We start from the raw sequence: 113,305 nt of genomic DNA, 5'->3' as shown, positions 1-113,305 counted from the left end.
GATGTGTGCTGAATGAGACTTCTTGAACGTGATTTCATAGCGATAAACATCTCATGTCCTCGTGTCGAATTCTGACGCCAAAAGTTTCCCACTGAAAGCAATGAAGGTCGTAGTGCTTCGATAGTCGACGCCGAGAGGCACATTTGGCGTCATAAAAGTGACGCTAGGGGCGCTTGACCATGCTTCGGTTTTTGACGCCTTTGGAGTGAGAATGGGTTGATTTATCTTTTTATGTAATCTTATTAAGTGCTAATGTGTAACAGGTGCTTTAGGAAAACACTTATGTCTGACACATTTTTTCCTCTAATAAAAACATGCTTTTCTGAGGCCATATTTCCAGACAATTTAAGTATTTTATTCCTTTATGTACCTTAATAAATACCTTCATATGAACTTTTAAAATACAAATGGAACATATACAGTTATTCATATAGGTTTCACTCTTTTTCATGCTTGCCTTCATGATCTGCTACGGGAAAAGAGTGAGGGCAGAAATATGCTGGCTAATTCAATCGCTTGGGGGATGCAGCTGGGTGCCAACTTACAATGCTAAGCTCAGTTGGACTGAAGACACACACGACTGGTGCTTCAAACCAGCAGATAAGTCAAAAGTTCTCAAAGCTCCCGTGCACTCTGCCCTCTGCAACTTCTGGGAACATGATCTCCCAAAAGAAATATGCTAAACACTCTGCTTTGTGATGTGCTAGTGGAGAAAATGATTTTTTTTGTACACAGACATTGCATGGTGCACTTGAAAACATACTCTTTGAGTGCTTTTCCAGCAGCCCCTTCCAGTAGATTTTCAGATTCAAGTGGTAATAACTTTTCTTGACAGTTTAACATAATTTACACACTTTCTAAACCACAAATTAAAAAATAATATGGAAAGGAGTCAATATCAATGGACATCAATAAATACTGAAATAATGTGCTACATTGTTTAAGCTATTGTTTTTAAACACTAAAGGTAACAGTTGCCCCTACTGGCACACAACAAAGGACAGAGGTGTGAGGAGATGGCATGGGGTTGTGCCAGTTGTGTGGCTGCTTTCTGAGTCTAAGAGATGTTATACAACATAGTGATCCATACATCTGATCCCCCGCTTCCACAGCCACCAGTGTTTCTCCTGCCCCCACGCTAGCACTGTCAGAGCCATCCAACTGCAGGGAGTAGGATGAGCTTTAATTGAGCTAGGCGTCATCTTGAACCTATTTTTCTATGAAACACTGCCAAGCTGCATCCAGCCTGGAGCAGATATTTATGATTCCTCACTACCGTTTTGACAGGGTGACTTTGACAAGTCTCATTGTGATTATCTGATAGGAATCCACATTGACAATTATAATGGGGTCACTTTTAAATTCACACATTTCATGAGTGAGTTGTGGCTGATGATGAATTTTTAGCACAGCTGTAACGGACATGTACATCATATGTTGTAATCTGGCCTGAAGTCAAAGTAGTTCTCCCATTTGTGCAATAATTCCTGATGGCTGAGGCAAATATTGGTTTGCTAATAAATGTTAGTATGAATCTTAATTATTTACAGGCTTCTGTGAATCCAGTGTGTCCACCTAATATTTGCAAGAAATACATAAAAGCTCAATTGAGAAAGCACACATATCACTTTTATGAGAGTAACTGTTGCTAAAACACTATGGCACAGAAGTCACGGATTTGTCTTATAAACTACTCAAGTAGAAACATGCTCTTTTTTATGCAAAAACAATTAGTGATTTACGCAATTTAGTTGCATTTAGCAAGTACGGTATCATGTCTTTTGCATGTTGTGAGGCTGTCAATGATTGAATACCTGCAGGTTACTTACTATACTTACTGTAGGTTGTCGCACATGATCTAAATAGAAATCAGAAAAAAGAAAGAAAAAAAAACAGCTGGTTGACAAATGTGCCAATTAGGAAATAGTTGTTTGGATTTACAGAGCACTTTTTTTTTTTTTTTTTTTGTTGCCTGGCTGCAGTTCAGGAAATTCAGTTAACATTCTTGATCATGGGTTTTAGGGGAAAATATTATAATTATTTTCTTTCTGTTCATTTTCACTATTCCTATTAATTTTCAAGGTCATAAACATGCTGCACCATTTTCATAAAAAAAAAAAAAAAAAAACATCTAAAATGCATTTTGCATTTGCCAGATCAAGTTCACAAAAAAAGTTAACAAATTAAAATTTTTGTTGAACACATTTTTTAGAGCGAACTGATAAGTTCATTCAGTAGCATGTACCATTATCAAGATCAGAAGTATTTGAGTGGGTGGACTTTTAGTTGGTAAAAAAAGGGTGGACTTCTATTTATTGTCTCCCTTTGAAACTATACCTTGTCAAGCTACAAGGTCATAATTTTAAGTAAACTACAGTCAAGCTGCTATTTTGAAAAAGTAGTCGGCTACACTGCTGTCAGGATATGAGCCATGACTGAGACAGAGATGAACAAACCCAGACATGTATTTATTGAACAGAGTGCAAATGGAAGGAAACAACTTGTGGAAGGAAATGACTTGTGGGATGATGAACTTGACTGACGATGTTTCCTTTTCCAGGGAGATGCGAGGATGACTGAGGGGACTTGATGAAGCACACACTACTAATCGTGATGGGTAAGTACAGTATGCAGGTATAGTTCAGATCGTTTGAACTCAGAATAAAATGATTCTTTATATCATCACAAAAACTATCTGTGTTTTTATACTTATTCCTTTTAAATTAACGGCATCAAAAACCTCTTGAAGTTGCTTGATTTGCTGCTCAGAATAATGTATTTGAATCCCGAAATGATGGATCAAATTACTTGCTATCTTAAACAGAACAGGTATGAATAGCTATAGATATATGTGCTAATGGTTGCATGGTCTCTGTTAGTTACAGCCTTTGAAGAATTCATGGGTTGTTCCACTCTTAATCAGAAGCTCTGAGGTATGTACTTTAGGGAGACATTAGTTGTTCTATATGTATTATGCAAGTTTGTATACCATCAGAATCTGCACTACAGATATTAACTCATTTTGGGTTATAGTAAAGCAGGCAGTTAATTTTAACTTTCAAAAGAAGCTATTTTAAAGCAAACTTTTCACAGTCTGTAATTATAATTTAATTTTAATGTGTGATTTTCTTTTGTCAAAAAAATGAAAGAATACTGACATCTCAAACATGCTGCAATACAAAACAACCTTGTATGTTCTTATTTAAAAGCATGTGTCACATTTGTTAAAAAAAATTATAGTGTGTCATTTTATTCTCACTGATGAACTGTAGCCTTCAGTCAGCATGTATATTAATAAATAATTTTCTGTTTTCCTAAAATTAAAGATTGTCCTGACTCCTACATGACGCAAATATTTTTTTGAATCAGTTATGAGTCACATTCAAACTGTGAAGATTACAAAACAGTGTGATAGTCTGAGATTTCAAAAGTTAAATTGAGTTACAAGCACACCTTAGCATCCAATGTATCTCAGCTCTGATCTCTCTAGTTATATCTTGGTTGGAGCATAAGAAACAAAAGGAGTTTGTATTACTTTTATTCAAAGATTATTCTCAACTTTAACTGTAACAACGTTACTGTTCTGTTACAATCAAGGAAATACAGGAGATAATCCACAACAGGAGCTTGAGCCAACACACGTAGAGAACAAATAAACCTGACAGACACAAAATAAACAGAGTAAATGAAATAAAAAAGTGAAAGTGAAATGACATTCAGCCAAGTATGGTGACCCATACTCAGAATTCTTACTCTGTATTTAACCCATCCAAAGTGCACACACACAGCAGTGAACACACACCCCATGAACACACACCCAGAGCGGTGGGCAGTCATCTATGCTGCAGCGTCGGGGAGCAATTGGGGGTTCGGTGCCTTGCTCAAGGGAACCTAAGTCATGGTGTTGCTTGCCCGAGACTCAAACCCACAACCCTAGGGTTAGCAATCAAACTCTCTAACCACCAGGACACAACTTCCCACGAGTAGGAACGCAGGGCAATCAGGGGAACACAAGTGACATCAGTGCAACATAAACAAAATAAACTAGAACAGGAACATGACCAAATAAGATCAAACAGGAACAAAAACCGGGACAAAACATGACAAAACCGGTCCATAATCCTGAAAACTATATTATGAAAGATATAACAGAATGATTTATTATACTACTTTATGGAGTTTGTCCATTAATGTTCATAAATTGGTATTCCCATTCTATACAATGTATCTATACATTGAATCTAATTTGCATATTAAATGTGTTCTTGGGGCAAACCTTAATGAAAAAACAGAAGTGTAATAATAGGAGTAATACAATTTTTATAGTATCATAGCATACAGACTTAAACTTAGGCATGTCTCAGAGAAATTCACGAAAATATAATGTCCTCTATAGAGAACAAAAGTCCATGCCTGGGTCCCAGGAGGATATTATTTTCTCTAATGTCAACAGATGACATAAACCATAAGCAAACGCCACCATTCCACTGTAGAAACAGCAATCAGAAGCTGCTACAATACAACTGATTTATTAGTAAGAGTTAATATTTTCATTCTGGAGGTTCAGCACTCTCTTGATCATTGTAAACTCATATTCTGGATTATTGTGATTGATAAACAGTCTCCCTGTTGTGCAACTTAATTGTACATCTGAGTAGAGGTTCACTTATATATTTGCAAATCTATGGCACCAACCATTAATCAAACCTTGCACCCACTCAAACAATTCAACTGCATGTTAATAATGTATGCTACAATGAAGTAATCTTTGCTTTCTATACACTAGATAACAATCCATTACAATGATTTAGCAATTTTGCCTAATTGTTCCATTACAATAACCATTATTACTGGCTCACAAATGTAATGTTCAGGAGGTATGGATGGTAATAAATGGTCACATTGTGAACAACTAATCACACAGCTTGCATCTGAGTAATGTAAGTAAATATATTTTAGGCATATAACCTTTTTTCATCACCAACACTCTCAACATACTGACAATTTCAATCCTTTTAAGCCTAAAATAATTCCACTAAAATAATAAGCCCTTGCCAAAATATCATTTTATAGTGCCCATAAGAAAGCTACTATGCTAAACAAACATTTTGTGTGCTGCAGGTATATAACCAGTAATGACTATATACTGAGATAAGAAAAAGGATGGGAACAAAAGGCAAAGAAATGGTAAAAAACGTGAAGTGCATCAATCAATGCCAGCCATTACAGATGTTTATATGGCGCATATAACATCTCTAATCTGAGAAACTTTTCACATACTCAACAGACCCATCCATTGTAAATTTATAATGCAACCCTCAATTATATCAATTATCAATTTATATCAATTATCATTTTGTGTCTGCAATTTCGGTAATGTAATTCTGTAAAGCACAAATACATTTCACACAAATGTGTGATAACAGCTTGTTTTGCATTATAAATTACTTTTTTTGTATTTGTAAAAAAGGCCCCTTTTCTAAGCTGATTAAGATTTGAAATGCATATATGCTATCTGCTGTTCACAATTCTCCTGAATGTGAAACTAAAGCAGTTTTTGTAAGGTGCTCTGAATAGGATCATATGTTAAATGGCATTAATGTCAATATAAATGTGCCTTGAAAATTATACAGATATTCGCCTTTACATTTTAGGATACTTTTGAGACACATCTGTGTAATTTGTCAATATATCATATACATATCTGCACACATGCAATGTAAGAAAAAAAATCTGTAGGAAAAAAAAGGATAATATTGTATATTTATGTACTTTTCTTGGAGTGTGTAGCCTAAACCACCTGTGATAACATTTATCAATAGCCTATTTGTTTATTTTTTAAAAGCAGCTCTTCAATTTGACATTCTGATATTTCCAACACTGTCGATATGAAACACAATGAAAAATAGCAGATAATTGCTTACCCCATCAACATACTCCTATGGGAGAACCGTATTAAACATCTTAAGAATGAATTGGAATGCCAGCCAACATCATTACCTGACAATATGGATGCTCTTATGTCTGAATAGGAGCAAATCACCAAAGCTATGCTTCAACATCTAGAAGAAGAGTTGAAGCAGCAAATAACCAATAGTATTAATCATCAGTATTAATTACTTGTAAGACCCAAAATGATCTCCTAACTCACACAAAACAGATGCCATGAAACAAACTTTCCAGTCTGAAAAGAAGATCTCAAAGAAAACCATTTGATCAACTGTCCCTTCACCCATCCTTAAGCCACCCTCCTTCATATATATATATACTGTATATAGGTGTGTGTATATACTGTATATAGTTTTTAGAAAACAAAGTCCTTTCACGGAGGACATGAGAAGTGCTTGATTCACGTTTGCAGTGTATGAGACATGTGAATGTCGGAAGGAGTTTATTACGTGTTCACCTGTGACAAGCTCCCTGAGGGACATGTGTTTTTTATCAACTGTTACCTTTCCACGAATTTCTCTCATCTAAAGGCCAGAAATGACGACATGTAGGCATGTCTAGTGTCAGTGGGAGATCTAGAACATGGCTTGTGCATTACTGAAAGGAGGTATTCTTTACAATATAGTTTAGGGGAAGTTTGAAGTCTGGTGTTTGGGTTACTGCACTCACAAAATAAATTTGAACAATGAATTTGATTAAACTTGAACACTTTTCCAGGAATTAAAAAAAAAAAAAAAATTTAAAAGTTTAAACTGACTTGTTCTAGACTCATGATAATTTACATTCATTTAGTCCTATTTACTATCTATTATTTATCTATCTACTCATGTGTCGTGGTACTCTTGTGAACACGCGCCTAACATTTGTTGAATAAAGTCATTTTTGTTTTCTTTGCACACAAAAGGTATTTTTGTAGCTTCATGAAATTACGGTCAAACCACTGATGGACAATTTTAAGGATGACCTCCTTTCTGGCCCTTGAAAGTGGTGGTAGTTTTGTTGCTGTGTATGCAGGATGAGAAAGCTCTCATATTTCATCAAAAATAACTTAATTTGTATTCCAAAAATGAACAAAGGTCTTACGAGTTTGGAACAACATGAGGGTAAGTAATATAAATAATGATATAATTTGTATTTTTTGGGTGAAATAACCCTGTAAAGCATATTGTATTGTGTAATGCATTTCTTTGTCAATGCCACACAACTTTGCTGGGCTCCAGAGACACGTCTCAGCCTGGGTGTCAGACATTTCTCTGATCTCAGCATGTGAGAAGAGGCAAGGAGTGCTTTAAATTGAACCAGACCACAGTATTTCTCACTTTGATCTATAGGATGTGCAGAGAATATCATTTCAGTCATCTGCAGGAAATAGAAAGCTGTTGGAAACATAATGATAACATGATGTAAAAAAAATTATATATACATACATATATATATATATATATATATATATATATATATCAAGAATTTGACAGAATTTAACCACATCCATTTTCCAAGTGCTCCAGGTCCCGCTTCAGGGAAACACCCCTCAGAATCTTCACTGCATGTGGCCTTTCTTGAGTAGCTTTTTTCTCACAACCCTCCCATAAAAGCCACATTTGTGGTGAATTTGTGATATTCTTGTTGCATGCACATGATGACCACTCTTTCTCATAAATTCCTGCGACTGCTTCAGTTGCTGTAGGCCTCTTGGTCGCTTCTCTGGCCAGTTTCCTCCTGGCTCTTTCATCTAGTTTAGAGTGATGTCATGATCCAGGGATGTTCTGTTGCACCATATACCTTCCTCTCTTATTAATAATATAATTCACTGTGCTTCTAGGCATTGATAATAAAAATAAAAAAAAAATACAAATCATATCCATCTCCTGCCTTGTGCCTGTCCACATCTTTATCCTGGAGATCTTCTGACCGTGCCTTGCCACCCATAGTTGAGTTGAGTTTCTGAATACTTTTTTCTTTCTTTTTTTCTTTAATAGATGCCTCTCTGAGGTAAAATGCAATAGGAATAGGGCAAGATCAATCAGATCAATCAAGAAAAATCAGATTCAAACTCAGGTCGTTTGTGTCAAAAGCTAAATGTGGCTAAATCATAACTTTTCACATCATTTCACTTGTTATTAAATGGGTTTCCTTCTCATTTTATTTTGCTCAGCCAGACTGTGTGTGGAGTTAGTGTAAAATAGACAAGACTGACTATTTTCACTTATTGTGAACAGACACTCTAAATGTTTTTTGTTTTTAAAAACCACTCTCAAACAATATGGTCAAAAATGGCAATGTTGCTTTTTTACTTCATTTCTCTTGAGTCATTGTTGGAAGACCCAATCTGGTCTATTAAGCAATATAATCTGTTCAGGTTCATTAATGCCTACACAAATCTTCAAGCAGATCAAGCATGCCGTGGATGTTACAGTAGCTGACAGTAATTGATTCCAGCACTGTGAAGTGTGAAGAGAACAGCTAGCATTACCTTTGGGCTGTTATCAAATCTCTACAATCACCATTTCTCTGTTAAAGGTTAGCAAAGCCTACATTATGCTAAAGATCACAATTCCATCACTCTAAATAAGACTTCACTGAAATATTGAGCACATCATCACTTTTAAGATCATGAAACAGGAGATATCTCAAGAGCCAAGAACACAAACAAAGTTTCTTCCAGCTCATCAGACTAATGGGAACTGCACCATGAAATCATAGTATGTTGCATTTTTTACATAAAACACATTAGATGCATGTTGTAGCATAAAATCCTGACACCTCAAACTGAAATCAATAAAGTGCAGACGTTTTAAATTGGGTCGGGGGCCAACTTCATGGAGGTGAGTGTTTGTGGAGGGATGGAGTGATGACTCAAATGTGGCACAAAGTGAAAGAGGAGGATAAATAGGGAACCAAAGATAATACCAAATAAATTGAAGACATACAATGAATGTTAAACATGGTCAAAAGAGTACAGAACAGAGAACCCTCTGGACATGATAATAATGCTTGAGCAGTAGTTTTGTTTGAAATGTTGTCAAGAATAATATTAGAACAGGGTTTCCACAGGTGTGTTTGATCTTCAAATGCACCGGTACTTGTAGCAGGGTTATATAACACATCTCTCAGTGCTAAAGACAGAAACCAACAGTATTAGTTTAGAGCTGGATATAAATGAAGGATTGTGAAGCAATAACATCAGGATGATGGCTAAACCAGGGCTCTGATCCACTGTAGGCTTGTGCTTCAGCCTTGAAGTTTACACACACAGACATCCATACACTCACACTGACACAGTCAAGCATAAAAAAAAAATGTTCTACCACATAAGCATAGTTTCTTATTCATATGTTCACCTAATTAAGGACTGAAAGACTTAATCACTAGGATAATAACCGTAATGAGAGATGTGATAGATAATATTATCTAGAATTTAACCTAATTTTACATAAAAGGCGAGAACATTCAGCATTATGTTACAAATGTATATTGTCAGCTGTTTATCAATGGTCATATCAGCCCTTTCTCTGGCGTAATAAAGACTATGTGTTTGGAACGTCAACGCAGACACCATCTGCAACATGGAAAATGAAAATAAAACATCATTTTATTTAAAACATCTGTAATACATTTCCAATGTTTAATACTCTGTTGATAAAGGTAAAAACCAATATGAAAATAAAGCCCTCATTCAGACAGAGTTTTTTTTAATTGTCTATTCCCTGAGAGAATTAAACCATATGGGCCTTTATTTGTACCCTTAAGTAACATACCAACCAGACTTCAACAAATCCAAACAACTATCACTTTTAAAGCCCCCTAAGCTCTTCGTCTAGCCTATACAAAATTATTATGTCCTTTTCTTGGTTCTTCTTCTTCATTATAAACTTTAGAGGTTCATGTTATATTTTGACCAGTGTGCCAGGTGAATTGTGAAGAATTAAATAAATAACGATAAATTAACCTGCAAGATGTTTGGAGCGCCAAATGCCAGAAGTGTCACATTTTGGTTTGTTTACACTACTGTTTAAAATTTTGTGGACGGTAAGATTAAAAAATATATATATATATATATATTTTTGATAGTGTGTTCTGCTCATTTGATCAAAAATGCAATTTAAAATAAATGTTTTCTATTTTATTACATTTTAGAATGTTATTTATTTATGAGATGGCAACTATTACTCCATTCTCCAGTGTCACATGATCCTTCAGAAATCTTTCTAATATGCTAACTTTATGTTGTTGTTGTTGGTTTTTTTTTTCATTATTCTTTGAAAGTTTTTCTAATGTCTTAGTGGTTTGTTTGTTATAGTTTACATAACAGACGGTTTTGGTCGCCAAATGATTGAGTCGTACTTCCGCTCGATTTCATTTAGCTTCTGCACTCAGTCTGAGATAGCGACCAATCTCCCAGTTTCACTCCGGCCTCAAAACAACCGGCCAATCAAGGAACAGAGTTAGATATTTGAGTATGTTGAAACCCAATGCTTATTTAAAAGTGTAATGCAGCATTTTCATTAACATAAATAAAATAATTAATTAAAAAAAATTACAGCTTGAGATGATAGCCTTCCCAAGTAATGCAGGAGGCATTTGAAATAGGACAGCCTTCATTGCACCACTGCATTCAGTCTTGGTATGCAGTCTACAAAGGATGCAGCCCAAAAATTGGGATATGACTATTGTCTTGTTTCAATTTTAAGAGCATGCTATTTATAAGTCTGATTAACTGAATTCTGGAGACCAATAGTTGTTATCTATTGTCCACTATTCGTATAAGTTGTTTACAAATAAGTTTTATATTTCCTCAGCCTCAGATGTTAGGATCTTTGTATGAAATGAGTCATGAAATCATTACGTCTGTTAATCTGAGCCCATTCATTTTGTTGTTAAGTGAGTCATATCGATATGCATATCCTTTTTGTAAATGCTTATGCAAGCCTGTGTGAGTAAGTCAGAGTCACAATAACTGTAATGCCATTTTAGACTTTATTTAAAATGTAGCTGCTTCAAACTACCATTATATTTACAAAACAGTCAGGGTATAATACAATTATAGAATACTAACAGGACATTTTTTTATTATTATTATTTTTCACTGTGCATCCATTCCTCTCTCTTTGCTTCCCCTAAAGCAATAGCAAAATCATACTCACTTAATAAAAAAAATCTAAATGACACATCATCTACAGGACATACAGTAGCATACTAGGTTACTATGTACATTGCCTTAGAGCAACAGGGTAATTTACAAAACCTGCAGTGGTCTCCAGCTCTCACAGTGAATTGTAGGTTCTAGGTATCTTAATAGTAATCATAATTGACATTGGCCCCGTGTCTGTAGGAACTGGGGTCCTGTTGGCTCATAGGTGCATTCTCATCATGATGATGCTGCCGGCCCTGGTCATTTGATCTGGCCTGGTCCATCCAATAGGAGAGATCAGTCTCAAGTCTCTGAAAGTACATAACGGTGAAATGAGAGAGGATATATGGTGCTGTATCTAAAAGGAATTAGGTTGCATTTTTTTTTTTTTTTTTTTTTTGCACAGACACAACAGGGAATGATAGAAAATGAATGGGGAAACAGAGTGAATGAATGCACACTGCAGACCAGACTCTCACTCACTTTCACAAGTGTCACAACAAATCATGTCAGGAACTGGATGAAATGTGTTGATGAAAGAAATCGAAAATATGATTAATAATAATAACAATAATCAAAATTATAATTCTCCCAAAAATGAAAATTCACCGTACATTCTTTCATCATTTACTCATCTAACCCATCTGACCTTTTATTCTTGCATGGGACACAAAAAGAGAAATACAAGTACTGGTAAATACTGTATATGTGGATGCAACAATAAAGTTTTTGGTTTTGATGGCTTGGCACATCAGACAGTTTTTTGTGTGTGTGTGTGTGTGTGTGTGTGTGTGTGATTTGCTATTTAACATGATTTTAAGAATAACAATAATAATAAAAATTGCCTGTACACTTATGTACACTGGACAAAATCATGGATTATCATATGTCTGCTTCAAATTTCTTTTGAGAGAAGAATTATTTTTCTATATTACATATATATATATATATATATATATATATATATATATATATATATATATATATATATATATATATATAATTTGGTTAAATTAAATACAATTTATTTGTACATTTTTCAAAGATGTTCAGTGGATTTACACATGTTTGTTTTGTTTGTTCAGATCGATGTGTGAAAAATGTCAGACAGGCTAAATGAAAATGCTAATTCAAGTTCTGAAAGTATAGATACAGAGAAGAAAGGGTGTAAAACCATTATTACATGTTTTCAGACAAGCTGTCAGATTTTAGTAATCACTATGGTGTTTATCGAAAAACAAGAGTAAAGTGACAAGAAAGTCAGTGTCATGACAAATCATATTTACTCAAAATAGGGCGGTGTGAGCATTATGGAGCACTATAAACACATATATATATATATATATATATAAACTATTAAATCCCATCCATTCAAATTAAAATGTTTATCACAGAGCTTTTAAACTGAAAAAAGTCAAACGTATTGTAGATACACACAATAGCAGCTGTGTCCAGCAGTTGAACTATGATATGCATCAATAGTGTGCTGCACAGCAATAATCACACAGTGAAATCTTAGAAGCATTCTAGATTAGCTGAGCCAAGACATTACCTTGTCCTCTCTATAACTATACAGTATCTAGGCTCAGATTCATTTGATTTTGCTGATAACTACTTGATATTCAACGGTTATATCAAAATGTAATTCAGTGTGAATCTTCAATGCACTTAAAAATAAAATTATGAAGCAGACTGCATAATTACACAGTCAATGTGAGTGCTAATGCACTATTTGGATAAGTTAGATATGCATATTACCAAAGTCCTTTCAGGCAAGTCGAGTCACTCAGCCGCCATCTTGGCAATGCCTCTGGGCAGCTATTTCAGAATAACAAGACCAGCTCCTATCTAAATGAATGGGCAGAGAGTCAGAACTGCACTTTCACTGGTCATCAGGACATAAAAACTGCATGTATAGAAACAGCAGTGAAATATGATAAAAATCGCAGAAAATTTTGGATGACTTTGCCCCAAAATAAGGTTTAAAACGCCTTTTTCCCCACAGGTTATACCTTTACTACGCATGCACAAGGGTTCCTCAACTGTGCGCATACGTCAGTGGAACCAGACTATAGGCTTAAATGTTACCCGGCTTGACTGTTAAAAGCAGCGGGAGGGGCGGGACATGTGCACACAACCGCCATCTTTGCCTTAATATAGTTGTATTGAGGACTGAGGATGTGGCATGTCTCTTATAAACTGTCTCTGATATTACATATAGTAATTAACAGTTTGTATGTTTACTGTTTTACTCACTGCCTCGTCGTAGCCCAAGTACATGAACTGCTGGATCCACTGCTGGACATCAGGACGGCTCCGGTCCCACACGTTTCTCTTAGACCTGTGAAAAACTGACAGAAACTCTTTAGCTTTGGACTGCGACACTGCGATCTGTGCTTTAGGCTTGGCCTCCAGCTCCTTTTCTGTGGAAAGAGAACAGGAAAAATCAAAGCCAGAGTCAGATATTATATGCTCATATATGATTAGATGCTTCCTATCTAATGCAAAACTAGATTTAATATTTCAACAGACCAGGAGAGTTTGAAAGAGCAGGCCCCAGATCAGTGTAAAAGAGAAACATGTGCTTTAGCAAAGAGGATGATAACAGCCTAAAGGGACAGGATCGCTGCCCAATTATCTCGCTCTGATGATGACACACAGAGACTCTGACCTGATCTACAGCCCAAAGCTTCCACACTTCCGTGTTATAAATATCAGCAATGTCTTTCGCTTATGATCATCCATGTTATCTTCCCTTGGAACACATCAGCCATCAAACTGTGTCAGCTTTGGAGGTCAGAAGATGATGGGGAATTCAGGACAAGTGTGAAGAACTGATGGAGGAAAATATGGAGGGCATCAGGCTATAATTAAAGGATTTATAGTAAATGACTAAACTATTGGCATAATGGGAAGGATAGGTGATTATGTGGAAGAAGGACTGGTAGAAAGAGAGCTATAAACCATATATCACTAAAATCTAATATACATTATATATATATATATATATATATATATATATATATATATATATATACAGGTACTGGTCATATAATTAGAATATCATCAAATCATCAAAAAGTTGATTTATTTCACTAATTCCATTCAAAAAGTTCAACTTGTATATTATATTCTTCATTACACACATAGTGATATATTTCAAATGTTTACTTCTTTTAATTTTGATGATTATAACTGACAACCATGGAAAATCTCAGAAAATTTGAATATTGTGAAAAGGCTAAATATTGAAGACACCTGGTGCCACACTCTAATCAGCACATTAATAGAGAGGTGAAAGGAAGGAAAAGATGTGGTAGAAAAAAAGTGTACAATCAATAGGGATAACTGCACCCTGGAGAGGATTGTGAAACAAAACCCATTCAAAAATGTGGGGGAGATTCACAAAGAGTGGACTGCAGCTGGAGTCAGTGCTTCAAGAACCACTACGCAGAGACGTATTCAAGACATGGGTTTCAGCTGTTGCATTCCTTGTGTCAAGCTACACTTGAACAACAGACAGCATCAGAAGCGTCTCGCTTCAAACAGGACTGGACTGTTTCTGAGTGGTCCAAAGTTATGTTCTCTGATGAAAATAAATTTTGCTTTTCCTTTGGAAATCAGGGTCTCATAGTCTTGGAGAAGAGAGGAGAGGCACACAATCCACGTTGCAATTGACTAGCAAACTCACCTGACCTTAACTTATTGTGAAGAGGAAGATGCGGTAAGTCAGACCCAACAATGCAGAAAAGCTGAAGGCCACTATCAGAGCATCCTGAGCTCTCATAACACGTGAGCAGTGCCACAGACTGATTGACTCCATGCCACGCCACATTGCTGCAGTAATTCAGTGCTGTACATGCTCATACTTTTTATGTTCATACTTTTCAGTTGGCCAAGATTTCTAAAAATCCTTTCTCTGTGTTGGTCTTAAGTAATATTCAAATTTTGCAGAGATACAGAATTTGGGATTTTCCTTAGTTGTCAGTTATATACATTAAAATGTAAAGAAATAAACATTTGAAAAATATCAGTCTGTGTGTATGAATTAATGTAATATATAAGTTTCACTTTTTGAATGGAATTAGTGAAATAAATAAGCTTTTTGATGATATTCTAGTTATATGAACAGCACCTGTATACATATAGTGTATATATATATATATATATATATATATATATATATATATATATATATATATATATATATTGAGGCTGACATCATCTCACCATCTTGTTTCATTAGGATCCTCTGTAGTCTACTCCCAGATGAACCACCTAAAAAAATCAAACAGACACAGTTAACCGCAATATTCGTATCAGTTGTGAACACCCACATGGAAATTATAGTTGGCTGAAATTTACTGCATTTTCCCCCATATTTTTCTTATTTTTATGCTTTAAAACAGTCTCTTTGTCAGAACAATGTACATTTTAGAGAAAGGCTACACAGGTTGTGGGACGGTCCCGGTTGCTTACAGACAAAATCTAACCCTCATAAATTAAGCTTTGAAATGTTCAAATGTGTCCCACAATGATTAATTAGCCTATATCTTCTGAATTCCAAACTTCAGGACACTTAGACACACCCCTGGTATAGACAGTAGGAAATCCTGAGGATGCAGGCCAAATTATGTCACATTTTACCTACAGGGGGCACTACAAAAAAACTTTCACATCCTAATATTATCAAGCAGGAAAAAGAAATGGCTGCCAACAGCCAATCAGAACTCAAAGCCAGTACATTATTTTCTGACTGGACAATGGTCACAAAACTTAATTTATAAGTTGTCTGTAAGATGCTGTGTCTCTACATAAACATGACTGAAACAATCTCATATCAGAAACATGAAAAATGTGTAATGCAAGGAGTCTTATGTCTACATCAAAGATATGCAACTAATAAGTATACATTTGTTTACAAAACAACTATATGTACTGTGTTTTATTTATTTTTTTATTTTTTATTTTTTTTTGCTGCTTGCACATATACCTTAACTGCAGCTTGTTGCTATTGTAGTGTTTCTGGTTGTGTTGATTATAATTAGAAATATATATATATATATATATATATATATATATATATATATATATATGTGTGTTTTTGTAAAACAATTTTAAAATAAGCGCATATTCTAAATAATACACTTTAACAGGTTATTTTGTGCACAGTAAAATGTTTTTGGAAATGTAAATACAAACTTTTTTTAAAAATAAATTGTTCAACACTAAAATGCAAAGCAATTCATCCTTATTTGTCCTGTATAAATTAAACTAATGATAACGAACAATGAATTGAATTGATGAAATATTTTATATATATATATATATATATATATATATATATATATATATATATATATATATATATATATAGTTTTTTTTTTTTTTTTTTATTTTATTCAAACTGAAAACATGAATCAGTTACACCTACATTGAAAAAAATGTAAAGTTTTAAGAGTTAAAAGTTAAACACCACAGAGTTTCAGGCTTTTACGTTTTATGTCACACTTCATAAAACCTTTTTACAAGGCTTGTAAGTTCACTAAACACTCATTAACTAATGAAGCCACTTTTATATGTGGTGTCTAAAAGCCCCAAAATGGTAAGGAAATCTTTAAATGACATACCTGAGGGTGAGCAGACAGACAGGATGCTTATGAGAAGGACGGCTTGAACACAGAGGCTGTGGAGAGACATGCTGTTGTTTTATCAGCTGAGGCTGCACTGTGTGAGCTGGGAAAGGATTTGGTCAGGGATGAGATGAACGATGAGGTGCCATCCTGGACTAACAGGCAAACATTCCTACAGGCGACCTGTTAGCGCTTGTGGAGGAATGTGTACAGGAGGCCAACAGAAACCCCCTACCCCTACAAATACCACAGTGTGTGTGATGTTTGAAGTGTGCTTTATATGGTTTGGTTGCTTGTATGGTTATTTCAGGGTCTCAGTGTTTTAGTTAAATTAAGTTTTGATCAACTTTTTAAATTAAAAAGTATTTTCATCATAAAGTTAGTCTGTCAACACCTTCTTGCTAAAAGAACAATTATCAGGGGCAGTAAACAGCATTATTTATTAATATCAGGAACATTCAGCAATCACTGACTGGTTTCTAAACTGACATTGCCCAGTCACAGCAAACAGACTGAATATTGAATATTTTATTTATGCTCTGAGTTTAGTAATCCTATTTTATGCCCATTTTTCTTTACAGTTTTCCTAGAGGGTATATTTTAAGACATAAGCAGCAAAACATCTTGGGAGGGAGAGAGATGTTTTCTCCTGATGTAATAAACATCTTTCTTTTTCTTTCTAACTCAATTTCCTGCCGTAGCTTTGAAGTGCCTGCATGCTGTAGGACATCAGCTAAGACCTATGGCTATTTCACATGGTACATGAGTTCTGAAACTAAAAGTAAGAAATGAAACATTTTGATCACAAATAAATAAAAATAAAAATAATAACAATAAATGCTGAACTTACTCTTGACAAGTGTCCGAACCAGAGTTCTCATGTCAAACAATGCACCAGATGCTAGTCATTTAATGCAGTTAGTGGAACTCACAGAAGATTTCCATTCTTTATCAAATTATTCTTCTGATCTTTACTTTAATGTCAAACATATGGATGAGAGTTAAAAGCTCTATCCTTTACTTCGAAGCATCAAAGTCAGTAACACTTTACGATAACGCACAATAAATGTAACCTCAGCATATTCTACTACATGCATTTTTTATATTTCAAACATTAACCTGGATTATTCATGATGTTGTTCATGATACCTAATGCATTAAAAGAATGGTTCACCCCAAAATGAAAATTTACTGAAAATGTTCCTTCATGTCTTCTAAGAATAAGTTTGCTTTTTTCATCAGAACAGATTTGGAGAATTTTTGTATTGAATCACTTGCTCACCCATAGAGAGAATCCAGAGAGATGATAAATACAGTACATCACTATAAACCACAAGTAATCCACACGGCTTCAGTCCATCAATTAATGTCTTTTGAAGTAATAAATTAAGTGTTTATAATAAAAAAATGAAAAATCCATAATTAAGTAATTTTAAAGAGAATAGTGTGTTTACAATAAACAAATCCATCCATGCCTGTGCATTTTGATGTGAGGACAACAGGTGGTGGACTGCTGGAGGCTTATTTTTGGATATGGACGGATATTTTGGCCAGAAGCAAAGTTGTAAAGTTAACTATTGTCAGTGGATTGAACCGTATTGTTACCACAAAATCAATTAATATCCAAAAAACACAAAATAAATTTAGAATTACTGAAGCACTTGTTTTTTTAATGTGTTTATATTTCTTTGTATTGTCTGAAATCTTACACTCATGACAGTCAACAATACACATCATAGTACTTGAGTGATTTTGCTGATTTTGACCGTGTTCCTGCATGTACTGTACTTGTCCTGAGGGGGGTGACCCTCACTCAGAGGTCATCTCTATGCACCTGGACGGCATTCCCACCTGATAACAGCACACCTGCGAGCTCTGTTGTTGCTCTGTGTGTAGCGTACATTCATGATGTTATATTTGATTTATTTTGCAGCAAGTTAAAATCCAGAGTGTACATTTATTTTAAAGAAGAACCAGGAGAAGTAACTATTTTGTCCAAGCAATAAAAGACAGTTTGTGAGCAAGACACTTTTACTGGATTTTGGATGCTGTTACATAAGCGGTTTTACATAACTTTTAACAAAAAAATAAAAATAAAACAAACCTTTCTCAAAAACAAAAACTTTCTCAAGATATTGTCCTGGCTCAAATCAAGTTAAGCTAAATAATAAAGACTGTTCGTCTCTTTTTCCAAGAGCTGTGTTGAAGGAAAGGGGCAAATAGCCTTTACAACACAGACTCCAGCTCAGATGGCTTTATTCTTCTGGAGCGGGAGGGTCATAACCCAGGCGGCTGGCGGAAGGGAAGTGAGCCCAGAAGGTTCTGGCCAATTCCTCAATCTTGTCATAGCCAGCGTGAGAACGCAGCTCTTCAATCCAGGCGAAAAAGTCTGAGGATGTCAGCGCCCAGTTAGGAACACTCCTTTTTTCCCTTGATTCAGCTATAAGCCAAGCAGAAAGCAAAAAATTAAAAATAAAAACCCCAGGACAGATTGAAGAACAGATCCTTACACTAAACATCAAAATTCAGTTCTAAAGAAAATCATGCAGTTTAGTATCGGGTACAATGAGGTAAAAGGTATTCCAACTTTCCAAAAAAAAAAAAAAAATATATATATATATATATATATATATATATATATATATATATATATATATATATATATATATATATATATATATATATATATATATCTCAGCACTTTTCTTAACATCTGTTTGTCATTATTCACTGTGTCCCTCTTGTCCTGTTTCATAAGGCTACAATGTGCATTGGCAAAAAAACTTATTTTGAAGTAATTTGATCTAATATATGCAATAATATTTAAATTGATGCAGATCCATGTAAACAATTACAATTCTTCAAAATAATAATAATTATTTTTTTCTTGAAAAATCTTTTAGATTTTTGTTGTATTTTTAGTTTTGTTTAATATTATTAAAACGATAGACTTTCAGCAACTATGGAACACAAAGAGGACATATAACTAACCATATTTTTTTTTTAAAAATTCTCCAATGATTATATTTTAGGACATTGTAGGACCCCATTGCACTATACAGGATATTTATAAAGAGGATTTAAAACTCACCTTGGTTTTCCACTGCCTCTGGAAGAATTTCAAACACAGGGACATTGAATATATAATTAATTGAATATAAAATGTATAGATTTAAAGACAGTATAGATGCAACTCTTTCAAGGCTAGAAACCAATAAATGCGAATGAAATGTAAATATTAAGTAATGTGTAAAGCTTGAATAGAATGTGGCACATATGGTAGAAAAGTGGACAGTAGCAACAGTACATAATTTTTTTAATTACAGCACTGATCTTAATTTAAGACTATTATTCATTTGGTTACTCATGCCCTGCTTCTGAAGAAAAAGCAAATAAGTCATTTTATTCTGAAAACTGAATATTTAAACTAAATGATATCTACATAGAGAGTAGTGGTTCATGTATATATACAGTGCTTAGAGTGCTTCTGAAGGTCTTGATTTAATACCAAGGATATCACATTATTCTCATTATATCAAGCTTCCATTCAGGGCTGGAGTGGGGTTCAAATTCAGCCCTGGACAAATCCCATCCAGCCTCGCGAATCTGTGAATGTTTTGCCAAATTATATAGGGCCTTAAATTGATATAGGGCCTTTTTCTTTTCTAAAATGTTTACTATTTTACAGTTTTACAGGTTTTTCTGTATTTTTAATTAACGAGGGCTTGAACAGGAGATAATAATGTGTACATACAAATTCCCACGACCCCAAACATTTGAAAGGTAGTGCACATGCCCAAATTGTCAGCTTTTCTTACCTGTGAGACAGAGCAGTCCAAGCCAAAGCAAACCCAGGAAGAGTGAGAAACACAGACGAAACATTGTCACCACTGAAAGTAACAAAGCAACACTCAATATAAGCCTACAAGTCATTTTTCTCCCAATTTTGTAACTTCAAATAGATACAAACACAAAACACTTAAAAAAAAGTGAGAGAAAAAAAAAAGATTGTATTAAAGGAACTAGAGAAATAAATCTTGCATCATTTGCCTGCTTAAGATTACCTGCAGCAGCTATTCCTGGAGACTGTGGTGTTTAACGGTGCCCAGACGTTTAAGAACACCAAGTCAGGGCTGGAATGGTCTTGTTTACGCTTCACATGGACCTTTCATATGTCATACCCTTCATTTCTTTTCTCACTTACTCTGTACCTCTATGTATACATGGGATTCTCACACTTCTCTCCACAGCTGAAAGAATCCCTTGTTAAAGTGGGTTCTGTGCAAATATTCACAGAATTAAGAGATCTCATAGATGCCTTTCTCAGGGTTTCCAGCCACCTCTCTTTAATATAATAAAATGTTGTCTGTGTGTCAGTTTCAAAGAAACATTTCATGCTTAAAACCTTTCCTCCAATTTTGATGAGAATACCCTCAAATTAAAGCTCATAGTGTACACTTTAAGCCCATATTATATAACCGTAACTTAAATATGTTTTGGTCAACAGCTAAAATAATAAAAATTGTGCCTGTGTCCAAATATATATGGAACTAACTGTATTTAATCATACAATGATGGACAAAAATATAGGCACCCCTGTATTTCTCCCAGAAAAATGTTGCAATTAATGTTTGGGTATTCTCATGTTTATTTATTTCTTTCTTTTATTGCATTTAAAAAAAAAAAAAAAAAAAAAAAAACAATGAAAAACAAAAACAAATCTGAGACATACACAGAACTCCAAAAAATGAACTGGACAAAATTATTGGCACCTTATCAGAATTTTCAGAAATAATTGTGTTTCAAGCAAGTGATGCTCCTTTAATTTGTAATTAAACTCATCTGTAGCAATTCATACGTAGGTGTTGGCAATAAAGATATCACACTTGCAACCAGTTAAAATGTTGAAAAGTTGACTCAACCTTTGTGTTGTGTCTCTGTCTGAGCATAGGGAAAAAGAAGAGTAAAGAATTGTCTGAGGATTTGAGAACCAAAATTATGGAAAGCGTGGACAGTCTCAAGGCTACAAGTCCATAATCTTAATGTTCCTGTGTTGTCAAGAAGTTTACAGCCTATGACACTGTAGCTAATATCCCTGGATGTGGATGAAAGGAAAATTTGATAAAAGATTGCAATAAAGAATTGTTTAAAGAACGAATAAACAACTTCCAAACAAATGAAAAGGGACGTTATGGGTAGGAGACCCTGAAGGACCCCGCTGCAGACATAGAAAGATTAAAAAGCCAGATTGGAGTTTGCCAAAACCTACCTGAGGAAGCCAAAATCTATTTGTGGGAATGTCCTGTGAACAGATGAGACTAAAATAAATGTTTTTGATAAAGCACATCATTCTACTATCTTCAGAAAACGAAATGAGGCCTTCAAAGAAATGATCACTGTCCCTACAGTCAAACATTGTGGAAGTTCACTGATATTTTGGGGTTGTTTTGCTGCCTCAGGCACTGTATTTCTGTCCCAGTGTCAGAAAGCTGCATCACTGTCAGAATTCATGGGTCTTACAGCAAAACAACCCAAAGCATGTTTCAAAAAGCACCCAAAAATGGTTTAAGACAAAGCACTAGAGAGTTCTGAAGAGGCCAGCAATGAGTCCAAATCTAAATTGCATAAAGTTTTACAATGGCAAAATACTTCCGCGCCCTCTAGTGACCAGTATACGTAGACACAAGTGTTTTTTTTTTTTTTTTGGAGGCTACATTTAGGACCTGAATGAGTTTTATTGCAGATTTGAAACCCCCAACACCCATTCTGACCATCTCCCTGCACAACCATTAACACCTCCTGCAATTCCCCGTTCCACACCTACTGCTCTTCAAATCTGTGAAGATGATGTGCGCCAGGTCTTCAAGAAGAACAAAAGAAGAAAAGCACCAGGCCCAGATGGTGTCACACCAGCCTGTCTGAAAATCTGTGCTGACCAGCTGGCCCCCATCTTTTCACAGATCTTCAACAGATCCCTGGAGTTGTGTGAAGTACCTTCCTGCTTCAAACGCTCCACCATCATCCCCATCCCAAAGAAACCCAAGATAACAGGACTTAACGACTACAGGCCTGTGGCTCTAACATCTGTCGTCATGAAGTCGTTTGAAAAACTGGTTCTGGGTTATCTGAAGGACATCACTGGACCCTTACTGGACCCCCTGCAGTTTGCTTACCAAGCAAACAGGTCCGTGGATGATGCAATCAACATAGGATTGCACTTCATCCTGCAACATCTGGACAAAACAGGGACTTATGTGAGGATCCTGTTTGTGGACTTTAGTTCGGCTTTCAACACCATCATCCCAACAACCCTCCAGACCAAACTGACCCAGCTCTCTGTTCCTAGCTCTATCTGTCGGTGGATCACCAGCTTTCTGACAGATAGGCAACAGTGAGACTGGGGAAATTCACATCAAACAGCTGCTCCACCAACACTGGCGCCCCTCAGGGATGTGTTCTCTCCCATCTGCTCTTCTCCCTTTACACCAACGACTGCACCTCTAAAGACCCCTCTGTCAAGCTCCTGAAGTTTGCAGATGACACTACAGTCATCGGCCTCATCCAGGATGGTGATGAGTCTGCTTACAGACAAGAGGTTGAGCAGCTGGCTGTCTGGTGCAGTCTTAACAACCTGGAGCTGAACACGCTCAAAACAGTGGAGATGATCGTGGACTTCAGGAGAAACCCCCCTGCACTTTCCCCACTCACCATCATGAACAGCACTGTGACTGCAGTGGAGTCATTCAGATTCCTGGGAACCACCATCTCTCAGGACCTGAAGTGGGACAATCACATTGACTCCATTGTTAAAAAGGCCCAACAAAGGTTGTATTTCCTTCGCCAGCTGAGGAAGTTTAACTTGCCACAGGAGCTGCTGAAACAGTTCTACTCAGCCGTCATTGAGTCTGTACTGTGTACTTCTATAACCATCTGGTTTGGTTCAGCAACAAAATCAGACATCAGAAGACTACAGAGAACTGTTCGGACTGCTGAAAGGATTATTGGTGCTCCCCTGCCCACCCTTCAAGAACTGTATACATCCAGAGTGAGGAAAAGGGCTCATAAAATCACTCTGGATCCCTCACATCCAAGTCACCCCATTTTTGAACATTTGCCATCTGGCCGGCGTCTCAGAGCCGCAAATACCAGAACAGCAAGGCACAAAAACAGTTTCTTCCCCCAGGCAATCTACCTCATGAACAGTTAAACTTATGCTTATGCAAACAAAAGTGCAACATCCTTATATTTATTTGTTACCCCTCCATCCTAGTACATCCCTGCATCTTTTTCAATCCTATCCCATTATCATTTATAGCACAATTGTTTATACACTTATTTATTTGGCTACAATTTATTTTTATTTTTTGTGTGTGTCTGTGTGTTGGTGTCTCTGTGTACTGGAAGCTTATGTCACTAAAACAAATTCCTTGTATGCGCAAACATACTTGGCAATAAAGCTCTTTCTGATTCTGATTCTGATTCTGATAATAGCATGGTACCAGTAGTAATAGTGTGCAAGTGGAGTACTGTTCACAATGTGCATATCATTTTTGTATGCAGCGTTACCAAGACACAATAAAAAGCACACAACTTAGACATTACTCTTGCAAAATGTTTAATTGAAAGTATTTCAACTTTTTGCACAGCTATCATGTGGAGCTCACGGCTACATTGTCCTTCTCCGCAGCTTATTTCTCACATTAAATAAACATGGCTTTAAATAACAATGCTCAGTGACATTCAGACGTACCACACTTTTACAAAAGCTCGGAAACTAAAAGCTGAATGGACACACCAAACCATTCTTTGCAGATACAGATGTGTGAATCTGAATGAGAATGATATAGGATATATTAGATAAACAGTGTTTGAATGTAAAGGTGGCACATTTGGTTAAGCTTCTACAAAACATTCATCTCATTAGACCCTCCCATTGGCATTTCTCAGTTCATCCGGCAGGGGGCGACAAGTACCTGTCACCAACTCTATTTTTGGCAACTCCCATGCATATACAGTTTACTGTAATTCCTCTGAGTATGCATTATTGCGCTTGCCCTGTAACTACTGTATCAGTCGAAGTATGGATCAGATGAAAGCTTCATCTGTTGGCTTTCTTGCGTCTCGATGTCGGCTAAGTGTGAACAGAAAACTAGATATCATCAAGGCAATAGGCAAGTGCTTCAATTATAGGCAAGTGATATTAATTAAGGGTGAACCACTCCAGGTGAAAAGAGCTAAAGTAACAGAGCCAACTGGGACAGGAAGGAGTACTCAGCGGAAACAACATCCTATGATTTCCCTGTGGGTAGTTATTCAGTAGGTTCCCTGTTTGCTGGTGAGAAATGAGCGGTAATTAGGAGTTGCAGATCACTTGGCTCAGTGTGAGGTCAGATCTGGTCTGGTCTGGTCTGGTCCAGTCATGTCTGGTTGTAAGGCTCATTTGTGTGTGGAAGGTCACTGGAGGGGTTTGATAAGGTAAAGTTTCTCTCCATGTTCGCTAGTGAAGATGGGAGCTTTCTTGTAGTGCTCTATCAGTTCATCCATAGTATTGAAGCGCCGTTGACCGATACAGTAGACTCCGTTTGACAGCTGCACTTTGAAGTGTTTGTTCCTCCCGACTGCTTTCAGAGACACTGAGAAATCACTCGGCTAGAGAGAAGGAGAGAGAAAGAAACAGAATTGGCATTTAGTGGATTTCAGTCTACAGATGGCGCCATAAACCCTAGATTCATGACGCCTCCCCAACATTGCACTTTTTTTGACATCTTCCTTATTAAACACAGCTGAATGAACTCAGCTGATTGACTTGAGCTGGATGTATGCAATGAGGAAAGCATCCCAAATATACAGCAGCAGTTCATTTCAAAGCATGTTCATTTCAATGTGGCACATGTCCATGATACAGAAATGCATTAAACTTTTAACGCGTCAAGCTTTTAAAAATGTACTCTTTGCAGTTATATTGGTTTCATATGGTTTTGAAAAACTTTAAACAAAAAAAGTTTAAACATTTTCCTAAAAAAGTTAATATTTTGCAATGTACACACCACAATCATTTATTTCATTAGCAAATGTTAAAATGCACTTTTGACCAACATCATACATTTATAAAAATTTAACTTTTTGGTCATACCACATGACATTTTACAACAAACTAATCTTGACTTAAAGTATCTGATATTTTAATTTGTCCACAAAATTATGGTTCAGGTCTAATAAATTAGATATAAATAAAACAATTAGAATAAATGACGAAAATCCAGGCAATTTTGTCTTTAAAACTCTTTTAACTTTGAAGTGACCATTAATTTGGCAGAAAAGAAACCAGGGGACTGACTTTATTGCATCGGAGATGCCACATTGCTCACAAATGATTGGTCCAATTTCAGTTCCCGGTTGCATGAACCCCTTAAGCAAAGGAATCCCTCAATTATAAGGTTAAGGGAATCCTTAGTGAAACTTGGGATGCAAAAAAAAATGTAAAGTCAACTTACGGAACCTTAAGTGTTCACTTAAGAAATTAAGAAATATATCATGATATAAATTTTGGCCATATTGTCCAGGCCTAGGTCACCATACTTGGCCACACTTCACTACACATATAAATCATATAAATGGTAAACAAGTGCTAGTGCTTTGTTTACGGTTTGTAATGCGCAGTCCTAGGTCTACCACCTGATGATATAAACAGTTATTTCCTCTCAAGCTCAACAAGAATGTACTGGCTGTTGGCTGTTGACTTGGCGGTGTGGTCATGCGCAACTTTTTGGTCATCACTATTTTTTGATGTTGGCTTGATGTGTCAGCCTCTATATTTATATTATATTTAGCTTTGTTTCATTACATTTTTTTTTATACTTTTAGTTACCAATAATAACCCTGCAAATGACATCATGAACACAAATAACTGCACAACACTCGAGTGACTATTCACAGCTACAGAAAGTTCTGCAGATAAATACTTGACTCACAGAGGACTCGCTGTCTCGCACAAGGAAGTCTCCCACCACCCCCCTCTCATTCAGTGCACACTCAGCCTGGTGCCGTGTCACGTTGTCATAGTACCAGTCCTTTCCGGCGAATTTCCCCGTGTGGGAGGGTTCCGTGTAGCTGTTCTGCTGGGAATGGGGACCCACGGCTAATGGACCATCATTGAGCACAACCACATAGTTCTTTGGCACCAGACCCACCTGCCCACGGCAGTTCTTACACCTCCACCATTCTGGGTCATTCCCTGGCTTCTCCAGCACCTCCATCATCTCACCCTTCTCAAAGTTCAGCTCCTCCTCAGTGACGGAACTGAAGGGGTAGAGCGCTTGAACAGTGTGAAGGACTCTGGGGCCCTGGCCATTACTGAGGCCCAGCCGTGAGGAGAAGACAGCGGGCAGGTCAGCTGACGTGTCCTCCACCTCCTCCTCCTCCTGGACGTAGTTGGAAGGGAACCAGCCCACCTGACCGTTATAGCTGCCCCTCCACCAGCCGTCACTGCATTTCTCCATCACCATCAGCCGGGCTCCCTTCACCAGGCTGAGCTCATCCTCCCGCTCTGCATTGTAGGCAAACTTCACCACCACTGGAGTGTTCATATCATATATTCGATCTGCTCCGCCCCCATTAGACGAGTACTCATCTGTGCTGGGTGTTGGAGAGGCTTCCCGTGTGCTCGTCTTCCGTTTCGTTTTTCCCAGGCCTGAGAAAAAGAAAGCGAGATAATTAGACATCAGATGCAGTTATTATGTAAAACGCAAGCCTCTGAGCTCTGCTAATTAGAAGTAGAGAATAAAAGGGCAGGGACATTGATTAACGCTGTAAAATCATCAATACTAATCATTTCTTGCTGAAAGAAGATGTGAAATCATTACTGCAGCCCACCACATTTCCTCTCGTTGTCCTCTATCTATCTTTTTCACATTCTTGAACTCATCCATCACATCTCTAGTTGCTGCCAACCATAAAGAAAATTTTATTTATTCTGAAAATTTTCAGTACATTACTTCAGTACTTTTGGCAGATGGGGTTTAAATAAAAAATCGGCAGCTGGCAGCAGGAAGTTGCTGCCGTTTACAGCCGGAAGGCAGTTACTGGCAGTCGGAGGGTAGGAGGGGCCTGCCACTCGGTAGCAGCCAATCCATATCGACCAACGTGGACGCAACCAATCACAACTACGACAGCAGCCAAACGCTTCAGTAGTGGCGTCGATCGATCTAGCGGTAAGTTCGGAGAAATTAGTGATCGGAGTAATGAATAATTCTTGCGTTGTAAGTTTGATTTTAGTTGTTATCTTAGTGAACTACAGTGTGACTTTGACAATTTTAGTTTAATTATTCAATTTAATATAATTAATGGTAGAAACGTAGTTTGTATACCATGTTACATCATGTATCGTTGCTCTTAGTCTGTTAGGGGGCTTTTTTTAACTTCAAATATTACCATTAAATATTAACGTTTGTTAATGTATTAACAAGAGTCTATTGAATAATATAAAACGAATGCTGTTTGACTGGAATTATAGAGGATACACGTGCAACACTATCCATATTTTTTTGTTTAATTTTTCAGGTGATCAGATATCCATCAACTTTTTGATTCATTTTTTCGTTTTACTATAACAATTGACCAAACAGTTCTTTTAAGAACTACTGTTCTATCGCTGCCTTCTGTTTTCTTTCTCTTATGTCTTCACCTTTTGTGTACCTGACTATCAGTTATGACAGGTAAGAAGCCATTACATTTCCAAAATCCTACTAACTTGAGTGAATTTGAACAGAATATGAGAAGACTTATCCATGGGAAAATGTTATTCAACTTCTGAATTGTTCTACCTTTTTATTTGCAAGTTTGTTTTGCTAATTTTGAAGTATGTTATTTTATCTTATACAATGCATGTGCAGGTGTACCACTTTATTTAGGAATGGATGAGGTATATTCTGGGACAGGCAGTTGTCCCTACTGTACATCTGGGGTGTTGTCCAATCCTGAACACTTTCAGGCAAAACATTTAAAGTATGCCATATATTTTGAGGATAATGGCATCCGTAAGCATTGTACAAACCACACATGCATTTTACATGTGTTCATGTTGACAGTAAATTAAAATGTATTAACTTTTTCTTGTCTTTCTAGAAAAATATTGCATTCCTTGCTTTTGTTTGAGTTCCTGACAAAGTAAGCGGTGCCATTGGCATTGCCCTAAGTGTCAGCACATCTTGTGTCGTGCCCCTGACTTTAAAAAGCACCTTCATAATCATGGTATGTGTAATGTAATTAGTTAAATTGTATTTATTTTGATAATCCATGTTAAGATTAACTCATCATTTTGTATTGTTTACAGACTTTGTAGTCACAGACAAAGTTACCAACAGGCCAGATAGTATGTACTTTTGATACTGGTATTTATCAATGTTTAATATTTATTGGTCCTGGTCTACATATTGTCTTTATATATTTAAATATTTTCCCTCAGAAGGGCCATCTGAAAACCCTAAGGCAAGGCAGCATGTCAGGCAGGAGCAACCACCAGTCATTTGTATTGATCAGAGAAATGGGATTTTTGTAACCCCAAAAGATGCCCATGGACCTAGAGTCCCTATTCATGTAAAAAAACAAATAGTCTCAGGGACTATTGCCTGTGAATCTCCTCTGTGTCGTGATTTTATGAGGATTGGAGTAGAAAGTGGCAATCCAGGCATGGAGTGTGATCACCTTCAGAGGACAAATAAAGCTGTGTGCTATTCTGCACCACCAGCACTTAGGGAGGACTCTTTGCAGTCAATGGTAGACAGTGGCCTGATGTCCAGAACCCGTCAAGATGAATGTTTGCAGCTCAGAATCAAAAGTATTACTAGTGGTGTTGATTGTGTGTTTCCTATTTTTTGGCATGAACAAACCTCTGTCAGGTTTATTTATTTTTCTGTCTTTACTGGGGTAAGAGACAACTGGTGTCAGTTTGAAAGGACAAGGGTTTCTTTTGATAGCCATGTGGGCCAGTGGCACTGCCAGTGCCGCAATAAAATGAGAAGCTGTGTGCACAGGTACTTGAGCATGTGGTGGCTGTTTCAAGAGAAACCCCACCTCCTTTCTTGTCAAACTGACCCAGATGCTGGAGACAGTGATTTGGATGAAAGGGTCAGAGATGTTACGGAGACAGAAGTGGCAGCACTGGCTTCTGCTGAAATACAGGATTGGACAGATTATTTGTGGAGGAAAAAGAGGGTGCCAGAAGACCTTCCAGAGGATTTGTCAACAAAAGAGCGCCAAATCCCAGACTTGTTTGAACCCCTGGAGTCCAACTGTCCTTATTGCCCTGGCCCAACTCCACCAGCTCTGGGAGAGAGGGTGCTAATTACACGGCATGGGACGGTGTATGGCGTATCCTCAGTGACTCGAGGTTAATTTCAGAAACGTTTATCTTTGTATTTTCACATTGTGTTTTTAACGTATCTTTTATTCAATTTCCGTGTTCTCCAGGTGTGCCAGTGTATGTGAAGAACTGCCTTGTTTGTAGACGTCCAGTGAGGTTTCAGGAGTATCAGTCTGGATTTCACAATTATGAAAACAGGACTTTTTTGACCATTCCTCTCTGTTCTCTTCTGACATCTGGACTTGCAGTGAGTGACAGGAAAACATGACTTGCATTTCACATGCTTCTACATGTTTATTAATGTGAGTTTTTGTTTTTTATAGAATCATATTGCCCTTGGACGTTTTTTGAAAACAATGGAAGATCATGCCAACATCACTTTTCCGCACAATCTGATTCGAAAGGCGTTTTATCATTTCTCTGCTCTGAGGGAGTACTCTTATAGCTATTCATGTGTCCGATGTGGTCACAGCCCTCCCATTTTGATTGCGGATGGAAACTGGAAAATTGCTTTCGATTTACCAAGTAAAACAGATTGAGGGTGTATTGTGTGAATTTTGTGTTGTGAATGCAAATAATGACTAGTCTTTATTTGCTTGGTTGTATATTAGCACATCTGTTTAGGCGGCCCAACTTGGACAATATCAGCCAAGAAGACACTCAAGTTAATGTGAGGACCAGATGGGAGAGAATTGAACAGAAAATGATTGCTTCTGGGTTCTGTGACGGTAAGAGCTGTTTTGGGGGTAAAGTGGGGTTACCCATAGCTAAAATCTTAAATCCATAAATGGACGTTTATTTTCCTTTTTTGCATTTTAGGAAACTCACTTGACAATCCTTATGCATGTCCCTTGACATACACAGCCTTTACTCCATGGCTGGGTAATTGCTCTAGGATAAGTGATATTGTTCCAAAGACTGAAGTGTTCAAGGGTCTGTCACAGAAAGATCGTGCATTTCCCTCAAGCTGTGGCTTGGAGATGGATGAAGATACAATATTACAAGTGCTGGAGTCCAAAACCGTATGTACATTACATTATTCTGCTAATGATGTTTTCTTTCAATATTTCGTTTCTTTATTGACCGTGACTTTTTTTTATATATATTTAGCCAAAGAGAGAAGATTTGGTGAAAGCCTGCAATGCCCTTGGAGTATCACATGTAGGTAGTACCACTGACTTAATAAACCGACTTGAGGAGCTACTGCTTTACAAGGATTTGTACCCCAAGATGTTTATCAAGCTTCAGAAAGCTGGTGGTAAGACATTGTGTTTATTTGTTTAATTTAATTTAATTTTTTTTGTTTTGTCATACGTTTTGATTGTTTTTGTCAAATGTAGGTGGTGTTTTGCACATGACTTGCACACACTCTGTTGTGTACTACCAATCAGCACTGTGGTGGCAAGAGTCAGCCCGTGATCATGGAGATGCTCTGTTGAGCTTTAAACACCCTCCCACAGTGTTTGTGTCAGATATTGCTGGACGTGTTGCAAGACACGTTAATAATCGCACCAACCAGCGATTTTTTCCAGCCATATGATGGCCGGCTTTGTGCAAACACTCCTGAGCACATCCAGGCTGCAGCAGAAAAACGACTAGAAGTCCGGTTCCCATGGGTGACAAGTGTTGGCTTCTCATCAAGAACAGTCTCTGGAAATGTGACTGCCAATTCTTCTGACAGATTCTCCTTACTGCATCCTGTGACAGGGACCAATGCAAGATTCTCCTTGTATGATCGCTTCCATCAGAAAAATCAAAGGAGACAAGAGGAGATTTTGAGGAGTTTGAAATTGGCCCCAAATTTGGCTGCTCTTGTCAACTCCTCCGTAGCAGAACAGCTAAACCGGGAGTTGTCTTCTAGCAAGTACTCGTTGTGTCAAATGAAAGATGAACATTATATGTTCTCTCTTCGACTGTACTTTCATCTTCACAACAAAAGGATTAATGACAAATACACCCAAACTTTGAAAATGCAAGCGAAGCAATCAGTCCACATTGGCCTACATGGGAAACTGACATTCAGGAGTGAAGGTAGTTGTTTTAGTGTTTAGTGCCTTTCATAAAGTCATCCTAATGCCTTTTTAAATTGTCTATGACTAGCCATAGACAACTGTTTTCATATACTAATTACATGTCCCTTTTTTTGCTCTCTACAGGCAGTACCACAGCAGTTCCAGAAGGTAAAGCTGACTTGAATTGCTGTGTAATTGTAAATCTCCAGCTTTAGTCTTAAGCTTTTTACGTGTTATTCGGTAGCCAGTAAGAATAGTGCAATGTTTTAATACAAACCACCTGATGAAATGAAAGCATTAATTTTTATTTTCCTTCTAATCAACATTACTTCATTATTCCAAACACCTGTATTTTGTAGTTTCAACAAGTTCACGAGAGCCTGACACTGACTGCTGGGGACGGACCGATATATGTGCCAGGAAGGAGATCCCAGATTTCCAGTTGCAAAACCAGCCAAACGCACTGGTATGTTTTCACAAAGAAAATAATCAACTATCATGTCTTGAACAAAGCTGAAAAAAGAATACTGGATTAGTTATAAATATGAATCTTAATATTAAAGCCTTTTTTGACGATCTAATTCTTGATGTTTGTCTTTTTATTATTATTATTATTTTATTTTTTTAGCTGGATCATGTTTTGGATGAGACCCAATCACTGGAAGAGATCATAGGTGCAGTGGGTACCACAGTGTTGAAAAGATTGGATTTGATGTCTTTAGGATTGAACCAGGAAGTGGAAGCAACAGTTAATGGATATTTTTGTTACACAACTTTTATTTTAATATATATTTAGCAGCTTATGATCAATTATTTTATTTTTTTACCTAAAACATTGTGATCCTTATGCAATAGGTGGTGAATTGTTGCCTTTCTCAATTAACCATAATTTCTGCACAAAAGGTAATACAGGTATCACTAACAAGCCTGTTTAGCAGTAACTAATATTACATAATATTTGTGCTTTTGTGATCAGTTGTAACGTGTTTTTTTTATTTTAATTTTTTTTTTATACCAGGGCAAGGATGTTCATGCTGTCAATTCATATGTAGTGGCCACTTGGCAACCACCTTTAAATTGTGACCCGTTTCTGTCTCTGCCTGTAAGTGGTTTTAGAAACTTAACTAAACGTAGTTTCATTTTAATGCACTGCTTTAATGTTATCACCTAAAATGTGACAGAGGTGATTCTCTACAGAAACATTTTGTTATGCTGGTTGAAAGTCTCCTTGTATCCTGATGGCATTCACTAAGTGGTCTAAATGTAATTTTATAAATGTACTTAGTCTATGGGAAAAAAATATACAAATGTTTATGTTGTGTCTCCCAACAGGTTGATGCTTCCTCAAAAGACTGCATCATTTTTCCTCTGTGCAAGTCAAGTCACTGGACCCTGTGTGTAAGTTGTGATTTGGTTGTTCTTCAAATAATGTTTTTTATTTTATTTTTTTATTTTGGGAATGTCTTTTGAAAAAAAATATTGTTTTCATCCAAGGTTTTCTCTGACTTTTGGTTATCATAATATGGCTTATTTCCCCCATCTTTATCTAGATAAAGGTTGTATACTTAACTAAACCAAGAAATAACAACTGTTATTGTAGACACTTTGTGTATTTTACAGGTTTTGCTGCCGAAACTTAAAAGGATACACTTCCTTGACTCCACTGACCCTAGTGGTTATGGAGATACTGACTGTGTATCAATGTTCAGGTTTACATGCTGTATAATTCTGTTCCATGAAGTTTCATGGGGAAAACATGGTTCTGTGTTCCAGTTGAAGTTCGAAGCATGTGAATGCAAAATACTTACAAAATTTAAAGGAACTGTTCATCGTTCCATAACTTTTAGGCCTGGTTTCACAGACAGGGCTTGGATTAAGCCAGAATTAGGCTGTGGTTAAATTAGAACATTTTAAGTATCTTTTACGAAAATGTCTTAAAAACATAACTGGTGTGCATCTTGAGACAAAGGCATGGTACTGACATATTTTAAGATATGCTTTGTTAAAACGGCTCAAACATGCATTTTAGTCTGGAACTAGCTTAAGCCTTGAGTGTGAACCCATGCATTGAAGTTGTAAATATTAGTCCAGTGGTTCAGTTCAACATTTTGTTCTCTGGCTTTAGGCATATGCAGTAGCTTTAAAAAATATCTTGCTACTGTCTATACCTACAACAAGGTCAAGTGGTTCATCACTGAATTTCTCTCTCGCTGTCGTATGCATGCATGCATGTAAAAAATAATATAATTTTTTTTTTCTTTTTTTTTTTTGAAGCTCAATCGCGATAAAGATGATTCCAGGATCTTGGAAGCTTGTTAAAAATAAGGTACTTATTCATGTCACATACAAACTTATAATATAAGGAAAATGTTAATCTTCTATTTTGATCTATTTTCCAGGGTGTTCCAACACAGTCAGCATCAGTGGATTGCGGTGTATTCATGCTAATGGTAACAAGTGGTTTTATTTCCCCTTCACATTCATCTTGGGCATAACTGCACATCCATAACAGTTGTCATCAAAAGACATCAGGCTGATCCCAATTAAAAATATATCTTATGTATACCTTTTTTTTTTTTTTTTTGTCTAATGAACTGTTTGATTTATATTCAAAATTGTTAATGTGTTATCTGTTTGGCAGTATGCATTGTATATGGCGCTTAACTGGGAGTTTGACTTCACTCAGGTAAACCCTATTCTTTTTTTCAGTGTTTATGAAATGTATTACTTTTTGACATCTTAAACATCAATTTTCTAAAATTGTCTTTTGCTTTTCAGCATGATATTTCCCATATCAGGAGGTGGTGGGTGAATCTGCTCTTATCTAAAATGACACATGGAAGGTATATGTGAATAAAATAAATTTGACTACATAAGTAATGTTCTGTAATAAATTACATGTTTGTTTTTCTTTTTAGAAAGAAGCGGTGCACATCAGCCATGTTGGAAGCATTTGAGGAGAAAAGGCAGGAGAAAGAAGTGCAGAACATCGGAATCTTGATGGTAGTAGCACGTTCAATATGACAGAAGCAGAGACTTACAGTATTTATCCTCACTAACTATTAAAGGCTAGTAGTAGCTTTATGGCAAATGCCTTATAAATGTATTAAATATTACCTGCTCCCCTAGGATGCACATTCTGTTTTTAGGGAGGTTAGGCTGTGATGTTTGTAAATTGCAGTAATTGTTTGCTTTGTTTATAATACCCAATAGTTGCCAGATGCTGTCCTGTCGGATATTCTTCTTCACGTGGTCCTGGAGGAGGGTGATGTTGCGTTACTGAATCTGTCTTTGGTTTGTTACAAATTCAGAAGTCTGGTAGATAAGGACTCCTTTCGAAAGAGGGCTCACGTCTGCTGGCTTGACAGTATGTATTTTCTTTTACATATTTGATTAAAGATGTTTAAAATGGTGCCATACCATTCAATTTCTCTGACGTGTCTGAATGTTTATCTTTTGTAATGTTATTTTATTATGCTCATTTCAATATACAGGTGTAACTAAATGGAGAACAAAGGCTGAGACCTTCCCGGAATTTTACAAAATGTACACACTGCAGCCCTGTAGACACTGCAATGACGTTTACAAGAACTGCTTACCAGGTGTGCACATTATGCATGAAATTCTGATCACTGCTAGGTTGATGGCAATAGGAATAATCATTCATATGGCTGTGCATGCTTGTTTACTGTTAAGGTATTTTATGCATTAATCTCTCAGTTTTCTTATGAATCCTCTAGGCTATGTTGGAAGAGGAAAACGAGGAGAGATGCAAGGCTTTTACTCGGAAAACACCCATCCAGGGTTTTGCAGTGATTGGTGCATGCTGCTCGAGGAGGAACAACTCTGAATAACTCAGAACAGTTCTGTTCTGAAAGTCTTGTAAATACCTCAGGATAGGTATTTGTGATATCTGAATAAAGTTTTTTTTTTTTTTTTTTTCTACTTGCTTACTGGATGTATTTAATACTGTTTACAAGATATGTTGTCATAGTGCTATACAAAGTCTGTTACACATGTAATGGATACTTTATTTGTATGTGTGTGTCTGTTTCTTGAATTACTACAAATGTAAAAAAAAAATTACAGCAAAAAATAAAAAAAGCTTTTAAATAAAAGTCATTGTGGAGACCTATCTCTTTGTCATGTAGTCAGGTCTTTATGTATGTGGGTGTTGCCTGTATAATAAATATACAACATACACCTAGTAGTAAGTGCATCTAAAATAAATACAAATGTATATAGGTATTTGTATGCATATTTCACACAAAAAATGATGTACACAAATATGCATTCATAAATATTCAGCTGGAATTTAACGTTTTGCCAAATCATATTTTTCTGTTTATATTTGATAAACCTTTTTAATCGCATAATATTGACATTTGTACTTATTTAAATGAGTATTAGAAATTATAACTATTAATTTGTCTTGCTGCCGCTGTCACTGACAGCCTCTTCCGGTTTTTAGCGATAGCTGACGTCCGGTTTTATTGGCAGCCACTTCCTGCTGCCAGTGGCGGCTACTTCCTGCTGACAGCTGCCGATTTTTCGCCGAACCCCCTCTCACTTTTGGTCCAGATAGTGTTGGTGTAACCAATGCATGTGTGTAACTTCATTGAAAAATTCCGGTTTATATTTATTGTTGCTTTGATAATAATACGGTCTCTTTCTTTTCAGGAAATTTCATTTTGGCGCTCTTTGATGTAGCACAACAGATCACTGTATAAACACCATAGTTCAAACGGCACTGCGAGCATCCCTTCCTCTTAACTACTTGTTTTACCATGAAATAAACATGAATTAACATCTCATGCTTTACGTAATCCCTCAATCAGTGTTTCAACCGGGAAAAGACATCAGTAAAAAAAAAAATGGAAAGAAAATTGTAATTGTAATTTAATTTATTTAAAGAGAGCAATCTGTTCAGCCGTTTCCTCCCTGCTGTACCAAAAATGTACAGAACCACGACATCAAAACCAAGGTATCTCAAATAATTAATAATATATATCAATAACAAGGCTGCTTTATTTGTTCAAAATACAGTAATACCAGTAATACTGTGAAATATTACTGCAATTTTTAATAGCAATTTATATTTTTTATATATTTACTTATTTTTCTTTGATCATGAAGCTGAATTTTCAATAGCATTACTCAAGTCTTCAGTGTCACACGATCCTTCAGAAATCATTCCAACACTCTGATTTGGTGCTCAGGAAACATTTCTTTTTATTATAAAAAGTGAAAATAGCTATGCTGGATCAAGAAAGTGTGGAACACAGATAAAAAAAATCATTGATTGTGTATTTGTTTGTTTTTCGTTTCGCCCAGGAATAACGTTTGAAGAGCAGCATTTATCCAGGGAATATTTTGTACCATTTTAAATGTAATTGCTCCATTTAATGCACTTTTGCTGAATAAAAGTATACATTTCTTTTTTTTTTTCATCTTTTTTTTTTAAAGTTCAAATATCTCATTGACTCTAAACTTTGAAATGTGTAGTTTATACTGTGTTAAGACAATGTTGCAGACTGAAACCCTTGATAGGCCTAAAACAGATTCTGTCTTTTATTCTCAAAATGTAATACAGCTTAAATCACCTGGATTCAGTCAGACAAGAACAGAGGGTGATTGTGTGCTGCATGTAAAACTTGCCCGATACATGTCTTTTATCAAACAATATGCGAGTAGTCCAATATATTACGTTGCTGCATAAAAGCCTACATGTACATCGCAGAATGTTGTGTTGATGTATAGGCTTACAGTTGCTTATTTTCAATTTGTTTTTTAAAGCACCAAATGCTTGCACCAATGCTGTGCAGAGCTGCCTGCTTATCTGGACATCCTGAATACTGCAACCTGTTAATATGGGCAGTGAAATAATGTATGTGATAGAGACCTCAGTTTTGCTCAGAGTATATAAACTGAATAATATAAACTCAATACTGAAATAAATTAACAATGTCCAGTCACTAATACACAGATGATACATGTTATACTGAGGTATAAAAGCGACAGTCGGTTAATTAAGGAAATCGTGCCTCAACTGAACCTTTTTCAAGTCAATTCAAGTCAGTTGCCATCTTTGATATTTACTTTTGTCAGTGTTGCTATGGTTACAGGTAAGGTCTCAAACAGAATTCATACATTCTGCTACTTTTATGATGTCATGGACTTGAACAGCAGTACTGTAGTAACTTCGGATCATATGTTTGATTAGTTGAAACAAGATATCTTTTTATTTATGAAGGTAAATCTACATACATTACAAACAAAATTGACAGCCAAAATTATCGACTTGTTCAATTCCATAAAACAATTATTTTTTTCTAAAAGAAAACTTACACATGTTCTTCTTTGTTCCTTTCCAACTTCATGTCACGAATGCAATGAATGTTAAGAGTGGCAAAAAAGACATAGAAGGTTAGCGAATTCTGAATTTACAAAAAAATAAAAATAAAATGTGTAGTATATAAATACATTTACAACCAGAGATGTATAGTAACGAAGTAGAACTACTTCACTACTGTACTTAAGTACTAAAAGGCGGTATCTGTACTTTACTGGAGTATTATTTTTTTCTCCTACTTCCACTTTTACTTCGGTACATATTTTCGCTGAGTTTAATACTTTTACTCCGATATTTTTTTTATGTGCTGCATCGTTACTCGTTACAATTATAATAATGTTACGAATCATTCCATTACAAACCACTGCCAGAACTGTAGATTCAGAAGCTGGCACATCATTGAGCGAATCAAGCGATTAAGAAGAATGCGCATGCTGACTGAACTGCTGTGAAGAGAGAAATGAACACCGAGCCGAGCCAGATAATGACTCGTTCACGAGTCAAGAACCGGTTGCATCGGTTCTCGGATGATCAGTAACGTTAGTTCTTTCTGACAGTTCGATTCAATAAACCAGTTGAAGAAAACAGTTCACCGATTCTTTTGCGCTCGATGCAATGGCGTCATTGGCGTTTACTGCACCTGGGCTCATGACATTAACACAGAATCAGTTCAGAATCAATCACCAAAATAATCAGTTCGTTTCAGACGCTCTGTGTGTCGGTTTGCTTCACGCTAAATCACACATGCGCAGTATCATCAGCTCCTCGGTTCACGAATCGGACGCGTCTGACAGAAACGGTTCTTGACTCGTGAACGAGTCATTATCTGGCTCGGCTCTGTGTTCATCTTCAGTTCTCTCTTCACATCAGTTCAGTCAGTGTACTGTTTGAGTCAATGAATTACTCCGGGATATTGGTTTGTTTTAACTCAGAGGGAGTGTCAGACACATTAAACAAGTTAACAGCTTAATTCATCTGTGGATTAATGCGCATTGGAGACGCGAACTGTTTAAAACGATTCAATTCGATTTGGTGGACTGTTTCAAAAAGATCCGGTTACATCGAATGATTCGTTCGCGAACCAGATATCACAAACTGCTTTGTTTTTAACTGTCTTACAACAGACACAGAAGAGAAGACAATGCTGAATAAAGTCGTAGTTTTTGCTATTTTTGGACCAAAATGTATTTTCGATGCTTCAAAAAATTCTAAATGACCCTCTGATGTCTTACGGGTTTGAAACAATATGAGGGTAAGTTATTAATGACACAATTTTGCAAATTGGGTTAACTAACCCTAGTAACCGTTTTTTGTTTACAAGAAGTTACAGTCAAAGGAATTGTGATTGTCCTTTAGATTAATAATTTGAAATAGTAAAAACAATATGTTCAAACTTTTGACTACTTTCTTTAATAGCTACATAACACAATACTTCTACTTTTACTTTCAGTACTTGAGTAGTAAATTTTAAAATAGATTACTTGCAATACTTAAGTACAAAATTTTTTGAATACTTTAGTACTTCTACTTAAGTGTAGTGCTTAAAGAGCACTTCAACTTCTACTCAAGTCACTTTTTTGATAGAGCACTTGTACTTTTACTCAAGTATGGGTCTCTAGTACTTTATACATCTCTGTTTACAACTGCAGCATGAATCTTATGTGTGGAAAATGTCACTGTATTTCTGAATATGTTCTTTGCTTCTTTCTTTGCATGGTTCTTTCTATCTGCATGTCTTGTTTTTAGCCGTCACAATAGCAAACTTGGCAGTCAATGTCATGTGACAATAAAAGGTAAGTAAAATCTCAAAGTTTTATATGAATACATCAAAATACTATTATATTATGGAAAATCATTATATTTCTAAGAATATTCGATGAAAAAACTGTATTAACTTGTGTTAAACTGCAACATGGATCTTTTATTGTTATTATTATAGAAAATCTGCATATTTCTGAGAATTTTCTTTTCTGTTTCTTTGTTTGCATTACTCTTTCCAACTACATGCCATGATTTGATCTGCCACACTGATGTGGTAAAGTAAATCATCTGACAGCTATATAAGGTATAAAAAAAAATTATTAACTCGTTTACAAATCCAAACTTACTGCATTTCTGAACATTTTCTTCTGTTTCTTTGCATAACTCTTTTCAACTACATGCCATGGTTTGAGCCGTCACAATGTCAAACGTGGTAATACACCATAATACTGTTCATTTGTGGTACATTGCAGCATGGTTTATTATTCAGAAAAATCACTATATATCTGAATATTTTCTTCGCTGTTTCTTATTTTACATGATTCTTTCTACATGCCATGTTTGAGCCATCACAATGGCAGACTTGGTGAAAAATGGCAGCAATAAAAGGTAAGCCCAGTCTCATGAATGAAATATCAAGTTTTATCTGAATACATCAAAAAAATTCTTATATTCTGGAAAATCATTATATTTCTGACCATATTCTTCTGTTTCTTTCTTTGCATGACTCTTTCCAAATGCCACGGTTTGAGCCAACACAATGGCAAACATGATAAGACTTAGCAACAAAAGGAGAGTCCAGCCTGAATGTTTTACATACTGAATATTATACATACATACATACATATAAATAAACTATAAATTATTCTTATATTCTGGAATGTCGCTGTATTTCTGAACAGGTTCTTCTCTCTTTTCCTTTCTTTGCTCGACTCTTTCTAATTACATGACTTGGTATGTATCGTCACAATGGCAAAAATGTTAAGAAATGTCATGTGACAACATCAAAAACCTGTATTAGCTTACAACATAAATATTTGATTGTGAAAATCAATGTATTTCTGAGCATGTTCTTCAGTTTCTTTATTTTCATGACTCTTTCCATCTACATGCCACGGTCTGAGCCATCACAGTGGTGAATATGGTAAGACAGATAACCTGACAGCAATAAATGTTAAAGGGTTTCTCCACCCCAAAATGAAAATGTTGTCATTAATCACTTACCCCCATGTCATTCCAAACCCGTAAAAGCTTCATTCGTCTGTGGAATACAATTGAAGATATTTTGGATGAAAACCGGGAGGCTTGTGACTGCAAATTAAATTACACTATCAAGGTCCAGAAAAGTATGAAAAGCATCGTCAGAATAGTCCATCTGCCATCAGTGGTTCAACCGTAACGGTATGAAGCGACAAGAATACGTTTTGTATGCGAATAAAACAAAAATAACGACTTCATCAACAGTTTGTCTCCTCTGTGTCTCTCCACATCAACGTAGCACACTTTTGGAGTATATTAGCTGAACGCAGGCAGCTTACACTTTTCATAGAGTAAATGACTAAATTTTCATTTTGGGGTGGAGTATCCCTTTAAGTAAAACCTAAATATAAATAAAACAAAACAAAAAAATAAAATAAAATGCATATATTATTATTATTTTTTTTTTATGATAATCACCATGTCCAATCATGATATTCTGTTTCTTTGTTCGCATGACAGTGCCATCTATATGCCACGCTTTGAGCCATCACAATAGTGAATATGTTAAGAAAGATCACATGACAGCAATAATCAGTGCTCGAAGTGGGCCATTACACCGTAGTGAACTTCTATATTTCAATCTTTATAGAGTTTTAGAGTGTGCCCTTTATCTGTTTATATATAGACAATAAATAAATCAAACTACCCAAGAGAGGGAACTATGTGAATTATTTCTCTTCCAGACGATGCATGTGAAAACAAGCAGAGTCAGGCTAAGCTTTCCTATTGCCAGACCATCTCTGCAAATGCCAATGAGAACTTCCATAATTCCCCCACCACGGATGTGCACACACACACACACACACACACACACACACACACACACACACACGTTTACTTAGCTATCTAAAAGGGGACATTACATAGAGTTCTATTGTATTTATATACATATACACTTTTAACCTAACCCACCCTTAACCCTCACAGAAATTTAAAAAAAAACCTTTGTTTACTTTATTTTTATACCATAAATATGGTTAAGTAGGCACACACACACAAACACACACACATGCACAAACACACACACACATGCATGCACTCAAAATAGTGTTGTTCTCTATAAGCATACTGTGACATGAGAAGGTACTGAACTGAGAAAGAAGAAAAAAGAAAAGTAAGTGGGAATCCTTTAAAGGCAGCAACTCTGAGGCTTTAAAATCAACATTTTCCATGGAAACAGTTTCTCAGGACAGCAGGATGCAACTCTAACAAGCTGGATTTTGGGGTTGCACTAAAACCAGTGTGAAACATATGTGATTTATGCAAAACTAAACTCTCAAATATATAATCAGTCAATCCTTAAGTTAAAAATGAGGAAAGATGTTTCATTTAAACTAAATGTCATGCATCATCTTAACACTCCTGGTAACAAACATTAATCCAACTGTTTAGGGTTAGTCAGGAAAACTGAGTCATTCTACTGCGGTTTACAGGCAAAACAAAGATCAAGCCTTTCATTCATAGGCCTGTCTGTGATTTCACTGGCTACACATTCAAACTTGCAATTACAGCATGTCTTGTTTTCTCAACTCACATCATCTGCTGGGATTTTCCGAACAGGTGAACTACTCACGATTCTGTGAACTGTCTAGATTTTTTGACAAATCTTAGTGCCACGTGTTAAGGTAGTGTGTCATGCATAAGGTTAAAGGATATGTTTAGGGGAAAAGAGGCAAGCCACCACAAACCTCTCTTGCAACAGATGAGAACATGGGTGGGAAAATTATCCGTCACCTCGGGTTGTTTTCACAACACTTTTAATTGTGATGTTATGACAAAGTGCACCCTATTTCATCAAGAATGTGCAGGAAATGCCACACATTGTTATACAGTATAACTTTTCACTCAAACATCCAAGTGTTTCAAGATAGAAAGTGAGTTTCAAGTGGGGAAACCTGGTTCTTTTTAAAATAACATAAAAAAGCTGTTCAAAAGTAAATAAATAAAAAGAAAAAAGAAAAATATGTTTTTAGTCTTATCCTTGTTTTGTCTTTTTTTTTTACAAAACGTTTTAAGTCAATTCGAGTCCTTCTTGGAAGTTTTCTGAAGCCCCCTAGTGGACCTAGGACCCCATAAGAGCCACAGATCTATCCAAACATTTAAATATGACATCAAGATGTCACTCCAGGTTTGTCATAAATGACTTCAAATGTCATTGGTTATTATGTGCACTGTGACCATTCATCATTGACGTCAAATCCCCTGCAACACATCTTGACATATCATATTTTAATATACATAAATACAACTAATGTATTACAAATAATGATTCTATTCTAAGGCTATCATACACCGTTAGAATAAATTACATATTGTAGTGATTTTCTTTTTCTTTTTTTGCTTCACAGAAGAAAATACATACAGATTTGGAACAACATGGTGGTAAATAGCGATGACAGAATTTTCATCTGTTCAATTTCCCATCTCTAAAGAGCTCACTGTTTTTTCTCATTCAAAGAAAATACTATCTTTATACACTGATAAGAAAAATACAACAACACCTGGAAAAGACAGTAAAAGTGCAAAAAAACAGGGAACGAAAGACAGATGAAGGCTGCCAGAGAAAGAGTAACCTTGTCACAATGGATGAGCAGAGGGGAGGTAACCTTGACAACAACAAATCAGGTGCAGGGATTAAGGCAGGAGCAGAGATGAGATTATGAGGCCAGGTGAAAAACACCAATACACCAGCACATCTGTGTGTGCGCGCGTGTGTGTGTGTATGAGATGAGCAATAGAGAAACACACACACACACACACACACACCTCATTTATGGAGCCCATAAACACTCCTGAGTCTCACCTCACAGACAGCAAATGAGCACATTTATCAAAGCACACTGAAAGAACACAGAGCCTGTGAGAGAGCTGTCCTCGCTCTGTCCACAGAGGATCGATAGGCCAATAGACTAGGGAAGAGGATGACAGCAGAGGTCAAGCATTGAGGCAGCCTGTATGGTCATGACACAGCTTTCGACTAATCGAAACCTTTCATTTATTTAATTATTTTATTTTTGTGGACAGTTCATTTGAAAGAGACTACGACAAAGTGCTCAAAAAACAAACAAGTTTTTTCAGCTGGTTCTGAACAGTTTATTCACAAATCAAAGTTCATCTCAGTGTCTCACACACACCTGTTCCCCTCAAATTGTGTGTGTTCTAGTGCTAGGCCTGGTTCTCTGCTAATGGTTAAGTGGAACCTTTTTTTTTCTGGCCTGGATCCTTGATTTCCAGAACAGTTTGAAAATTGACAGCAACCAGACATCAAGCCTTTGCACAGTGGACTTCAGTGATCTGGTCACAATGATTCTACAGTTGAAAGTTTACTGGTTGTAAAAAAAATCACCATTGAATAATAACTAACTTAAATTAAATCAGTTTCTCACAAAAAGCCATTTTTTTCCCATTCAGACTAACTGCAGATCATAGTGCCTGCTTTTATGAGCTTTTGTGAGCTTAAAAGGATAGTTTACCAAAAAAATTTAAATGCTGTCATCATTTGCTTACTCTCATGTTGTTATAAACCTGCATGGCTTTCTTTCTTCTGCTGAACAAACACACAAAAATGACCAAACAGTTCTGCCGACCATAGACTTCAACTGTATGGACCAACACACACACACACACACACGCTTCACTATCCTTTTTGGGGACTCTCCATAGGTATAATGGTTTTTATACTGTACAAATTGTATTTTCTACTGCCCAACACCAACCCTAAACCTAAACCTAGCCCTCACAGAAAACTTTCTGCTTTTTTACAATCTCAAATAAACTCATTCTGTATCATTTATAAGCTTCTGTACCCTTGTGGGATTCCTAATAGGGATGGGCATTTTGGGTAATTTCTCATTTCGATCATCAATAGGTTTCAAAAACGATCAATCGATTAATCGGGGGTAGTGCTTGTGCGGGGACGGGGCATGGACATAATGGATATAATGGATATAATGAAAAAAATCTGAAGATTGTTATGAAAATGAATGTTAAAAATGAAAATATGACATGAAAACCTGTCTATGAAAACATGAACACATGATTAGGACATGTTAGATTATGATTATAATGAAGCAATGTTATTAATAAAGAAGCATCTAGAAAGAAATAGCTGCCTGAGGTGAAGAGTAACTTTATATCAATAAACTGATGCTAATTCAATGACACATCCTATGATAAATCAGATTACAACTTTACAATATTACAACTTGTTTCAGCACAATAGGATGCTAAGTTATGCTTTAAACAGAAAGAGAGAGAGAGCGCGAGCTCGTGCTGTGATACGTTTTGATGACAGCACGCTGAAAGATGGGCAGGACAGAATTTAATATAGATTTCTATAAAGTTCTCATTATAAATGTACGCCATATTTGTGCTATATTTTCATCTACGTTATGAAGTGTATTAGTTGTAATTAAGTATTATTTTTAATTTATTAAGTTTTAGGTTATTAAGTTTATTAAGTTTTATTTTCCATAAATTCATAAATGACCTGCGCCATATGAATTGAATTATGCCCACAAATATGACAAAAAAAGCTCGGCTGAATTATTATAACATCAGTAATAAAGTAATAATACTAATACTAATAAAACATCTAAAAGCAATATAATCATTATCGGGCATTGCATTTGAGCATGAAACTAAATCACTGATATGCAGCGCTTTCAGCATGTAATAAATGTTAATGTTAATTAATCAGATGTTAGCTATTACAACTTTCATCTGAAAAGAAATTGCCAATGCAGATGTGAACTTGACCGAAAGTGTAACTCGGATCGCACTTTAAAAACACAGAAGTACAATAAATTCACATTCTTAGACTACGTTAATGTCACTATTGTTATTTATTATTAGAATGTATTCTAATATTTCAGCAATATTTTGTATTCAATTTGCACTTTCTGATCAACCAAAATTTTATTTAACAGCATGAAAATCACTGATGATTATCGCTAAATAACTGAATTCAATTTAAATTAAAGCTGCAAGCAGCGATGAACGGGCCCTCGCACCCGGGCTCACCGGCAGCGAGTGGCTTTAGTTAATAGGTGAACGGTGAGAAATATGCGTTTAAACTCATAAATATAAGTAGAATATATCAATGTTTATTCCATATATGTGCCAATCTTCCTGTTGCCAGCAGGTGGCGCTATCATTATAATGGAATATTGGCCTTCAGATGTGTTCAGGGCAGGACTTTTATCGAACATGTGAGGTTTGGGGAGGATTGGACATTTTATGCCTGAGTTACAACAACATCCTATTTCATGGCGAAACAATGAAATTTGTCAGGCCGCCATGGACACGCCCTTTAACGAAACCTCAAGATCTTCGCAATTTAAGATCGCAAAAGGCTTTAGATTACACTGACCAAGTTTGGTGTTGATCTGAATAAATATCTAGGAGGAGTTCGTTAAAGTACAACCCCTGAAAATGGCCAAAACAACACTAATTTTGAAGAGAAAATTCGAAATAACTGACTTCCTGTTGGGATTCGGACTTCGTACCAAGAGACTTTTTCGTAGATATTGGTGTGTTACATGTGTGTACCGATTTTTGTACATGTACGTGAAACATAGCTCAAGGCGCACTCCGTTTAAAGTGTATACGCACTCCGTTGAAAGTGTATAGGTGGCGCTATTGAGCCATTTTGCCACACTCGATGGAATATTGGCCTTCAGATCTGTTCAGGCCAGGACCCTTATCACACAAGTGAAGTTTGGGCAAGATCGGACATTTTATGCCTGAGTTATAACATCTTTTATTCCCATGGCGAGACATCGAACTTCATCACGGCGCCATGGACACACCTTTTAACAAAAACTCAAGATCTTCACAACTAAACATCACACAGGTCTTTAGATTAGACTGACCACAAAAAATACATTGATGTCATAAAATTTCTAGGAGTAGTTTGTCGCAGTGTAAAATATGTAACTTCCTGTTGCCAATAGGTGGCGCTATGACTATAACTGAATATTGGCATGTAGATCTGTTCAGGTCAAGAGTCTTATCCAACATGTGAAGTTTGGGGCAGATTGGACATTGTATGTCTGAGTTACAGCAACTTCCTTTTTCATGGCGAAACATCGAAATTTGTCAGGCCGCCATGGACCCGCCCTTTAACGAAACCTCAAGTCCTTCGCAATTTATTATCGCAAAGGGCTTTAGATTACACTGACCAAGTTTGGTGTTGATCTGAATAAATCTCTAGGAGGAGTTCGTTAAAGTACAACCCCTGAAAATGGCAAAAACAACAGCAATTTTGAAGGGAAAATTCAAAATAACCGACTTCCTGTTGGAATCCGGATTTCGTACCAACAGACTTTTTTGTAGGTATTGGAGTGTTACATGTGTGTACCAATTTTTGTACATGTACGTGAAACATAGCTCGAGGCGCACTCCGTTGAAAGTGTATAGGTGGCGCTATAGAGCCATTCTGCCACACCCGGTGGAATATTGGCCTGAAGATCTGTTCAGGCCAGGACTCTTATCACACATGTGAAGTTTGGGGAAGATCGGACATCTTATGCCTGAGTTATAACATCTTTTATTCGCATGGCGAGACATCGAACTTCGTCGCGGCGCCATGAACAAGCCTTTTAACGAAAACTCAAGATCTTCACAACTGAACATTGCACAGGCCTTTAGATTAGACTGACCACAAAAAAGACATTGATGTCATAAAATTTCTAGGAGTAGTTCGTCGCAGCGTAAAATATGTCACTTCCTGTTGCCAATAGGTGGCGCTATGACTATAACTGAATATGGGCATGTCAATCTGTTCAGGTTCGGAGTCTCATCAAACATGCGAAGTTTGGGGCAGATTGGTCATTGTATGTGTGAGTTATAGCAACTTCATTTTTCATGGCGAATCATCGAAATTCGCCAGGCCGCCACGGACACGCCCTTCAACGAAAAGTCAGGATCTTCGCAATTTAACATCGCAAAGGCCTTTAGATTAGGCATACCAAATTTGGTGTTGATTTGAAGAACTCTCTAGGAGGAGTTCGTTAAAATACAACACATGGAAATGACCAAAATTACACAAAATATGCTCATAATATTAAAAATAACCGACTTCCTGTTGGGTTTAGAATTTCGCTCCAAGAGTCTTTTTTGTAGGTATTGGTGTGTTACATATGTGTGCCAATTTTCGTGCATGTACGTGAAACATAGCTGGAAGGCTGTTGATTTTCTTGGTATAGGTGGCGCTGTCGAGCCATTTTGCCACACCCTCTTCTGAATCCTATATCAGACGAAAATTTTCACCAGGTTTGACGAGTGTGCAAAGTTTCATGACTTTTTGAGCATGTTAAAGCCCTCAAAAATGTGATTCATTCGGGAGAAGAAGAAGAAGAAGAAGAATAATAATAAATATAGCTGCAAGCAGCGATGGCGGGCTCAAGCCACCAATGCCATCGCCAGCCCGGTGGCATCAGGTAAAGTGTGCCCAGCGGGCACATGCATTCATAATATCCCTCTGGCAGTGAGGTTTTAAAGGATATGGCAGTTAAAGGGTTAATCCGAATCATCTAGACTTTAAAATTACATTCACAGAACAATATATATATATATATATATATATATATATATATATATATATATATATATAATATATATATATATATTTATAACTTTAGTAACACTTTACAATAAGATTTCATTTATAAACATTATGTTAACATGAACATTCATTCATGTCAGTTAATATTCCAAACTTAAACATTAAAACATTGTTTTATTGTGATTTTTTTCCAAGAACATTTTACCAATTCCAAACCATATCAATCTTAATAACTACCATTATTTTTATTTAATCATTTATAAGTGCTATACAATAGTCCAGGAAAGCTGGAAGAGAAAAACACTTTATATTCATGTGTGTAGAATTATTAGGCATGTTTTCTTTTGCAGATGGAATGCGCTAAAAAAGAGTTTTAACTCAAACTGTAAAGTCGAAAATTATGAAATACCCATGAGAAATATCAAACACAAATGCAATACAGAAATGGATAAGTTAAGACTTGACCATTATACAAAAAATGCTGACTGGGTCATGAGGTCAGAAAAGAAGAAGAAAAAAACAGGTCAAGAAGAACTGACAAAAAGAATTGCAAAATAATTAGGAATTAATGTGAAGATTAATTTTTAGTCAATTCTGCAAGACAGACTTTCAGGAAAGGAGGTGGAATAAAAATGAGCTCCTAAATCTTAATCCCGGATTCTGGAAGATATATTCCTCAAACCATCGGACAAGAGTAGTTGGTGCTGGTCCTTCACGAGTCACTATAATCTGTTCATGCCTATATATAAAGTCTTAATATATAGTATTTCACAATACTTCATGGTATTCTAATTAAATCATTTTTTGGAATCTTAGATTTCTCAGAACCTGACACATTGTAATTCTGAGACTCCAGGAAAGTGGCAGTTCTGTAAAATGTTGGCACTGGAGACTAAATGCTCCCTGATAGTTTCACACCTAATTCACTTAACACACACACACACACACACACACACACACACACATTACCCACAGTGACAGTGGGACTGAGTGACATCAGATTTATGATAGTTTTTTAATTTTCTATCATCCATATAGTGTTGTATAGTCATGAAACTATGCATATTTCCTCAGAATGACTTGTCTTCTATGTGTACATTTTTTTGAAGTGTTTAGAAGCTGCACTTTAAAAAAATAAAAGACATTTACTGGTTACTTTTTTACTGTTATTTCAAAAAATCACCACGACAAATCCATTCAAGCTATCCAAAATTCATTCGCATCTGTTCTGTAACATAAATTCTTTAAACAGTGGTAAAAGAGGATGTGGTGCTGAACCTTCAAGAGTCACTCAAAACGTATCTGTCCATAAAGCTTATAAAGAATTATTCTTAATATACAGTTCACAATACTTCAGCTTGTTATTCTAATTAAGTGAGGGTCATTTTATCAGTAAAATACATAAAATTCATATTATTTTTCTTTGAAAGATTTCTATAAATGATTTAAATCATACTTGTTTCTACAATAATTATTTAAAAGTAATCCTATAGCTCCATCAGGTGGCCATTATTGGTACTAAGAATTGCAAGCTTCATTTATAAGTTATGATAGTTTTAATTTTTTGCTGGCTCTTGAAAATGATAAAGCTTTGAAACTTACTGTGGTTCCTTCAAATGATGACTTCTACGTATATAAAAAATTATGAAGAGTTTGGAATGAAAAAATTTAAAGATATAGTAAAATAACTATTGTATTTTTTTATGTTACTTTAATAAATTGCTATGGCCACACCATTTAAGGTGTCCTAAACCCATTCGCAATTTAACATCTTCAGTATATTGGATTCATGTTAAAAAAAAAGTTTGGTGTGAACTACTTGTGTCTTCTTGGAGGAGTATGAATTCATTTACAGGCTGATTTTATCATAAATCCACAATAGAATTTCTGAGTTCTGTATCAATCTGTGTTGTTGTTTGTTTATTTTTATTTTTTTATTTCTCATAGGAAGATAACTGATCCTTTACTCTCCTTTTTAATAAATGTGCTTATAAACCAAAAACAAGCTATTTATAGCTGTATTTATAAACTGCTTACTACTGACTATTAATATTGGGACAAGGCTTTATAAAGCATGAACTGACTATTTACTTTTTGAGTTTGAAATTATTATTTGCAGCACAAATAAGGTTTTTTACGATTTTTTAAAATTCCTAAAACTGTAAGAAAAGGATAAGGCCTAAGATTTCTATGTGAGTGGCTAAATTTATTTGTTTTTATAACTATAATGCATAAACTATGAAATTATACAAAATATATAAAAAAGTACAACAGTTATTGTTTTCCAATGTTTTTTAGCCTACTGCAATCATTCTAAACAGCTTGAATAAAACCTGTTAATATTTATTATAGACCACTGTAACTGTGTATAATCTAACAAACAAGTTTATTATGAAAATAAAAGTGTGTACACCAGATAAATTGGACGATAAAGAAATTGCTAACAATAGTATAATAGAGCATGTTTTAGGTTTTTAGGCGTTTAGATGCAGAAATGGACAAATCAAATGTAAAATAAAATGTAATTGATTTAATTAAATATAGATTAATTCTTGTTAGAGCAAAATAATAAATAAATAAATACGTACACACATTAAAAACGCAGCCAAGATGAATGAATTACATTTTTTATATAGATTAAAATTGAAGACAGAAGCAGCTGGTATACGCGGTCACTTAATATTCAAATCCAGTAGATCCACTTCAGATATATTTCTCAACGGTTTACGTTCACGTGGCTGTTTTCGTTTATATTCGCCAAGCTATTTTGAAATAATCTTGTCCGTGATGTGTTCGTTCTTACGACGAAAGGCAGAATCCTGCAGCTCGAGAGATATATGTTATTCTGCCAGTCGCGCTTTCAAATAGTCTTGCACACTTAAACGGGTCACAAACACCTGCATTTAGCTCTTGTAGTGTTACAATGGGTTTATTGTGTGCATTTGTGGTAATATTTTATTTAAAAAAGCTCTTAAACAAGAATAAATTCGTTTGTTTTGAGCTCGACACTGTACGCGCAGATCGGAGGCGTGATTTCATATAGGCAGCCTCAAATATTTCATTTTCACACAAACAGTTCAAAAACATCTTAATTTAGCTCTTGGTGTGTTCTAATTGGTGAATTGTGTGATATCGCCGCAATACTTTATTTTTAATAGCTATAAAACAAGAATAAACTCGTTTTTTCTGAGCTCATCATTCCAGATGCTCATGCTCAGAGCGGTGATTCATCTCTCGTGTTTCTCACGTATCACTGACCACACATCCATTATTAATGAGCCCTGACCTGATAATAATCATATATGTTGGTTTAGCTTGTCAGTGTGAATTAAATCCAAGTATTTATTTGTATTTTAACCGATTTAAAAGAGAAACTAAATCTCCGGTAATTGCACCTGTAGGGGCGCAATTTCTCTCAGACAATGGAAGTCTGAAGCACATATACTCAAACAGAGGGACAGAGTGATATGAGATGTCTGACAGTTTTTTAATTTTCTATTATCCATACAGTGTTGTAAAGTCGTGAAACTATCCATATTTACTCAGAATGACTTTTTGTCTGTATGAAAAAAGGTTTTGAAGTGTTTGGAATTTAAAAATGCAGGAAAATTAATAATTCCAGTTTTACTGTCATTAAAAAAAATCACCACGACAAAACCGTTCAAGCTATCCAAAATCCATTGGCAATTTAAGTTGTTTAAAATGTTTTGGCATCATGTAGAAAAAGTTTGGTGTGTATAGTGTTACTCTCCTCTGAGCAGTATGCATTAATTCACAACTAAATGTAAAAAAAAATCCACATTCAAATCAAAATAGCTGACTTCCTGTTGATCGTAGCTGATGACTGTGAATTAGAAAGTTGTCCGTCTTGATAAGAACAATTTTTTTACCGAGTTTGGTGTCTGTAGCTAAAACTAACCCCCCCACTTTTGACAAAAGGTGGCGCTATAGAGTGCCTCTTCCACGCCCTCTTATGAACTTTTGCCAGTGTCTAGTTATCATAAATACTGATATGTGTTCTGAGTTTGATGAAATTCTAAGCATGTTATATGCCTCAAAATCACCTGAGAAGTATTCCAGTTTGACATGTTGCCACGGCAACAATATTTTTAGCTATCCAATTTCCCCCAGCAGATTCATATCGGCTGTGTTTTAACATTATTCTGATGAAGTTTGAAGCAAATCGAGTAAAAATAAGATGCTGAATTCAAAGCATTTTGAAAATGACACACTTCCTGCTGCCAGTTGGTGGCGCTATAACTCTGACTCCTAATAGTCACATATATGTGATCGACATCATACAATGAATAATCTGATGAAGTTTGATTGAAATCAGGAAATGTATGTGGATGGTATTAGACACTTCCTGTTTCTCAATTCTCGCCATAATTTCAACGCCTCGCCACGAGCAAACCGTTCGAGATATCAAAAATCCCCTGGCAATTTTTCATCCCCAATGTCTTGAGATCATGTTGACCGAGTTTGGTGGTAAACGAGTAAAAAACCTATGACAAGTATATCAAATTCCAGAGCATGCGCTTTTTACATAACTCTAAATAGCTGACTTCCTGTTGGGCGGAGCCCAATGACATGCAATACGAAAATTGTTCGGCACAATGAGATCTATATGTGTACTGAGTTTCATATGAATATGTGCAAGTATGTGTGAGCTATACATCAACATTTATGACTGTGTTCCAGGGGGCGCCATAGAGCCCCTGTGCCACGCCCGGGTCCCAACCTCTGCAGGCTCCTAAAGGGCACAGATTCCAAAGTGTGCGCAAGTTTTCAAGAGTTTTTGAGTATGTTAGGGACCCCAAAAGCCCCCACAACTTTGACCAAAAATATGAATAATAAACCCTAAATAGCCAACTTCCTGTTGGGCGGAGCCTATGACATGCAGTACGAAAGTTGTTTGGTTTAATGAGATCTACATGTGTACCGAGTTTCATGTGTCTACGTGCAAGTATGTATGATATATGGCCCTCAGTATTCCAGGGGGCGCTGTAGAGCCCCTGTGCCACGCCCGTGTATCAGTCTCTGCCCGACCCTAATGGCCGCAGGTTCCAATCTGTGTGCCAATTTTCAAGAGTTTTCGAGCATGTTAAGGACCCCAAAAGCCCCCGTAACGTTAGAAAAAAATAATAATAATAATAATAATAATAAAAAATAATCCTAAGGAAAACAATAGGGCTCTCGCCCTCCAGGCTTGAGCCCTAATAAAAAACAAAGCAGATACAAGAGGGTCCTCGCACCTCGGTGCTCGGGCCCTAAATATATTTAAGATAAAAACTATGACAAACAGCCTTGACAAATAACATATAGGCTAATTCTACTTCCATTATTATAATTAGGCTGCAAATATATCCAATGCATTTTTATTTTATAAAGACTATTTAATTACTATTTAATTTTAATTAACTTTTTTGCTACTTTATTAAACTGGTGTTTTTTTTTTTTTTTTTTTTACAAAACATTGTCTTCCAGTACAACTTTAGCATCATATTTTAATCCAACGGTGCATCTGAAATAACCAAAATTAAAAACATAGTTTTTAAAAGATAAAGAAAAATGTTCAACAAATTTCAACCAAACAACTGCTATAAGGTGTAAAGCAGAGACCACATAGCCTAGATATTTTAACTATGGCTGCTAAAACTCAAAACTATAATAATAATATTAATTTAAAAAAATGGATATTATATTTACCTTGATCGGTGAAACTTAAAACGTTCAAACAGACATTCAAAAATACTTGTTTTCAAAAAGATGAGTCGATCTACGTGCTCAGTTGAGTGTGGCGTCTGTTCACAATTAGGCCAGTGGTGGAAAAAATTCGCTCCGCTGGAACAGATGTTACAGGAACAGCCAGGTACCACTGGGCAAGTATGCTTAGCTTTGTAAACCGATTCTCATTTACCTTCCACCACAGTCAAGGAAAATTTTAAATCCTTCTCTGTTGACGAAACTAATGGGAAGCAAATCTTTCACCACCATTTCAGACGCCAGACATCACTATGTGACTTTGGGTCCATGATTCTGACATGTCTTTTGATGCATCCTCTGGCAAGCTAACCAATCAGAACTCAGGGCGCCACCCAAAGTCCAGCCATAATCAATCAGAAAAAAAAAATATATATATAATGTGATCATCGTTTACATGATCAATCATCACTGTCGCAGTCGAGTACTCGAGTACTCACCTCTACCATTCTACAGTTTGCTTCATGTGAATCTCTAATATATATACATATATAAGATTTGAGCTATACACAATGAAGTCCTGGGTGGCATTTTATTAAGAAGAGACATTTTTAAACAGTTCATGTACACGTTCAGCAAAGGTCGGCCCAATGACCAAAAGAACTAAAAGCCAACCAAGAGCCATCAAAACAACTATTTTACAATGACCTTAAATGTCACTGCAGAGGTTCTCACCTCCAACCTCCCATTTCCTGTCTTCGACTCCATGCAGACATTCATGTGTCAGTAATTAAACATAGTATGTGACATGCTTTTTAAGGAAAGTGAGGGAGGGGAGAAAAGGATGTTCTAGAGAGGTTAATGTCAAAGGGGCAGTTAGCTGGGGCCCCTTTACCCTGACAGGGAAGGGGTGGTGCAGTGAGTTTGTGTGTGGACAACTTGTAAACAGCTGTCAGCAGGATAGCAAAATGGAGTGGAGGATCCTAATTGCTCTGTCTGTCTCTGAAAGTGATGATATTGCACTGAACAAACATCTCTCTCTTTGTGTAGATATCATGATGGCTGCCACCTCTATGAATGTAGGAAGCCATATATGTTATCAGTCAAATGTTTGGAATAATTAAGATTTTTATGTTTGTTTTTGAAAGAAGTCTTTAATGTTCACCAAGGCTGCATTTATTTGATCAAAAAACAGCAAAACAGTAAATTTGTGAAATTACAATTAACTATTCATTATTTATTTTTAACTATTAACTATTATTACCATTTAAAAGAACAGTTATTTTTGAATATATTTTACAATATAATTTATGCTTGTGTATTCAGCACAGATGCACTAAACTGATCATGTTACATATCATATTTTTGTATAACTGCTAAAAATTTAGCATTGTAATAATAAATTATAATTTATATTACAATAAAGTTTTTTTTTTGTAATAATAATATTTTTCAATATTACTACTGCATTTTAGATCAAATATATATAATACATAAAACTATTTTTTTTTTCCTCTGACCAGTTAAACTTATGACCAGTAAGTGTACATGAGCTTTAAAACAAATTAAATCAGTAGTCTTTCCTTTTTTCAATTTAATTTCCCCATGAAACGTGCATGTTGTTGATAGGAAGATTAAACAGGACGTCGAGGAAAAGATGCAACTGCCATTTGCACGGCTCATTTCCTGCCATCTGCATGTCAACTGCCTTTAGCTTGTTCAACCCAGGTGGTTAAACTATAACCATAAGTGTAACATAGAAGAATCTCCACCACAATAACAACAATAATCAACCATGCTACTATAAACACAAAACCACAGTGAAGTTTCGGGGGGCTGCAACTCACGACTATGCAAACAGCATAACAGCTCTTAGCAAACCACCATTAAACAGTAAAAAAAAAAAAAAAAAAAGTCAATGTTGTATGTTCGGCACTGGAAATTTGGGACACATTAGTCTCCACTTCACAGCCAGGAGAGTTGAGGTTGACTACACTGAACATGCACACTCAATATGCCCCAAGACACAGCTGATCGATTAGTTCACCCCTCTCCCCTGTGTGATTAACGGCTGGGAAACTAATTAGGTTTTACAATGAAAACCTTTACATTAGTGCTTCCCGCTTACACACCCTTCATGCTGAATATTTCTGAAGGCTTTGCATTTCTCACATGAAAATAGGCATTAAGTCAAACGTATCAGAGGAATGGAACTATCCTGAACTCTCATAATTGGGAAAAGAAAATCTCATAAAAATAAAATGTATATTTAAAAAATGATGCAGAAGAAGAAAAACATCCTCAGGGATCCTTCTCCATATCAGTATTTTAAAAAGTCATGTGGTGGAACCAATGCAGAGAAACAAACAAAACAGGAAATGATATCGTCATGCAAAACCCTGCAGACTCTCATGACTGTGCATCAAGGTCAATAAATATTTTCAAATATTAACCTTTTCATGTCAAGGTAAGTTTAGCTGATAATCCTGATGATGATATTCATTTATTAAAACAGTTTAAAAAAAAATAACAACAACAAAAAAATAATTTTACCTTGGAAAATACACTACTGTTTAAATGTTTGTGGTCAGTAAGGTTATTTTTATGTTTTTGGAAGAAGTGCGAACCAAGGCTGAATTAAGTTGATCCAAAAAGACAGTAAAAAACTAATTAAACTAAAACTAAAAATATTTAGGTTTTCTATAAATCATTCTAATATGATGATATGGTGCTAAGATAATATTTCTTAGTTTAATCAATAACGATGGTTTCAATATTGTGCTGCTTAATATTATTTATTTTTTATGACACTTTTAATGATCCTTTGACTAATAGAAAATTCAAAGGAACGCAGTTTATTTTTTGAAATAGAAATATTTTGTAACATTATAAATGTGTGTACTGTCATGTCTGATCAATTGTGATGTATACTTTATGGAACAAAAAAAAATTAATTTCTTACTTTTAAATAGTGAATATTTTGGAATATAATGATGTGTACATTCAAATTTATTTAAGCTGAAAAGAAAATATGTTTCATTTAAAATGTTTAGTATCCTTGAGAATAGTTTTTAAACCCATAAGAAACTGACATGAATCCAGAGAATAAAGAGTATTTCTAAGCATCTGCTTTAAACTGGACATTCTTATTTGTCATTATCTCAGGATTTCAGGATATTACAAAATCTTACACAGCCATCATCCTGACATTACTGGATAACCCCTTTATTAAAGGAAATAAAAATATATATGTCTCTTACCAAGTGTATCTTTGAGATTTTTCACCAGAGAGCCTTTCTTTAGACTGTTCTTGCGTTCGACGTAATTCGAAGGAACGTAGCCTGTTCTGTTGGATGCATTTCGTACATGCCACCACGTTTTTGAGTCATCCAGGAGCCACAAGCGCTCATTTTTCCTAATGTCAAGTTCCTGGTCTTGCTGTGCCGCATAGTCCCACTTGGCAATAACAACTGCCTCCTCTGACATCTTTCATGGAGTCCCTCTGTAATATAAATAAAAGAAGAAATTAGAATCCTCGGCTACCATCTATCATAGAATCCTCATCTACAAAAAAGTCAAAACTTTAATATAAGCTGAAAGGTATTCTGGACTCCTGGACACCCATGAAGATAGTCTTTCTCTTGTGAAAACTAGCATGCAGCTCTGGTCTGGACAGTCTCTCTCTAGATGCTGAGCAGCAACCGCAGGAGTGACGGGACGGATCAAGAGCCCAACCTGGAGGTAAAGCCGGTTTCTGAACGAACAGCTCTAAATGTGTGAGTCTCACTCTTTCTCTCTCTCTCTCTCTCTCTCAGACACATGACAGAAGGGCTACATTTATACACTACCCACAAACAAACAGCTTTTAAAGCCTCTCCTTTTTATGTTCCCATCTAAAAAAAAACACAGTAAATTATTCAGCAGATGCGAGAGAGAAAGAGAGACAGATATTGAAAGAAAAGAAGAAAATGAACAAAAATATGTTCATTATATTCCACAAAATGACTACAAGTAAAGAGACAAGGAAATACAGCTTTAAAGCATTCGTTCACCCAAAAATGCAAAACCTGTCATGATTCACTTACCCTCACATTCCAAAGACTTGTTTTCATCTTTGGAAAACAAATGAAGATATTTTTAATATTCTCAAATTTAAATCTGTTTAAATCTGTTTTTTTTTTTTTTATGACCTAATGACCTAGTCTGTATTTGTGGCTGTTTGTCCTAAGGAATTAAACATTTTTTTACACAATAGATTACATAAAGTGAAGTTTGTAACATACTCTATTAAATAACTAAGCAACATCACCTAAATATCAAATAGTGTTACTTCTTCTATGAATTTATCAAAGGATTATAGTACTGCATAAAAAAAAAAAAATAATAAAAATTGGATGGAAGTTGGAACTCATAAATTATAATCATGTCTATTAACAAGGCTATAGCAAAGTCCCTTTGAAATACAAAGCTCAAGTCCTTAGTGCACATCTCCAGAACATGCTCCAGAAAACATGCTCTTTTTCAATAGCAACCAGGACTTCTAACAGCAGCTGCAGTGACGCAATGACTTTAATGATTAGTGATTGGCTCTTTTATTCAGAAGGCGGGGCTTCCTTCAGTAGGGAGGCCATATTGAGTGTTGTAGTTTTCTCCATTCAAAACTGTATGAGTGACACATCTTGAGTATTCTCAAGTATGTCTGCATGGCAGTTTACACTGAACTATCTTGTGGTGTTAAAAATTTAAAATCGTCACAAGAGCATACATTTCTAATCCTAGATTGATTCTTTGCATAGCATAAGAAAATAAAAACATACATTTTTCTATACATTGCTATATGCTAAAGCATTTCTCAAACTTATTCTTATAAAATCACCATAGGCTGCATTTAAAGAACATAAAACATATATTTACTTAGGCATTTATTGTATTCATCTTTCAGTTCAAAGAGTTCCTAACCATTTTATTATTGAAGCTGCATAAATGAAAACTCTTTTCAAGTTTTATTTCAAGAGTGAGTGTGTGTAAGTAAGAATGTGAGGGAGTGTTTCAGTGAAAGAGGCTTTATTGGACTATGACAGTGCTGCTTCCTGCTCCAGAGACACTCAGTATGCTGTCGTCCAGTCACTCTGACAGCTGCCACACAGAAATGCATATGCAGGGTGAATGCCAGTCAGCAGGAGACAGAAAACACTTCATGATACTGTACACAAACCCTGGCCACTTTCATTGTTAAACAGCCCCTTGCTTGCTTCATCACTGACAGCAGGCTACCTCATTCATACTGCAAGCACAAAACGATGAAATGCAAGTGTCTTTAAATGGTAGGCCGCCTGTATCAACACAAATCACAGGTCTTTTTAACTACACTTAGATTCAGATACAAAACGACAGCTTACAAAAAGCAACAAGCCTCAGGTATAAACTCAGCTATAAATGGCTACTTTAGAAGTTTAAGAGCAAACAAACACAGCAGTCATCGTTCAAAACTGTTGCCAGATCTCCACGTTCCACTCTCACCCATCCCCAGCGGAGTAGGGAAACTTGTCAACTCACAGATAAAGCGGTCACATGTGTCGACACAGGCTGATACAATAACATTGACTGCCTGACGGCCAGCATTTTAAACAGCGAGGCATAAAATCTCCTCTTTAATAAACATTCAGGTCTCCCCCGGGATCTTTCCATTCCTTGTGTGGTGTTGAAAGAGAAACTCACCATGAGTGCAGAGCGGAAAACATTTTTTGTTTGCTCTGACACTCACCTGTCAAACAGGACTCAGTCATAATAAAAGACCTCCTAACACATGGGGTCTGGGTAAATAGAGGACATTCAGTGCTTACAATGCAATGATATATCCCTCTTACTTAACCATGGCGCTAAGCTCATAAAGCCACATTGTCTAGGTTCTTAATCTGGTTATGTAACACGATTATGGATCCAAAATCCCATTTTTAAAAGCATTCATATTGAGGTGGAGTGGTTAAAAATCAATCTCCATTACCACTAAATACAGTGCTAATGACTGACTATAGGAAGGGCAGGGCTAAGCAGATGATTTCAAATGATATTACGACACAAGTACCATGGCCATCAGTTTACACACATGCTTAATTCACACACAGTGAATCATTGCTGAAACTATGAATAATCCCTGTCAAATTCATTTTTGGCAAGATGTACACGTCGTCATCTCTTTTAAAGGTCCCGTTTTTCATGCTTTTTTGAAGCTTTGATTGTGTTTACAGTAGGGGTGTAACGATTCACTTGTTTTCTCGATGCATCGATTACAAACCCTGTCGATTGATATGCATCGATCTTGAAACATTATTTTTGAATCGTGAATCGCCGATCTTGGACAGTAATCGATTCAAAATGCCAAGAATTGAATGAATCGCGATTTCTATAGTGATTCAATGCTTTCAAAATGTATACACATTAAATTACTACACGCACAAATTAATGGAGACCTTGAAGTGTGTTCGTAAATCGTGCCTCTTATCTGTCCTTCACGCGCTCCACTGTTTCACGCCTGAGACTGTCACAGGATTGCGCTCGCGCTCCGTTCGTCTCTGACGCAGCTGACGTGTGATCTATAGGACTCGTGGCCAGTAATGCTAACGTGAATTAGTTTTACTTTTCTATAGTTTGTCAATGGCTCTCTGCATCTTACCGATGGAGTTAATGGAGCCGTCGACAGCTGTATTTATTGCATGGACGGAGCAGAAATGTAAGTGTCTAAATCATACGCACAGATCCATTGAATGATAAATGTTTTTAAACAATGCGGATGAACCGAATATACGAAGGAAACTTTTAAAATTTACCACTGCATTAACAACGACCTTGAAACAAGAGCGCGAGATTTATCTGATAATCAGATGCATGAAATTAGTGTTTGTTTCATTAGCAAACAGACATCTGGCGCGTTTTCTCTCAGAATCATTCGCTGATGGAGAGGAAAAGTTAAATAGAGATGAAGACGTTTTCACACTGAAAGAGAAGCGATCTCGCTCTCATAGACGTGCTAGGCTATATCTGCAGCTAAACTGAATAAAAGCAGAATGAACTGATGAAACAAAAAAAACAAAACAAAAACAAAAAAACACAAACAATTTATGAATGATGCAGTGCTAATTGACATTTATTACAGTACTGAAACTATAAAGTATATTTTCTACCTTATTCTGTGCAGAAAATTTTAATAATTGCTAATTAAATGTAGCCTAGTATATAAAACAATAATAAAATTGCCAATAGGAAAAAAATAGCGATTACAAATGATTGATTATTGTCCAGCAGTGTATTTGATTTATTACAGCTAATTAAAAGTAATTAAAAAATATATAATTATATAATAATAATAATAATAATAATAATAATAATAATAATAATAATAATATGGTTCTCTAACCATAAATGCTATTGTAATTTGCCCCCTGACTAAGCATTTAAAGAATTTAGTAGAAGCATTTAAATAATCCTGTGAATGCACTTAAAGAATGCAGAATCGAATCATTATAATCGAATCGAATTTAATTGTGAATCAAATCGAATTGAATCGTTCTAAATTTGCAAAAATCGTTCTTGAATCGAATCGAAAACTTATGAATCGTAATCGAATCGAATCGCTGCCTTGCCAAAGATTCACAGCCCTAGTTTACAGTGTGCAATATAACATGTGTTCATGTTTCGCGTGTAAAAAACAAACAAAAAAAAACAGTATTTTCTGTATACCTCTGTTTTCACGGTCCTAAAAACGGGCTGATGACTTCCTTGTTCTATGAAGTCCCTCCTTCAGAAATACGTAACAAGTTCTGATTGGGCCAGCGGTTCACACTGTGTTGTTTTTCGACTCAAGCTTAGAGCACGCTGCCCTCCTGGAAATGCGATTGGGCTAGAACGCACGTGCTGGAGATGTACTTATAAATCACAGGAGCGTTTTTACTGAAGAGATGGGCATGAAAACCGCATTCAATTTTTTTGCACAGCTAAACAGCGTTGGCCTTTGTGTAATAAGTTACAGAAACTGTTAAACGCACCAACTTAAATAATAAAATACACTAACCAGACAAAGAGGGAACTGCTCCATCTTTCAAAAATAATCTTTGTGCGAATCCGGCATTAAACTGAGCGAGATTGAGGAAGCTGTCCTCAGCAAAATGTGCTGCACATAGATTTACATTTGGATTATAATTTTCGGAAACCGAGTTAAACAAATTGTAACCATTGATCTCTAAGTACAGCATCCCTGGGAAGCCCAAACAAAGGTGATTGGACTCAGAGATGAAAATAACAGCATTTCGACGACATGGCAACAAACACAAACGTAACTCTTCCTCTTCTCCGTTGGAGCGTACCAAGACCACACCCCCTTTTTTATGTGTAAAAAACTGTTTAAGTGATGTCATTACTGCAGGAACTAGAGGGATGTAGTCCAAACGGGTCGTTTTTTTAGGCGAATTCTGTTAAATAAAATATCTCGCTTGGCATTCAACTTTGAGCTTTAGAATTTTACAGATATTATTTATATTCTAACAACAACATTACACACTAACTAAAGTTTAAAACATGGGATCACGAAGAACAGGACCTTTAAGTATTTATAGCTGAAAACCAAAACTGTTGAGGTATGCAAAAAAAGGGACTGTATCCATGGAAGGATGCGTACTTTAAAGGCCACAAGGATTAAATCAAGCATTGTTAACCTAACATATGTACCAAATATTTGTTAACATAATGGTTGTACCAAAACCATTTTGGCTAAAACCGAAATTTCATTCTTTGCTGTTCCGGCTGAATATTTCCGGTGCTGAAATTTCTGTGCATCACTGTTGGAGATTGTAACAGAGCAAGAGTTGCTATGGGAGCTTTGGTTTCACTCTCATTTTCAGCAGATGTCCCTCAAAGAGGCAGCTGGATAATGAAATCAGCTGAACAACTCAAGAGCACTTGAATTTCCTCTAACAAAAGGGTGCACCAGTCCCAGAGCTTCAACGAAGGACCCTGGCATCTCAATCTTCTCTGAACACCTGTTCTCTTGTCAATGCCTTCATAGTGTACAACTGCTTAACACACAATATAGCACTCTACCTTGAACTGTGGAATATATAATGTGAAAACAAACTAAAAGATGGAAGAAAAAGATGAAATTAAACTAAAAGAGAGGGAGTTTCACTGTCCTTATCCATTTGGTTAGTCAAATCCCATGTGTGCTGTGGAGTGTGTATTGAATAGCAGCCACGTTTTCTTTTAGAAGAGACCGAGGCATAGATAAAGAAAAGATACTTAGAAAGATACTTTTTTGAGTTGCCTGTGCTCTCAGATCCTATCTACATCTGCAATACTCTCACACAAACCACACATCTAATAACACAGTAGTCCAGCTCTTAAAGCCACTGTCTTCATCTCCATTGCTATTATTCTAAACTTGAGCCGATTTAAGGCTCTCAATCTATTTATCTCATTATGACAGAAAGTACAGAAAGACTAAACAGGACTAGGGTTATGAGCTAGGTTTACTACATACAAAAATTTCAGGAGCTGATACCAGCAGTGACATTTCAGAATTTGAGACAACTAAAATAAATATTATAAATATACTATAAATGACAATATATATTTTAATTACTTTAATTTAAAAACCTACAATATGTTCAGTAAAATTGTTTAAGGCTGCTGCATTTATTTGATTCAGAATAAAGTATAATTTTTTGTAACAATATAAATATATTACAATATGAATATATTATCGCATTGTTGATGATGAATTAATAAAGTATATAAAAAACGTATATTAAGTATAAAAAAAACTATTATAAAAATACTATATACTCTATATACATTAGCGTATATAGTATCTAATATTTTAGTATGCATTTATTATTATTATAAGTACCATATTTTCCAGACTATAAGTCACACTTTCTTTCATAGTTTGGCTGGTCCTACGACTTATAGTTATATTAATTTATCAAAATTAATATAACATGAACCAGGAGAAATGAACCAAGAGAAAACATTACCGTCTCCAGCTGCGAGAGGGCGCTTTATGCTACTCAGTGCTCCTGTAGTCTACACTAAGCAGCATAGAGCACCCTCTCGCGGCTGTAGACGGTAATTTTTTCTCTTGGTTCTTGGTTCTAAATAAATGTGACTTATAGTCCAGTGGGACTTATGTTTTTTTCATCGTCATGACATATTTTTGGACTGATGCGACACACCGATACTTAGGTGCGACTTATAGTCCGAAAAATACGGTAATAGAAAGATGGGAAAAGTGACGTTTTGGGGAAAGGTGACATTTTGAGCAATGTGGCTCTTCATCTGACAATGTAGAAGTTTAAAAGTAGCATTTTATAGTCATACCTGAGTCTTGTCTTATGAAAAGCTATACAGCTTAAAATGTCACCTGTGGTGAGAAAAAGAAATAAAACATTTTGGTCCTTTTGGACCAGTGATGTGCCAACCTTTCCCTCTTTTTACTGTTTGCATTAACTGAGCACCCTCACTGAGATTTTTGTTGCCCGTCAGATGTGTATTTTAAAATCATCAATTAAATCATCACTACTTATTAGTTTGCATGATAGGACTAGGTTATATGATCCCAATATTCAGCACCATTTAGCTGCACCATCCTTGACGTTTTAATCTCCAAAAGATCTCAAAGATAGTGCCGCACATGGCAGCCACAGTGCTTCGGTCTCCAGTTGTTTTAGTGTTTTTGTTAGTTTTTCCTGTTTTTTTTTTTCCAAACACAATCAGTTTTACCAGGGATAAACTACTGAACTTTCGGAAGAACACAACACAAAATCTCTTATGGAGTTTCAATTATTCTGATGTTTTGCTGAACGTTGTAGTTGGTGGAGCAGCGACGCTCAGGATGCGCAGACGGGAAGCGAGACGGTGTGTTCGTCAAGCTCTGGAAGCGCAGATTTCGAATGCCTTTGCCTAGAATGCATCTGGCAAATTTCCACACTCTACCCAACAAAACGGACAAACTTCTTCTGCTCTCCCGGACAAATAAGGATTTCTTACACTCTGCTGCTTTTTTGTGTTTCACAGAAACCTAGCTGAATGACGCCATACGCCAGTACACTCCATCTGCCGAGCTTTCAGCTGTTCAGAGCAGATCGCGGCACAGAATCAACGCGGAAATCGCACAACGGTGGGACATGCTTTCAGATCAGTGAAAGATGGTGTACAGATGTAACTGTGTTAAAGAAGATATGCTGTCCCTATCTAGAAGTGTTCCTCGTTAACTGTAAACCATTCTATGGGATTCCACTCATTCATTCTCGTGAGTATTTACATACCTCCACAAGTGCACATGAGCTCAGTTTACAGACACTTGCTGATCAGATCACAGAGACAGAGCAACAACACCCAGACTCTGTTTTAATCTTTCTTGGGGACTTTAATAAAGCAAATCTTTCCTGTGAACTGCCAAAATAAAGACAGCATGTTACCACCAGAGACAATAATATACCAACCAGATCACTGTTATATTATATATTATATATAATAATATACCAGATCACTCATTTCTAGTCTTACTTGATCTTAGTGCTGCGTTCGACACCATAGATCATTACATACTCATAGATCGATTACAAAACTATACAGGTATTCAAGGGCAGGCTCTAAAATGGTTTAGATCCTACCTGTCCGATCGCTACCATTTTGTTTACTTAAATGAGGAGTCATCTCATTTATCATAAGTAAAATATGGAGTGCCACAAGGATCCGTCCTAGGTCCCCTTCTATTTTCAATATACATGTTGCCCCTTGGTAATATTATTAGAAAATACGGAATTAGCTTCCACTGTTATGCTAATGATACTCAGCTATATATCTCAACGAGACCAGATGAAACTTCCCAATTATCTAAGCTAACAGAGTATGTTAAAAATGTAAAAGATTGGATGACAAATAATTTTCTCCAATTAAATTCGGATAAGACAGAGATACTAATTATTGGACCAAAAAACACTACACAGAATCTTGTAGATTACAATCTGCAACTAGACGGATGTACTGTTACTTCCTCTACAGTCAGAAATCTGGGTGTTATATTATACAGCAATTTGTCTTTTGAAAATCATATTTCCAATGTTACAAAAACTACATTCTTCCATCTTAGAAACATTGCCAAGCTACGAAACATGTTATCTGTTTCTGATGCAGAAAAGCTAGTTCATGCATTCATGACCTCTAGACTGGACTATTGTAATGCACTTCTAGGTGGTTGTCCTGCTTCGTCAATAAACAAGTTACAGGTAGTCCAAAATGCAGCAGCTAGAGGCCTTACCAGGTCAAGAAAATATGATCATATTACCCCAATTTTACAGTCTCTGCACTGGCTACCTATTAAGTTCCGTATCAGTTACAAATTATCATTACTTACCTATAAGGCCCTAAATGGTTTAGCTCCTGCGTACCTAACTAGCCTTCTACCACGATACAACCCATCACGCTCCCTAAGGTCACAAAACGCTCTGGAATAGCCTTCCTGATAATGTTCGGGGTTCAGACACACTCTCTCTGTTTAAATCTAGATTAAAAACACATCTCTTTCGCCAAGCATACGAATAATGTATCTTTTAAATTGTGAGTGTAGTTGCATCTGATCAAAGGTGCATATTTATTCATTAGCTTGGGTTAAACTAATTTTACTTTGTTGGATCAGCAGCTATGCTAATGATGTCTCTATTTTGTTTCTATGTTTCGCCACGAGATTTACATCCCGTGGTAACTAGGATTTACACAAGCTCCAGTCTGGATCCAGAACACCTGAGAAGAGATGATGCTGACCCTCAGAGGACCTCAGATGATGCTAACCCTGAATCAACAAACAGAACTAACAATTATTGCTACATGTGACTACATCATAATGGGGGGGGGGGGGGGGGGGGGGTTAGTGGATCTACCGTAGAGTCAATTGGTTGTTCTTGGAGATAGCGGGTTAACTCCGTGTCAGCGCGCGCTCTGATCGGTAAAGGACCAGAGATTTCAGACCTCCATTTATTAAGGAGATCGGTCACAAAACTCATCATCCGAGCCAATTTTTTTGGAGCAAATTTCAAAGCCGCACCCGCCCGCCATCCGCTGATTGTTTTGCGGTCTATGGCCATGCAATGCTTTGCTGATGAGAGTCGCAAAAAAAATGCCATTGTCTGTTCTAGAAAGGATGCAGCAAAGATATTTAATGCTATTGTATGAGGCATAGGCCTACGCTGAGTTTCATTTGCGATGAGATCCGCTCTAGTGCAGTGCAAGTGAACACGGCGCGCTGGTGCTTCCATGTCGGTTATCATTGTCTGCTATATTTGCTTTTTATTTATTAAAATACACGCAATTGGTTGATGAAACATTTATTAAAATTAAGACAAAATTTGTACAAAACGAAATTCGTTTTTAAGAAAGGTTTTCTACAAAGCAAAATTTTATGAAGTGGTAAATATCATGTCTGACGATTTACAAAACTTCATTAAGTGGTAAAAACTATGTCTCCCGATATATTGCGCATATTATGATCCTATCTAAAAAATGTTTGTAAAAAATATTTTAATGACACGGTTTTGGCGGTTATAGAGTTCTAATGACGGTGTTCAACCTTAACCGCCGGTCTCACGGTTATATACGAACCGTCACACCCCTACTAGCTACTACTAAATATTGTAGAAACATAATTTTCTGTCAAGTTGCTTTGTAACGTTTTGTATTGTAAAAAGCGATATACAAATAAACTTGAATTGAATTGAATTGTTACACAGCAATAAAGGATGCAGTGGCCTAATAAAAGGACAGAGTCTTGTACAATCAGGCCAGGAATGCACTGAATAAGGAGATTAGAGTGGCTAAAAGGAGCTACGCTAAAAAGTTGTAAGATCAGGTCACTTCCAATGACTCAACTTCAGTGTGGAAAGGTCTGAGGGCCATCACAAACTTAAAGACACCATCCCCCTGCACTGAGGCAAATCAACAACTTGCTGAAGATCTGAATTATTCTTATTGTAGATTCAAAAGTCCCCACACCCATTCTGACCATCTCTCATTAAAACCTCCTGTAATCCCTCTCCCCCGCTTCTGCACTTCAGATCAGTGAGGACGCTGTGCACCAGTTCTTCAGGAATAACAAAAGAAGAAAGGCACCGGGCCCTGCCAATGTAACACCATCCTGTCTGAAAACCTGTGCTGACCAGCTGGCACCCATCTTTTCACAGATCTCTGGAGTTGTGTGAAGTCTCTTCCTGCTTCAAATGTTCCACCATCGTTCCTGTTCCAAAGAAACCCAAGACAACAGGCCTTAATGACTACAGACCTGTGGCTCTAACGTCTGTCGCAATGAATTCGTTCGAAAAACTGGTTCTGGCTAATCTGAAGGACATTACTGGACCCTTACTGGACCTAATTGTGGACTTTAGTTCGGCTTTCAACACCATTCCAACAGCCCTCCACATCAAACACAGCTCTCTTCTCTTCTGACCCTTCTGTCAAGCTCCTGAAGTTCGCAGACGACACTACAGTCATCGGTCTCATCTAGGACGGCGATGAGTCGTCTGTCTGTCTGGTGCAGTCCTAGCTACCTGGTGCTGACCACTGTACAGACTGGATATTTTGAAACATTTTATTTATTTATTTTGCTCCTGTCTGACTGTATTACCTCAAGACATAACCCACGGTTTACATTAATATCTCATCCAGAGAATGTTTGTTCAAGAATTTTGCAACAACCACATTTGATCATTCATGCATATATCTGCTGATGCATGACTGTGTTCAAAAATAGCTGCCGAGTAGTCAGACAACACTGGAGTACTGAGACTACTAAAAGTACCAGTACTAAAGAGCTCTGTACTAGACAGAACTAAAAATAAAGCATAAAACCAGAGCATGAGGAATAATGAAGTTTCTCGATCTGGGTATTGTGTCTCAAGTATGAAAAGAGAGGTATTAATTTAAAATGTGGCCTATTTAACACACATAGACAAGTGTGCTGTAAAACATTTGCTTTGTGCTTGTTATGGGCATGTATGCACATGTTGGTGTGTGATAACAATAATTTGCATAAAAGTTTCATTATGTGTTGTGCAGGGGATGAGGGATAGTGACTGGAACAGAGAGAAATAAATAAATAGGAAGAGAAGGGGGGCCTGTTTTGGATTTTTGGCAGTAGTGTTTAATTCTCACTGCAGCCGTGTGTATGTGTGTGTGTGTGTGTGTGTGCCCGCATTTATGGATGTTTGACCCCTTTATTCATTTGTGTATTTGTGTGTTTTAATGCCTGCAACTCGTGTTTCTGGATACTCTTATTTTTTCAGCACTCAGGCGGTCAAGCTGAACCATGTGACTGTGAACTCTTGTAGCTCAGTTTCTGAGAAATCTTTACCCTGAGGGGAAGAAGGGATTTAAAGAGAGGAAAACTGAGAAAGGATAGGCCAGCTGTGGCACACAGGAAGTCAGAAAAGTAACCTAAAAGTTATAGTTCAACTAAGAAGGAAAATGTGGTCATGCTTTACTCACCCTTATATTGTTGACAACCCATAAATGACTTCCTTATTTCCATCGAACATGAAAGAAGTTGTTTTAAAATTGCTCAGGTTACACTAAATGAAAGTGGGTGAGGACTAGGCTGTCAAGCTCTTAAAACAGAAAAAGCTAGATAAAATACAAAAAAAAAAAAAAAATAATAATAATCTAATCCCAAGGTTTTGAACATAGTGTATTTTATAATTTTTATCCTTTTTGGAGCTTGATAGCCTCTGGTCCATGTCCTGTATATAAAAGAGCAGCATGAACATTCTTTAAATCCTCTGCTTTCTTGTCCCATGGAATACAATAATCATGTAGAAAATTACGACAAGAATTTTCATTCTTGGGTGAACTATCCTTAAAAGTAGAGAAAGAGAGAACAGCAAGTATATTTGGCTCAGCACTGCAGTTTTCCTTGTTCGCAGTAAGGATGATTTGACTTCACATCACGCAGACTTAATAGAAAATTATGATAGCAAAAAAAGCATTTTCCCTGCTCTCCAATTTTCACTATTAACACTATCCTTTTAAATACCAAGTACAGCATGTTCACACAATCAAAACAGATTAATCAGAAGAAATTTATGGAGCCAGAAGAGTCTCAATAAAGATAAATGCACACACTACAGTCACATATGCACACACAGGATTAATAGATACACACACATGATTCATAAATACACACACAAGATGCACAAATGCGCATAAAATTCACAAATGCACACACAAAATTTAAAAAGCACAGAAGATTCACAAATGCATACAAAATTCAGAAATGCACACAAAAATCAGAAATACACACACAATTCAGAAATGCAAACAACATTTACAAATGCACTCAAGATTCACAAATGCACAGGACAAGATTCACAAATGCACAGGACAAGATTCAGAAATGTATTTCTGATGCACACACACATATATCTTGATTCACAAACTGCTTGCGGTCTGTGAACTTCACTGCATTTGTGTGTGAATTTTGAAACTCCCCTGACTTGGCTCGACACACAAATGCTTTTTTTTAAACAGGGAATGATCAGCAACCAATCAGATATCTCCCTTCTTTTAGCCAATCACAAGAATGCACCCCACGTGGGGGGATTGTTTACTTATAAGCCAATCACATGAACGTGTTCACACAGCAATTGTATTAAATTGTATGAAAATACAGATGTTTAGATTACAATTCAGGTTTATTTTTTATTATTTTTTACTAAATATAAATTTAAAAATGTCTCAATACATATAGCCCAGTGACTGCAGAAAAAAAGTTAACCATGGATTCATAAATTTGCAATAGGCAATTATTTCATTTTATTGAAATATTTTAATGAAAGTAAAAAAAAAAAAAATTTTTAAACCTTTTTGAATATTTAAATATATCTAAATATTCTTTTGGATGCAATATAGAAGTCACTTTAATTATAATATTAAGTCCCTACATGAAGAGAGAGTCAGTGGTCCGCTGCGAGAGGAAAGTGGCTCTCTGGTTGTTGGCTTAGGAAAGTGAGTTGATCGCTGCGTGAGGAAAGTGAATCGTTCGCTCAACTTCGCTGCTTGAGGAAAGTGAATCGTTCGCTGAGGAAAGTGAGTCGCTCGCTGGGTGAGGAAAGTGAGTCGTTCGCTGCGTGACTCGTGAGGAAAGTGAATCGTTCGCTGAGGAAAGTGAGTCGCTCGCTGGGTGAGGAAAGTGAGTCGTTCGCTGCGTGACTCGTGAGGAAAGTGAGTCGCTCGCTGCGCAAAGTGAGTCGCCGGCTGTGTGAGGTAAGTGAGTCGTTCGCTGGGGAAAGTGAGTCGTTCGCTGCTTGAGGAAAGTGAGTCGTTCGCTGCGTGACTCGTGAGGAAAGTGAGTCGCTCGCTGAGGAAAGTGAGTCATTCGCTGCGTGAGGAAAGTGAGTCGTTCGCTGCGTGACTCGTGAGGAAAGTGAGTCGCTCGCTGCGCAAAGTGAGTCGCCGGCTGTGTGAGGTAAGTGAGTCGTTCGCTGGGGAAAGTGAGTCGTTCGCTGCGTGAGGAAAGTGAGTCGTTCGCTGCGTGACTCGTGAGGAAAGTGAATCGTTCGCTGAGGAAAGTGAGTCGTTCGCTGCGTGACTCGTGAGGAAAGTGAGTCGTTCGCTGCGCAAAGTGGGTCGCTGGCTGCGCAAAGTGGGTCGCTGGCTGTGTGAGGTAAGTGAGTCGTTCGCTGCGTGAGGAAAGTGAGTCGTTCGCTGATTGGCTTATAAGTAAACAATCCCCCACGTGGGGTGCATTCTTGTGATTGGCTAAAACAAGGGAGATATCTGATTGGTTGCAGATCATTCCATGTTTAAAAAAAGGCATTTGTGTGTCGAGCCGAGTCAAGGGAGTCTCAAAATTCACACACAAATGCAGTGAAGTTCACAGACCGCAAGCAGTTTGTAAATCAAGATATATGTATGTGTGCATCAGAAATACATTTCTGAATCTTGTCCTGTGCATTTGTGAATCTTGAGTGCATTTGTAAATGTTGTTTGCATTTCTAAATTGTGTGTGTATTTCTGAATTTTGTGTGCATTTCTGAATTTTGTATGCATTTGTGAATCTTCTGTGCTTTTTAAATTTTGTGTGTGCATTTGTGAATTTTGTGTGCATTTGTGTATCCTGTGTGTGTATTTATGAATTATGTGTGTGCATGTATGAATCCTATGTGTGCATATGTGACTGTAGTGTGTGCATTTATCTTTATTGAGACTCTTCTGGCTCCATAGAAATTAACCCTGGCAATACCAATACCGCTCTGGTTTGCCCTAACACATTATCACACCTATGGGAGAAGATACAATAGATGAGGCTAAATATTGCATTTAAGGAACATAACAGCACATTTTAGGCTGAAAGAGCCTCATGATCTGTAAACCTCATATTCTATTTCAAGTCTAATATGACAACATAATCACACTATGCTGTTTCCTTCTCTAAAGTCTATTTCTTGACTTGGTTTGGTTTCCATACATCACACCTACAGACCTCATGCATATGGCACATTAAACTGGAAAAGGTCTAAAGTCTAAATCTGATTGCTTGACACGTACAGGATTCTACAACAAAGCCATGTTTACAAGTTCCACGGCTACAGCATTGAGCACTTCTCAAGCAACTTAACCTAGTATTTGAAAAAGTGAAGTTCACATTCACAGCCAATAAACTTTAAAAAACATTTAAAAGTTTTGTCTAAGGCAATTTGTTGCATTTCTGGTAAAATAAAAATTATTTCCCAATCTTTTGGATTACTTCTGTTTCACTGTTTTATTCTGTAAGTAAGTGATCTTATAAAAAATATACCTTTATGTGTTGCAGACAATTATTTACAACACCTTTAAATAAAATTATATATATATATATATATATATATATATATATATATATATATATATATATATATATATATTTATAGACACACACACAGTTTATCAATGCATAATATAATTTTTAGGATTAGGCCTAACAATTTAAGGCAGTAATTTGATGCGATTACTTTCACTTTTATGTATTCAACTTCACTGTAAAAAGTCACTTTTTTCATTAGTTAACTAAAACACACAGTATTTAGCATATTAAACTTTTACTGCATATGAAAATAGCCTTTGTAACATCAAAAGCCCTGATGCTTGTTTTAGTTGAGAAATCACTGCTCTCATCTTAGTCTTATCTCACCCTGTTTTTCTCTTCTCTTCTCTTTTGGACTGCATAGTATCTCTCTGCCACTGTTCTCTTTCCAAATTCTCACAGTGGGGATGTAAAATCTGTTTCCCCAGTTTATTAGTTGACTGCCAATCTGGTAGTTCAAACCGCAAATCCCATAAGGTCAATCTGCAGCATATTGGCGCCAAATGTCCTGTTCCCATCCTGATTTATCATGCCGGTTGCAGACAACCTCCTCATAGCATTGTTGCAACATGAAAATAAAAAGCTAACATATCTGACTGACACCACAATACCATCCAGAACTGCTCCAGCTGCACCAGAGGGGAAAGAACTGATGTGGAACCTAGACCATGCTGTACTTGGTTTATTTCTTCCTGGATTCAAGCTGCAGTAGGGAACTTTTGACGCTCTAGCGGTTAATAAACAGCACTGCTTGCGTCTTGTGGAAGAACATTGTAGCCGGAGCTACTTCTCTCTGTTTATGTCTATGAAGAATCACAAAGGTACTGGGTTACTCCGCCGCGGTACCCCCGAAGCAATCTAAAATAGTCCGAATATAAACACTTATTATAGATGCACCCTAGTGATTCAGGACAAGCTAAAATCACGGTTTGGAAAATGGATTCATGGTGTACTCGCTTATTATGTTCATTTTTCTACATTTTGAACACAAACAAAGTTACGGACCGCAGCTCTGATTGGTTGTTTTTTACCGGGAGCGCATGACTTTCTGCAAATGGCAATAGGACCACTGGGAGGAGCCAGAGGAGCTTGATTTTTTTCACAGATTATCTGTCTCATATTCTACTGTCAGGACATAATGACAGGTTCAATAAATATGTAAAAAATATTTTTTTACAAAAGTTCCCTACAGCACCTTTCAGTGTGTTCCGTTTAATTTTTTTGAATTCATAGATACCATGCACAAAGGGATCTTAGACAAAAACATACCTCTGCAAATTTAACGTCATGTGACGAGTGGGGCAGGGCCGAGGGATGTGGGAATGAGCAAGGTCGGTGGAGTGATTGGGAAATGAGCTACACCTGCGACCCACCACCAGTCTCAAGTCCCACAGAGGAGATGGAAAGATATAAAACTGGAGTGACGACAGTGAAGGACGAGAGAGGACCAGGCCTGGGCTTTATTTTATGTTTTGCTTTTTATTTGTGCGCCTCAGTCGTATGTGAGGGGCTGATGCGCTGTTTAGTGTTTATTTTGTAATTAAAGTTTCATTTTGATTGTCCGCCGGTTCCCGTCTCCTTCTTCCCGATGATTAGGAAGTTTAAATATTATTACACTCCACAAACAATCCTGTCTGTTTTTGCGTCAACAATGAGTTGAAAAACAGGTTTATACTTCACTATAAAAAGGTTTGTAAGAAAAAAATCATTTTACAGATAGTAGCACAATATTTGTTTACTCTAAACTTGACCTGCATCTTTTGCTTCCAGTAAAACAGTATTTGAAAAGTTATTATTAGTAATTTGCTGGTTCACGTTCATTTTCAGCGTTTATTTGCGCATCTTCTCAGTTAACAACGGCTCTGTGTAGTAACAGTTGCTCAATGTGAAATCACGCACCTGATGGAATTTACCGCTGATTAGAGAACCGGCTTTACTGACGAGATGCGCATTAATGATCGGCCAATCGTGATCGGAGCAGCCCTAGACATAATTATAATGACTTACTGTCTTATACGCATTGCGTTGCATATCGTGCTGTGTAAACATAAAACCATGTCTGCATTTGTGATCTGAGAAACAACAAGCCTACTCTACTGCTCAAAACTCGCATCTGAGCCATCAGTGGCAAATTATTTAAATATAAAAAACATACTGACAGGCTGTGAGTCAGAAGCGCCAGACTGTCCTTGCAACATTTGAACTGCCCTTCTTTATAGAAACAGCCTGGTGCCACAGACGCATTACAGGCTCCTGGTTCAGGAAACAGTCCTCATCTTCCATAAAATGCACAGCACATATCTGAATATTTGGGTCGGACTGTTCTGGAACATTGTTGAAATACAACTTTTTTTACCACTGATTTCTAATCGTGCCGTCTTTTGGAAGGCTTTCACAACTAAAAACACAGCCACTCCACGACATGACAGCGGCGGGAACAGAGAGAATAAAAGTTAGGCCTTCTTTCTTTTAATGAACATTTGGGCGGTGTTATGAAAATCTTCCCACATCGTGATGCAGACATGTGGGGGCATGTTAGAACGAGCCATTTTAGCTGGGTGTGGTTGACTTAACTTTTATAAAGAACATGTCTTTGGATTTGAGACTTTAGTCTTTGCAACTTTACAGATCTTCTTTATGCACCAACAGCTTATAACACTCCAAAGAGAAATGAATAACGATGTCTATGAAAGATTGTATTACTGTGTATAGAGATACTCACTATGCAGAGAAATAAAAATTATATATATATATATATATATATATATATATATATATATATATATATATATATATATATATATATATATAAAATATTTTTTAGTAACAAAGTTCGGATTTGGTATTAAAATAATAGTGGTAAAAAGTTCGGATTTGGTATTAAAATAATAGTGGTAAACAGCCAGGGATCATTTTCTGCTGGCTAAAAATGCTTTGGAGGACACATGGCCTAAGAATATCTGAGTATCTGCATGAGTAAAGACTAAGTGTGTGAGTCAGAGATGTTTTGACTGTTGTCACAGCTCTCAGAGGGATGACTGAGAATAATACGTTTTAAAGCCTGTCAGAGGGCCACAGCAAAACACGGCCATCCATTTCAGCCAATGCCACCTTCCTAAAACAATTTTTTACCATAAACGTTGAAGGACAGACAGATATTCAAACAAATTGTGGGCTGATATTTAGAGCAGCACCTAATTTTTAATTCCTCAATCTTCACCCAACTAGCCCATATACAGGCCAACAAGGAGATGATGTGTAAAAGAATAAATCAATAAAAATAATTAAGCAGGCACTGATGATTGTGGTCCTACGTTGGAGTGATATGTTCAATAATAGTTTTGCACTTTTTGCTGCTTTCTTGAGCTGAGAGCTAATGCACTAATATTTGCATCCAAACAGCAAGTTCAAGCCCTGGAGCTTTTAAATAATCCAAACAGATACCGAAAGTGGTGCTTTCGACAACAAACATCCTTTTTACATTCTTTAATACATCTTTCTCAATCAACCTGATGTACAGTACCAAACCTACAGACACAAAAACAAGCAACACTTAAACCAATGTCAAAAGTAAATTTTCTTTCAGGCATTCCAGGCAAAATCAAAAAATTCTGTGTGTCTGTCTGACTGTCTCTGTCTCTATGTGTGTGTGTAGTGAGAGCTAATGGAAATGTTAAACACAACACAATATGTTTCCTTGTCCCACATTTGTGCAGCCATATTACCGCATGATAACACTGTCACCCAGTTGGTGTAAGAAAAATGGCCACAAGACAAAAAAGAAAACTGATGAATTTTCTTTAACTGGGAAATATTTTTCAATGCTTTCAACTTATAAGTATTTCAGTCACTTGGCACAAATGTAGCTAGCCAGATTTAGCCATCCTATTTAATTTATGCTTTGGGCAACCATGTTACACATTCTGTTTTACTATTTTATTTCATAAATGTATCCTATTTAATTATGTTTCTTCATAGAAAACCTGTATTTAAAACCAACTGTCTCAAATTTTGGTAATATGATTATTCATTTAGTTTATTAAGATATTTTTTTTTTACTTTATCCTATTCATGAAAAGTGCCAATTAAATATCATTAGATTCCATATTGATTGTCTGCTCAACATCACACTCAAATCATTTTAGTTTAGTGCTTATATGTGCACACACATTCTGATGATAAAAAAGGTTTGCAGGTTTCCTAATACTCCTCTGTTTCCTGTGTGTTCAGAAAAGAGACTTGGTTTCATTATCAAGAAAGCTAATAACAGAACAATTGAAAAGAGCAAGTCATACTGAAATTCAGAGTAGAAGTTAAGCACAGGTTTAAGCATGTTTGTTCTGAAGCTGAAATTGATCTTTTTACTCACACTGGCAAAATATTACATTATGTTCTAAATGGTGGTGAGATACTAGCCAAGAAATACGCATCGTTACGCTTCGGCCGCCATTATGCGTCGGTGCGTAGCCAAGTGTGTCGTCCTAGTTTTTGATATACGCGACACGCCGATTCACGCAATACTATGCGTTGTCGTTGGGGGTGACATTGCAAGTATTGTACATTATTTCAATTATATTGTGTTCACTAGGGATGCACGATCATGATTTTTCTTGGCCGATTCCGATACCGATTTTTTTACTAGCAAACTGGCCGATTCCGATACCGGTTTCCGATTTTTGTTTATCTTTAAGCAACAAACAAGAAAGAAGGAAAGTGTGCATAAACAAGATGTTTATTTGTTATTCAATAGGCCAAACTGGCTTTTGGCTATTGAAAACAATAACTGTAACCATCTGAAATTAACAGCAGTAACTGCACAGTAAGTAGACTACATTTAATACAAACATAGATGGTACAGACATCAGCATTTAGCTTTTGTTTTTGAATTGGGTTGAAACTACATAGAACTGACCTTAAATTAAAAGATTAACTGTAACCATATGAAATTAAAGGCAACAACTGCATAGTTCTACAATCCAAACAACACAATCAACACACATTCAATAACATGTTTCTTAATCAGCATTCAGTATTTGTTTTAGTTTTTAAATTTGGTTTTAAATAATTAAAAAAAAGCTTTACCAGGGAGAATGAAAAAAGTATGCTATATAAGTAAATTATTCCAAAATGTTAAAATCAAATAATGTTGATGTTAATAAAACAGATGCAAACTTATACGTATTCATACACATTTATATGATAGTTCATCAGCAACAGAATACACTCCTCTTCAGTTGTCATTGTGATCTGAATATCACGCGACCCGACTCTACTAATATCATCCGACTCTACTACCCCCTGTTGTGTGAGCAGTGTATTGCATACACGCATCGCCCGTGAAGCTTGTGTTCACTGTTTAGACTATGAAAGGGAGCGTGTCGCTCGCGTTTCTCGCGTTGACTATGAAACGGCCCTTAAGGCACCATACAGTACACACAGCATGAGTCATGCAAGCATGAGTGTGACGCATGAACAAAATGGAACAAATGGATGAAAAGATGTATTACTCGCAATAAGATTGCTAATTTACATCTAATGAATCCTTAATGTGAATTAATGAAAAATTCAGCTGCCTAAAATAAGATCCAGAAAGGAAGAGAAGATTCAAGAGGGTAAGAAATCTTCTTTGCTCTAGTCTAGTCTAATACTTCACAAGCATATAGTGCCGTTATCACCACTTAGAATACTATGAAATATGTTACGTGCCTTGTTCTGTGTAAGAAGTCACATCATCTCACAAAAAGGATTTATTTTAAGCACTCGACTGATGTTATGAAGTGAATTTGAAGTAAAAACATGTTATTAAATGTGGTATTTTCACATGCTCTCAGATGGAACAACATTTACTACACAGAGCCATAGTTCACTGAGAAGTTACGCAAACAGCTATCATTATCCAGACAAATTCTTCGATTTCATAACCGTGCAATAAAATCACCTACTTTTTTGGTAACTTTGTGTAAAGTGAACTACGCTTTTTGTAGTAAATGCTGCTCCATCTGAAAGCAGGTGATGATGATTTACTGCTAATTACAGAACCAGCTATACTAACAAAATGCGCATGAGAATCCCATTTGATTAACCGTGCAGCCCTAGATGAGAATAAGCCTAAAATGTATAACGAGCAGACTCCGCGGCCGCCTCGCTAAGGCTATGACTATCACTGTTTGACAGGTACAATATTTGAAAATCGATAATTATTTATTTATTTTAATTACATTTATATCTGAATTTATGTCAACCTATAGACTTTCAAATATCAAAATGTCTTGAATTAATATGTATTTGTGTACAAAATGACATATAAACATATTTTCCTATTATACTTTGCCTGGAAACGCTTCCAACAAGGCGTCGGTTCTATTTCTAGCATGCAGGCGTCGAGCCGCGCCTGAGCCGCGCGTCTCACGCAGGCAGTCTGCAAGTCTAACCTGTTAACATGGGAGCCAAATTAAAAACAGACACGCCACGCAGCTGAGATGCTTTCGCCACGCATCCAGTGTGTCCTAATGATGCCCGGGTGTTGGCTGTTGAGATTACAACAACGAGGTTTTACTTTAAGTATATCTAAGCACTGTATTGCAATACTTGCATTTTGCCCCGTCACTCTCAATTTTAAAGTGCTCCAACGCTGTACTTTTTTTTGCCCGCTTCATATAAGAAAAATTACTTCTTCTTGTGGACATTACAAATGTCTGGGAGCGCTCTGGTGGTGCAAAAATGTATTACAACTAAATTCAATGCACGCCATTGACGTCACTTAACCGAGCAAAATGTTTCACTCGGTTACGCAATTTTTAACGGTTAATCGGTTAACCGGTTAACCATGGACACCCCTAGGAGGTACATTCTAAAATAATGGTCGCCTAAAAAAAGAAATAAAAAAAAAAAATATATAAAAAAAATACTTATGCCGTGGACTCAGCTAGAATATTTTAAACTTGCGTACGAAATGTAAACAGTCCAGGTACTCAACAGGTAATCAAACATGGATGGTCTAATAAAACCTTTGGAAAGTTCCTCTTCAATTTATAAAAGTGAAAAAAGTTGTGACATTTGCCAAGTATGGTAACTCATACTCGGAATTGGTGCTCTGCATTTAACCCTTCCAAGTGCACACACACAGCAGTGAGTAGTGAACACACTGAACACACAACCGGAGCAGTGGGCAGCTATACCCAGCATCCGGGGAGAAACTTGGGGTTCAGTGCCTTGCTTAAGGGCACTTCAGACATGGTTATTGAGGGTGGAAGAGCAGTGTTAATTCACCCCCTACCTACAACTTCTGCCTGCACCGGGACTCGAACCTGCGACCTGCGGGTTACAAGTCCATCTCTCTAACCATAGCATCACTGCTGCCCCATAATATAACTGCTCCTGAGACTATAACTTCATAACCTCAGCTTCAGGTTGAGATAGGGGAAAAACCCTTCCCTTGGGAGGATGTGAACCAGGTTGGAGATCGATGGCACAGTCACTTGTTCTATGAGGAGGTAGTTGGAAAGCTTCGATCTTATTGAAGGCCTTGGTGAGATTGTGGTATTCATCAGGGAGTTGAAATACAGGTGTGAGATCCTTCCCCTTTCTGACTGGAGTAGTGTTGAGACAATTCTGATTGCAGGACTCTGACCACTAAGTAATCTGTCTCTCAGACCATGAGATAGAGGGGTTGTGCTTCTCTAGCCAAGGTTCATGGAGATTGAAATACGAAAAGGCGGATAGAATTAGTGTGAAGAGCTCTAGTGCTAATTTAATGTCTTTGGTGGTGAATTGAATCTACCTGTGCCCAGCGGACTGCCATCTAGTGCTGCCACTGTCAAATGAGATAAACCGGGAACAAGAGGAATATTATGAGTTCTTGCAAAACTAGCATCAACAAAATTTCCTGCAGCCCCCGACTCAATCAGAGCCATAGTCCCAGTGATCTTTAAGATGACTGGAATTTCTAAAGCAATGGAAGAACTGATTTGAACTCACCGCAGTAGGATTGCGAGGTGGACAAGTGGGACAGAAGGGTCTCATGTGTCCAGATAATCCAGAGTATAGGAACAGATTTTGGCAAATGTGTGTCTCTATCCTTTCAACTGAGATGAGTAAAGCTGACTTGCATGGGTTCCTTTATGTCAGGAGGTAGCGATGTGGTGCCGACAAGAACCGAAGAGAGCCAAGTCTGACGACGAGAGCGAAGTAGGTTATCAATCCGGATCGCCAGCCCAAGGAATTGATCCAAGGATGTCCCCTCATCTCGACAAGCTAATTCAGACTGTAACTCCATGCTCCAACCTCTGCGGAAGTGTAGTTTGAGAGGATCCTCCGGCCACCTTGTTTGTGCAGCGAGTGTGCGAAAAGAGAGAGCATAATCCGATGCCTAACCCCTTCCATGGCATAGATATAACAGCTGCTCACCTGCCTCCTTTCCACCAGCAGGATGTTCAAAAACTTCCTTAAACCGATGGATGAAGGCTGAGAAGAGTATGTATGATTCTCACTCCACACCGCGGTAGCCCACTCCAACACCCTTCCAGGCAGAAGCGAACAGACAAATGGGATGTGAGCCTCGTCTGTGGGATACAACATGGGTTGTTGGTGAACAAACATGGAACATTGGTTTAAAAAACCCTTACATTACGAGGGTGAGCCATCAAACTTCTCTGGGAACACCAAACGAGGGCTAGCGGTGGAGGTAGATGAAGCCGTGGCTTGAGGCATTGGACTCGGAGGAGGAGCGTGACCTTCGGGTGCTTGAAGACGAAAGGTTTGCAAGGCCATTACCATTTCTTTGGTTAGTGAGGTCAGTCAGTTTGGTTGTTGTTGGTGTGTAGCCAGAACCGACGCTTGAGCAGATACCTCTGCTATAAAGTGATAAAAAAAACTGCTGGATCGATTTCTGGTGAAGTCTTCTGCAACGAGGAGACAGTGGCGTTAGGATCCATGTGCTTATTTATTAGTTCACAAGGTCATACAGACATAAATCAGTAACTGGCATTAGATACAATGAAGGCTGGGCAGATTCATAAACAGAGTTTGTGATGAGGGTCGAGGCAGGTGGCAGACAGACAATAGCATAAATAAACAAGGCAGGTATCAACAGGTATAAACAAGGGTCAGAATAGGCAGGCAGTAATAGGTCCAGTTAATCCACAGGTAATCAAACACAGAGAAAATGCTCAGAAATGTCTGCATGGCAAAACAAGACTTTTTGCGATGAAAGCAGGGAAGGTACAGTTTAAATAGGACGGGCAATGGGAAACACCTGTGCAGGTGATCAGTCTCAGACATGGTGTATTGTGGGTAGTGAAGTCCAAGAAGACCGGTTAGTACTCCGGAGATGGCTCCCTCCATGGTGATCGGAGGGAGCCACAGAGGCTGAATTTGTGACATTAACATATAAAAATATTAAAAATTTTACTGTAAAAAAAAAAAACCTTGAAAGTGAAGTTAAACATCACTTCAAGTACCGTTACCCATACTCTGAATTTGTGCTCTGCATTTAACCCATTCATGTGCACACATACAGTAGTAATCATACACAAACCCAGAGCAGTGGGCAGCTATATTGCTGCGGCGCCTGGTGAGCAGTTGGGGGTTTCATGCCCTGCTCAAGGGTCTCACCTCAGTCATGATATTGAGGGTGGAAGAAAGCGCTAATTATTCACTCCACCTACAATCCCCGATGGACCCTAGACTCAAACACGCAACCTTTGGGTTACAAGTCCGACTCTTTAACTAATAGCAAGGATAATGAACCACTCATGTTTGGGAGTACTCAAGTATCTTATTATTTTTTTATATTTTATTTTTGTGTTAAATCCAGCTCTTCTATAAACAAACAAACAACGTTTCTCAGCAATCGTATCCTCCATTATTATCTACGAAAAAAGGGGCTCAATTAAATGAAAATGGTCATAATTATTTGGTTAGGGACTAATGAGGCTTTTGCACCACGTATTGTATAGTCTGAACTGGTGCTACAGTCAGGAGGACACAATTTATTTCACACATTCCTCAAAAACAGATTCTTCAGACACCCTGTAAATATTAACCACAACAGTGTAACTACTATACAGTATCAACACTCAGAGATAATGTCTTTAAAGATATATATATTTTTTTACATATTTAAGCTTGATAAATACTTTCAAAACGGTCTTCTGTTTAAACCTCCTCTTTTTATTTCTTTCAGTGTTCCAGGAGATCCACCATTAAAATTATAGCATCATTATGTCAGATCAGGCCCTTACATTATCAAACTTTACCAAGAAGGATGAGATACATACGTAACTGAAAATAAGGCCCTTGTCTGTTTCACTGAAAGCAGCCAAGGTTATCTTACTTAATTAAGTCATTTAAAGAGTTAGCAGCCTGCCAACACTTCACACCCACGAGGGAGTGGGGAAAGAGTGAGAGAGGCAGTCAAGTAGACAAGCTGTAATTTTGTTTGACAAGCCGTTTTATGGTCAGACAGGAACTCTTTTTCAACCTCTTTGCTCATGTGTCTATCTTGCTTTTCTCATATCTGAAAGAAAGCCTTATTTTATTCTGAGCCATCTGTGGCTGAGTGGTCACACAAACACATTTCTAGATTGGCAACACCCAGCTGGGTGCAATACAGGTTAACTGAGCTGTGACATCTCTAAAATGCAACAGAAGGATGATGAAAATGTATCTTAGATTAAAAAAAAAAAAGATCTGCAAGTCGAAATAATTCACGATGGAACTCTAGCCTATATTTTAGAGTAATTCTCAGAAAGCCCTCAAGCATTAAGCTAAAAAAAATTAGATGTCATGTAAACTGTACAGGAAAAAAGGACTGATGAACCTTTCCAAATGAGGGTATTTTCACATCTAGTTTGGTTGAATTGTTTAACAGTGCAAAAACATTTAGACCAATGATGGTACAATTTGTTCCCGTGACTTTTTACATTTGTTGTTGTTATATACTAAATGATAAAAAAGCAACACTGTAAATGTCCTGAACATACAAGAGATGGAAAATAGAGGTAAACAAGTAATGCAATGAAAAAATAGTCTCTCATCAGGCTGAGACTGTAACTTTTCTGACCTCAGACATATCTCTGCAGTAGTCGGTCTTCTTCCTAACAGCTTATTATGAAATAGGAGAAATGGTAAATGTGATCACCATCAGATTATGTCTTGTCTATTAAACTAGACACATCATCCAAGTTGTTGTTACAAGGAAAACTGACAGCTAGGACAAGAGTAGCCACATTTCACTCACAAACACAGTTCTATTAATGTCTACTTTAATCAATCAATTTATTCAGCTTACACTGCATGCTGTCAGGCTGGATAAACTGTTGTTCCTGTACACTGATGCACCACACACCATTTGAACTCATGGGAAACAAACCCAAATGACAAAACAGACAACTTTGAAATTCAGTATAGTATAAACTGCCATTTAGATACCATAGACACCGACAGGCATGCTCTCAGAAATTGGACATCAAGATTCAAAAGTTGGTTCAAGACTCAATAACAGTGTCAATGACTGACATATGAAAACTATACAGCACATCTGGTTATGATTCTGGGAAATACATGTATGTCTCTAGCTAAGATTTAAAATCTCACATAAATCCTATCATTTGTAGAGAATAGTACCACTTCCTCACATCAATGACAAACACGCGTGATGCTTGTGGAACCACAACAATTATGATTGTTTTTAGAGAAAATCATGGTGTAGTCTCGCTTCAGACTGAAGGTCTGGAATTCATGGCAGCTTTCATTGGTCATGTCCGACAACCAATCACAGTTAGTTCCGTTCATCATCACGTTTCAAGGTGTGGAAATGTTGCCACAATAACAGACTGGTGTGTAAAACTCCTGGACGTATTTTAAAGATTATATGCCGCAAACTTTAAATATTTCACACTTTTGAAAATCCAGCGTTAAGCACTCGTCACAAGATGGCCTTCTTCTTTTGTGAGGGGGTTTGGTGCTACGGTATCTTTGTTTCCATGTGGAACGTTAAAGAATGCAACACACACGTCTCTCGGAAATCCTGTAGCATTCAACCAATTCGATAACGACTTCGACATTCCTGAAGTGTTTCCACTTTAGTGTCCCATATGCATCAGACGTTAAGCCAACGGTCCATGGGCATGACATCTGAGGCTGAGACTAGACATGTTGAAACAAAGGAGGATCATGCAAATTACATGAAGTCAGAACACACACACCACACCACACATACATACACACACACAACACAAAGTTTCTGCAACATTAAGCAGTCGAAGATTTAACATTAGCATAAGATGACTGTCTAAAATCAGAAAAAGTGCATCAACAATCTTTTCCTCCTTTGTTTCCTTAATACTGTCTAATATTTTGAACGGCACAAAACGTGCCCAAATTTAGTACCTTTCTCAAGGTCTTTACTGAAATCAGAGCTTAGCAGGGGCTTATTCTGGAGATCCAGAATTGTAATAATGAGAATCAGAAACAAGGAAACTTGTCCTCCTCATGGTAACTTTTAACAGAGCCTATTTTTGGAGTGCTTCATACTTTATCCTGGCACCGATGACAAGCTGTGCACTGATGAAATATTAAAATGCTACATTTCCCCAGAGTGTTAATAAAATATGCATCATCCACACTGAGCTGCAAATTGCCCTGTTCCTGTGCTGCATGGGGGAAAGGATAAGCCAGTAAAGAAAAAAAAAATTCTTGATGATGACAAAATGTATAGTTTACAATGTACACTAAACACCTTGATATTATAAATTTTCTTCTGCAATAAGTAATTTATTCCAGGTCAAATATTCTCAGGGATTAAACCATCATAACTGCTCAAAAAGGTCATTAAGGCTTTGAGATCAATCTGAGATCAATAAGGTGCTGAAATGCTGATCAGCAATTAAACTCCCAATGGGGCAAGATTCCAGAGTTCAAACCTGGAGAGAGGATGTTATTTTTGGCAGAGCTTGACCCCTACAGAAACAAAAAAAACAGCCATAAGCACATCAGGAGAGCATTTTCACATACTCTTTTGACCGAAGGAGATCCTGACAATGACTTCAATATTTAAATTGGTGCATATGGGTCTCAAATCAATATCAATTGAATGACACAATGAATGTCAAATCTTTCTTTCTTTCAAATTTAAATCTGACAAAATAAATATCTAAATAGAAAAATGTATTTCTTAAGCCAATGTCCACACTTACATGGGTATGAGTTTTTCTTTGTTCCATTTAAAAAAAAACTCTGTCCACATGAAAAAGCAAATGCATGCTGTGAAGCACTGTGAAGAGCAGGCCAAACCAACAGGTGGTGATATAATCTCAACTGTAAAGACATGTCGGTCAATCAGAAGCCTGAAAAAGTTTCCATTAGGTGGAGATAACAGTGCATGCACCGACGTCACAAGCCAAAAACTCCAGTTTCAATGTTTACACAATATAACTACAACCAGAATTTTCGAAAATCCTCACCCTGGCAGTAGTTTTCAAACATTTTCAGTTTCAGTGATCTGGTGCTGCGTTTGCGTGTGGACGAACAGACAAATTAAATTTTTTTTTTTAAAAGCTGCAGTTTAAAAAAATAACTGCATTCGTGTGGACAGGACCTTAATTTCTGCTTGTGAGTGATATTTCAAATCAAAAAACAGGTTTGGATTGCCTGATAATATTAATAATAATAATATAACTTTTTGTCTCTTAGAAATGCACATTTGATAGCAACTTGAGTTAGGATAGAGAGGTACATTTTCGTTCATTATCAAACAGTATCAGTAACATCTGTTAAAATTGTAGCAACCATTTATTTTTGTTTTTATGTGGGTTTTTTTGTGTTTTTTTTTTTTTAATTAAAGCTGCGGTAGGGAACTTTTGACGCTCTGGCGGTTAATAAACAGAACTGCTTGCGTCTTGCGGAAGAACATCGTAGCCGGAGCTACTTCTCTCTGTTTATGTGTATGAAGAATCACAAAGGTACTGGGTTACTCCGCCGCGGTACCCCCGAAGCAATCTAAAATAGTCCGAATATAAACACTTATTATAGGTGCACCCTAGTGATTCAGGACAAGCCAAAAACACGGTTTGGAAAATGGATTCATGGTGTACTCGCTTATTATATACATTTTTCTACATTTTGAACACAAAAAAAAGTTACGGACCGCAGCTCTGATTGGTTGATTTCTTACCGGGAGCGGTCTGTAACTGCAAATGGCAATAGGACCACTGGGAGGAGCCAGAGGAGCTTGATTTTTTTCACAGATGATCTGTCTCATATTCTACTGTCAGGACATAATGACAGGTTTAACAAATATGTAAAAAATATATATTTACAAAAGTTACCTACTGCAGCTTTAAGCATTGGTCTCCTATGGTAGCATACATTTAAATAATGATCAACACAGTTAAACCACAAATATAGCACTTCAATACCATAGTAAAAACATAAAAACAATAGTCTAAAAACATTCAGTATAAATGCACACATGCTATATCTTAAATCACAAATACATACTATAATTATATACCATTACTCAGAAAATCCTGCTATTTTAACAAAGCAAATAGCATCCATCACTATTTGCACTTAGTGTAAATAGAATATCCCTTAAAAATACAGCTATTTGCACTTAGTGTAAATAGCTTCTATCGTTAAGAGAATATGCTCTTTTCGGTGTAAATAGCATCTAATTGCTATTTACACTTAGTGTAAATAGCCTCTATCGCTATTTGCATAAACAGTATAAATAACATCTATCGCTTTGCCTATTTTCACTGATATATCTCATTTCTGCCACAATACCATGCTGCAGTAAGAGTGTTACAGTAAATCCATGGTAAATGATGGTGATGTGTAGATTGAAGAGTCTTCTAACTGTCTCGTTGCACACAGTGTTTCTCCTGTTTGGCTTTAAACTAATTTAAAATTGCAGAGTCATTTGTGTAATCACTGAATCACTGGATCTCATCTCACACCGCCGTTTAGTGCTCACACTATGGAGAAAACTCTACAATTTTGACTCTACAATTTTCATAGTCATGAAAATAAAGAAAACTCTTTGAATGAGAAGGTGTGTCCAAACTTTTGGTCTGTACTGTGTGTATATATATATATATATATATATATATATATATATATATATATATATATATGTATTAGGGGTGTAACGATACGCGTATTCGTATTGAACCGTTCGGTACGACGCTTTCGGTTCGGTACGCGGTACGCATTATGTATACCGAACGGTTCGTTGGAGTAATTAATTATATTTGAAAAAAAAAAAAAAAAGAGAGAGAGAGAAATATAATGATATGCGTTCAACAAGGTAGCCCAATAACCCAAACAACGTAACAGGCAACGCCCCTGACACTCCCGAAGAAGAAAAAAACACCATCTTATATGTTTATGTTAGGCTACTCAGCAGGCGCTCGCTCACTCAGTACGCGCTGAAGGCTTGTTGCAAAATAGCCAATGCGTTTAACAGACTAGAAATGAGAAGATCCTCCAATAACCAACAGGTCTGGTGTTTGGGTGCACTTTGGATTCCCTTTAAGCTATAATGGTGATGGCAAGAGAGTGGTGGATAAAAAAACAACGGTATGTCGCATCTGCAACATGACAGGGTACACCAGCGGGAATAAAAAAAAAAAAAAAAAAACACCAGCGGGAATATCTGGGATATATGCGTCAGTACTATCTGGGAAAGGACGAAAAAAAGGAGAAACATGCACGCAGCAAACTATCCCTGCAGCATTTAGAAACTATAGCTTACAGGGAATCCAACCCAAACACCAGACCTGTTGGTTATTTTAGGATCTTATATTTCTGGTCTGTTAAAGGCATTCGACATTTTGCAACGAGCCTTCAGCGCGTGCTGAGTGAGCGAGCGCCTTAGGGGCCGTTCACATATCGTGCCTAAAAACGCATAAGCGCGTCTTTCTCCTCCTTTCCAAAGCGCTTGGGCAGAAGCGCTCATGAGGCGTCTGTCTTTGCTAAGCAACAATGACGTGCTCTCTCCATGAGACGCGGAAATTTCAGCGAAGGATAAATGGATTTGCAGCTCTAAAAATCGCTTGCAGTAGCGCTGCTACTAAATTTATTTCAAAATTGCAATCCATATACAACTATGATCAGCTGATCCTTCATCTTGGCTGAGCTCTCAACGTTGTTACGGGAAAGGATGAAGCTGATTGGTTAGTTCTTGTCACATGACCCGCGGTGCGCTTGCGGCATTCTGAAAAGTTGAGATGTTTTTACATTTTGCTGTATCTAAAACGTATCGAACCGAACCGAACCGTGACATCAGTGTATCGTATCGAACCGAACCGTGAATTTTGTGAACCGTTACACCCCTAATATGTATGTATTAGGGCTGTCAAATGATTAAAATTTTTAATCAAATTAATCAGAATTTTCAGTGGATTAATCATGATTAATCACTATTTGCAACTACACCTGAATCCTAACCATTTTTTTTTCTGAAATGCATACCAAAAGATAAATAACAGGACACAGATACATAATTTTCATGTATTGATTCATCAATATGTGGTTCTTTTTTTCTGAATTTCAAAAGTTTAACATTTGCTTACATCAAATTTACCTGAGCACTATATCAAACCATGCCATTTAACTACAGATAGTGTAAGAGTTTTAGGTGAACCAGTGGTTAAATATAGCTACATGTAGGCGTTCTGCGCATGCGCAGTGTGAAACACAGGACGCTATAACACAGTGATCCTCAAATCTGGCTCGCGAGATCCACTTTCCTGCGAAGTTTAGCTCTAACCCTAATCAAACACGCATGAGTTTGCTAATCAGTGTCTTTAGGATCATTAGTAAATCACAGGCAGGTGTGTTTAATTGGAGTCTTCGCTAAACTCTGCAGGAAACTCGCGAGCCAGATGAGGATCACTGCTATAACAGGAAGAAGCTCCCGCGTATCAACTACCAAAGTTGTCTCTGTTTATCGAGCTTGGCATGAATGTATTTGAGAGTAAATGGGGTAAAACCTTAAGCTTCTTCGGTGTTTTCGTCGCGGCGCTCGCCGCTGTTTTTTACTATCTTGAGAATTCAGAGATCGACGAGACTTTCCTAACCTGAATAATTTATCACACTGCGCATGCGTGAAATGCGTTAAAAAATTTGACGTATTTAACGACAACCAACTAATTAACGCTGTTAACGCGCTATTTTTGACAGCCCTAATAAATATATATATATATATATATAATTTTTTATAATTTCATATGTTATGCTTTACAGGGTAAATGTACCATTATTAATTATACTGCTAGGAGCCTAAGGGATCTCAAAAAAAAAAAAAAAAAACACTTCTCTAATACACAGGGGCGGATTTAGACATTTTGGGGCCCAAGGCAAACACAGACATGGGGCCCTCTACATCTCTTGTTTCCCTCCTTTTGTCAATCCTTATTTAAAAAAAAAAAGCCCTACTTGTTACTTCTCTTCAGCAGTCTTCACACAGCAATGATGTATAGACATCTGGAGTTGTATCTGTAAGAAAAAAAGAAGAAAAATAAAAAGGATAAATTATATCCTTGCTCTGAACAGGGCCTCTCTGCACTATTAAGCAGCGTTCTTTGTCAGTGAGATGTTTTGGCCAGAGTGCTTGGTCATCTTCAAGTTCAAGTGTAACAAATTGGTCAGAATAGCCGTGTTTCCACTACCGAGCTAAGACCGGCGTGCTAGTGCGTGCCAGGGCCAGTCGCGTTTCCACTGTCAATTCCGGGGCTTGATCGTGCCTCGCCGGGGCTTCCTCGGGGCCAACGGCCAGGGTTTTTGGGCCCGACGAAAACCTTGGGCCAAAGCGGGCCAGCTGGGGCTAGAGGAGGGGTTATGAACAAAGGCGGAGTTTCTCCATGTCTAGAGAGCGTCAGCGCGGATCATTTCAGAAAGATAACAGCTTAAACACCAGCATTAAAGACGTTTTTAAATAAGTTGAGCTCAAAACTCACTCTTAGTTATCAGCAAGTGTTTGAAATAACTTGATCCGATGTGGATTATAATCACTAAACAAGGCAGAAATATTTATAAGTGATGTAAAAGACTATGCACGCTAAACATTAACGTTACACAGTAAACATGTTAAATATGACCGCTTGGAGAAATCAGACGTCAGCTTCTTACTCTCTATCACAATCGTGTATTTATTAAGTAACATTTTATCTGTCGTCTCGTTTCAAGAGTTTAGCTCCACGTTGCATATCATCAAAATATAATAATGATTTTTGTTCGGGAGCTTTTATAAAAATAGCGAGTCTGCGCCGAGGATCATTTCAGAAAGATAACAGCTTTAACACCAGCATTAAACACTTTTTTTAAAAATAAGTTGAGCTCAAAACTCTCTTTCAGTCAGCAGCGAGTGTTTGAAATAACTTGATCCAATGTGGATAATCACCATACAATGCAGAAATATTTATAAGCGATGAAAAAGATATGCACGCTAAACATGTTACCATAGTAAACATGGTAAAATATGACCGCTTGAAGAAATCAGACGTCAGCTTCTTATTCTCTATCACAATCGTGTATTAAGTAACTTATATTATCTTTTACAAGCCTCGTCTCGAGAGTTTATCTCACATTGCCTATCATAAAAGAATATAGCCTAATAATGTTTTTTGTTCGGGAGCTTTTATAAAAATAGAGATATTATCATTCATTCTAAATGTGACGGCTATACTGTGGCTAATAAACAGAAACAGACTCGACTGAATAAGCAGGCTATTTTCATAAGCGTTAAAAATAAATAAATAAAATAGAAATAAGTGTATTTATGTGTGATTAATTTTGAGTCCTGATAAATTAAATCAATTCTATAATTAAAACATCGATGATTTTGAATTTGAATATATAACAAAGCATGCAAACAAACGGCCTCTTTTAAGCCCTGGCTCGCACTGGGCCGACAGTGGAAATGCGGCTAGTGACTGCTAGTACTCATTACTCATCAATTTTGCTAAATTTGCTATTTTCCTGTTTTTCCTTTTTTCAGCACCGCTTGGGTAGCTTCGCTTCATTTTTACTGTCAACAATCTCTCTCTGTACACAATGTCTATCACTGTCAATCACTTCTTCAAAAGTTTTTTGGCGCATTACAGCCTTGTCACTTTCGCAGATGCGCAGTAAGTGAAATAATAGAATAGTCCAATGTAGTGAGGTGGGGGGGCCCTCCTGTCTGCGACACTAATGATTTGATGCCATTTTTCGCAAATGGAGTTTTAGAAATATATATTTTGCACGAAGTAAAAAAAAAAAAAAATCTTTAAGCAAGTTAATGGGGCATTTTGGGGGCCCCTAGGTAGCTCGGGGCCCAAGGCAATTGCCGACCTTTGCCTAATGGTAAAGTCCGCCCCTGCTAATACATGGGAAGCCCTTTAAACTATGACATTTTACACATCTGAATGAATTTAAATACATGTAGTTTAAATCTCATCTCACTTTGAGAGGGCTTGCAGTATCCTATATGGTTTCTGACTCTGATGTCATGTGAGAGAAGGTAAATCTGATTCCCTAAAAAGACGTAGTTGACCAATTTAGCACACTCACCATATGATATTAACATAATGCATGTCAAACCAACCCGATTTCCACTATCAACTGCAGCGGAGCACACAAATGAAACTGCAAAGGGAAACAGTGCCAGTTCATTATGCTTGACCTGTTCTTAGCAAATGAAAGAATTGCGGGATTTAGAAAATGGTCCAATTCTGTTATCTCTGGCATGCACACTGTCTATGCTGCAGAAAGAGCCAGGGATGCTCCCTTTCCACAGAAATACCACAGGAGAGTAGAAGGAGGAGTAACAGACACTGAAGACAAAGACAGACAGAGATTATGAACCGATTCTACAAATCCAATATTGACAAATTTTCTACATAGGTCTATTGATCAATAACTTTTGGTTAATCCCTAAACTACACCACCACCATGCAGGCAACAGCATTAGCACAACGGTGTGATCGACAGGAAACAATAGTGTTTGAGGTAAATTATTTTAATATCTTACTGTGTAGTTTAAATGAATAGTTTGACTTTAGACATAACAGCCATTCACCCAAACACTTAAGTCATAATTTACACCCAGTGTCATCTTTATGTTCCACAGAAGGAAATGCAAACAGGTTTGAAATAATGGTGAAAACAACAACAGAATTTTTGTTTTGGGGTTAACAGTTCCTGTTAAGCATGAATTATTTGTAAATGTTTTTTTATAATTATTTTAAGACAAAAAGCTTGACATTTACAGCTTAAATACATCTTTTTTGAAGGGTAAATACATTGAATTTTAATAGTTTAGGCCAGGTTGAAAATGTATGCAACATTTATAACCAAAAAGGTTAAGCCAAAACATTGAGATACTTATGATAATGTATTTGTTTATTATCAGGCCTGCCTGGTTATAAGTAAATAAATATCGTAGTACTGTCCACATTTTAAAAAAAATGCTCCTAATAAAAATGCACTTTATTTAATTGGAATAAATAATAATAATAATTGCAACTGTGCCATATGGTGTTGCACAGTGACACAGAAAAACAAACAATAACAATATAGTTTAAAGTCAGCTGGTTTCGGTACCATAACAACAGCTCTGCGTTATGATTCGCAAAGAAAGATTCGAAGACTCGACTCTTATTGCCTAAGCTGCTTGTATTGGTGTGGAAACACAAAAGCTTCATTCAATATTTAACCAGCAGCACATTTAAGAGACATAATCACTGTGTGTGACTTCACGAGTCTTATGCGAGGTTATAAGCGATTTAAAAAGGTTTTCGCTTTTCAGTTAGACTTTCTCTCGAAACGTCTATTAGTGAACCACGAAACACCGAATACACCTCCCGTGAAGCTTCCACACAAGCATGGGCACCAAGTTTACGAGCTCGCTGTTGCTTACCTTTACAGGTTGCCTCTCGACAGTTTGGGGGAAAAGAAGGAATACGGATGGAAACGGCCTTTATCCCTATTAGCCTCTGCGTTGGTGCATGTAGAAGAGATGGAATATCCCGTTCAGCGTGCTCTTAGTTGTCCTCCCAGTGCTTCGTTCGCAGGCCCTATGAGTATGAGCTCCGCCGCAGCGCTCTCGAGCTCTCGCTCTCTCTCTGCTGCTCAACCCAGTGCTCGATGACGTCACCGCTGCCAGGGCTGAACTGCCCGGGGCGAGCAATGTTCATGACTCGAAGCGAAAGGCAATGTACAAGATCGCAATGTATTGTCAACTTAATTGTTTGCGCTGTGTTTCTGTTTCCTAAAAAAAAGCAGCAAAGATCACACTCAGACTCTCAACCAACCCACGGACCCATAGCATATAAAAAGTACTTTTTCTTAGGTAACACTTTAATATAACTTTTATAACTTATGTTGCTTAGCTGATAAAAAGTTAGGATTTAATTAACAGTTTAGCTGAAGGAATTGTAAGAGTACCAGATTTAAGTGCACTCTAACAGACCACAGAGTTTTACAGACCATAGTATTGAAAAGTGGCAGATGTATGCCTATGAGGGTCCGAAAGACTGAAGTATTAGAAATATGCATGTGAGAAACATAGACTATAAGTGAGAACGTTGCCGTGGAAATTATATGACATAATTTTGAGATTCTTAATACTGTTTCAAAAAAAAAAAAAATACAAAAAATGCCATGTTACACTACAGAATCAGTTTTTCCTTACTTTCTGTATGATATTTGATTTTTTTTTTTTTTTACTTTTCATTCATGTGTTTGTTCGTTTACATTTTTCAAGGCTTAATTTTGCTAAAAGAATGTTATCAACAGACCCAAAACTGTATTCAGGAATTGCTTAAAATCTTATTAATCATTTTACCTGAATATGTCTGCAATCAGTGTAGACTGCATGTTACAAAGTGCTTAGACATTGTTCAAAAAATATGATACAAGGGGCAATGATCTATTAATTTTAATCTCAGTGTGTAATGAGTGTTCAGTGGGGCTGTATGCATTTCATAGCAAAGTTCGAAAGATCATGCAGTTTTAAAAAAAATAAAGTTTTTCTAAAAAAAATAAAATAAAATAATTGTGTGTTGTGTTCATAAATGAGAAACTGTAAATGTGTCATATAAAATGTTAATGAGAGAGGCCATGTGATTAATGAAACAAGTGTTTGCTTTTACATGACCAGCTGTTTTATATCATGTTGTTGGCGTCTGTGTGGACATGTAGGGTGGGTGGCAGCCCGTATCCTCTTCTCGATCAGTTCATTGAGAGAGTGAGCTAAAATGCTTTTGAGGAGTGCAGAATTTCTTCTGCTGGCTCATAAAGGATGCCACAGTCATCAGAGAGATGGGACTTTTCAATATCATATAAAGGACAGAAAACTGCTCTCACAAACACACACATGCACACACATACCAAGGTTGGCTGCTGACAAGCCAAATGGCAAAATGTAGATTACCGGAAATCAATGAAGGCCGAACTATGCTTTGATATACTGGATGGAAACACTAAACGGATGAATTGATGGAAGGCCAGGTTTGGCTCAACCATGAAAATGACAAACATGTTTTCATATTGAGAGGTTATATTTAAAACATTTTCAAAGAGTGTGCAATTTCAGTTGATTATGTTGAAGCAATAAATATTTTTACTCTTTCTCTTGCTCTACATATAGGCCAATTGTTTTGCTGCATTCATAAAGCTCAACAATTCAAACCTGTTACAAAAGTTATTGCAAGAAGAATATTTTCCCATAATGTACGGGCAGTGTTTCAGATACATGTACTGTATTTAAAATACATATTTAAAAAACAAAATACTATTTTGTATTTTAAAGCTTTTGGCAAAAATCTAATGTAATTTGTATTTAAATACATTTAAGATTAGTGTTTTTGTATTTTCAAAATACATATAATACTTTGTGCCAGTCTTTATCTTTATCAGGGTGCTGATTTAGTCCAGACTCGCCCCCTCCCCTCGACCCCAATATTCATTATGTAAGCTGCAGCTGTACAACTCTATTCAGCATTGGGTGGGTGACTTTTCTGGAATAAGATAAGGTGAGGATGTCATGGTCAATTGTACAAGCTGCTGGTTAAACTTAAATTATTTCATCATTCAAATTTGCCTTCAGTTAACATGAAAGAATAAAAAGGCACTGACAAGCTGTTAAAAATAGCATCAGCCAATCAGTTTTAATAGTAAACTGTTTTTTTTTTTTTTCAACTATAGCTTGCCAACGGTGTTTAAAGCATTACTGCATGTTAAGGCTGGTTGATATGACAATTCATATCATGGTGATGATATAAAGTGATATAAACTTTTTTCTAAATCATTTACATCAGTAGGCCTGTCAGGGTAAGCAAATATATCCGTGCAGCTTTTAGTGGGCAGGAATTATTTTGAAAGTTGGAGTGGAAAAGGAAGCATGGAAGAAACTAGTATTAGAATGTGATGTGCTTAATGCAATTGCACTTACTGTAATAAGTGTATACGTGTATGTGTCCTTTATACTTCTATGGTGCTCAAGATTCAGTGGTTGGAGTTGCATTAATATTCCTCGACAGGTTCTGTTGATTCTTTCTGAGTAAACATTTCTGACTGCATTTAAAATCTAAACATATTCATAATTTAATTGTTATAATGCTAAAATGTTTGTTTTGAACCTTTGAATACAATAAATAGATATTTGATATATTGAATATACTAAATATTATACCCTAATTGAAGTAGCCTTTTAGTAGGACCATGATTTTGCATATTATTGCATGAATGACTGCCTGACACATATCTTTTTATTATATTTATGATTAACAATCAAATTATTAATTAGTTAGAAACTAAATGCTATAAATACAGGTGCCATCAGTTGTCTTCTTATAAATGACGTGTTTGTCATTGAGTCAGTGTTGCTGATGCAATAGGCCCTTCATTACCAAACCACCAAGTAACTAAATTAGGATACAATTATGAGTCATTCGCAAACTGTTAAACATTTAACTGTTGGTTACTTTAAAACTAACCTTCATCTGGGAGATAACAGGATATTTGATCTGTTAACTGGTTGCATGTCAGATTTATTGCATCATGACTTGGGCACAGAAAAGCTGTTGCTATCAAACATTGTTTACTCAATCAATGGAGTCAGTATTATAGTGAAGAGATAGATTTAAATAAGCCAGTTGATGGAAAGTCTGCGAATAAATTTTATGCTCCTTTGTTGAAGAATTAAAAAAAAAAAAATACAGTAGTTTATTTTGATTCTTGGTGTGGCTGCTGTATTTTGTAGTTTATATTGATACACTTAAAATGAAGGTATTTTATTGTAAAATGCATTTTGATGTATCCTTGTGTTACCATGTGTATGGGAAGTATAGTAGCGTACAAGCCATTTGCGTTTCTGAGTTGTAGATTTAGGCTAGATTTGCAATCATTTGGATTTACATTTGCATTATAAACAAACTCATACAAATTCTGTATTGGGTGTCATACATAACCTACAATTTTAATATTCTTCTGTACATATTTTCATTTTTTTGTTGAAAAATAGCACCCCCTGGTGTCCAAAAGTAATGCCAAGAAGTACACAATGGGGAGAGTCTCATGAGATATTGTGAGATAAGCACTGATTAATGTCATTCTTAATTCTAAAAAAGGTTGAAAGCACAGACTTGGGAAAAAGGTATAAAAGACTTGACAAAAAGGATAAAAAAAAAATATTCAGGAACAGCACCCAAATTACATAGAACCAAAACCCAACCCATTGAAAATGGACAGAATCAAACTCCAGATGCTCTTAATTCCTGAAAATGTGTTTTCAATCAAGGACAGGGCTTGTTTTTAAAAGGTTTTTATTCATTTTTTAACTTAAATAACTTTAACAGAAAAGTAAATTGTGTGCAAAATCTGTGGTGCTAAAATTCTTAAGTCCATGTGATCAGTTTTCTCACAAAAGATCTGCATACTGTATGTGAAATGACAGATGTGCATTAAGTCCATTATCAGGGCAAAGGATCAGGTGAAAGAGTCATGTCGATGTCTATGTCTCAACTCTGGGCCAGCTCCAGTTTGTTATCTGATGTTTTTGGTGCTTCGATTACTTCTCCACACATAAACTGCTCCTACAACAACAGCAAAAAGTGTATATTTTAGCCTTTTAAATAAACTTACATGAATTTGGACACATTTCTAATAATTTAACCTTTAAAACATCTGAGGTCAAATGTTATGAAAGATCATTAAGTAGTGGTAGTAACAGAATATACGTTATTTTTTTATTATTATTATTATACCTTTTTTTTTTCCAAGACAAGGCATTATTCCTACACTAAAACAAGAACATTAATGTTTAGTGTTTATTAATGTGAGTGTTTATTAAATTATCCTTAATATTCTGCAGTGCAGAGCAACAAATAACCACAAAAAGTTGTCTTCACACAAATATCAGAACATACTAATCATCCTACCTTATCATAGATTACTTTTACTATAAGTGAGCAACTAGGACAGGTGGCCACTTCTTCACCATTCTCAAGATCCTCCTGAAAAACAGAAGCAGTTTCCCTCAATTCACCTAAAAATATTTGCCACTAAGTTATACCCTGACACCTCGAGCCAATACACAGATGTATATTATTAGATCAATTAAATGTCAGTTTCTTTTCTTGTTTTCCTGTGTTAATATCTTCTAGTTCTGCAGTACTTCTGTAAGCTATTCCAAAAATGTATCCATTAATTTTCCCGCTAATATAACAATAACGTTACACTGTAAAAGTTACGACTACACAAATTCAAATAAAACTTTTTAATTGATGACATATCAATATATACACGTTTAGAAAGTGAACATGTTATGACAGGAGAAACAAAACTTGCCTTCGTTATCGCAAATCTGTCACCACATGGACAAGGGAAATAATATGTTTCTGTTTCTTCATCATATTCAAAATCTTCTATTTCAACCTCGTCGTGAAACACCGTCATTTTAAATCAATTACTCTTAAACGGCCTCGCCGCCGGTGGCCCGGTGTCAACACATGCACCCGCGATGACGTAAGAACGTGGCGCACAATTATGACGTTGTCAACAACTAGCCAAGTGCAACAAAAAGCTGTTTACAATTTAGCCACCAGGAGGAGACAAATTTCTATTCACCTTGCGCTGTACAAGTATCATATATCTCGAGTAGGCCTGCATGCTATATGTTTCTAGTTCAATAGGCTCATCATCTCATTAAACGATGAAGTGAAATTCAGATTGCAATCAATTATTATTCAGTTAAATACAGGCATGCTGACCTAACTAACCTTCTTGAGTTGGTTTGATTTGCTTCCATCTGAGTCATTAAGTTAGTTCAAATTGGAATAGCATATTAGTATTATCATACTTAATTGTTCTAAAGTTACACTGTGTAAATAATGCAAATCTATATACAAGAAACACCCCAGGATACATACTGTTTGCTAGAAGCTAGAGTAAACTATTCCAAGCTAATGCACTGTAATGCATAATGCATTCAGTCTTGTATTTAAGATGTCAGAAATGAACTGTAAGCAATATCAGCCACAATCTTTTACCATTTTTCATTCATTATTTACATACAGTAGCTACTATTATATAAATATGCAATCCGTAAACTGCATTGCACATATATACAGTAAGAATTACGCTAGTAGCCCATTTCATTCTGAACGTATATTTTCTCACAAATAACTGAATGTAATTCTTAATTCAATTAAAATTTTATTTGTATAGCACATTTACAACAGCCACCAGGCTGACCAAAGTGCTTTACAGAAGAGCAATAATTTTACACATACACAGAAAACAGACCAGAGACAAATTTTAAACCACCCATTTAAAATTTTTACATCACAGTAGTCAGTACACTAAGGAAAACAAATAGGTTTTTAGCAAGGACTTAAGGCAGGGTATTCCAGAGTCGTGGCACAGAGTCGTGGCACAGCCACTGCAAATACATGCTCTTGTTATGTAGGGATTTATATACAAAGAGGAGAATTTTATCGTCTATTCTCTGACAGACCAGCAACCAGTGTAGGGATCTAAGAATGGGAGTGATGTGTTCATGTTTACAACAAAAAAGTCTGGCTGCAGCGTTTTATATAAGCTAAAGTCTCGCAATTTGAGATTTAGATATAATGCTATATAAAGAATTGCAGTAATCCAGATGAGATGTAAAAAAAACGCATGATCAGCCATTTCTAGAGTTTTAGGAGTGAGAAAGTTTGTAATTTTATACAGTAAATGAAGCTGATAGAAATTGGACCCGATAACAGAAGAAATATGTCTATATAATTTTAAATGCTGGTCAACAATAATACATAGGTTCTGCAAATCTTAGTGCATTTCAACTCTTTAATGTTTTTTTGTAAATGCATTATATGATATAAGCTATTCTAATTTGAATGTATGTGTGTATAATGGCAATAAAAGGCTTTCATTCGTACCCAAGACTCAAGACTCTAAAACAACACTTGTGTTTTCAACTTAGTATTGAATTAAATTTTACGATTTCAAGCTTGAGTGAATCTATGATGAAACTGGAGTTAAGGCTCAGAGACAAGCATTCATTCTTGCAATGCAAATATTAATTGGTCAAATATATTTGGGCTACTGAGGAGATAAAAAAGAGGAGAACAAGATTTACTCAAAACCTGGTTTCATGAGGCCACATGCAGCAATTACAGTGCCATGAAAAGTATTTGACATCAAATCTTAAACGCAAGATATTCAATAATATTGCCTTTTGCGAGAACTAGTTGCATATTATCAAACTCCGTCCAAACTCCATGATCTGTATTTTCTTAATTCGAATATCTTGTGAGGATTTTTTGGTAAAGATAAAATCAAATTTGTATTTTCGTCTAGAAAGAGATATACAATCACATGAGGCCTAAACACAAACCAAAAACAATACTGATTTGCTGAAACTAAAAGTGGAAAGGTCTGGGGAGCAGTGCTCTGAAACCCTAGACATAACTAAATAAAGCAATTGTGTGATAATTTTGCAATATATATTTAATTTATTTTTAACATGTTGAAGTAGGCTTCTTCCTTGGCTAACTTGGAGGGGGCAGTGCCCCAGCACCCTCTATTGACCAGCAGCCACTGGTGGGCTGCACACACCACCATTGGTGCTCCCGAGACGGCAACGTCCATCTGAACTGTCAGTCATTCCTGAACTATCAAACAGGCTTTTGTGATGACCACGGAGTTCGTTCACCTGTCTGCAGCGCTCCCGGTGTTGGGAGTCATGATTGTGTGTGGGCACCACACACCTTCCAAGAATCTGTCTGTGATGAATCCCCACCCAGCCTCCGTCTCTCACATCCTCTCATCAGTCGGCTGTCATCTTCTACCCCTCTGTATCCTACCAGTCCCTCACCTCACCCTCAGCCCACCATCAGTGATGTGGTTTCACTGTAGGTCTGCCAGTCTCCATCGGCTCATGGCCGGAGGATCCCTTATCTCTGGCACTGTCCGTTGGCCCCCTGGAATCATCAGCCTTTCCTCCAGCATGGCTTCTCCCTCCATCCGCTCCACTGTGGGCCACATTCTTGGCTGCAGTCTGGGTCCTGCCTGACTCTGCCTGCTCCTGCTCCCTCCTGTCTACTCCCTGGCGCCTCCATCCATTTGATCCACCCTTGCTCCTCCCGATTCCTCTGTGGCTCCTCCCTCCGTCTGATCTGCCTTGGTTCCTCCTGATTCCTCCATAGTCACCACCCTGGCCATCAGCCTTCCTTCCTGCCGGCCCTTTGCCGGCCCTTGTAACATCTCAACCCTACTCTTGTGTCCTCCTGCTAAGTCCCACTCCATCCTCTGTCTAACTTCTGTTGACCTAGTTTCCCCTTGATTACTTTAGTTAGTTCACCTGTGTTTTGTCATTAGTCCTTCATTTGCCTGTGCATTTTAATGGCACTTTTCCATTGCATGGTATGGCTTGGCACTGCACAATACATTACAACAATCATGTTGCAAGTTCAACGTTGCATGCAGGTTCTAGTGATGATTTTCTCCGGACAATCAGTGATCAGCAGGGTATACACATCACAATTTGGTAATGGTACGACTTGCTTGGAAACTTCAAATACGCCCCGCAGAAGAACTCCGGGAAATCTCAATTTGCTGCTGAATAAACAGAAGATTTAACTGCTTTCATTAATTTAGTGTGACTAATAAACACACAACAATATACAGTATGTTGTATCTGAGTTTGTCTTATTATAATATTTATTATAATAAAGTATATAATAATGCAATGCTTCATCACTGCTTAGAATACTATGAAATAATTTGCCTGCCTTATATTCTGTGTAAGAAGCCACAGCATTTCAAAGAAGGATTTACTTTAAACACTTGACTCACGTTATGAAGTGAGTTTGGAATAAAAACATGTTATTAAATGTGGTATTTTGTGGTATCACTCAATGTGGCTAAAACACATAGTAAATAGAAACCTTTGACTCAGGGTTGCCAGGTTTTCACAACAAAACCTGTCCAATTGCTACTCAAAACATGCCCAAAACTATCTCTATCAGGACGAGAATCTATCAGTATCGATTGGATATCTGTGTAATGTAAATGCAATCTAGCCACCGTATCTGCATTCACAGGTTGAAATCATATAAATCCCCTTCCACTTCCTCTAATACATCTACTGTATCTGAACAAGTGGAGAATGTCGCTAATGGTTGACTGCTGATAGAAAAAGTTAGGATGGTATCACACTCTCATGGCAATTTTTGGCGGCTAACTTGTATGAAATTGTTCACTCTCATTCATAGGTTTGAATGTTTTCATGCAAATCAAGTCACACAAATTCATATGAAACTGACACTCATAAGATTGGGCTGATGATAGAGTTCAATTACTTTCAATATTTTAACATTACTGGAGGGTTTTAGAAAGAGAAACATGTTCATCTGCTGGGTAACTGTCTTAGATTTATCCAAACTCATCACATAACGAAGAGAATGGGAAGAAACAGATGAGGGGAAGCTCTATAAAGGTAGTTTCATTTTGCATTCTAAAATTAAATAATATACAAAACACCTATTTTATGTGTCAACAAGGAGAGAAACAAAAAGGGATGTTTTTCACATTTTGTAAATATGCAACACTAATTTTCTTCGCCTGGGAAGGTTTTGCTAAAAAAAAAAAGTCAAAGAGCTTCTGAGAGCACAAACAAAGAGGAGTGATGGTTACAAGAGTAAGATGACATTATGAAATAAATGCATAACTGGCGTCAGCAGAAATTTGTTTGTGAATTAAGAACTGGGAAAACTTCAAACACTTGGTACTTAATTTTAATAAATCCTATTAACTACAATACCAATGCTTGAGAGTTTTTTATTATGTAAAACACTTTAAGGTAATATGAATATGAAGTAATGAACAGAAGCTTGTCTTTGTGCATCAACTCTTTAAAGATCTAGCAAATCACAAACACAAATGTAAAAACAGAGAACAATTTATGGTCACTTAATTCTACTTTTCTGAAAAAATAAAGTATTGTTTTTCTGAGAAACAAGAGCAAATTTGTTAATACTACTGTGGTAAAATCTCATGAGTTTCAATGCAAATAAAATTCTCATAACTGACCTTCATCATTATAAACCTTCTTAAACCTTTCAATGAGTCAAAGTTTTTTTTACATGATTCATGTAGTTTTAACCATCAACCTTTTAATTCTGTCATGTGCCCTGGTTAACAAATAAGCATCAGTAGGTACTAAATTCATAGTTCTTTAAGTAATCCATTATGTCTGTTTGAGTCAGCATGTAAGGTTGACTCCATCACTGAAAAAATTACCTGTAAATTTTAAAGTAAAATACTGGCAGCAAGGTTGCGAGCCAGTTACTGTAAATTAAACAGCTGAATTTTAGATTTAAACTAGTCATTAATTCCATAAGCTTTAAACGATATTAAACTGCATAATGTCAGACTCTGTTCCCTGTTTTGTGTGTGTTCCTGTCCCCATTGTGTTCTTTCCAGGTGTTCCCCGTTTGCATTAATTTGATCCCAGGCGCATCTCGTCTTCCCATTGTCTTGTCCTGTGTATAAATAGTGTTCCAGTTTTCAAAGTTCCTGTGTTTACCCTTCGTGATTATAATAAAATTCCATGTTGAAGAAATTTTCTGCACTTTACTCCTCGCACCTGTGTAGCGTGACGCATAAAGTGTTGAATAAGGCATAATTCACCCATTATTTCACAAAACAAAAATAATAATTTTATACTTCCTAATCTTGAAAAACAGGTCAAAATTAATTTAGTATATAACTTTCAAATTTGCATGAAAGAAATGTCATAAACAGTGTATTTAGCATTATTTGGAATGAAATGTGTATATATATATATATATATATATATATAATTGCAACCTATTATAGTGAATGACAGATAGAGGGATGATCTTGTTGTGTGTGTGTGTACTTCTTACATCTCAGAAATTCAAATGAAAATCCTTCACTTTGCAAAGAAGAGTGGCAATATGTGTCACTTCAACCCGTTTCTTCTGTAGCATTTGCCCTGTTGTTTTCAATGGCACTTTACCTTTCAACTTTTGTCTTGCTGCCATGTCCACTCTGTCCAAGCATGGCTGCATCGAAAGACATGTGGAGTGTTGCCAAGAACATAACCAAACCGCCAACACTAACTGTATGCAATATAACTGTTATAAATATACTTCATGAAAGTGGTCCTGATTTAATCATGTTTGTAAAATCTGACCATATTTTAGAGCAATGTTTCTCTAAAATTTTAGATGTCCCACTAATTAAAACACCTTATTTAACTAATTAGCTTTCTAGTATTAAACAGGGAATGATCTAAATTATTCACCCCCCCTCAAAAAAAAAAAAATTATATGTCTTGAATTCGAATTCTTTATGTTAAAGGCCTCAACATATATAAAACATAACAGGCTCTTCTGCTAAATCTCAGCGCCTCGAATCCAGGTGATCCCTCCTCCCTGAGTCGATTGTTTCAGGACAGGCGGTGCCACCTTCCTGCAAAAAGAAGACCGCTGTTGGGGCTTCTCTACCGGTCCAACATGCTGCTAAATTGTTCATTGATCATTGGACTTTTCTTAATGATGTGGAAACAAGATTATTCTCTGGTTACCATTAACGGAACCATGTTTTTTGTTTGTTTGTTTGTTTTGTTTTGTTCATTTTTTTAAATAGTAAAACCAAGGTTAATATTTTCCCCAGGATTCATGTAAAATGTGTAAAATTTACATGTGTAATGTGTCTCTCAAATTATCTGCAGACCCTCAAGTACCCTCTTCCACGGGTCAATTTAAAACTCTTCACGTGGATAATATTTAGATGACAAAGACATAAATGAAGTGATATTGACTGAACACATAATTTTGTATATCTGCCAGGAAAATAAATGCAAACGTGAGATTGGGCAAAAACAAAAAACAAAAAAACAAATGTTATATTGAGCAGATTGGTAATGTTTCATTTGACCTTTTCTAGATCGCTTTAAATGAGTAACCATATGTTCTTGGCGTGATATTATTTTCAAAATCAGCAGTTACAACCCAAAACGGCAAGAAATAGCAGTGAAAAATGCATAAATGTGCTTCTTTTGAAAGTCTGGCAACACTATAAAGTTTCAGAAAAAAGTAATGTCATGAGTATCTAAACTTAATTTGCAATGACTCCAGACAGTGTTTATAGTACTTTATGGTACCCTGTAGTCAATGGGGAAAACTATGACTCTAATTACGTTATTCTTTTTACGTAAAACACATCAGGGTCTAAGCTAATTGCAGCTTTCAAGTTGCAAGCTGTGGAATTTTGTACATTCACTGAAAGATCTGGATATTTTGCTGGACTCCAGTGCATGGTCTCTTATAGAAAGCCTCAACAGGGGGTCTGTTTCATGCGTCACAGACCTCTAGAATGTGCTGCCTCTCATGAGTAGCAACATTATGTTCCAAAATTAAAGATAATACGGTTTCTGTAAACCTCAATTGCCCCAACAGCATAGCACAGATTCAGAACACATATTGCATAGTGCGAGTTAAAAACATCAGTTATCATCATAAAGGAGTTCATAAAAAGTGAATTTTCACAAACATTGACAGCAATATTGGATAAAAAGATTTTCATTCCATGTAAAAATCATTCAAATGGAAATGGAAAAAGTGTGCACTGTTGGTAAGAAATGGTTGCTGGAGTTCAAAATTGATTACTTCCAGGTGGTTTTAGGTGGCATTTTAGATGAACGCTGCATCGTTATCTTAATATATATATAGGATAAATATAAGGATAAATATAAAAGGAAATTCTTGTAAGATACATTTGACATTTCTTAGCATAAAAAAGTAGCTATATGTGGTTTTATTAACAAAGTTCGGGAGAAGCACGATCAGATAATCATCCAATTTGGTACAGGTGCATCTCGTTTAGCTAATCATCTTATAGCACGCACGCGTATATATATCCAGTCTTCCTACCTCCTGCTCCTGTCCCACGACAGTTTTTCGGCATATCCGCCGAACACCAACAAACGTCATCGGTCAGCTGCTCTTCTCGCCAAGCCACACGTTGTGGCCAAAAGCTCGTGCAAATCCTTGAGCTCGCCTCACTCGGCAACACGATTTTCTCGCCAGGACCGGGCTCTATTATAATGCTGGATCGCAGCCGTGCTCCAGTTCTCCCCGCAGTAAACCTCTCTCGCTTTTTCAGCCGTGGCGCAGTTCGATGCTGCCTCCACTAGCGGCGAAGACCGTGCGTTGTTGTAGTGGCATGTCGTTCGTGAAAGAATCGTTTTTTTCGAATGAATCTTCTAGGCGAACGAATCGTTCTCGGTTTACACTCATTCATGAAGAATTTTTCAGAGTTGTCATCCACAATGAGCGAGTTTCATATGAGTCTCAGAGATCGAGAGCTCTCATTCGTGAACGAAAGGACTAAACCGGTATACATGTCGAGTTGATTAAACAGATACATGTCGTTCGTAAACGCAAGGAACTCTTATCAATTTTGTTAAGATGAGAGTAAACCGGGTCAGTTAGCCATTTAGCATGTCAATCTTGCAAAATGTAAAGCGCAGTTATAGGTACTGTGCACATATTGTTTACATATTTAGCATACAAAAGATAAATTCCACGTTTAATCCCCGATTTATGAACGTGAATATATAGATCAATATATGAACCGTCTGACCAAACAATTAAAATGCTAATCATGCAAGAAAACCTCGTGATTTGCTCATCTGAACAATTTAAATAGACGTTATATATAGAATGCGCTTATGAAGACGCCAAAATTTGTTAAACGGCGTTATGACTTAACTCTGTCCGATGACGATGCCACTTTTTAACCACGAAGCAAAGGCTTTCTGCAGAGTTGTCATCCACACCGAAATGTCTAAAGACATTACATTTGCTTTACTGTGCATGTTTAAACCTCACTGAGATGATACAGACATAAGTTTCATGCAATTATTCCGGCAGGATCAATTATTTAGGGACATATTTCACCATTTACTGGCATGATTATTCAGAATTTTTCACGCTACTGCCTCGTGTTTGGCTGCAGAACAACAAGTGTGAGTAAAATTTCTATCGTCTTTTTAGGACTGTTATATGAAAAGCATGCAAAGTAAATGTCTTTAGAAATGGCTTGAATTTGAATTACTGCAATTAACGTTACTGCTATAGACATGTCTATTGGTACAATGGTTTATAAAACTAAACATGCTACATTGTTTCAAAGCCTCTATTTTCACAGTCCATACTACAACAGGAAAACAGCATCCCAAATTTATCTGCTCCGGAGGCTGTTTAAAAGGGCCCGAAGGCCAAAACAAGAGGAAAAGATGCTTTTCCAACAGGACTGTATTAATTCAGACAAGGTTTGAGCAATTGTCAAATCAGCCAACAACTACAGCAGCCAAAGCAAGCATGAAGCTACTTTTACTTGCAACACGGGCCTGCACATCTCAGTATTTCCATCCTGTTACTTCTGCTAGCAGTGCAGGCTACACAGGTTCTTCAAGACATCACACACCCCAGCCCCTTCCCACGACCCACAGCTACAGCAGCTGAAGCAAACGTGAGGCCGCCTCCATTCGTAAACGCGCCCTCAACTCTTCCGCTCCCTCATGCTACTAACCATTTTTCTGTTCAGTGGCCTCCAGCTCCAGATTTGCCAGAAGGCAGAGGGTACCAAGACCTATTATTGGTCAGGCCGATTATTTCATTTATTTATATATCTATCTCGAACCCTCTTCAGCCAACCCCTCTAACGCCAGCTCATCCCCTTTCATTAAAACTCCTAATCTACCATAGCTAACTCTCCTAACATGCCCTATCTATCTGTAATGGTCAATCCTCACTTCAGCCATCCTTCCGCAGGAGCTTTCTCTGTATCTCCCCACCGCCGCAGCATTGTCCGCTCCCGCAGGAGCCTTCTCTATATCTCCCCACCGCCGCAGTATTGTCCGCTCCTGCAGGAGCCTTTTCTGTTTTTTCCTCACTGCCGCAGCAGTCTCCGCTTCCGCAGGAGCCTCTACCTATATTTCACCACTGCCGCAGCAGTGTCTGCTCCCGCAGGAGCCTCTACCTATATTTCACCACTGCCGCAGCAGTGTCTGCTCCCGCAGGAGCCTCTACCTATATTTCACCACTGCCATAGCAGTGTCTGCTCCCGCAGGAGCCCTTTCCATCCTTCCCTACTGCCGCAATTCTCGCTGCCGCAAGAGCCTCAAAAATAAATAAATAAATAAATAAATAAATAAATAAAAATATATATTTTATGTCCATTCTCCAATTCAACCTCATCAGGCTCGCTTTTGTCTAACTCCGGAACGCCCAATCTAAATTCACGATGGACCCTCATTTCATCAACGACTCTGGTAAAAAAAAAAAAAAAAAAAAAAAAATTAATCGAGTAACAAAATGTGTTGTTGCTTAATTATACTGATGTGCGCATGCACAGTAAATCTGATGGGTAGGATAAAATGTCAGGACCCCGGACCTTTATTTAGTCGGGTTGACGTACCTTTTCAGTTCTGTGTATGTGATGTGACGCTAGTTTTACTTAAAGTCAAATGCTCATGAACTGACTGTCAGAGCAGTTCTGGAGATGTTGTTCATGTGTTCAAGTCCTCATTTAGTGAGACAGCAGACGCAGAAATTACCGTGAGAGTAATGCGCGCTTCAGTGTGTGTGTGAAAAAGGAAGTCGCGCTCCTGCTCCATTCATTAACAGAGACACACAGAACATGCAGGATTTACATTTAAACACTGTTCCGTCTTAATATTTAGAGATATTAATTCGTGAATCGGATGTAAGTGCAATTACCTATTTTGATTAATTCATTCAAAAAAAAAAAAAAAAAAAAAAAAAAAAAAATTGCGAAAGAACCCGACGTGAGATTTAGAATAAATTAAAAGAGGCTTCGAAGCAGAGGAATTTGCCTACATCATTTTTTGTAATCGCGTTACTCGAGGAATCGTTTCAGCCCTAATCTTAAGCAGCTCAAAAGGGGCCTCTCACATAATCCGATAGATGCCCTCGGTTGTTGTTCATCAGACATTAAAAAAAAAAAAAAAAAAAAAAAAAAAAAAAAAAAAAAATTTATATATTCCTCCTTAAATCATGTTGTGTACTTGAATAATAGAAGCCTCTCAGTTATCGTTTCTTCGGCCAAAGTAAGGGCCCTCCAGCCATCGTTACAATCTCCTTGCCTATTTCAGCATCGGACAGGGCTCTCCCTTCCGGTGCAGCTGGGCAGTGGCTCCCTTCGGTCGCAGTGTGAGCCTTTCATCTGTCATTGAGTTGCGCTGCGCGCTCAGCGGCAGATGGGGGTATCCCTCCCGGTGCAGCAGAGCCACAGGCCCCCTTCGGTCGTTGTGACAGCCCTCCATCCGATGCATCAAATTAAGCCGCTTATACAGTCGCAAGGGGGACTCTCCCTTCCGGTGCAGCAGAGCCGCAGCTCCCTTCGGACGCAGCGAGAGTCCCTCCATCAGTCGCGTTTTCTTGCCTACTCCGTATCGGACGGGGCTCCCCTACCGGTGCAGCAGACCCACGGCTCCCTTCGGTCGCAGGGTGAACCCCCCGTCTGAGTTATGTTGCATGCTCAAGGGCGGACCGGGATCTCCCTCCCGGGGGAACACAGCCGCTGGCTCCCTTCGGTCGCAGCAGGAGCCCTCCATCCGATGCATCAAACCGTTCCTCGAATCTTCTTGCCTATTCTGCATCTGATGGGGCTCTCCCTTCCGGTGCAGCAGACCCACGGCTCCCTTCGGTCGCAGGGTGAACCCCCCGTCTGAGTTATGTTGCATGCTCAAGGGCGGATAGGGTTCTCCCTCCCGGGGGAATAGAGCTGCTGGCTCCCTTCGGTCGCAGTGAGAGCCCTCCATCAGACGCATCAAGCCATGCCTCGCTTCGCAAGGGGGACTCGCCTTTCCGGTGCAGCAGAGCCGCAGCTCCCTTCGGACGCAGCAAAAGTCCCTCCAACAGTCGTATTCTAGTTAGCGTCAATCAGGGCTCTCCCCTCCGGGGCAGCACTCCTGCTGCAGAGTTGCGTACCCCCTACGGAGGCTGGGAGAACCCTCAGAGGCAAAAAACCGTGCCTCCATAAACCCGCAATGGGGGACTCCCCCTTCCGGTGCAGCAGAGCCGCAGCTCCCTTCGGATGCAGCGGGAGTCCCTCCAACAGTCGCGTCTCTTTGCCTTCTCAGCATCGGACTAGGGCTCCTCTTCCGGTGCAGCAGACCCACAGCTCCCTTCGGTCGCAGTGTGAACCCCCCATCTGAGTTATGTTGCATGCTCCACGATGGCTAGGGATCTCCCTCCCGATGGGGTACAGCCGCTGGCTCCCTTCGGTTGCATTAGGAGCCCTTCATCCGACGCGCCAAACCGCGGCTCGAATCTCATTGCCTATTTAGCATCTGACGGGGCTCTCCCTTCTGGTGCAGCAGACCCACGGCTCCCTTCGGTCGCAGTGTGAACCCCCCGTCCGAGTTATGTTGCATACTCTATGGCGGCCAGGGATCTCCCTCCCGATGGGATACAGTCGCTGGCTCCCTTCAGTCGCAGTGAGAGCCCTCCATCAGATGCAACAAACCGCGCCTCGTACTCAGCCGCAAGAGGGACTCTCCCTTCCGGTGCAGCAGAGCCGCAGCTCCCTTCGGAGGCAGCAAGAGTCCCTCATTTCTTGATATCTGGCATTGTGCTCCTCCCATAAGCGGCATGGAGGGCTCGCTGGTAAGACGTTGCGAGCCGCAGCTCTCGTCGAACACTGCACGGGCTCTCCAGGTCGCTCTGCATTTTCTTCCCAACACGCATATTTTGGGGGGCAACTAAATTTTATCTCTCTGGCTGCTGTCCTATGGCTTTAAGCTTCTTTTGGGGAGTTATTTGGGTTCGGGCTATGCTCCGGGCCCGGACCCCTCCCCCAGGACAGCACGCCAAAATATGCCTACTATTTGCCTTCAGATTAGATGTAAGGGTGAACTCGTGAAATGTGGTTTTATTAACAAAGTTCGGGAGAAGCACGATCAGATAATCATCCAATTTGGTACAGGTGCATCTCGTTTAGCTAATCATCTTATAGCACGCACGCGTATATATATCCAGTCTTCCTACCTCCTGTCCCACGACAGTTTTTCGGCAACCCTCCTCCACCCCAACTCCTCACTTCTAATCTATTTATCCCAAATTGGGATAGGGGGAGTTATTTGGGTTCGGGCTATGCTCCGGGCCCGGACCCCTCCCCCAGGACAGCACGCCAAAATATGCCTACTATTTGCCTTCAGATTAGATGTAAGGGTGAACTCGTGAAATATAGGTAAAAAATGGACAAAATCATTGGTGTGGTGACACGTCATGTTGATGCATCCTTGTTACAGTTTAATTTCACAAATAAGTAATGAGTAGCACTAATTAACAACATTACCGTATATATATATATATATATATATATATATATATGTACCGTATATATTCAATGTTAAGTTTGGTTTACTTTGGTTTAGTGTTAGTCGCTAGCATTTATTTACACTTATTACTATAATAAATACATGTAACGTTTAACAATAACACTTTAGTCTTATCTTAGATTTTACCACCACACACTCTTAAAAATAGTTTCAAAAATGGTATCTTCACAGCAATGTAATCAAAGATACATTTTGGTTTCCTTAAAGAACCTTTCAGTGAAAGTTATTAAAATTTAAATAAAAATTCTTAGTGTAAAGAATATTTTAATCTAAACAACCTTTTTCCAATACAAAAAACCTTTTGTGCAATGGAAAGATTCCATAGATCTTAAAGGTTCTTTATGGAACCATAGGTGCCAATATATTTTTAAGAGTGTGTAGACAAGTTTAATGTTCTCAAAAGAGCTCTTCTTGTTTTGGGAACAAGGGTTAAACAACACTCATATACACACTGAGCTGATCTTCAGCTTAGACCAGGTACATTGTATGGAGATGTTATAGACCAAATAACACTGTACTATAAACAGACATCATATAGCAACATTAACACATCTTTTTTAGCTACTGTATGTACTCTGTTGTTTGACCAGTCAGAACTGCTGGTTGATTTACAGCCAGTGTGATGGCCCAATAGGGAGGATCACTAGTGACCTCATAGAGCTTGAGCTGACCTCTCATAATGTAATCTAGACAGCTGCTGGATTTATCCAAGGCCTTATAACAGGGAAGAGAGGCTGGCACGGCAACAGC

The 113,305-nt window shown here is 37.1% G+C and overlaps 4 protein-coding genes across 5 annotated transcripts; all 4 read right to left on the bottom strand.

The window, feature by feature from the left end:
* Nucleotides 1–10,982: 10,982 nt before the first annotated feature.
* LOC128015425 (augurin-B-like) lies at nucleotides 10,983–16,893 on the bottom strand. Its single transcript, XM_052599246.1, has 4 exons — nucleotides 16,711–16,893; nucleotides 15,311–15,358; nucleotides 13,337–13,503; nucleotides 10,983–11,391 (listed from the first exon to the last, which is right to left on the bottom strand). The coding sequence occupies exons 1-4, from the start codon at nucleotides 16,778–16,780 to the stop codon at nucleotides 11,242–11,244; spliced, it is 435 nt and encodes a 144-aa protein (XP_052455206.1). The 5' UTR covers nucleotides 16,781–16,893; the 3' UTR covers nucleotides 10,983–11,241.
* Nucleotides 16,894–18,473: 1,580 nt separating this feature from the next.
* On the bottom strand, nucleotides 18,474–20,841 carry LOC128015424 (otospiralin-like). Its single transcript, XM_052599245.1, has 4 exons — nucleotides 20,778–20,841; nucleotides 20,532–20,603; nucleotides 19,805–19,822; nucleotides 18,474–19,153 (listed from the first exon to the last, which is right to left on the bottom strand). Exons 2-4 carry the CDS (start codon nucleotides 20,593–20,595, stop codon nucleotides 18,969–18,971), a joined length of 267 nt encoding a protein of 88 aa, XP_052455205.1. The 5' UTR covers nucleotides 20,596–20,603; nucleotides 20,778–20,841; the 3' UTR covers nucleotides 18,474–18,968.
* Nucleotides 20,842–24,311: 3,470 nt separating this feature from the next.
* LOC128015423 (cytoplasmic protein NCK2-like) lies at nucleotides 24,312–94,761 on the bottom strand. Of its 2 annotated transcripts, XM_052599244.1 has the most exons (5): nucleotides 94,511–94,761; nucleotides 81,583–82,505; nucleotides 57,989–58,230; nucleotides 26,685–27,403; nucleotides 24,312–25,362 (listed from the first exon to the last, which is right to left on the bottom strand). In XM_052599244.1, exons 3-5 carry the CDS (start codon nucleotides 58,212–58,214, stop codon nucleotides 25,168–25,170), a joined length of 1,140 nt encoding a protein of 379 aa, XP_052455204.1. In that variant the 5' UTR covers nucleotides 58,215–58,230; nucleotides 81,583–82,505; nucleotides 94,511–94,761; the 3' UTR covers nucleotides 24,312–25,167. The 2 variants fall into 2 exon arrangements, with proteins under 2 accessions (XP_052455204.1, XP_052455203.1); XM_052599243.1 differs by lacking the exon at nucleotides 81,583–82,505 and having other exon boundaries at nucleotides 94,511–94,760.
* Nucleotides 94,762–98,400: 3,639 nt separating this feature from the next.
* LOC128015422 (diphthamide biosynthesis protein 3) lies at nucleotides 98,401–99,638 on the bottom strand. The gene is made up of 3 exons (XM_052599242.1): nucleotides 99,442–99,638; nucleotides 99,033–99,107; nucleotides 98,401–98,687 (listed from the first exon to the last, which is right to left on the bottom strand). Exons 1-3 carry the CDS (start codon nucleotides 99,547–99,549, stop codon nucleotides 98,613–98,615), a joined length of 258 nt encoding a protein of 85 aa, XP_052455202.1. The 5' UTR covers nucleotides 99,550–99,638; the 3' UTR covers nucleotides 98,401–98,612.
* Nucleotides 99,639–113,305: the final 13,667 nt, after the last annotated feature.

The sequence above is a fragment of the Carassius gibelio genome, chromosome A6 (genome assembly GCF_023724105.1).
Source record: "Carassius gibelio isolate Cgi1373 ecotype wild population from Czech Republic chromosome A6, carGib1.2-hapl.c, whole genome shotgun sequence".
NCBI classification, from domain to species: Eukaryota; Metazoa; Chordata; class Actinopteri; order Cypriniformes; family Cyprinidae; genus Carassius; species Carassius gibelio.
This window is presented reverse-complemented; position numbering and strand designations above follow the sequence as displayed.

Bases quoted from the DNA above. Each gene is read 5' to 3' on its own strand.
- LOC128015425 (XM_052599246.1), bottom strand. From the start codon at position 16,780: ATGTCTCTCCACAGCCTCTGTGTTCAAGCCGTCCTTCTCATAAGCATC. The intron at 15,359-16,710 runs GTATGTCATTTA...TGATTTTTTTAG, and splicing joins GTCTGTCTGCTCACCCTCAG to GTGGTTCATCTGGGAGTAGA. The intron at 13,504-15,310 runs GTGAGATGATGT...CTCTTTCCACAG, and splicing joins GATCCTAATGAAACAAGATG to AAAAGGAGCTGGAGGCCAAG.
- LOC128015424 (XM_052599245.1), bottom strand. From the start codon at position 20,595: ATGTTTCGTCTGTGTTTCTCACTCTTCCTGGGTTTGCTTTGGCTTGGA.
- LOC128015423 (XM_052599244.1), bottom strand. From the start codon at position 58,214: ATGTCAGAGGAGGCAGTTGTTATTGCCAAGTGGGACTATGCGGCACAG. The intron at 27,404-57,988 runs GTAAGAGACATA...TCTTTTTCTCAG, and splicing joins AAATCTCAAAGATACACTTG to GCCTGGGAAAAACGAAACGG. The intron at 25,363-26,684 runs GTGAGTCAAGTA...CCTTCTCTCTAG, and splicing joins TGCGAGACAGCGAGTCCTCT to CCGAGTGATTTCTCAGTGTC.
- LOC128015422 (XM_052599242.1), bottom strand. From the start codon at position 99,549: ATGACGGTGTTTCACGACGAGGTTGAAATAGAAGATTTTGAATATGAT. The intron at 99,108-99,441 runs GCAAGTTTTGTT...TCTGTTTTTCAG, and splicing joins ACAGATTTGCGATAACGAAG to GAGGATCTTGAGAATGGTGA. The intron at 98,688-99,032 runs GTAGGATGATTA...CTGTTGTTGTAG, and splicing joins TAAAAGTAATCTATGATAAG to GAGCAGTTTATGTGTGGAGA.